General features: G+C 46.7%; 3 protein-coding genes across 7 annotated transcripts in view; 1 reads left to right on the top strand and 2 right to left on the bottom strand.

Annotated features, from left to right (window-relative positions):
* LOC126518992 (putative nuclease HARBI1) overlaps window positions 1-893 on the bottom strand; it is a 4,099-nt gene extending 3,206 nt beyond the window's left edge. Inside the window, exon 1 of the mRNA XM_050168609.3 lies at window positions 283-893. Coding sequence (XP_050024566.2) covers window positions 283-849 — 567 coding nt within the window. The 5' untranslated portion in view covers window positions 850-893. The remainder of the gene's footprint in view (window positions 1-282) is intronic.
* A 57,248-nt stretch (window positions 894-58,141) lies between these two features.
* Window positions 58,142-91,476, top strand: LOC126518982 (E3 SUMO-protein ligase ZBED1-like). Its single transcript, XM_072284642.1, has 4 exons — window positions 58,142-58,435; window positions 71,892-71,980; window positions 90,230-90,408; window positions 90,715-91,476. Exons 1-4 carry the CDS (start codon window positions 58,142-58,144, stop codon window positions 91,464-91,466), a joined length of 1,314 nt encoding a protein of 437 aa, XP_072140743.1. The 3' UTR covers window positions 91,467-91,476.
* Window positions 83,642-143,409, bottom strand: LOC129380054 (uncharacterized). 5 transcript variants are annotated; one of them, XM_072285111.1, is made up of 4 exons: window positions 142,749-143,338; window positions 105,101-105,277; window positions 100,840-100,957; window positions 83,642-83,791 (listed from the first exon to the last, which is right to left on the bottom strand). In XM_072285111.1, the coding sequence occupies exons 1-2, from the start codon at window positions 143,031-143,033 to the stop codon at window positions 105,119-105,121; spliced, it is 444 nt and encodes a 147-aa protein (XP_072141212.1). In that variant the 5' UTR covers window positions 143,034-143,338; the 3' UTR covers window positions 83,642-83,791; window positions 100,840-100,957; window positions 105,101-105,118. The 5 variants fall into 5 exon arrangements, 2 of the variants coding, with proteins under 2 accessions (XP_072141212.1, XP_054921256.1); XM_055065281.2 differs by having other exon boundaries at window positions 105,163-105,277; window positions 142,749-143,333; XR_011890756.1 differs by lacking the exon at window positions 105,101-105,277 and having other exon boundaries at window positions 142,749-143,344.
* Between the last annotated feature and the right edge of the window lie 770 nt (window positions 143,410-144,179).

Below are 144,179 nucleotides of genomic sequence, written 5' to 3'. Positions count from 1 at the left end.
CTGGAACGGCCACTCGATGTACGGCGTCCGAGTATAGGGCCGGAGGAAACGAGGAAACGCTGACGGATTGTATCGCGGAAAAAAATCTTACATAACGCCGGTTACTGTACTTTTTCCTCCACATTTATATTTCTGCGCAGTGCACATTCATCCTACTCGCGAAACTTCGATACTACAATCGTTGTTGTGAAGCACATGTTTAGTTGACTCAAAACTATTATATTCTCACAATGAATCGCTTGCAATTCTTACAATGCATCGGCCAAAAAGCAGTGCACTTACCTGAACATTCACAGAAAACACACCCTTGCGGTTGCGGTACACTTCAGCATCGTCACCACCGGGGCTTTTGATTCTCACATGTGTGCAATCAATACACCCGGTCACTCCGGGGAAGTGAGCAATCTCGTAAAAGTCCCGCATCACGCTGGACATTTGGGAGGCTCCTGGGAAACGAACAACCGCTCTGAACAGATGTCTGGCGATAAGCCGGGTCACTTTTTTCACGATGCGACAAACTGTAGGTTGCGACACGTTTACCAAGTCTCCAGCGACAATTTGGAAAGTACCAGCACCGTAAAACCGCAAGGTGACCAACAATTGCAGCATTGGTGGCAGCGGTAGTCCCCTATAGTCGTCGTTCGCTTCAATCGGCAGAAACGCCAGTAGTTCTCGGACTGTTCCCTTCGTGAAACGATATCGTGCGAAAAACATGTCGTCTTCATAGAATTCCATTGGGTTTCCTCTGTCGCACAACGATGGCCTTGGTACACACGGAAAAACATACGCAGCCCCGAATACAGCATCACAAGCTCTGCACGCAAACTGAAAGGCCGACAGTCTCTCCATAAGGCCGCGTCTCCTGAAGTACGCTGCGTCTCTGGGGAACGCTGCCATGCTTACGCCTTCGAAGACCGATTCAAGACTGCTTTCGACCAGACTTGATATTTTCGTCGACTTGACCGAGTCAAGCTCGCCGCAAGGGCGCGTCTCTAGTTAAGGAGGATCTCTGAAACGCGTTTGCGCTGTCTTGAGTCAATCGCAAGTCAAGTTCAAGTTAAGGCGCGTTTATGAATACGGGGGTTTTCTAAGGCTCAGGCGTGCGTCGCTTGCTCAGGCGCACATTTCGTTGTCGCGCCGAACGCTGCGTTGCTCGACGCTCACCGCTGCGCCGTAGCGCGTCTTACACCCCTTGGCGGGTCGACGGGAACGCTGTCGCGTTCCACTCTTGAAGGCGAAGCTTAAGTGTCCTCCAATTTTTCTTATGGCACCGTGAACTTTTGTTGTCTCTGATCGGTATCTGAAAAGATGCCACACCGAAGCACCGTTCCAGTTCTCCTTTCAGAGCAACGCTTCATCATTTCTCAAGAACTACGAGTCCACAGCAAAAACATACCAGTAAAGAAAGCTCTCTCCGTTGCAAGTGGCCAAGTGCTTCAAAGGCAAAATTATACCGCCATACAAAGCCTCGAATACAAATACGTCCAGCGGGGACTTCCTCTTAGACGAAATGACAAAAACCGAGCGCGATAGCTCTCGGAACTTACCATTATTGGCGACGCGACAATTTCAGTCCACCGAACACTAAATACAAACAGGGGCGTGATACCTGAGGACTTTCTCGGCTTGAGCGATGAACTGCTGGAGGGTTTCCAGGACAAAACGTGATTAAAGTACAAACAATCATCCGCAAAAATGAACAAATAGGCCCCACAGAACATGTTATGCTCACTTTGTGAACAAGCGTAGTGACTACCTCACTGGATGCAGAGTATAGGAGGTATGCACTGAGCTCGATCCGCGAGGCGGCGACAGTGTCGCTGGGGCAGCCGCGCCATGTTGACGGTCGGGGAGCATCGAAAAAAAATGGCAGCGGTCTTACTCGCGCGAACATCTGATCCCTATCTTTTGGCCCGCCGTTCGCTTTTTCTTATCCAGTAGCTGATATATAAGCAGGACGTTTCAGTGCCTCGTGCGCAGTGCTGTTCTACGTCTGCGTACAATGTTTACGTATCCGGACAGACCACGCTCCGGCGTGACCGTGCGTCAACTGAGCTTCGATGTCGCGGTGAACTGTGCTATGTTCGGATGCAGCAGTCACACAAGAAAGGAACTCGGTGATAGGAATATATTCAGATTGGGTTCCTCTCGACACGTGGTTATTTCTCTTCTTAACTGCAACTTTAATGTAAAAGAGCACAGCAGCTATGTGCTAGCATGCCTCTGCCAGGCCTGCCTTGCAGGCGCAGTGTGCCGCCAGCACCTCGTCGTTTTATTTTGCGAGAAGCCATAGTGCGAGTGGCTTTTCATCGAATGACTGTGATTGACAAACCTGGGAGGGCAAAAAAAAAAAAAAGACTGTTTTGGCAAGACCAGAATAATTGACGTAACATAAAAATTACGAAGGCTGTGTAAAATCAGTGTTTGGTTCTCAGGGGGGCGGGGTCTTTTTTTTTTTCATTGAAGCAAATTTAACGCTATCCTTTGACGACGGAAGTGGACAACGCGGAGTAAATTCCGTAATGAAGGCGACCATGTTACGCGAGCACTTTGACGCGCGGCTGCTGCACCCAGCCGCTCGCCAGATCATTGTGGCCTTATCGACTTGTAGGCTTTCGATTGCTTGCGGGTCGCGGAGCTCGTTGCATACGCAGTGTAATCCTTGATGTCTGCGACGTCCACGCGAGGCAGTAGTCCGACATCGCGCCGAAGCTGATGATATTTGAGTTCGAGCTGGTCGACACAGTCGCACGAGCGCACTTCGTTTTCATAACGCGATTTTTCTGGTTCACTCAACCCACGCACGTACGTGCTTAGGCCCATCGTTGACCTAAGACGTACTACTCGACAGCCAAGTCATAAAGGCACATTGAAAAGGTCGTTTGACGGTTCGTGCGTATCGGTGGGCCACTTGGCGACGCAGGCCTGCTCGCGCAGGCAGCGCGAACTTGCGACCGCAGTTATGGCAGCCTCCGCGGATGCCGCTAGCGCTCCTAGCGGATGACGTCATGTGCATACCTCCTATATAAATGTCAGATCATATATGCCGTACCCCAGACGATGTTTCAAATGTCAAAGGTTTGGACATGCTTGACATGCGTGCCGAGGACAATGGACTAAATACAGCTCCTATGATCACCAATCTGACAATTGCACTTCTTCCACACATTGCAATAACAGCAAAGGAGACCATCCAGCTTACTCGCGGTTTTGCCCTTGCTGGTAAAGAAAACGACGAAATTGCACTAACTCTTCAAGAAAAAATCTCGTTCTTAGAAGCAAGAGAGCGACTGTCATACCTTTCGCGCAGTTATGCCGATCTGACGCACGTGCGGGCAGTGTCACAGAGGCCTGAGGAATCCTCGGAGCCCACGCATAGTGGTCCCGCAGTGACCCCTCCCGCCCCGTGGTTGAAGCAGCCAGTGCTGCGCCATCCTCTTGAAAGCCCTTGCAGACACAAATCCCCCAGGGCCATGAAATCAACATTATCCAAAGGCCCAAGACACGTGTCGCGGCGCCCAACTCTTGGTCCTCCAGCGCCTCAGAGAGAGCGATGGTGGTCGATGCAAAAACCCCGGGGTCGTCGACGCCGAAGGACAAGCACTCGCTTTAGCGCGGTAAGGACAAGTCCCAATAACCATGTAAGTAAGAAAGCAATAACCAAAATGTTATCACTATTTTGTATTAGCCTTCTTTAGATCTATGTCAGCTAACATCTTTCTTATCTCTTATTCACTTGTAATGCCGTTTTCTACCTTTCCGTTTCAACATGGCTTTTATTATCCGTAGGACTTTCAGAGAACTCTAATGCAATTTACGTGACATCAAAGGCATGTTAAGCAACTTCTATTATGTGGCATTGTGCTTACGGGAAAGAACCCTAGGCGAAAAAAGACTTTTTTAAGGTTTAACTGTCGCCCAGCGCAACCATACTCAGGAAAACTCGCTTGCGGGTGGTATAGCCATTGCTGTCACTACAAAACCATCACCATTTAACCAATATACATTTCACCGCAGTCGCATTTTACTGTAAGAAATCTGGGGCCGTGTTCTGAAACGTTCGCCTTCCGCGAGACTATCCCCTTGGCCACACCACCTCGAATGGGGCGCGCTTATTGGCTGTTTTGGCAAAACGGAAAATGAACTAGGGCCATCTATTAGTTCCTGTCTACCTCATTTTAACGTCACGGATTTGTTGGGTGCTCCGGACATATATTAAATAAACGAAGACGTCTTTTGACGCTCGGCTGCTGGAGGGGTCTTGTAGAGGCTAGAGAGGTGGTAGTTTACAGAAGCCTTCTTGATTACGTGTTACAAGTCTTGTTTCCCAGCGATTATTTGTTGATTACTGGTGGTGTTCTGTATTGTGTTGCCTTGTCGAAGTGACAAGTGTCGGAAACAGTGTTTTGGAGCAGCTTACAGCAGCACCATGAACAACGCACTGTTCGCGCGGGTTCTCGCGCGACGGCGGGAACGACATACCCGCCCCAACCGTGCCGCGTTCGCCATGACGCCAGAAGCTTTTCGGCGGCACTGCGGAATGACGAAAAGTGCCGTCCGGCTGCGTAGCAGTGATCTCGCACACTGGCTGGAACCTCAGGTTCTTCGCAACAGGCAGCTTTCCAGTCGGCAGCGAGGCGACGATTGACCTGTCGCAGTCGTTTGTGAGCCGGTGCATCGCGAAAGTCGCGCGAGCCATTGTTGTCGTTGCGAAGGAGCGAGGATGGGTGGCCTTCCCACGCACCGCCAGAGGGCGAGCAGCAATCAAGCAAGGATTCTTGCAGCACGGCAGGCTCGGCGGCGTGATTAGGTGGGTGGGTGGCACATTCATCGCCATTGTCGCCCCGAAGCTCCCTCCTGCGCAGAAGGCAACGCACTGGTGCCGGAAGGGGTATTTCGCCCTCAATGCAATGGTGGAAATTTTAAAACGAAACTGCACCTATAATGGAGCAACAATTAATGGACATTCATTGGCATCACCGTCACACTATTGTCTGCAATGTGTTTCAGGTGTGTGACTCGGTCATGAAGGTACTGTACGTTGACCCGCGGTTCGCTGGCTCATAACCCGACGCGCACGTGTGGCGATACGCGTCGCCTCGCAGGCGCATCGTCAGCGGCCCCATTGCCGTCCAAGACAGAGAGTACCTGCTGGGTGAGTAGTAACAAAGTTGCTTTGAAAATAAAACAGTACGGGGTGCGTGTGTATGTTGTCCTATATTGTGCAAGACGTCAGAAATAGTATGAGTGCTATCTGTATTTGTGCAGGCGACAGTGCTTATCCCTTAGAGCCATGGCTCTTGGCGCCTTCGCCCGGCCACGCTGCCCTCCACACAGCGGAAGGACGTTACAACGCTGCCCAAGCTTCCACAAGGTCAGCGTTGGAGCACTGCATTGGCGTCATGAAGAGCCGCTTCTGATGCCTGCAGCGTCACCGCACCTTACATTACGGCCCCCAAAAAGGCAGCAACAATTGTGGCAGCGTGTGCGGCACTGCATAATCTGTGCATTGACGCAGATGTGCCGCATATGCGCCGCGTGTACCCTGAAGGCGACGACCACGACGGCGATCCTCCGCACGCCTCAGCACCTCGAGCCAGGCGGGCACTATATTTGCGCGGAAGGGCAGCACGTGCAAGGCAAATTGCAATACTCTTATTGCTCGTAACCAGCACTTACAGAGAGCAGTCTGTCATGCACGTCGCCTGCAAGGGTTGGCTGTCGCTGTTTTTTGAGCAACATGCAGGTATTCGCACTCTTAGCATGTTCTTCTGTAACGTATGCTGCCTAACCTTGCGGTTGCCATAAGCTATCACTTGTCCTTCTTCACTGAAGTGTCGGTGGTTTTGTGCTAGCAGGTCCCATGTGCTGACGTATGAAATTCTGCGCTAGAATTGCGCGTGCTTTTGTGCCAGACGTGGCCATGTGCTGACACTTGCTCTGCGCTAGAAGTGTGTGTCGTCTTGTGGCTGTTGCTGCCTCCCCTTGCTGCTACTATGTGCTGACACTTGTCCTGAATTAGAAGTGTGTGTGGCTTTGTGCCAGACGCTCCTAGGTGCTGAAACTTGTTCTGCGCTGGGAGTATTTGTGCTTTTGTTGCTGCCTCCCCTGACTGCTCCCACGTGCCGACACCTGCCGCCATCCCCTGCATTGGAAGTGTGCACGCCATTTTGGCAGTTGGTTCTTCCCCTTTGCTTACACGTGCTGCCTTCGTCTACTGCATTACAAGCGTGTGTGGTATTGCGGCAGTTGCTGCATCGCCTGACTTTCACGTGCCGACATGTCCTTCTTGTGATAGAGATGTCTCTTTGTGTTGATGTTTCTGGGTTTGCTTTAAAGGGTACCTTCTTGTGCACTTTCTAGGCATTGGCTTGTGCTGGTCAGCATTGCCTTGTGCTGGCTGCAGCCTTGTTCAACAGGCCTTGCGGAATGCAAGGGTCGAAGCTAAAATAATGTGTTCTGTCTGTCGTGCAACTGGCATCCTTGCTAGCTCTTGACTACATCCTAGCACCAGCGCCAGACGCAGCCCCAGCAAACGTTACATTCAGTGGGAGTAGGATCACATCAGTGAGACAGGTGATTTGAATGTGATTACACGTTATCTCGACAACCACATTCCATTGGCATCATGCAATGTCGCCATTCTCACAGCGTTTCAGCCATACTGTAATAGATGATGTGCCATCGCACCACTGACGTCATGCCGTTGCGTGCAGGATCATGGAAACAAAAGTGCACGATTGGTGTGCATCATATGTACTGTAAACACTGGACGTAGCGTGAAAGCTGGAAGTCCGCGATCACAGGTGGTGCAGCGAAACGTCCACTGCATATGCTCATTGATCCACCTTCGCAACACCACTATCATTCCCTTGTAGTAACATTGTAATAACTTCAGCATCACATTTTCGCTGTCATCATTTCTATTCTAACATTCTCTTGTTCGCACTCCCATTGTTATGGCACTTCCGTGTTACCATTGGTATAATTTCAATGCCAGCACCTCATTGTCGTCAGGTCTCTGCTTCCTCCCCGAAGTCAGAAGTGTACATTCAGCGTGCTATCACTTCCACGGTGCTTTATTGACATTGTGACTCCGTAGCAGTTATGCATTTCTTCGTTGTCATCACTGTATTGTAGCCAAGCAAGCGTGCTTGTTCCAATGATGCAGCTATGGTCAGGGTATTCTCGTTGCCGTAATGGCGCTGTCGTGCCAATACCCCTGTTAATGCAGCATCATTGTGCCTTTGACAAGTTTGCATCGTGGTCACTCACTTGTGGCATATGTGTTAATGCTGCTGTGCCTTGCTGATATTACGGCGCTCGCAGCGTTCCATCGTTAACGTTACGTTTGTGTCACGTTCACGGTGTTGCTGTCATTCTGTTGGTGTTTCGTGCTTATTTTCATGAGGGCGCGGCTGAACTGAACAACTTAACGGCGATGAAAGTGGATGCCAGAGAAAATTAGCCCAACTCGGACATGCATGTGCACTTGGCAATGCTGGATGGACAGCTGGGGTATTCCTCGTGAAATGAAGTTAAATATGTGATTACACATAGTTTTTAAAACACCTGAGCAGCACATATCTTTCACGGCACCCTACCTCGCCTGATGCTGCAATAAAATGACACCGGCTATCTCGTCCTTGTGCATTGCGAGTGCTGCTGTGGTCCTTGTTTCTTCATATCGCAATCTGTGTCATTGACCCATGTGATCTTGATGAAGCAACAACAGTTAAGCAGACCATAAGGGGAGAAGCGTTGCACTCCCACGCGAAGACAGGGCAACGTTAACATTGCTTTAGGTGTTTCGAATGTGCAACAAAGTTGAGGCTGCTCGCAACATCTGGACGGTCTGTGTGATCTCGTGCTGGGGAGTCGAGTTTGACATTAACGCAGCTGCGTATCTGTATGAGTAATCTGCGAATGAAGGAATGCAATGAAGCGAAATCGCATATCTCGCCAAGCATTCAACACATGCACTTTAAACGAGGCGCAGGCTCCGATTGCCGATGACTGCTGAGCCTTTCGTCGTCTGAAAGCGGTTTGTGACAGTGTGACTGGTCGTAAAGGCGAGTTTGCAAAAGTGAAAGTGCCTGCTTACTACCATGTTAGCGACAAAGATTTTGGAACCAAGCATATCATTAGTAGCTGAATCATTAATACCATCCAGCACCACCATACTGGTGAAGTGTGTTAGCCACAAAGACATAACTTCCGCGTGGTCTGCAGCGACGCCATGACATCGAATAATTGTTCCAAATGCAGAAGATTATACCTCCATTTTCTGTTTTCCTGAATGGATTCATATCTGTATTTTGCCCCCAGAACGGTGTCGATGCCATGGAGAAGTTGACTCATGTTCGCTTTTTCTCACAATATGATGTTGCAGCAGCTGCTGAGCATCTTTCGTGGCGCCACAGCTGATGCAAGGATGAAATCGGGTTCTACAGCTTTTGTGGTAGTACTCGAGCTCAACATTGCTCATTTCGCAAGTGACATTGCCTAATATTTGTTTTCATCATGGCAGCGTCATTGCCCCAGGGGCTATGCAGAGTGCATTTCCAGCAATCTCATCATATATGTTGCGTTACATTGCACTACAGTCGTTACCATGAGCTGGTAGCAGGGAAGGTGTGCCGGTCCGCACTGTAAGTTGCGTGTGGCGCAAGAGAACTTTGTTCCAGCAGCAATAATGGAGTTAGTACAATGTAGTCGTTTCATCTGTACAGTGAATAGTGACACGCAATATTCGTTTCTGTGGATGTCAAGGTTAAATTGCATTGTTTGCAAGCGAAGTTCACGAATCGCTGTCACAAGAGACCTGCTCCACGTGTGTTGCAGTGCCTTGGCACTTGACGAAACCATCGAAGTACGCCTTCCCTTCGTACAGTAAAAGCAGGACGGGAAATGCCCCCGAGACGGATAGGAATGCCACTTTGCAGCTATAGAAGCTGCTTTCATTACACAACCATACGCAAACGGGAGAGTGCAGTGGACTTGATGTTTCCCTTGACATGTTCGGAGTTATGTAGGAGTACATGCGACACAACGCGAGATGGAGAAGGACACGTAACTGAGCGTGCGTACGTTGCCTTTAAAGGTGTTGATATGGGACTGTATGAATATTTCTATTGTGGTTCTGCAGACGTTACTTGAACAAACGTGCCACTACACGATACTTGTCTGACAACATGAAAGCACAGCACATATGATACGTTTTGTCGTAGCCGAGAAAACAGAACTGCGGTAGGATCAACTGCAACAGCGCACTAAAGCTTTACAGGTATACTTTGCGAAGCACATAAACATTGCTCGCTTGCTCATATCCTATTCCATAAGTTTTGAAACACACTCTGCAAATGTGCATTGTAAATGCACGCGTTTCCAAGGATTGTTGTTCTCAACAGCTGTATATAACATGCGAGGCAGATATCCCCTGCCAAGAATGTCTGAACCTCTTCGTACGCTTGCTATTTGGGGGGGGCCTGGAAGCTCACTGAATGAACATTTCGGCGCACATATCGTAATTCATATTCTTGTACGAACTCCTATAGCACGCTATGCATTCGGAACCATGACTTGTGGAACGCCGCACAAGTGCCTGCGGCCCATTTAGGACATTATTAACGTGATGAGATGACTTGGCATTGGTGAACACATCATGCGAAGAGTAGTATGACACGCTCTAAGAGCAAGCACCATTGGTCGCTGAAGGGAGCGATACTTAGTGATGCTCCCTCAGAATGGTGCATTTCAGCTTTCTGAAAACAGACATGACCTCAGTGAGACACGCATTCTTGTCTGCAGCGTAGACGCAAGTGAACTGGGGGGCTATTCTGCAAGAGTCCACCTAGTGGACTGTCCACTTCGGCCTGACGTCACCAGATGCGCGTTCTGTTGTTCTGAACTTCGGGGAGTGCTGACGTCATCAGAAGGGAATCCGAACTTGCACTAAAATGAAGTGGAAGACCGCGTACCCGAAGAGCATAGTGCCTGGGGCGCCCTGGAACTCACCCGTGACAACGTAAATCGAATGAAATGCCGTTTAGCCGCTTGCTATTAGTTTCGGTTGTGGTTTGCCAAGCGAAGATATGAGACGAGCTTGGCCGCATGACTGGTAACAACATAATGTGTCCAAAAATTTTATTTTCATCATCTTTTTGTACGGTATAGCGGCGTTTCACTTTTTTCTGGCTTTGTAAACTGCAATTGCCAGTTTGCCACCAGAGGGCCACGTATCGAACCGAAACTTAAGATGGCAGCTGTTTGAAAGGAATGAAACAGCTGACCACAAACCGTCGCTTACCGAGCATCCCCGTAAACTGACGGCAGCACAGCGTGTCTTGTTGGTAGTTGCTGTCTTGGTGCATTCGCTGACACTAGTGTTGGAACTGAAGCGCAAAATGACAGCGTCTACGCTTGCAGTGAATAGTTGACGCACGATCGTCGGCCACTGAGCGTGGGTAATCCCTGTAAAGTAGCGGTGGCAGTATGTCGTGTTGATGGTTGCTGTCTCGGAGAGTTCTCCCATAGTACTGCTGAAATCGTTGTCAATGGACGCGCACCATACGATGTATGCCTGGTCGTCACGACTGCAATGCTTCGATAGAACTTGCAACTCGAATCGCATCTAGTACCACACCGACAACTGTATCGTCTGCTCCGTCGACGAAATATGACATTCAACGGCAGTGATGTTGACTGCGCATAATAATCTTTATGCAGGCCCACAAGTTCAAGAAGAGTGTACTGCAAAGCGTTTATTCATGATGCTGAATAAAAGACTCCAGTGGTGGTCTGTACGTTTTCCTGAATATTTTCTACCCCTCTGCAGTCAAGCTTCCAGACGACAGTGTTTGTCCATCACAGCGCCATGGCACCACGGGAAATTGGCCCTCACATAAGCCATCGGCAACGGGAAATTATAATCAACTTTATGGAACGAAATCCCCGCTTAGTTAAATCATCAGGAGATCTGGACCCAAAATTCCCCGCTCAAAGAAAAAAGGAAATGTGGGAGGAGCTCGCCAATTTGCTAAATGATGCCGGCCCTCCCACAAAGCCCGTGGTGCAGTGGCGTTGCTGGTGGAATAGATTTGTAAGTCGGGCCAGGGCGGACGCAGGCAACCTCTCAGCCGAGATGAAGTAAGTAAACCAGGCGTGCAATGCTTTACGGTAACGTCTGTTTCGAGTGTTTACGCAAACCACATTGCAGGTCTACCGGCGGTGGACTTCTTGGGGGCGCTAAGGGCCGAGTGCTCGCCCTACTCGGCCCTGCGAGCACTGTACCGGCGCGGCCTGCGCCCTTCGTGAGCAGCCACTGCGAAGTGAGAATCTCCCTTGTATATTTGTATTCCTTTAGAAAAGCCAGGATTGGCAGTTAGAAACCTTCACCTGTCCTGTTGCCTTGTTTAACTAAGCAGTAAGGAAGGGCATAATGAGATTTTGTAAATAAACCTAGTAGGCAATAAACAATGCTGGCAACAAGGCAAGCTGTGCCTAAATAGAGCAAAGCCTACTGCATTGCACAATATGCTTCACCTTTTGTAACTATTTTGACCAGTGTCCGCATCTCTTAAGCTTAACAATTTGTTTTTCTTAAATGCAGAGCGACTCCCAGCAACCACACACCTCAGCTGTGACTGAGGTGTCACAGCCAGGCGACACCTCAGTCTCTGCAGCCTCAGCACCTCAGCAGCAACCACCATCTGTGAGCACCGGCGTTACAGGAAGAAGGTGTACTGCCAGCCGTAAGTGTGTGGTGTATGAACGTGTATGAAAGCGTGTGGTGTATGAACGTAATTGCGACCTCACGCCAAAAATATGTGCATTGAATGTCAACATAGCTGTAATAGTGATATAGAAGTTCCTTGTACTGGTCACTACAGATGAAAGGCACCTTGCAGTACTTTATGCATGTGAGACACACATGTCAAGTGAAGAAAGGAAACCACACAGAGAAGGTATACGCAAGAGAGGTACTACAACCAACTGATTTTATTGCTGCTTGGTCAGTACCAGTGTACACACAGATGCACAGCAAGGCAAAAAAGAAAGTAAGCAAAAAAACCCTGAGCATGTGTTGGTGGGCTTGTTCGTTAAGCATGATTACAAAGACGGCGCCGAATAAAACAACACACGAAGAAGGGGAACGTGCTGTCTCGTGTCCCCCTTCATCGTGTGTTGTTTTATTCGGCGCCGTCATTGTAAACAAAAACCCTGTAGATCACCAAATAAGTTAACGTGGCATTTGCTTGTTGCGTGCACATGTTGACATTTATTTTTCTAGCTAGGAACCTATACCTCATGACACCATTAAATTACGCAAAGGTTCTATGTGTACTGTGTGTGCACAGTAAATGTGTACTGGTTAGTGGTATGTCAAAAAACTGCAGTAACCTTCATAGCGGCGTTGTGATGAAGAGACTACGCAAAACTTTTTTTTTAATTCGGGACACGATAAATTGATTGTAATGCCCTGAAATAAAAGATGCAATCGTTACAAAAATGAGAAAGGAAGACACACTTTTCACATATGTTTAATGTTGCTTGTCCCCGTCTCCCACGGTGTTATCATACATTACTTACCGATATGGCCAATTATACATGCTTCATAGCAAGTGTTTAAATGTGAAAGGCACGTAAAGTTTATTTGTCCACGTGGTGTATTGGTTAATAGGAAAACTGAAGGCATTCAAGGAGCACTTGTTCGGACAGCACTGTAACGTAGTGGAACTGCTCATGAACGCTATACACACAGACACCGAAACAGCACTGAGGAAAAGGTGTGTCAGCAAGGCATGCCATACATTTTCAGCACGTATATTTGCCATTGCTTTCCTGAAGCAGTAAGATGTGCACCTACTTGTAACAATGCATATGCGGTACGTCGTTATGCTGCATCATCATAATTTCGCACCATGGCAGTGATTTCATAACCCATTCTTTTGCCTTTTGGGGGATCAACTTTATGGAACAGGACATGGAATAACGCATCACTGTAAACTCGTTGATCACTAGACGCTTGCTAAAGGTCCAAGCATTCGCATTGACAAGGCAGTTATGTTTGGAAATTTCACCTGGAGCAACACATGCTTTTTTCATTTCATGTAATTTGCTTACAGGCCGCAGAGTAGGAATATTACATAAAGGGCAATAACGTTTGAAGAAATCAAGCCTGCTCATATATGAACATGCGGTGCGAGGAGCCCAAGTGGATGTAAAATGCACTTGGGTGAGGCGTCTGAGTAATGCATGTAAGAGTCTTGGTCATTAGTGGGTATGTTATATGCTATGCGTGTGCTTGAGGCAACTTCCTGTTTCACCTATTCTCAGCTGTGCAGCAGAACGTTTAGCTTTCAGTTTTAATTGGAGTGGTGAAGAGTCAAACAAACTGAATGCATACTTCATGGATACTCTGTTATTTAATGGTAACGCTACGTATGTTGTACATAATAACTGCAATTGGATGTTGTATGGTTCAGGTAGTTTGGATATTTAGTAATGAGGCAATACATGAATAAAGAATTTGTCCAGAAAGGTTTTTAACTGTGAGCAGAACAAAGGCCATTGTGAAACACCGCTTTGAATATATGTAGTATTATTGGTGGGTAGACAAACCTAACGCATGGGAGATGCCCACAAAAAGGTAACAAAAATTGAATGAAGGCAACAACTACAGCACAGTGTGAATGTACACTTGCATGCTATGTATTCGTTAAATGTTTGAAAAAATATTGCACACTTTCAGTCATGCATGTGCGATTACGTAGTGGCTTGCTTACAAAGCTCGCCTATGCATGAAGCTAGGAGTGTATTCTAGGGGGCCAATGTCACTTCTGTTAACTGGCAGAGCTTCATATGGAAAAGTAATTTTGGACAACTTGCACAAATCTGAAGTGAAATTGTCAAGACTGAAATGCAACAAATGTAATTATGCAAATGCCATGTCACACAACACATACATACAGCCCAGCCAAATGAATACTTGCATGACATCATGTAATGTGGTTGCTGGCTGAGCACTTGTGAAAGGCTGTTTCTACGACGGGTACGGAAAATAAAGATTAAAAAAGAACTAGAAACTTCCTATGTACCTGAACTGTGCATGCTATTATCGACTGTTGGGTAATAGGATTTTGTGGGAAGTCGATATAACACAAGAAAGGTTAAATGCACAATGCAAACACTGCACTCCACATAAAAGAAACGATGAGCTGCATTAGTAATGTGGCTGTAAAAGGAACTGTAATTTCCAATTTAACAGGCTTCTATAACGATTCCAAGGTTTATGCTCCTCATGTGAGACCATGAAGTATTCCTGTTTCAGGTATGAAATGTATGCACAGTCAAGTACAACATGAAACCTGGTGCAGATGAATACTTGTATTACCTTTTGCTAATGCTGCCATATTTGCACTGCTCTTCCTTAAACAGCATACTTACATTTTTTAGTTGCGCAGCTTAGAAGCTAGTGTGCTTCCGAAATTATGCAGGGCCTCCAAGAGCTACTTCAAGAGGCCGTCTGCTGCAGCAGGCTGTGGGGGACACAGCGAAAAGGGTCACGCTAGCAGCTGCGCGAAACGAGCTAGCCGAAAAATTATTGGAGGAGTCCCGCAAGGTGAGGTGGCAGTGCTGATAGAGTGTGTATGAGTAATTAAACCCGAGCGAATGAATTTTTGCCGCGGCCGAGTACAGATGTGTAGTTGGTGAATAGAAATGAAAACAGGGAAAAAGTTCCTACAATTTAGCATGTTAAACAAACTAGTAATTCTCACAATTCACACTAGTGCCTCAAATGCAGAGACACAAGGAATGTATGTTACGAATGTATGAATTTTCATTATGTACGTAACATTTCACATGAGAAGTATTGACCATTGTCTAGGGGATTCTGGAACGTGTTGCGCTTTTCTGGACGGTATGAACATAACTTAATGCGCAAAACAAAGTTGCGCATCACATGCAAGTTTATGCCCAAAAAAGTGGATTGAAGTCATGTAACAAGCAGCTTGTAGTGCTTAGGCAGCCGCAATACCTTTTGTCACATGTAGTGCTGTTCAATACATTGTTATTCATATACGCATGGCTAGCATAATATGTACTGATTTCTGCAATACAAAGTGATGAATCTTTTCATTGTTGTTTTCCTTTCGGGCATGAAACACCCCCAGCGGTTTTTCTTTCTCAGATATCGCAAACAAAATGCCAGTTTCTTTTTGTTTGTGCAGAAAGAAAAAAATATGATGCCACCTACAATGGCAAATGCTCCCTTTCTGTGGTCCTCAAATCACTGTCACACAAAAGCAATATGAAAGAAACGCAGAAACGCATCAGTATGTCGACGGCACTGAAAGGGTTCAGGTGATAGCTTATCAAGACCTCACGGCCTCCAGTACGAGTTTTTTACACACTTCTGTAATCAGTTCAAAAGCACTGTGATGCAGCTACATGACATTTTCCAGACATATGGATAAGTGTAGCGTATTGAAACAGGGGTATGTTTATGTGAATTTGAGACACCTCATAATTTTCACCAACTCCCCCCCCCCCCCCATGACCCCCTTTGGCATGGCTGAGAACCTTTCGTTATGAATAGCAATGTTGCACTTGCAACAGCCAAAATGCGAGATACTTTCTCCTGGTGTTAGGGGCCACATCACGCCTGTGACAACAGCAGTCTTTCTAGTGGTTGTGCTTCCAAACATTGAAGCGTTATTACTGGCACATTCATTTAGAAAACGTACATACATTTGACAGAAAATGCAAGATGTGCAAGTGGAACAATACAAAACTCTTTTAACTAGCTGTTAGTTGCATACCAATGTGTGCATAAGCAACCCTACATATCACAATGTTACTTAGAAATTGAGTGCATTCGTTGCTTACCTATCGTCACAAGATAGGCACAGTCTTAAGTGTGGTAACATTTCATTGTTTTACACTGCACATTTGTCATACTGTCGTGGTGACCTAACATGTATTGTACATGTGACATTGCATTGATGTTTGCCTGCTTGCAGCGTTTTCCTGGGTCTTGCACTCTGACCATGCAGTCCTGCTTGTATATGTACTCTGTGTACTTATTCCGGGTCAAGCATTCTGTTCTCAGTGGCCCCTGAGAAATGTACCAACGCAGTTATACTGTGTCTCGTTTCAAATGTTCTCAAAAAATTTTGCTCTGCTCGCAAATGCATCAAGATGCCATGCATATCGCTGAACATCTGTACCCAAGCATGCTTTTCATTCATCTATAACGGCCGCTATAGCTGTGCTGTAACCACACGTCTAGCAATATCTGAATCTCATGTGAGAGCCAATAAGGTCAAGCAGCCATTGTCGATTGCTTTGCAGCACTTCATCTTTTTATTATGTTATTTGTGACGGCACATGTGTCCGTAGCAGCACACAGCACATTTAAAAGATTTATGCCAATTATGATGACAGAAATCAGCATGGAGCGACATATGATTGCATCAGAAAGTTTTACAAACATGGCGTTGACAAGAACTGAAAAAAACCGGCAATGCTACATAACAAGAGAGACGGACGACCAACACATGAAAATGCGAGGTACAGCTGTAGTTTTTATGAAACGAGACACCCGAGCGCGTTGCTAGTAAGGCAAATGAATAGCACCAACAATATCAATACAAATAAACATGTCAGTTGCAAAGCAGTGACGGGGAAATTAGTAACATATGTGAATCATTGCAAACCGCACACTGTTAATGAATAAGTCCATTACAACGCATCACTGTTACCTGTAGAAATGGGAGGAAGTCACACGACATCTGATTATCAATGCAATACATGCTTGCAGGATTCGCAGAGAACTTGGCTAGCACAGGAACATGCATTCCATTTTAATTGTGGATCGAGAGCTATAGTGCAGTAGCAGAAATAGTTGCACCGATACCTACAGGCAAAAGGTGGATAGTACAGAGCAGCCAAACGAAGCTACGAAAGCTTTGTTTTGCAGAACAGGCTTGCATATGTCCTGCGTCGTGAGGTTGACATTACATAGAGTGCATTGTTCACTTGTCTATGTATCTAACAATCAGACATGTTGCAGTGCCTACCCAACATTTCCCCCTCAGAAAACAACACGTTGGTACGTCCTTGCAGTGATGCAAGCAGTATCGAGATTGAGAGTGCACACATGCAAGTAGGAGTCACATTAGGCAAGCACTAGCAAGTTGACGTGATGTGTACGAAAGAACCCAAGTTTGGATGAATGTGTCGGTGCTAGTGGCATTGCATGGCCATGTGTTTTGCCGTCGAAGACGACTGCATGTTCAGCAAAACTCTGCCTTTCACAGTAACATGTGTAGAAGCATTGCTGATGAAAGATTTTTATTGCAGTAAACTGCTGAGCTATAGGCGCTCAACGACTAGGTTAGCAGGCTGGCCGACGCAATGGAGCGGCAGGCAGACGCCCTGGAACGGCAACTGAGGCCAATTTCGGAGTTGGCCACAGTCATGGCCTCATTTATTACAAATTATACACCACAAGTTTAGTGTTGATTTCTAACTAATGTGTATGTATTAAAACTTCTTAAACATACCAGCATATGTTTCAAGGTTTACTAGTAATGTAGTGTGGCAATGTCACAGGTGAAACTGCCCCAAATTATTTTTCAGCAATTCTTGGAGCAAGTAACATTGCGTGTTAGAGCAGTCTGGAGCAGACAAAATTGTATTTTGGGTCAATTTGGGGCAGAAAATATTCATTTTGATGCAGTTTGGAGCAGGCCAATGTCAATTTTGGTGGAATAATGAAATTTACACGGCACTTCGAAACCACATAGGTATATTAAAGACCAACACGAAAACAACATTACAGTATGTAAAGAGGCAGCATTGTGCATGTTTTTCTGCATAAAGGCAATAGCATTGGTGGCACTATGATATAACTACACATTCCCGTGCCAAAGCTGATAACTGCAATGTTATTAAATCATGTGGCGCAATCAACGCGGTCACACAGCTTCTAGTTCACGATATGTCGCTGTAGACGCAGAGAGCCGCGACCAACTCCGGGCTGGTGAAACTTCTAGCTCTTCCAATCTGTTTTTACCGCAATAGCAAATATATGGACACTGTAGGCGCATTTCTGCCGTCGCTGTAGCCGTGATGTTCCAGATTAATTCCAGGGGCGATAACGACGTCGCCGTGTACTGTATGCTGTAAAGTATGTGCGAGTCAAAGCGTGTGAGGATGGGCCGACGATGCCATTTGACGAACTCAACATTTAACGAAGTACATTCTCATTACAATCTCCCAAGTGTCCGTGCATGCGCCGGCCACTTGCAGGAAGCGCTGAAAAGTCCGCTGTTGTGAGCGCAAAAATTCACGTGGGAGGCGCGTCGGCTAGGTGTGCACCATGTGAACAGCTGATTCCCCCCCCTTTTTTTCACATAGAATGCACTCACTGCCAACACAACATCACGTATACTTCGTGTAGATTACACAAATGCATGCCAAAGCTATAAATTACATGAATTAGTAGCTTACGTCCAAGCCGCTAACTGCTGTCACCATTTCTTCCTACGCTCATGCTGAAAGGAAATACTAATAAAGTGTTACGCACGCACACTTCTTTGCAGTACATACGAGCAAAACATGTCGAAAAAGTAAACCGCTCCTCGATGATGGGACACAAATGTGTGTCCGCCTCAGACAGGAAAAATCTCGTCATGTTAACGCCTTCCAGCATAAATGAATCTCGATGTGTGTCACAATGTAACACACGTAGGAAACACTATGGAAGTATTCAACAACAAACTAAAGGGAACATGACGAATATGGCCAATCATTCAAAGAGGACAAATTCTATTAAAAGAATTGTCGCAAGACACCATTTGAGCAAGCACAGTAACAGCACAGCCCACATAGCATGTCTTCCAGTGCATACAGAACAACAAACTGTTGCCACAAAAGTTTGAGTGCGTTCCTTTGCAGCTTATGCTATCGAGACTTAAACTGTATGTTAAATAATTCGCATGGACATAAAGGAGGTGGAAACTACGGCTTGGCATATGAACCGCATGCATTTTTGGTTTCGGTCATGAGTGAACATGACCTCGTAGGAGCACATGGAAATACACGGTAATAAGAAGCTTGTCTTTGTCAGCCATGCAACAAAAATCGGACTTTCTCAGTCACAGCAGTACAGGTGACACATTGAGATACACATGATAATGCGACATAGCTCGTAACATATCATTTCACCAAATGAGGTGACCAGCGAATTGTGAAACGCACCTAAAAACAAAAAACTTCGTATGATCAGCCCCACATTGCTTTTAACAGAATACTTAGTTTCCGTTGTAAATTTATGTTCAAGGTTGTGCAACGCAAAAGAAGGGAACGAAATTTAAATTTTGTCAGCCACTCAAACGAGGAACAATTGCGCAAGTTGCACTTTTTAACATGAACCGCATAGTTCGAGTTCGCAAAGGTGTTGCAAATATGCTGCCAATTTAATATTGTACATCATAAAGCGTACTGAATGTGCATCAATGCTACGTAAGCTGTACCACGTTTGAAGATCATTGTTGGGTGTCATTCAGATTCAGGTACATATAATCGTGTTATGTTACACGTTTCACGTCATGGCGATTTTCTTTCAGTGAAGCTTTCCGAAATTACCTGTTAGCGGATTTGCAGTAAAATTTGCCCCTATGTTACTCACAGGTGCCATTTTTCTTGTAATACTGCAATTTTTATTTCTCTTTAAGGTTCAACACATTTCAGTGCGATTGCTTTGACGGTGATGTCAGGCAAGCGACTTGTACGGTTCGGATACACTTTAAATGGAACCTCTGATGTTTAAGTAGATTAGGATGTTTTAATATCCAAATGCCGTTGACATTACTGTTACCAGTGGAATGGCATAATTGGCTTAGAAGCTCATCCCTAATTTTAAATTGCGAATAAACCTTCGATTGCTCAAACAGAGTCAGCACTGCAGGATAGATATTTTTTTTTGCCCACTGTGCAAGGCAGCTGACATGCCCAAACACAACACCGTGTGCTGCAGGTAGACGAAAAACATCGGTTGTGACGTATCTCAAAATGATGATTGCTGGCCATCGACTCGTGCGAAAGGGTCCTAGCTTCGTCGTTTGTGGTCTAAGTGGTCGTGTAGTGTACGACATCACAAACACGGGACGCCAAGTGCAGAGTTATACATCCGTGGGCATAGCCCGGGAGCATGCAACCAATATTTGAGGTTCGTGATAAGGAAAACTAATTCATGTTTAGTCACATCGTTTGGCATGAACACGTAGAGTACAAAAGGGAATGTATACTCAAAATTTCAATTTCAAGGTCAGTGGACATAGAAAAATTTCCCAAGTTGCCCTTTCAGCGGCCATTTTCACTTGGCCGTGAGGTGGAGCTTCCTATTAGATATATGGTGGAGGCTACAAAATGCTTCAACTATTTAAAGAAAAGGCAGTACGCAACACTTTCACATGTTTAGAAACTTCTGCAACATTGCAGGTTAGGAAAGTATTACACATTCAGCTCGAAGTGACGCTTTTGTGTTAGAAAGAAGCAATCACGTGAGATTACATCCATAAAAAATACTGCTCCTCCACATACGGTGAAGGTATGAGTCCCACTTTCATTGAGCAAAAATTGTTCTTGCAGTCTCCATGCATTACAATTGCTTCACGACAACCTTTCGTCTATGTTTTCGAAGAAAGCTGTTGCTCCTCGAAAATTAGCAACTGCACACTACATGGCTCATACGAACACTTGCAATAGACCTCCTTGCTCTACAGTGGTGCAACAGAGTTGATACCAAGTTGAGAAGATTCTGTCAAGGGAAATGCGAGACTGGACCCACTACCACGTCACTGCTATGATGCTAACGGAATTTCACAAGGCCGACAGTACAGCAACCATTGAACGACAGTTCTGGATGAAGCATTATTGACAACAAAGGAACCACATGATGCACACGATGGTGTGGTGATGACGGCATTACGACTACTGCACGTCAACCATGAAATGTTGAAGCTATGTAGGAAGTATGATGACAATGGCCTAACACACACAGCGAGATGATATGATGGAATTCATGAACCTGGTATGCTGACAAAAACAGGATGACAATGGTGTCATCATGAGATCAAAGCCAATGATGGAGATGGTATTGTGCAATTCTGACTCAGAGATGCGGGCACAATGAATGCAACGGCATGACTGATGTAGGGTAGCAAAGTGGACTCAGTCTGGGTAAATTCCCTGCCTTTCCTCTTTTCCTTTCTCTCTCTCTGTGTCATGAAATAATGACAGCTGATTTCACGGTACGACGACAATGGCATAGGCAGCAGCACGATATGCAATCGAAAGGCGGTGAGAGTAATACTGAAAATGACACAAATATGATGAAGTGACAAGAAAGAAATCTCAACAGCATTAGGCGGATGAGGTAATGGCAAGATCGCAACTGCATGCTATAATGCCATTACGCTATGATGCTGGAATGTTGTAAAGATGTGCAACCATTCTTACTGCTCTTCTTTTCTCACTGTTCATGCAAGAGGCACGGTGCATTACATTCATCTACTGCCAACAGAAAGCGAGAACACCACAGCTACACATACCCACACGGCACGACACACAGCCACAGAGGTGTTGCGTCTCAGAAGCAGTAAACTGCTAGCTTCAGCCCAAACACAGCACACAAGCAAAACTGCGAGTACGTGTACCCACACTGCACGACACACAGGTGTTGCGTCTCAGAGGCATTAAACTGCTAGCTTCAGCCAAAACACAGCACACAAGCAAAACTGCGAGTACCCACACTGCACGACACACAGGTGTTGCGTCTCAAAGGCAGTAAACTGCTAGCTTCAGCCCAAACACAGCACACAAGCAAAACTGCGAGTACGTGTACCCACACTGCACGACACACAGCCACACAGGTGTTTCGTCTCAGAGGCAGTAAACTGCTTGCTGCAGCCCAAACACAGTGAAGGAGAAAAATTGGGAGTAACTGTAGTCCCACCACACGGAGCACAGTGACGCCGTGCCGGAAGTAAGCTAATTGTGCGTAACTTTCTAGCTGTCCAGTGCGTGACGTTGCGCTCGACGGCGAGCTCGCTGAATGTGCAGCAAATGTGCATTGCGGCTGATGCTATACAGTGCTATTTGCCTGACCCGTGTGGCCTTGCCCCTTGCGTACAGCGTTCTGCCGCCACGGGTCGGACCGCCGTCATCCCTTGGCAAGACGTCTTCCTGGTCGTAGTCGTCACCCTCACCGGCAATGTTGCTGTCGTCGTCAAAAAACGGCTCGCTGGCGTCGAGACATAGGTTATGCAGCGCTGCACAAGCCGCGACAATCTTTTCCGCTACTGCGGGGCAGTACTGCAGCGCACGATAGCGCTGCAAGCAGCGGAATCGACTCTTCATAAGGCCGATGCAGCGCTCCACCACAGACCTGGTGAGCTTGATTAAAACGGCCCTCCGGAGACGATAGCGCGGGATGTCCCGGAACCAGCGTGATGAGCCACGGCTCCAGTGGGTATGCACTGTCGCCTGCAGAATAAATGTAGCGCAGGAATCGCACCGAATTCATTACAGACATTGGCTGTGGTTCACAACCGCGTTTATATGCATCTCTGTACTCACCAAGCAGAAACACTTTACTGAGGACGATTTGGGTGTCGGCACCGCAGGGCTGAACCACGCCATACGTATGCGTCGTGACACGAGCCCGCGAAGCGAGGGTCGATGGCCAGCACTCGCATGTTAGAGTCGCACACCTGTGAATTGTAGTATATCAGTAAATTAAGTCGCTGTCGCGCGTTGGGATTTGATATATATCATGAGTATATTAGGTAGAGCGTGCTTACCACCATGGTGTTCAGCGCGTAGTATCCCTTCCGACACCAGTAAGTCTGCTTCTCGGCTGGGGGCAGGTCCGGGCCGGCTATAGCGATGTAGGTGCCGTCCACGCATCCTACGACGTCAGAGATGTTGCCGCTCCGCAAGAAACCTTGTTTGACGAGAGCTATCTCCGATCTTGTACGCGGAAACGACACCCAGCGCTGTTCGGTGCCGACACGGACGATTGCTTCCGATACCGCGCGAACGCAGCGGCTGAGACAGCTGAGAAAGCGATACGGTGGCTTCGCTACCGACAGCCGTTTGGAAGCCACCGGTAGCATAAAACCGAAGGGCGCAAATCACCTGATCTTGAACGGTGAGCCCTTCTCTCTCGCGCGCCAGGTCGTCCGATAACTGCTCGCACAGCCACATCGCCGTCGTTTTGGAAAGGCGAAAGTGCCTCCGAAAAGACTCGTCGGACATGGCGAACGGGTCCCGTTGTTCTCGAAGTCGCCTCTCTCCTCCGTTATCAAAGAGCAAAAAAAGCAGCTCGCATACATCGTAGTGCTGCGGTGTACTCCAAACAAAGGAATCGCAGAAAGATCCGTTGATGCGCGGTGACTGTTTGAATCACGTGTACGCGCCGAAGCATGTTCAGTTATCACACAAAACGTGAAGAGTAAGTGAAACACCACTGACGTCAACCTGACGTTTCAGAAAGGAACCGGAAGCTAGGAGCGCCGGTCGTCATCGTCATTCGTAGGCCTACAGCCAATCAGCGGCGGCCGAAGTGGACAGTCCACTAGGTGGACTCTTGCAGAATAGCCCCCCTGTACTGCCGATTACGTGGCGTATGATGTGTCGCGTGGCGTGAAGCTGTACACTTTGAAATAATCGGGAGGTATGGACGTCAAGACAAACAAGCACGCATTGGTCACTCAAAGTACCTATGACCACCGTCGGAAAATTGTGTTCAGCAACAACAGGGGTCAAAGCAATTGCGCATGGCTTTGTTAGGGCAACACATATTCGTCATTACAAGCGGACCACAACATATGCTGCACAGTTCGCTACAGGTAACGTAACGTTCTCTTCTGAAATGATTCACCTGGGAAGATAAGAACAACCTGGCCAATTACCGACCGATTTCTCTTGTACCGCTGTTCTCTAAAGGTCCGAAGAAACTGCTACATTCTAGGATTTCTTCTTTCGTAGATAAATTCAATTTGATGTGTGAATGTCAGTTTGGTTTTCGCAAAAGTCGATCGACCGAGCATGCTCTGCTAACACAAAAAGAAATTATTCTAAAATCATTTGAGGAAAAACAGCTTGTTATTGGAATACGTGAAGATCTTTCAAAAGCATTCGACAGTTTGAACCATGACACATTATTAGCAAAACTTTAACATGGCGGAATAAGAGGAGTCCCTTTAAAACTTTCAAATACCGGAAACAGTGCGTTTCTATCAATGGCAGCCTGCCCCTCTGAAATCGATTAATGCTGGTGTTCCACAAGGAAGCAACCTTGGACCGCTCTTATTTAATTTATATGTTAATGATGTCACTAACATTAGCAAGACACCATCTTAAATAATGTACGTGGATGACATGACTTACTATTTCGCGGGTCCCCCCCCCCCAACATTAAAAAACTTCAGTTAACATCAATGATTTTCTCCAAGGCCTGCTAACATGGTGTAATATAAATTCATGAAAAATTCATACAAACAAAACTAAAGCAATCATTTTTACTCCTAAACAGTCGCCGGTAGTTCTCACAGAAAATCTTATGCTTGACAAAATGCCTTTAGAAGTTGTTGGCTCTTTAAAAACACTTTGTGTACACTTCCACAAGCATACGTCCTGGGACACGCATATTAAACACATTATTACCAAACTTTCGAGGACTGTGGGAATTTGGCTAGATTACGTTTTTTTCTACCACCCAATATTAAATTACTGATTTACAACGCGTTATTTTTGCCCAGCTTAAACTACTGCTTTCTTGTATGGGGCAAAACTACGTCATCAAATTTACAACAATTGTGTGTACTTCAGACAAAAGCCCTTAGACACATAGCTGGAGTGCCGTTCAATGCACATGTAGAACAGCTTTTCAACCGGTTTAATGTAGTACCTGTTCGTAATCTATATTCATATGATATGGCCATACGATGTAAACAGAGCATGAATACTAGGGAAGACATTATAACGTCGTTATCGACTAGGACTAGGAAACCTACATACAACGCGCGCACTAAAGAGTATTGGAAAGTCCCGTTTGGTAGAACTAAATATGGAGAACTAATGCTCCAATACAGCATACCTGTACTAAATTTTTTTCATGAACGAGAGATCGAAGTCACAACTGTTAGCAAAAACACACTGTGCTTCATGTTTATGACGCATTCATGATATCATCTGTTCTGCGTGGATGTTTGTCTGAAAACTAATATGCATTTCATTAAGGACATTTCATTTCATGCATACAACCCTGCAATTCTCGATATTTCTTCTTTTTTCCCACAGAGAATATGTGAAATAGTAGTTCGTGCCTGAAATTTTCATATTGAAATGTATGCTGTTTTGTTCTTAACGCTTCTTGTGCTCATATTATTTGTGAAATGTTAGTCACTGGTTTATCCTACTGTATGCCTTGTAAAGGGGGTCCGAACCTCTGTCAAGTGAATTCACTTTCACGTTTAATTCGGACTTTCCCCCATTCAATATGGAAATAAATTCCATTCAATTCAAAAAAGATTGTGCAATATAAAGCAAGGGTGCTGGAAAAGATATGTTTGGCTTTTGCTATGCAGCCTGGAAAAATCTCCCAAGAAGCACGATTGCAAGAGACAGAGATGAAGAGTATGAAGCGAAACAACAGCTGCAAATACGATCCCAGCAGGGAAATTACAAGCAGTGCATTCCATTGTACATTCCACGTCACCTGGAAGTAATCATTGCTGCAGTGACAGCATGTGCATGGTGAAACGATAGTTACACAAACTGCTAAACTTCCTATTTCACCTAACGATGATGCTACATGTATTCCAACATCGTGAGGGCCATTGCATTGTATATCTCCCCTGGCAGCAAAGGTAACGAGTTGCTAATGAAAATGGCGTAATGCATCCGCATATGACATGACATTATCCATTTATGTTTACTTTATGTACCAATTCGCTAATGAGTAAAGAAAAAAGGGCTGAGCGTAATGAAAATGACTTCATGCCATGTATAGCACATTCTGTACAAAAGACGTAGCACATACAGATCCCACTGTGTTCTTTTTTTTGCAACAAAATATCTTTAATAGCTTTCCCAACGCAGTGATTCCTTAGTTTGCTGGCGTTCCAGCACATGTCCTGGGTTGTGATAACTTTCCAATGGGCACTCAAAGTTTCAGAATAATGTGTCACGCGAACAGATGAACAATACTTTGCGTGCATGTTTGAAATTGAAGGAAGACCCTGTCGAGATGGGTGAATTTGCGCGTTGCAGCTGCACACAGTGGGCACCAAACCAATTTACACATTGCATACCTCATTGTATGTACAAGTCCAACACAACGTTGTGGTTGTGCACATATCACAGCTCATGATCACAGTTCATATCACATCTGACAAACCTCGCAATGCTCACTTGGCGAAAAACCAAATGTAGCGTGACGTGTTCGGGTCGTGTTAACTGCTATGTCACACGTGGTCGAGGTTGCTCCTTAGTTGCCCGACCTCTGCTCGCCCGCTGTAAACCCTGGAGCTTCGCTCAGATCGCTGGCCGCCAGCAAGCCGCAGGACGAGCCATCAGGCATATCCACATCTACAATATCGGCTACGCCTGCCGCATCCTCTCCTTTGATCGTCACCTGGCCCCAGCATGATCCCCATCTGCTCGCTGCCCTTCATAGCGAAGATGTGGAGGATTGTCTCGACAACTACGACCGTATAAGATCTGCCAACAGTTGGGACAAAGCGGTGAAGCTACGCCACGTATACTTTTAACTCAAGGGCGTAGCGAAGACATCTTTTTTTCAAACACGAGATCGATTCCACCGACCAGAGTGCTTTCAAACAACGGCTGCGAGAAGTTTTTCGTACTCCGCCGGTTCGTTGCGCCCTCTCGAAGACACTCGCAAGCAGCAACAGGGCAAGTCCTATACCTCGTATTTAGAGGATTTCCTCGCACTTTATCGACGTGTCAACGCTTCGATGACGTAATGAGACAGAATACGCCACGTACTCAAAGGCATCGGGACTGCAGCCTTCAATGTGTTGGCCACCAAGGTTCCGGCTTTCGTCGCTGATATTGCATGTACGTGCCAGCGCCTTGACGAGCACGAATTTCTCCGCGTGGCGCCGGATACCCCTGAAAGCAAACCCACAGCCGAATCCTCTTCACGTGCACTGGTGGGCATAATCGCACAAGAACAGCTGTAGTCTCTCGGCTTCTGGCAGGTTCCATCCCTACTCAGCATTTACACATGTGACGTAGTAGTTAACGCGACCTACAATGCACACCGAAGACGTGGCGGTCCGATCAGAATACAGGCACAAAGCAATCTCAAGCTGAGTCTCCACATGCGATGAAGCCGTAGAACCTGGTGTGACGATAATCATGTGTACACGATGAAGACGTGCATAAGAAATGCCCACAGCACTTTGTAATCCATTTTCGGTCTAGCAGGTCGGCAACACCAATTTCAAGCAATGTGAAAATACTCTGTTGTAGTGTTACACGCTTTACACATTCACATGTGCTGCACGCACGATGCGCAAAATTGCACTTATCACAATTCGCTAAATTTATAAGCAATACGTAACAACATTTGCGAATATTGCACTCTGAAAACCTTCATCTTTTTCCAATTGTCCCACCCTTATGCGCATGCGTGTCTTCAAGTATGCAACATTTACCACAGCCTGTATACGTACTGGGTCCGCGAGATATTGGAGAGCACAATCTTGCCTTCATGCAGAGAAGAGCATCTCAAGCAAAAATACACATATTGTAACGAAATTGTGGGAAATACTTCTCTTACGGTTTATTCCCACAATTACTCAATGAATCCGCCATTCTCAGCAACAACCAATTCGGCTTCGGAAAAGGCAGCATGCAGGGAAAAAGGGGTCCTTCCAGATGTTGCCCATTGAGTCAGCAATGGCGGTCTTCAGCGAGTGTTTCATATTATGTGGCTGTTTCTTGGTGTCTCCAAATGACGCCCCAGACGTACTAGTCGAGCAGATATAAATCTGGAGAAGCAGGAGGCCACAAGTTGGGAGTGATGGGGTCGTGGAAGGTGTCAACCAACCGCTCCTAGGTGACAGAGGCGGTGTGAGCGAGGCGAATGGTGCTGAAAGACAAGGTCTTCCTCTAGAAGCAGTCTCTATCCCGGGCATTACAACAGTAACAAACACCTTTGCGCACACGGGCGTTAACGCGGAGTCCTGTAAAAAAACGTGCCGGCATGACGTTAGCCTCGTTGCTGACGACGGCTAACATCTGTTAAGAACGGCCAGCTGCAGTGCAAAGTTTTGCCAACCCGTTGCGACTGTGGACGCAACATCCCGGGAGCATCGCCGCCAACCTCTAGCCACGGCGTGACTAAATCGACTTTGTGTCGTGGAACAATACGCGCATCCCCCACTCTCCGTCGCTTCAGCTAGGATGCGTTCGATGAAGCAGGCTTTGTGCTGAAACCGCCGCCAACCTCTAGCCTCATCGCCGTTGTGACGGAATGAGTTCGGCGGGCCAACTATTGTTACCAAACTCCCCAACGCGGACCTGATCTGCTACGGTTGCGCGAGTTGCCGCGGGAACGCCGTTTTGCACTCCTTCCCACGCACCAAGACGCAGGACAACGCGCTACCCGGAACGGCTCCCGAGTTCTACCAAGCCCCTCTGACGTCGGCTCCGGACCATCGTTCCTGTGTGTATGCGTGTAAACCGTGCCGCGGAGGCGGCTAGTTTGCGATGACTAAACGAACGTTCGCATCAACTTGTATAGGGAGAGGACCGAGTGTTTATAAACCGCTGTTGTGCGGCTGCTCAGGACACTCTCTTTCAAGCAGTCATGTTAGACTGATATAAACACTGTAAATAAACCCTTATTACTCGTTCTCGATGAGAAGCAGTCCTTCCCTGCATCAAAGTCCTCAGCGTGGATGAGTTGGACGACGGCATGGGCCAGCTACCTTCTAATTCATGCCCGACTCCAATCTTGACAACGGACCACGAGCGATGCGATTGAGCCCCCAATACTGACACATCACAGATGGAAATTTCCTATATCGCACTGTAGGTACCCCATAGGCGTTTGCGCAAGGCAGTCCGCCATTACGACAGAGAACTTTTCGGTCGCGGTCAAACTTTATTTCATCTGAAAAAACAAACAGCATTCCAGGCTCCTCAGGTCTCTCCAGCTTGGTCAGCAAATACTTGGACTGGAGCAGCGATTCCCCCGAGTCTTATCGGACGTGATTTGTCCCCTCCTCATCACATTGGAATGGTACTGCATGTCGTCGTGCACAGCAAGTCCGAAAGTGGACTACGACTTGGAGTTCCTTTGCGATGTCCTACATCAACTTCCCTGGGAGGTCACTCACGATGACTTGCAGCGGCCAGAAAAAATTAGGGCTTCTGGCGGCGTCTGACCGATGTTTTTCCTTTTCGCCACTTACGCCACGTCTCTGCAATGACACACAGTACTGTTAGCACCTTTGAAGCGAACGACTTCGCTACATTCAGAAAGGTTGCAATTTCCAAGTCGCTGTGATATGCGGCCAGGGCGCCGAAGACTGCATGGCGTTTCGTTTCCTGTGTCGAGCTGTGTACTGTCATTTCTCAACAATCTGAGCGGTATGAATGATAAGGGGTCAACCAACGAATAGCCGCATGCCTACATAGTTTTGGTGAACGTACAGGTGTCTTTTGCTATAAGTATGAGTGTTCTCAAGTAACTAGCGTACCCTGTACATGAAAAACCGAAACAAATTCCTTTGGTGACACAGCAGCACACCGCAGCTACAGCACAGCCTCTCAATGGTCACACATCATGCAGCACATTCCAGTGGTAATTGTACACAATGTTAAGCATTGACCCAGGTACATGCCATATTAAAAATTGACCCAGATACATGCCTACCATTTACAAGTGTTCAGCGGGAAAGTACATTTCACACTTTCGTCAACGTGCAAGATGACACTTCTCGAAACACATATGTCAACCGTGTGGTTGTTCAGTCCGCAAAGGCACATTGTATTGCGTACCGTCTGCAATGAATCTTTGCTCGCAGAATTTCACCTCCGCCTTGCTTCTATTCAATATTAAACATGTGGTGCCCCTCGGTGCTTACGTTCATTTTGCTTGGGACCGTGGCATTTCTGTTGATTCTATTTCTTTACCTACGCTTTGAACGGGGGCACACAAGCATTTCCATTGTGTGGCCAAGTTATGCAGGTGCTCCGATGACCTAGACATTACTCAGCAGTGTGAATTTCACGATACCATTCACGCTTTCATTACAATCCTCGAGCACTTGCCGAGACATTGCCCTTTTATCACTGTTCCACAAATTCCTTCACTCCACTCGAACACCCGCATGCTTGAAACGACCCTACTCCACGCCCCATAGGCTTCATAATCATTTCAGGTATACACGCCTTTACGGCTCTGCAAATGCATTCCATTACTCTGCTCTTCCTCTTGCTACCAGATTATGGAATTCGCTCCCGGACAGCATTGCAAGCCGGTCCAACTACGATTCATTCCGTGATGCCTTGACTGAATACATGACTGAAGAAATGTAAAATAATTTTTTCATCTCGGTTGCATTTCGGTTGTAGTTTGTAAACTGATGCAGTTTATAGATGCCATATATTCTATGCATTTTCTATATACTGCCCCATTGCTCAATGCCTCACTTTGAGGCCTGTAAGGTATTTTTAAATAATAAATAATGCTAACACGTTGCATTTCTTCTTTTGTGCTTTCAATGCTGTGTACTGGAGTGTCCTGTGAAATGTGTGCTACACGTACATGCATACATGTGGCAAGTGTTGTCAGTTTATGTGTTGCTTTTCTGTCATTGCTTCTTTAATACAGCCTGTGCACATACGCATATGTTGAACCATTATTCCTTTGGCAGGATCTAAAAGACCACAATAAATTAGCCTTGCTTCTCGCTGGTAATTATGTGCTCATGTGTTGAAATTATGCAAGGTGAGTTGCGCTTGCAGCACCTCCTTGAGGTACACGTTGGCTGGAGCACAAACAGTTAATGTATTCGAGTAGTGAGTTGTCGGTACTTACGTTGTCAGACAGTAAGCATGCCGCATCTATCTACACTACAAATGGTCGACGAGTAACATACTGCGGACGAAATGTATTCCACATCGATGTGTATGCACACTGCCACATAAGAAATGTGTTTGCAATGCCCCCACAATAATCTCGAAACACGCTTTACATTGTCTGCGTGATTACCAACTCATATTGGGAAAATGGCACAACACAACTTAGAGGCACTTGTTCATACACGGAGCATTGCAAACAACTGCAGCGCTACACACCTACGCGCAAAGTAGGCCCTGGAAGAAATGCATTAGAAACTTAAACGCAATTGCACAAATGCATTACACAAATAGCCACATGAGGCCTGCGTTGAAACAGTTGAGAGTAATGCACATGGTTAGCAACAGCAGCTCAGTCGAATGCAGTTAGCATTACACGTTAACGGAGACCAGCAAGAATACATAGGGAAAGACAGGGCATCAATGTGTACAGCTTACACAAGGTTAACGTTTTGCAATGTTATGTGCTATGCGTGCATGCAGGCTTGTGGCAGAACGAACTCAAAAGGGTCACACTAATGCTAAAACGCTTTTGATCTTTAAAGCAGTGTGACATTGGCAATGAGACCTCATTTGTCTATCATAATGGACTGCGATCGTGAACACATTAAGTGGTGCAGCTGCACGTCAACAAAGATGTAAATAGCACTGCCTGTATACGCACATGCAACAGGATACAGGAATTGAAGCAGGACACATGAGGAAATTTTGATGTTTGTAGGCCATTGAAAAACCAGAAGTAAACACCTGCTTACTGTGACCCGAAGCGACCTTCTGTAAAGCGGAACACACAAAGGAGATGTTAAGTGACTGATCTCACCTCCCCGTGTTATTCACAGGGAGGTGGGACCAGTGAAGCTGCCGTTATGCAGCTTTTATCCTGCCATCCCCATCGCTTGTATACATCTGTGTACTTATACGGTACACAAACTTCAAACTTTCAAATGCTGTCACACCTAACAAGCTAATGCGTGCAACATGTGAATATGTGTGTGTACATGTTCATTGCCGCACACCAAATATAGGCACCGTGGTTTGCATTGCTGCATAGCGGCAATAATAAATACATGGGTTAAAAACGGTATGTATAGTGTCCAACAGTGTGCGTCAATGGATGCAAATGTTACGCAATAATTACAAAACACAACGAAGTACTCCAAAGTGTCCCATGCAGATGTGCGTACACGCATATAGGACGAGGAACGATTCAATTCATAAAGAAATCATTGCTCTTCTGCAGCACGCTCTATGATAATGTCTATCAGCGATACGAACATTACACAGCCACACCGATGAAGGAGCAATAGCATGCTGTTGTGCAGTAATGCAATGTAATTGAGTAGCGTGTAATTGACAAAACATACAAGCTGTTACTCACGGTATGAAAGATATTGTCGTGCACCACGAAACTTTTGCACTGCTGTGCCTCCCTAAAAATGCACGAATGGAAGAAACTAAGCGTTACGTGACATGAAACGTCACACGCCCTCTTTGCTGCGAAAAGTCGTGTGTCCGTGCGTTTACAATTCATTATGAACCTGCACACTTAGACTGAAATCTTGTAATGATGTTACACTAATGCGGCGAAAAGAGGGGGAAAGCGGGACATGGAAATTGAAGTCAATGAGCAAAACGAGAACAAGGCGAGAGCGGGAGCCAAAGTTTCGACATGTGGATTTGTCTTTGGTCAAGGCGACATATGTTACATGTTACACTACTATGGACACATAACATAGTTGTGCAGCAAAAAGGCTTAACCGAGCGCTTTATAATTAAGAACCAACGTTAATGTGCGTTTCCAATTAAACAAATACTAACACAACACAAGCCTATTCAGTGCGATACATGAAAGAAAGAACATGAAAGTAACGAAACAGAAACATTGAATGCACAACAATACAAATTTCATGTAATAAGCTTGGTCGGTATAACGTAAAACTATTCCGTTCTGTTTTTATTCCAAAATGGCCGTCACCACTCGCTCATTGGTCGAAATTTTTGAGGCCGCGCCCATTTTGCCTGCCTGTCAAGCGACGTCAGGAATGCTCAAAAACCGACACGTCAAAGTGACGTTTACAGACTCATTATGCTTAATTATGCGAACAAATCCGCCAAAATTGTGCAATAACCGGCGAGTGCCCCGTTCCGTTTGGGATAGCAAATGACGGCCTTCCTAATTGCGTTGGCGGCAGCGGCGACTCGTCAGCCCAGGCGCGGGAAGAGGGAGCCCGGGGATGCGTTTGACATGCCAGACGATCTGTTTCGGCGGCACTTTCGCCAGAAGAAACTGTGCAGTGGCTGTGCGACGAAGTGGCGGAGGCATGAGAACAGCGCTGTCGGTGGAGCGACAAGTGTGCGCGTTGCGATTCGTCGCAACGGGCAGCTTCCAAGCCTCGGTAGGGTGCGACGAGACGATCGGCGTGACCCAGCCTGCGGTCAGCAAGTGTGTGCGACGCGTGGCGGAGGCAATCGTCCACGCCGGGGCCCGCAACAAGTGGGTCCATTTCCCGAGGACGTCGGAGAAGGCGGCCGTGAAGGAAGGGTTACTTCGACGCGGCTCCATTCCCGCCGTCATCGGATGCGTGGACGGCAGCCTTGTAGCCATCATCGCACCGAAAGGCGAGCAGAATGCGGCATTCATGTGCCGCAAAGGCTTGCGGCACATGAATGCCCTCAGCACAAGGTTCGTATCTCATTTTTGTCTAATTTGCCCGTCATAGCAACGCGTGGTTTATGCTGTGCGCGCCATCGTCAGATTTCCGACGCAGGCATCGCCGTCGACGCTCTGCGACCGGGGCGAGACCACGACGCCCACGTCTGGAGAACTACGTGGTCGCGACGTCGGTTCCAGGAGGCGCAATTTGCCAAGGCCGGCGAACACCTCCGCGGTGAGCAGCGGGAAAATTTTGAACAGTTGCAATTCTTGCAGCAAAGCGTGCTCGCGCCGTAAGAGAATATTGAAGCCCGAACCCCTTGTTATAGTAGGTTATTAAGTATAGGCGAGATGTAGAAATTTTTCAATGGCATCTGCACGAAACAAGTGACAACACACCTGCGCTGTACTTAAACTAATTTTTAATACGAGTGTATAGTCCACGTGTTGTCGCATTCTTTTTTACACTGATAGTTATTTATGAATGAAGACTACACAACTCGCACAAAGAGCTGCCTTGCTGCAAATAGGGATGCTACTATGTCCCAGGTATTATCTGTGATCACAGCTGTGTCAGGTGCTCAGCCTGTATCTTCCTTTATTGCAGCCTTTCTGTAGTAGGTACATTTCACATGACCCATGCTTCGCCTACTAAACTTTGTGTAATTTCATACCATTTTTATGATCCTGCAGGTGACAGCGGCTACCCCCAGGAGCCATGGCTCCGGACCCCAGTCACAGGTCACCCTCCCATGCGCACTGCAGGGTAGTACAACACTGCACATGCTGCCATGCGGTCCGTAGTGGAGCGGTGCATTGGGCTTCTGAAGAGCCGCTTCCGCTGCGTTCAGCGGTACCTAGGAACCAGACCGCGCTGCCAACATCGTTGCAGCATGTGCAGTGTTGCATAACTTGTGTCTTGGCGAAGGCGACGTGTTGGTTGATGTTAGTGATGACAGCAGCAGTGACGACGAATGGCAACCCCTCCGCACAGGGTTCTCCGAGTGAGGGCAGCACGCATGATGTACTTGAAAGGCTGTGCTGCCCGGGATGTTATTAGCTTCTTCGGCATGACACGGCAGCAGCACTACCTGAAAAGGGTGCGAAGGCGGCTGCGTCGACAGCAGCAATAAACACGTGCCTGACACTGCCGGCAGGTGTTTATTACTGCTGCCTACACACCTAATAGAGAGTAGGAACCAATGTGAAAAAATGTGTGCGATTAGTGGATAGCGTGCTGTTTTTTATCGAATCTGCTCAATCATAACCAGCGTTTTCACGTGTCCTCTGCCAGTGAGTTGTCACGACGGAGATGTTTGCACCATTCCACTGTGACACTACATGAGAGCCTTTCATTTAGTACCTGTGGATAGAACACTTTGTGTTCATCAGCAGAATGTTGTAGCAACTTCTCTGGGCAGCTGGGGTTTGCCAAATGATTTGCTGCTGCTGTTGCTTTTGCTATCACTGACACTGTCACCACCATCTCCACTGTGCATGGGAGGATATTGTTCTTCGTCTCCTCGCTTCCTATTTGGGCTGCTGCCAAGCCCACTTCTCGCTCCATGTGTACTGTTCTCACACCTTGTAGGCCCTGCGCTGTTTTGCCACACAGCCACCGCAGTTTCTTGACATAAGGCCAAGTTATGCCGAAAACGATCGCCTGGCATGTGAAGCGCGGTATTCTCCCTTGGGAGAGTGTACATATGTAAATAGTTCTGAAATTGAAGGAACACAAATTGTAAATATTCATTTCAAGTGCCACTTGCATTGTTTAAAATCGTTTATTTATATCTGCATTGTAAATAAAACCACGTGATCCAACTTCAATGCCACCTTTCACCAAAGCAAATGAGACAAGTATACAGAGCATGGCTTCATGGCGCTAAACTAGCCGTGCGATGTTCACTACATGGGACCCAGTACATTACCAAAGGGCCGTTGGCAGATGTTAAATTGCATAAATATGACACGAGCATAATGATGTTTTTTTTGAACTCGCGGACAACCATTTATCTTCATCCAGCAACTTAACAGCAAGAAAGATGTCTTGTCTATTATCGAGTTGGCATGTTTCTAGCACGAAATAGTTTCTTTTCAATGACTAGTGCCGTAATAAGATCACAATATAAAACAGCCATCACATACTTTTAAAGAACGACAAGTGAGAAAATGCTTGGCACTTCAACGGTATTTCAACGGCTGCAAGAGCAGCCTGGCAGCGAATGTCAAAATAGTGGCCACATCGATGGCTCCATTACATAGTCACAAACTGCTCAACTACAATGGGGACTAGATTGTATTCCTATCATAGATGAGGACACCTGAAACATCACAATAACTATCACAAGTAACAAGTGCTTAGTGTTAACAAAAATACCAATTCGGCCACTTTGCATAGGCACGAATGGTTTGACATTGCAAACACGACATACATATGGCATGAAAATTGATTTCCAGTTATCACAGCATTGTAGTTAAGTGCCCCTGTATGTGTGCGAGACAATGTCGTAGTTGCCGTAAAAGTGATTGCATAGTGTATCTTCCGTGGAAGAACGGTGCACATCGAAACATATCAGTAACAGCAAAACAAGAGTGAACAACACCTAACGAAAATATGGCAAAAATTGTACATATAAGTTTTATCGTCTCACTTGGTCAAATAAAAATACACACGAACAGAAATGAACTTGCGGAAAAAATATGGTTAGGAACAGAAATGCGAAAATATGGCAAAAATTCTACATATAAGTTATACCGTCTCAATTGGTCAAATAAAAATACACACGAAAAGAAATGAACTTGCGGAAAAAATACGGTTAGGCACAGAAATGCAAAAATTCTACATATAAGTTATATAATGCCTCACTTGGGCACACTTGCACTACAAATGAAAATACACATAAGAGAAATTACCTTGCAAAAAAAATATTAGGGACAGAAATGTACGAAAAACAGTCATATCATCCTTTAGTGCTACATACCCCCCCAAAAAAAACATGCATTCGTGTTTCAAGTGACATCACAGCACTATCAGTCTTCGTTGCCATGGTCACGCATGACCTGCACATCAGTTCACAAGACTGGCTAACTCGGCGGCACGACAGCTTGTGAGGACGTATGGGCACCACCACCAAATGCTGCAGCGGTGATTTCAACGGAAAGATAGGCAACACTTGTACCTACTAGCACTAAAGGATATGGGGAAAAAACAAAACTGTCCCTCATAGCTGTGACGGCTCGCGGAGTTGAGCCAGGGCAGCCAGGAGCGTGGTTGCGATAAGACTAGTGGCCTCTCGCGAACCACGCATCTCAGCTGCCAGCAGCATGCAGGGCCTGTCGGGTCGCTCTCTGCTCTTCCACCAGTTGCTGGTGATGCTGCGAAACAAATTCACTTAGTTAGCTACAGGTTATGCAATGTAAATGCTCGATTTGCACTGTTTGCAAGTGTTGCAGTTTCAGCAAGGTTACTCTGGAGGGTAGCGAGATCATTTACATATGACATGACAAATGGCCGTGCAAACGTATATGGTCTGTTATGTTAAAGACATGTGAAACGTAGCAAATCCTACCAAGCTGCCTCTGCCTGTCGGAAGACAGTATTGGTGACTAGTTGAATTGTTAAACAAAAGACGATCATGCTGCGGCGATACATGCAACCATGGAAATGTTTTGTAAGTTGCTATGTGTTAAAGAACACCTCAAAGGAGATGTATAAACGTGCATGAGCCAAATGACTACAGATGCCTCTCATGTGTAACATGGTTGTAATGTACATTACCATGTGCACTAATCACCTCTTCAAAAAATGACCCGGCCAAGTTGTACGCACCTGCCTATTTTGCTGCAGCAACAGTTGGTGGAAGTTGGCGGCCTCCGCATTTGCCGCCTCAGCTTGCTGCCCCTGCCGCAGATACTCGGCGGCTGCACTGCAGGCCGCGTCCTCCAGCAGCTGTTGGCGGGGTGGCCTGTGGGGCTGCTGCCGAACTGATGGTCCTTAAAAAGAAAATCAGTAAACAGGATAAAAAAAATTTCGCTCCGTCCTGCGTAGACATTTTACTGGTTCATTATCAGGTGGACGCCCAGAAAAATCATTCCAGCAACACACCGTTCACAAAATGAACAGTAAATTTGCATAAACAAAAAGGCACTGCACCATCATAAAATGCTACACTGATAGTACTTTCAGCTTGTACGCTGCACAAGCTGCATTACAAATGGTGTTAATAGTCAAACAGATTATTGCTCCATTTTGCAGCGACATTTAGGCAGCCTTTTTCTTTGCCATGTAAATAATATAAATACACAATTTCTGTTTGAAAGTTCTTAACAGCTACTGCTTTGTTGCTTTGAGTGATGTGTTCGTATTGCAATGGCTGCTGAAGTGCCTTACGTGCAGTGCCACTTGTCCCCGGCTCCGTCCCTACAGAAACGCGGGCAGCTGCTGGTGGGGCAGGGGGCCGAGGTGTAGGCTCCTCCTCACTGGAGGTGTCCTACTGGAACAATAAAGTACAGGACATAATGTGATTAAGTTCCATCAGCTGGTTGCAATGTCTATTTCACTTATAGCTTTTAAATCAGAAAATTCTTAATCCAGCATGCAACATACTAGTGACTTAGAGCTTTGACAACTCGTTGCTAATGCTTTACGGATTAACGAGCCATGAAATCCATCACAAGGTGTTTCTTAACAGCAGTGGGGCAGCATTTTCATTCTTGCAAAGTACGGATATCATGTGCTGGCATGTGTGTTGAAATGTAAGAAAACACACACAATCGCACAACGGCAAAATGTTCACCGCGGTGTAACTGCCCGACATCGGTACACATAGCAATGAACATTGCTACTCACCTCGGAGTCGTCGCTGAAAAACTCCCCAGGAGCGGAAGCTGGGCCGGTTCGGCCAAGCACGGCGAGCACGCGGCCCTTCAGGCCACCCAGCTTCCCGCCTCCCTGCAAATGCATGAACACCGTGAGTTTATACGTTCCGAAGACGTTGCTAGCCGCGGGCTCACCTCTTCTCGGCGCCCACCTGCGTCGCGATCTTCCGGCAGTCATAGCACAACCGGGCCCAATAGAGGCGCCAGCGCCGGGCTGCTTTGAATGCCGGACCGATCGCGTTCAGCACCGCGGCAATCTCCTCCCACAGGGATTTTTTTGTTTGTTTTAGCTGCACTCATACTTGGCGAGAGGCTTGTGGCGCCTCTCGCCACGTATGGATGCTGCTCGATGAATTCAACCAACCTAGTGGCCTGCGCGGCCGAAACTCGCACGCTTTTCGGTGGAGCCGCCATTTCTTCGCTCTCAATTTTCGCCGGACCGCTGCGAATACCAGCAAATCGTACCGTTTCAGATATCACTATGCCGTTAAAACATAACGGTTACATTCATTTAATGTGTTGTGATTTCATCACGCCAGAAGTGTTACGTTAAATTTAACACAAGTGAATAATAACAACAACAAAAAAAACCTTTTCTCGTGCAAGTTATATCCAGAAGTATCTGTACCGCCCGCACGGGGGAATGTATCATTGCGCAGCAGTGTGTGGCAGAGAAAAAAAAAATATGAGCCTCTTACAGACCACCTTCGATTTAAATCAGGACCTACATTCGGAGATAGTTGCGATCGTTTGTAGAAAACATTTACTTACCAGCTATCCGTTGAGATGCCTTCCAACCTTCATCGATCCTTCCGCATCCTATGCGAATAAATGCAAAAGTGAACACCATGCGATCACAGCAGATGTTAAGATGCTACTTACTGCTCAGTCATTAAGCACAAGAAAGAATGATGTGTTTACTCACCGAGCACTACGCTTTCAGTCATGATGTTCACAGCTTCCAGAATTCTTCACGGGCGAAAGTACCTCGTACGCTGAGATTCATCTAATCAGGCAGCGTTACGGGCAAAAATGCACCAAGTGCGGACCACAGAACCGATCAGCTGCTTTCACGTAGCCGCCATCTTACGTGTGCGTAGCGAAATGGATTGGATGCGGAATTGGCATATGTGTGGCTATGACTCAAAAAATAAATAAAAATATTTGTGTTTACTTTCAAGCGCGCTTCAACTTACCTTGCGTCAAAAGATTACGAAACAATTTTACTCTCAGCGACATACAATTGTTCTTTTATCAGACGTATATATCTAAATGTCAGTTGCTATACGGTCCCTTTGCAAACAAAAAAGCGAATTATGCTTCCGGCACCGATGGAGGCTGCTGCCGTACGCAGAAACAGTCGCGTCATTTTGACGTCCGAAGTTTGGAATACTTTTTGTTTGGAATAGTGTAACATTATCGCGCCCCTGTTTTTTAAACAAACGCTAAAGTAATAATTTTTGTTGTTGGAAGCACTTTCATGAAACCATACATTCTCATCTTTTGCGTAGCGCATCATAGCCGTAGTTGCTTCTGCGCCATAAAACCCTACGTACCTATACGCTAGCCGGTTCAACACCGCGTCTCAGTCCAAGCACCGTATTTCGCTGGTTGGTAATAATTCAGGGCATCGTTGTCAAACACCGCCGTCTGTCTGATTGCATGCATAGGTGACGCCCACTGCATCGGATTGTCGGGATCGGTTGCGTCTGCCGTGGGTTCGATTTCGTAGTCGTCAATGGGCTCGTCGTCGGGGATGGCGTTCGAGGTTGCGGAGTCTACAACGATGTTATGGTGACGATACAAATTCGCAGTTGCGAAGTATTCCAACCAGGACTTAATGCTGACTATAAGTTCGCGCTTGCACTGTACGTGGGCTTGGCGAGGAGGCAACGTTTAATGTGTGCTTCGATGGCGATTTGACCCGGCAGACACTGCACGCTCATGGGCACGTTTAGAAATTCTACCTTAATTCGCGGATGCACATGCTGGGAAGCCACAGGCTGTGCCACTAGTCTCTTCGACGACGTTGAGCGTGGACAAATGCGGAGGCAACGCTGGGTATACGTACCCGTTAACTGAACTCAAACTGCGCACATTTCCTTTGATTAAAACTTCTTTGCACGTACCAGAGACACGAAACTTACCGATGTCGGGAGACGATGCGAAACACCACTTCAGCACCTCCATCGCCTTGTGCAGCCGATCCTCAGAGCGGAATCCGTCGATGGTAGACAAGCTGTGGTCGAATCACAACCGTTCGCACATGCGACAACTGGATCTAGGGTCGCGTTTCAGGAGGTCGCGTCGAAAGCGGGCGTAGAGCGCGGCAAAGTTGGCCCCGCCGCTGCCACTTTCAGGTTGACGTGGTCGCTGCTCTGCCTCGCGGATCCTGCGCCCGACGTCGCCGCTGGCGATCTTGCTCGGCCGCGGCGTCGGCTGTTTAACGTTGCCGCTTTAGCTCCGCTTCGCCGACTAGCTCGGCCGCACAAGCCGTCGAATCGGGCGGACATTGCCGCTTGCGCTCCGCATCGCGAGCCCGGTCTTCTGCCGAGGCGTTGGCCAGACGCTGACGAGATCTCGCCCGCTCCCTCAGCACTGCTGCACGTAGGCGAGCTGCTCCTCGGCAGAGCAAACGTCGTGCGCCCGATCCAATGCGAAGTCGGAAAGAAACTGCCACGCACGCGCTCCGCAGCAAGAGAGAAACAACGTCACTATCGGCGTAGCCAATGGGGGGCCCCGCCTGTGCTGCGAGAAAGAAACGTGGGCACGATCGCGCCGCACCTTCCACCGGAGTGTTTCTGTGGTCGGACCTGTCGGGCCACGAGCGTTTCGCCTAGGCATATACAGTTTTTATGTAAATAATGGGGCAGCACATGGCAAAAAAGTCGGTAAAGCGTGCAGTGTGCGTGGGGGTACCTCAAGGTAGACGGGAGGAAGGAAGAGGATGGAGAGGAAATCGAGTCGATCGGCAGACCCTCTGATGTCGATGCTTGACTAAGGAAAATGAAGGATTGCCAGGATAAGCTTGTGAAACAGGTCAAAGCGCTCCAAAATCAGATAACTATGGAGCGTGATGCACAGACGGCGGTAGAAAGACTTCAACCAGCTGAAGGAAAGATGAACAGGGCCGCTATCATGAACGTGAATGGTCGTGACGGAGGAATGGCGTCTCCCGACTTGACAGGGCCGGGAGTAGCAACAAAGAGCGTGGAATGCGTGAAACGCGGGTTGGGGGTAGCTGGAAAAAGCTTCACTTGTTCTGAAGCGGCCACAAATCAAAAGCAGGAACGCAGGGGTCAATGCTTCTAGTCAAATCCGAATCACGTGGAGAAGGTTGCAAAGGGAATCCGGAAGATGCCTAGGCAGAATGCGACAGTGAACGAGCGATTATCGCCGACGAATCAAACCTGGCTAGGCGCTAAGAAGCAATTGTGGAGAGGGTGTAAGCTGACAAAAGAATGGTAGTAGGGAACGTTTCCATGCGGACATTGGGCGCTGTGATGGAGCGAGCAAAAAAAGAAAAAAGACTCGCGGAAAAAAGCGCGCGGGCGCAACCTTCTAGTAGCAGCAGGGGGGCTAAACGGTGGGCTAAACAAAAAAAGGGGCATGACAAGCAGAGCGCATGTCGAAAGGGGTAGGACAGTAACCCACAAAGCTGTTGCGGCAGCCAATGAGGCTATATAGAGATTTAGTCGTGAGAGGTTTCGGGCTCTAGAATTAAACGGGGTAGTGAGAAAGCATGGTGGCTTTTAAAGAGACAGGATCTACTTCAATCACAGTCTTGGACGAGAAGTTGGCTGGCTGCTTGCTGGTTGCGCAGTTGTTGTTTTCTTCTTGGTGGGGGGGGGGGGGGGGGGAAGGGAGGCTAGGTTTGGTAGTAGTGAAGGTCCCTAGAGGAACCTCACAAGAGCATAGACGTCAATAACAGAGAGAGGAGCAAAAGAACAGAGCTCGCCATGCAATAGGCTACATAAACATGCAGGGCGGCAGAAGAAAGGAAAAGTGGGTAGAGGTTGAATAGCAGCTAAATAGAGAACCAATAGATGGTGTATGCGAATACCGAAAGGCAACATGGAGAGTGGGAAGAGCCTCCAGTGATTGAGAGTTATGTTTGGGAAGTATGCAACAGAACTAAATCTACAAGAAATGGAAACGGAGTCTTATTGCTCGTGTGTCAGGGAGCCAAATGGGAAAGAGTAAATTCAAAATGTCAAGAATGTCTTTGGTTTCATGCCCAATGAGTCGAAATAAAACTACCCCCGCTCCATCGTGCTTCAGGAGCTTCATGACGCCCGAATTGCCGGACACCTTGGGTTTGCTCGCGCTTACGACCGTGTGCGCCGCCGCTTCTACTGGCCCGGCCTCGCTCGCTCCGTACGGCGCTATGTATCTGCTTGGAAACGCTGTCAACATCGCAAAAAGCCAACAACGCTTCCTGCCGGGTGCTTACAGCCGATCGGCATTCCTACCTGAGCCGTTCTTTCGCGTGGGTTTGGATCTCCTTGGCCATTTCCCCGAGTCCAGCTCCGGCAACAGGTGGATCGCTGTCGCTACTGATTACGCGACACGCTATGCCATCACTCGGGCACTTCCCACGAGCTGCGCAACCGACGTCGCAGATTTGCTACCCCGGGATATCATTTTTGTACATGGCGCCCCGCGACAGCTCCTAACTGACGGCGCCCGCACTTTCCCAAGTCATCGTCGATATCCTACGATCATGTTCTACCAAGCACAAACTGACCACTTCCTATCATCCCCAGACTAAAGGCCTTACTGAGCCACTTAATCGGACTATTACTGACATGTTATCCAAATACGTTTCACCCGACCACAAGGACTGGGATGTGGCGCTGCCCTACGTCACGTTTACCTATAATTCATCACTCCACGATACCGCTGGGTATTCCCCCTTTTACTTACTCTTCGGTCGTGACCCAGTACTACCATTGGACGCTTCCCGCCCCTTGATGCAGGATCCGAGGACTGAGTATGGCCGCGACGCCATCGCCCACGCTGACCATAAGCGCCAGCTTGCCCGTACTCGTCCGTTGGCATCGCAGGAATCTCAACGACACGCTTACAATCGCCGCCACGATGACACATATTTTTCACCAGGCTCTCTCGTGCTACTTTGGTCCCCTTGCCGCCGAGTGGGGCTCTCCGAGAAGCTCCTCCCGTGCTACAAAGGCCCTTACCGTGTTCTACGTCAAGTGACCAATGTCACTTACGAAATAATCCCCGAGACCTCCGTCATGCCACCCAGTTCTACATCACCTGACGTCGTACACGTCTCTAGGCTTAAGCCGTACTATGCCCTTACCGACGGCCCCGTCTGACACGCCGGGACGGTGCTTTTTCTGCCGGGGGTCGTGTAACGGTGGAAAAGAGGACAAGGTCGTCGATGGTGAAGACGACGAAGTGACAACAGCCTCTCGGGATTCTCGGCTTTTTATATATGCCTTGTAAATACATATTGTAAGTATTTTTATACCCGTGACAACATTATATATATATATATATTATGAATAGCTCATTTGAAAAGCTGTTCATGTGGTATATATCGCTGACGAACGAGAAGAAAGGGGTTAACCGAGGGGCCCGATTTTTATTATTCATATCCTAAGAAGCCAACAAACAAAGACACCAAGGAGAACACAAGGGACATTACTTATACTTACTTATTGAAAATAAAGAAATTATAAGTTATAAAAAGAGCATCGCACGCGTCATGCGAAGACGTGGGATTATTCCCCACCGGCGGCAAGTTGTTTTTTCCTCCCCTTTCAATTCCATTAATTTATAATTTCTGTGTTTTCAATATGTAAGTACAAGTAATTTGCCCTGTGTTGTCCTTGGTGTATCGCTAAGTACGGAGAGCTCGGCTAGTTGGTTGTGATCGGCGTTCGTGTTGTCCTTCTCGTCCGTGTTCAAGTGTGCGCTGGAACGATGTTTCATAATGTCCTTGGTGTCTGTTTGTTGGCTTCTTATGATTTATATCGCTGATCTCTTTGAATCTTATTTATCGCATCGAGCACAATATGTAGAGTTGGAAAGGTAAAAGTACAATCTTCGGGCTGTAAGAGTTGGAGTGCCGCAGGGAAGCATCCTTGGACCACTCCTGTTCATAATGTTTATAAACGATATGTCACAATGTTCAAAACGGGCAAAATTTGTTTCTTATGGTGACGATACAGCAATGTTTATCACTGCGAAGTCAGAAACTGAACTACAGCTTCAGGGGAACAGAGCGTTAAGAGAATTTAAAGATTTGACGGATGCAAACTGTTTGCGAATAAATGCCAGCAAGACAAATTTTGTTGTCTATATTCAAAGAGGCAAAAAGTTACGAAGTACAATAAACATGAAAATAGATACGGATCAATTAGATATTGTTAACACGGTCTCTGTCTTAGGCGTAACATTCGCTAAAGACCTAATTTGGAATGATCACGTGGAGCATGTAAATAAAAAGCTATCTTCTGTTGTAGGTATAATAGGTCGACTGAAATCCTTTCGTCCTGTTAAAATTACAATTTGACTTTATAATGCTTAAGTATTGTCAGTTCTGCAATACTGTAACCTCGTTTGGGGTACTACTAGCAAGGTAAACCTCACGAAATTGCATTCGCTCTAGAAAAGAGCAGTGCGATACATTGCCAATGTCCCTCGTTTATTTACTAGGACAAATCTGTTCTCAAAGTATGAAATCTTGCCTGTACTCTCTTTATACAACTATCGTTTAATTTGAGCTATAGGTCATACTTGAAGTCTAATAAATCTATCGTGTTTTCTCTGGCCGATTTAAAAGCTAACCGTACCATCCGTGATACTAGGCATAAAGAGGAATGGCACGTACGCCCACCTCGGACCAATTACGATAAACAATCATTACCACTTACAGTACCCATTCTACTTAATCGACTCGCACACGAAGACTTCGATCCTTTATGCAACTCCAATAATGAAATGAGACTATTTTGTCAGTTATGCCAAATAGACTAGAATCTCACAATATTTTTATTCACATATTATAGTCATGAGTGCATGTCAGCACTCCTGTCCATACATGTATGTAGATCTGTGGGCATTGCTTGTGCATATGCTATGTATCTGCATGTGTGTATATATGCATAAATGCGAAATTGTATGTGTATATAAGTATGTATGAATTTTGTGTCATTTTATACTAGATTTTCTTTTTGTTGAAAGTGCATTTGTTTCCCAGATTACTTTGTTGCAATGTTGCATTTTTCGTGATGTTTCTGCAGTGCTCTGCGGTCAAACGTAAAAGGGGAGGGGGGGGGGGAGAGCCTCGTCAAGCTGTACCCCAGCTTTTAGTCCTGTCTCCTCTTTTCAATGTGAAAAGAAATAAAACACCAATCATTTATTCACTCATACATGTGACTCTTCTGTTCCCAATTCTGTGTCACGTAATATGCAATCCATGTCACAGGCATATTATATATATATATATATATATATATATATATATATATATATATATATATATATATATATATATATGTGTGTGTGTGTGTGTGTGTGTGTGTGTGTGTGTGTGTGTGTGTGTGTCTCGGAGAAATTTCCTCGCGTTCCTTGCCGCAGCATTGATGGAGATTCCGGAGATATTATATGACGATAAACCAGCGACATGGATTACATATATCTCTGAATTCTCTATCAACGCTCCGGCAAGGATCGCGAGGAGATCTGTTGCAATGTTGCATTTTTCGTGATGTTTCTGCAGTGCTCTGCGGTCAAACGTAAAAGGGGAGGGGGGGGGGAGAGCCTCGTCAAGCTGTACCCCAGCTTTTAGTCCTGTCTCCTCTTTTCAATGTGAAAAGAAATAAAACACCAATCATTTATTCACTCATACATGTGACTCTTCTGTTCCCAATTCTGTGTCACGTAATATGCAATCCATGTCACAGGCATATTATATATATATATATATATATATATATATATATATATATATATATATATGTGTGTGTGTGTGTGTGTGTGTGTGTGTGTGTGTGTGTGTGTGTGTGTGTCTCGGAGAAATTTCCTCGCGTTCCTTGCCGCAGCATTGATGGAGATTCCGGAGATATTATATGACGATAAACCAGCGACATGGATTACATATATCTCTGAATTCTCTATCAACGCTCCGGCAAGGATCGCGAGGAGATCTTTACCGGGGTGCTGATGGAGCCACCATTTAAGCAAGCAGTAAGTAAATGGCGCCTTACAAGTCCTCATTTGTTTTCCCCGGTTAAAATAAAGAAGCTCCTGGCCCATATTGTCTAAGTTTTGCTCGAACAACGAATGCGCGACGTAAGTTTCGTCGGCCGAATAAACAGCAATAAACATTCGCCCACTATTTAAATTAGCAAGCGCGGGCTCACGGGCGCACAGGCAAGCTTGATCAGACCTCACTCGACGATCGCCGAACCTGAATGTCACAACGCTGGCGAGGTCAAGAGCGGCAGCAGCGACGAGTGGACGCTTTGGCAAGTCTCCAAAACTAGATCACGCAACCCCCAACATAAGGAGCGTGAAAACACAGTGCAGACGAATCCACCAGTCACGTCGGTTCGGCGCAGAAGCGGCCCATCGCGGCAGCTCACCGCAATACGAACACATCATAAATTGATTTCTCCGCTCTTTCTGCGCATGCGCGAGGAGCAATAGTTGCGAGAGAAAAACGTGAGGACTTTCGATCCTTCAGAGTTCTCTTCGCCTACGTACTACGGGGACGAAAGTTGTTAGCTCCGTTTGTCCCTATCGAGCTGGCAGACAGAATGCGTGGCCGGCGAGACGAAGAAGCCGCGTCCGAGGTGAGTTTGCTGCGACAGTAGCATATTAAATTTTTATAGTCGCAGGGGGATACGTTTAGAAGTAAGGTGTCTTCTTGGATGAATTTAGTGGCAAAGCATTACATCGTGCCGATGCATTGTTCATTATTATCACACTTCAGGATGAATGAATGAATGAACTTTATTTTGAGATTCGCGGGAACGGAAACCGTTTATGAATTCGAGTGCCGTGCCGATGCGAGATTGTTTTTTTTCTTTCTTTTTTTTTCGGTGGTAGCTTAAATTCTGATGGGCGCAGGGGGATACGTTTGGACGTGAGGCGTTTTCTCGGATGGCTTTAATGGCAAAGCATTACGTCGCCCCGATACATTGTTTATTAGAGTCGTTGAGCATACCACACGCTTCAGGGAAATCGCGGGAACGGGAACAGTTTACGAATTCAACTGCCGTGCCGATGCATTAGTTCATAATGTAACTGAGTATACAACACACTTACAGATTCGTGGCAATGGAACATTTCGTACTGTGTATGTTAAAGTACTAAAACTTCCGTCGCCATGCAATCTGAGCCGTGAATAGTTGTGAAAGCTGTACAGCCACACTGGCAAAACACTACGCCCTGCTGATGAATACGGCACAAATGTATGCTACAGAAAAATGGTCGTCATGCAATTTCGTAGCAGTAGACCCTTGAAAAGCCGTACAGTAACACTGATATTGCCTACGTGGTGCAGATTCGTAGCGATCCTGAGGTGCCTGTGCGCAAGAGTAATTAATGAAGGAGCGCGTATTACTAATCCCGGCTGTTACGATGTCTAGCTCATATACGGGGCGCTCTATGTGGGCGAAACAAGTGCTCAGATCGCTACAACCGCGTGCGAAATAGCTCTGAAGGCCTGCCAGTACCCAGGCGGCACGTCAGGTCGGGCCAACGTCGGAAACATATTGGCACTTCCTGGCCCAATGACGGCCCAAGATTAACAGCGTGGTTCCAACATTGGCAGTGCCATTCTGAATCCTGGCCCAATGATGGCCTAAGGTTAACAGCGTAGCGCGAATATTGGCTGTGCCATTCTGATAGAGATCCAACGCTGGCCCACAATACACAGTCAGTAAACATTATTGGCTGTGCCATTCTGATAGAGATCCAATGTTGGCCCACATTACACAGTCAGTAAACAATATTGGCACTGCCGTTCAACAAGGCGGGAAATATTGGACCGACTTTCGAACGGATTTGCCAATATGGGTTAATAGTTGGCTTTCTTTGGAGGACATTGGCCCGTAATAAGCCAATTTTCCCCTCGTCGGTTTTTAGTGCCCTACGACTTGCTGATATTGAACAACGTGTTTTGAAAACTAATGCGCTGATCACAGGCACACTGCGCAGGAACCAGAAATATGCTCTCCCGTGTCAACTCCATGCATGGTACACCGCCATTTTTGTACTTCGCGTTCAGCGAAATGCGCCCCCTAAAGAGAAAAGCCAGTGCACCACGTAGCAAACAGGGGAAGTCGCATAAAATTAGCCGCTGCTTTATTGATCGTGCATGGGAACATGAGCTTTCCATAAGAAGCAACGGTATTGCGAATTTGTCTGCGCATTGTATATTTTGCATGTACGCTCCGCGGCTTTGGATGATCAGGATTCCGAGGGGAATCGATAATTACAGTGCCACAGAGTTGATGGAACCGTCTTATACTGCATCGAGATGGAGCGCATATGTATTAGTGAAACTTTTGCTTGTTTGTTTAGCATGCATGGCATGTTGCGGTGACATAATCATCATGCTCCTATTCCAATATATTTGTTTTTTCGTGCATGTTTAGTACGCTCCTTGTATGAATGCCCCTGACAGAATAAAAAAATTTATTGCACGTTTTGGCTTTTCCTCTTGTCTTTGCCTGTAGTTGGCACGGCGCATTCCGGATTTTTTTTTTCCGCCTAACTTTTCGTCCTTCAGCCCCCACTCGCCTCTCCTCCACACACCCACGTGAGCCTGGTCAAAGCTATCAGCCAAGCACTCAGGCAGCTATAAGCTGCTGTGTCGAATTGGCTGCTCTCGGAATACGGGGAAAAGCAGTGGGGTCACTATTGTCCTCCTTGTCTCCCTCTGTCGCTGCCGCCGAAGGAACGCGGTCGGGCTAGGTCCAGCGGGGGAAAGTGGCGTTTACACCGTTTTCTTCATTCACCCTTTCCTTTCACTCTTTCCTTCTATGCATCGCTAGCACGCCGACTGGGTGCAACACCGCCTGAGTGCTTGCCGTCTTGTCCGTGTTTGTCAGCGCACTCCTATCGTGAAAAATGCTCGCTTGCGGTCGTCATTCCTACTGAGAAGCCTGCATCTTGAAATACACAGCAAAGTGGCCGCGAATTTTCGTGAGTGTTAGAATTAATATAGGCGAAACAACAACCAGAAAAAAAGTCGGCGCTCGTGGCCACCGTCTTCGATGTGGGATGAACTCGGATACACAGAAGCGTGGATCTTACAATGGTGAGTGCATTTGTTTTGCGCATGTATAAGTTTTATAGGGAGCAATATCACCCACTCAATATCAGGCGGTATATATATTACTGAAACAGCCCTGGCTAATGTAGAGTGCCTGTAATTACATAGCTCTTTTTTATTCGCAGCCTTTGAATAGTGCCCGGAGTATAACACGTGTAAATCTCTGTGAAGTGCACCCAAAACTCCAGGACTATGATTTTATCAAGCCACCCGCGCGGCCTGATCCTGCTAGTGATACCGAGGAACCACGCCTCTTCTCACTGTTATAGGTCAAGCATCATTTCCAGCCGGCACTATTTCTTTCTTTTCGTATAATAAATGCCTCTTTTGCTAGTGTTTCCTGAAGGAACTTCTCGGTTTCCACATAAAAAATTTCGCGCGAAGACCGCATTCTGCCTAGACAGTCTGAAACTAGGCTTTTTGTGCTGTAGCAGGTTTTGCTGCAATTCCTAATTATAAAGTGCTACGCTGACTAGGTGTGGGGTGTAAACAAGGCGGACGGATCCTGCGCATTTTATGTTTGTTCTAAATATTCTGTTACACCCACGAAATATGCCATATATGTCGATATATTAAAAAGTGTTACCTGACAAATCTTGCAAGAAAGTTTCTTGATTCACCCCTTCGACCTCTCTGCTCAGACTCATAATATTGTTGCGGTATGGCGATTTTTCAAATGAAAACACTGCCACATACATTTGTTATACCAACATCTCTGTTAATGTTTCTTTTTATTTTACAGTGCAAGCATCTCCAAGTAATGGTGAAGTGGCTATGGGAAATGGTAGCAGTTTCAACGAAACCACCGCGTTATCGTGGTCCTCGGGGGCTTGATCAGCCCGCCGTCATCCAAGCACTGACCAACCTGCCTACCGACGTCAGCTCCCTGCCCTGAAACCCCTGCCAGCCTACCGTCCTCGGCACCTTGCCCAATTCCTGTCCTGAGGGCAGTGCCTGTAAATAAACTATTTGAAGATAACCGAGCGTCACCCATCCAGGTCGACGGAAAATGCCTGTTTGTGAACATTTATTCGCAAATAAACTGTCATAAAAGTCAATTTCAGTATCCTTTCATTATTATTTGCAAATATAGATGACTTCTGCTTCTGGACATCTTTTTGTCGAGCTTTCCTAGCTACTATTGAGGAAGACGGAATGGGGACAATTGCTATAAAAAATGCCTCTAGCGAAAGGTTTGCGGTAAGAATGGCTGCGTGATCTAGAGCCAGCGTATCTAAAATATTCGTCATGCAAAGGGCATTGGCTCAAAGCTGGCATTAATAATGGCAACGATATGGCTCAACACTGGCCCTACGCTGGCAGCACAAGCGCTGCTGCATTGGCATAACATTGGTCCAATCTTGGCTTTAACGCTGGTCCTACGCTGGCATCACAATGGCTGCTGCATTGGCATAACATTGGTCCAATCTTGGCTTTAACGCTGGGCCAGCATTGGATTGGGTTGCACTTTGCCAATATGCCAACGTTGGTCCAATATTGGTACCAATTTCTGCCAGCATTGGGCCATGGTTGGACCATTGCTGGTGTGCTGCCTGGGTACACTTGTTCGGCGTCTCCGTGCTTGTACTGCGACAGGAGACGTGACGGCAGGTGCGCACGTATATCACACTATATCCTTTCACAGGGGCCGCTTTCCACTCTTGGTATACTTCGCCGCAATGCATCGCGCATGCTTGATTGCGCGACACGGGTGCCCTGCGAAGAAGTATACAAAGAGTGCAAAGTGTGATATACGTGCGCACCTGCCGTCACGTCTCCTGTCAAAGTACAAGCACGGAGACGCCGAACAAGTGTACTGGCAGGCCTTCCGAGCTATTTCGAACGTGGTTGTAGCGATCTGAGCCCTTGTTTCGCCCAAATAGAGCGCCCCGTATATGAGCTAGACATCGTAACAGCCGGGATTAGTAATACGCGCTCCTTCATTAATTACTCTTGCGCACAGGCACCTCAGGATCGCTACGAATCTGCACCACGTAGGCAATATCAGTGTTACTTTACAGCATTCACAACGGTCTACTGCTATGAAATTGCATGACGACCATTTTTCTTTAGCATACATTTGTTCCGTATTCACCAGCAGGGCGCAGTGTTTTGCGAGTGTGGCTGTACAGCTCTAGAAATCGATCTACGGCTCAGATTGCATGGCAAAGTTTTTGCACTTCCACATACAGAGTAAAAAATGTTCCATTCCCACGAATCTCCAAGTGTGTTGTATGCTCAGTTACATTAAGAACTAATGCATCGGCACGGCAGTTCAATTCATAAAATGTTTCCGTTCCCGCGATTCCCCTGAAGTGTGTGGTACGCTGCATCGGCACGACGTAATGCTTTTGCTATTAAAGTCATCCGAGAAAACGCCTCACGTCCAAACGTATCCCTCTGCGACTATCAAAATTTGATATGCTACCGCCGCAAAAAACAACACAAAAAAAAAACCAAGAAAGCAACAAGTTCGCATCGGCACCGGCAGTCGAATTCGTAAACTGTTTCCGTTCGCGCGAATCTCCTGAAGTGTACGGTATGCTGACCTTGCTCAACGACACTAATCAACAATGCATCGGCACGATGTAATGCTTTGCCCCTAAAGTCATCCGAGAAGACACCTCACTTCCTAACGTATCCCCCTGCGACTATAAAAAAATAATATGCTACCGTCGCAACAATATAGCAACTAACTCACCTCGGACAGAGGTTCTTCGTCTTGCCGGCCACGCATTCTGTCTGCCAGCTCGACAGGGACAAACGGAGCTAACAACTCTCTTCCCCGTAGTACCTAGGCGAGGAGAAATCTTAAGGACCGAAAGTCCTCACGTTTCTCTCTCGCAACCACTGCTCTTCGCGCATGAGCAGGAAGAGCGGAGAATTCCAATTATGATGTGCTCGTACTGCACACGCTCGACGCGGAGCTGGCCGCGCTGGAAACTCTCCCAATATTTCTGGTGGTGCGCTCCAGGTGGCGCCACACAACGGCACCCAATTGCGGACGTGTGCCGCAATCGGCGCCAGAGGGACGCATTGGGTGCAACATCAACGCTCCACTCGATCGGCTCTGCGGCGGCGCTAGAACCGCGTTCACCCTTTTGTGGCTGACACGAACATTTTCCCACGAACACTATACGTAAACATTATAAACGTTAAGAGGCAGGAAGAGAGCGGTGTGGATCGGAGAGCAAACGGGGATAGTCGGTATTCTAATTGGCATTAGAAGGAAAAAAAGAATGAAGCTGCGCAGGCCACGTGCTAAACTTGATCAACTTAACACAGATCCGAGTAGTCAGTATGTGAGAGCTGACTCTTGTTCATCTAATTCTGCCGTAAAATATGGTATTCCTCAAGCGTCCGTTTTTGGACCCTCTGCTTTCCCTCTTTTATAATAATGATCTTCCTTGTTGCCTTTCTTCCAGATGACTGTGTAGTTCACCAGGAAATTACTAACCGTGCCGATTATCTCAATCTAGATGGGGTACTTCAATGGTGCAGTAAATGGCTCATGACACTTAATACAACTAAATGTAAAACCATGTGAGTTTCTCGCCACACCAGTACTCCTTGTCCGCGTACTTACTCCCAAAATGATATTCCGTTACTATCTGTTCACACTTATAAATACCTTGCGTGTTCACATTTCTTCTAATCTTTCGTGGAATACGCATGTCGCAAATGAAACTAACAACGCGAATCGCATGCATCGTTTTCTGCGTAGAATTTTTTACGCCAATCGTCTCTGAAGTTAACACTTTACAAAACCGTGGTAAGCTCTGAATTAGAGTAGGCATGCGCCGCATGGTATCCTACACAGACCACCCTGATTCGAACTCTTCAAGCAATTCAGAATCGCGCAGCACGTTTGAACTTATCGAATTAGTCATTCCAGTGTCACGTTTATGAAGAAAACCCTAAACTTGCATGACCTTTCGTTGAGTCAAGAGTCATCTCGCCTTATTCGTTTTCACAAAATCTATTACTATACCAACGATTTGAAGGACGTCCTGCTTCATCCACCTCATTATATATATTCAAGGACCAATCATCGCTTCAAGGTGCGTCTACCGTCTTAAGACACAAAATTGCGGGATGAATCTATCATCCCTAGAACAAGCGTCACGTGGAACCACCTTCCCTCCACAATCGCAAGCAAAACTGGTGACCACAAGTTCAAGATAGCATTACAAAATGCCTTGTGATATTTTGCTATCTGCACGGCTTGCCACATTTGCCCACCTCCATTCTAGAGGGCCCTTGGGCACTGAAGATGTTTTAATAAATACATCAGTAAATAAAGAAGTACATACATAAATAAACATTAATAAATAAAAAATTGAGAAATAATGCGTAGGATACATAACCGGTGGACCACTAGAGCTACAGAATGGGTGCCGAGGAACCGCAGCCGAGCGCGGCAGAAAACTATGTGAGGTCATGAAATTGGGAAATTTGTAGGCGCAAGGTTGGAATCAGCTGGCGCTAGACAGGGGTAATTGGAGATTGCAGGGAGATGCGTTCATCCTGCATTGGACATCAAAAAACAAGATGATGATGGCGATTATGATTGTTATGAGCAAACTAAAATAGCTAGCTCTGGGAGCACTGGTCGGATCAGAACAGACTGTAGACGTCAAGTTAACGTTATCTAATATTTTACCGGGCACTGACTACAACCGAAGCTTTCCCGTCGTTACGTCTCGTGTCCTGCACCGCGGAGGTGCGACGCTAGCGACGCCAGCGGCGGCGCTCTTCGGCCCAGTGTTGTGAGACGCCTGCTAGATGCCAGGGCGCTGTCTCTATTTTGCCCAGCAGCAGTGTTGCCCAGCAACGGTGGAGGAATACCTGAGATTCATTGGGCTCGGGTGCTCTCCATATAAACGGGAGTTGCTACCTTATAGACGTGAAAAAGGGGGCAGGCCTAAGGGCTAGAAACCTCTATCGGAAAGCGATATACACCTACTTACGGAAAATGGGGTCAATATACCCAGAGTCAACGTGATCAGGGTACTAGGCTTTTTCACTGATGCAAACGGTGAAAACCATACGGAGCTCAAGAAAAGCATCTTTAAAACGGATAACGCTTACAGGATTATCAGGCGCCTGGCAGGAAGACACAAGGGGATGAAAAAGATAACCTCATTAGGCTAATCAACTCTTTCGGGCGCTGTCGTAATTTATACGCCGCTGCCATGTGCAACTGGATGCAGGTTCAACTCAAGATGCTTGAGGCGGCGATCAAGAAGGTTGTTAAAAGTGCATTTGGGCTCCCATTTCGAACCAGCACTGAAACATTGCTCAAGTTAGGAATACACAACGCGACCATGAAGATGGCGGAGGCTCAAGAAATATCACGAATAGCGAGACTATGTACAACCAGCACGGGAAGGTAAATCCTAGACAAGATTATGATCAACCCCATTACGGATCCAGAGGAGTACATTAAATTTTATGAAGAATTCGCAGACAATATAATTGTCGCATCGCTACCCAGGAATATGCACCCAATACATACCATCAACAGGAGTGTTGCACGAGCCAGAGCCTCAATCAAGAAAATGTATAAAGGGGTAAGAGGAGCCTGCTTTGTGGTTTCGGCTGCCTACAAGGATCGAACTAAGCTCACGGCGGCGATAGTGGATCTAGAGAGCAAATGCACCAACTGTGCCACGGTTTAAACTATCACACCTGAATAGACTGAACAAGTTGCTATTGCATTGACACTAATAGACGATAGATACACAGAAATATATAGTGACTCGAAAACGCCAATTGGGGCTTTAAAAAGGGGAAAGATTGCCCCACAGCCTGCGAAGGTAATTACCACAAGACAAACAAATGTTACACATTACATTTATTGATTCCCTGCGCACCTTGGTTGAGTTGATGACATTCTCGTCAATTTGAATTAATAGGCCAACAGCGTCGCCCCTCGAACTTAGCAGATCGGGCCGCTTTTACATATGGCTTTGATTCTGCTGGATTGGCGAACCTACAGAGAGATACGCTCATTACATACAATGAACTTACAAAACATTACTACATGGGAAGGAGGGACTTTGCAAACCCCTCACTATACATAAAGCAGAGTCCATGTAGTTACACTTAGGCCATTACAAACATAGTCTTACTATTCACCTGCACAAATGAAGGAATGGTATAACATTGCACACAAGAGTATTATATGCAAAGCATGCAAAAAGGTGATATGCCCACTTGAACATATGCTCTAGGAGTGTGGGTCACTCGGCCCTGGCATTTCCCGGAACCGCTTTTCAGGAATAATTAAATCCCACGATCATATCCCTCAAGTCCTGGCTGTCCAGTAGGGCCGTGATAGCGCTAGGAGGCTTGACTACCAACATGGCACTAGCCAGGCAGGTGGCAACACCTTGTACAGGACCTGAATAAAATTGTACCTCCTCCTTCCTCCTCCTCCTCCTCCTCCTTCACGCTGTATCAGTATGGGTTCCATATACTAACTGTCTCATTGCAATGCTCGAATCTGTTCAGAATCGCTCGGCTAGATATATAATGTCTAATTGCCCCGGCTACGTGCTAGTGTTTCAGGAATCAGAAGAACTCTTAATTTTCCAGATCTTTCCATACGACTTTGCATATCTCGCCTGTGCACCCCCCCACTTCAAAAAATAGCTTAGAATAACAATACCCCAAAGCAATCCCTGTTTAATCCTCCGGTGTAGTTCTGCTCTCGCAAAGATCATCAGCTAAAGGTACATATTCCACAGTGCCGGACATACCAGTACTTTAATTCCTCCGTCCCGAAAACTGCTTCGCACTCGAATCTCCTGCCCTCCTCTGTCGTCACCATCAACGACACTGCGGATTAAGAAATCTGTTCATAGTTATCTGCTGTAACATTTCCTGCTCTTTTTCGTCTTTATTGTATTTTCACCACTCCTCTTTGTAACGCCTGACCGGCTTTGAGAGTAACAAAATGAAAATAAAAAAATGAAAAGAAAAGACGCATGCGCCGAGCACCGAAGAAAAGAGAGCAGCATCGGGCCGTCGTGCCCGAGCTTATTCGAGTGCAAATCACGATGTCAGAGAGACGGGTGCTGACTACGTGGCCGACAATGAAAGTGCGTACTGTTATCCTGTATGAATAGGCGCCTGTTCCTTGCATTGAAAGCTGCACTCGCGAGACGTCACTTACAAAACAATGCTGAGGTGGAGCAGGCTGTGCGACCATTCCTTGCATCGCAGGGGGCAGCGAGTTTTATGAAAGTGGTTTCTTGAAAATGTTTGCCGCTACGACAAATATCTCAATATCGGTGGCGACTACGTGGAAAAATAGCTCAAGGTGTACAGTTCCTGATGCCATACTGTATATTTTTTTACAATAAAGTTTCCGTTTGAAAATACCATATACATGCCTGCCGAATGCAAGTGACTGGCGTCCACGCATACACGTTTTTCCACTTTGGCACTGGTAATGCTAAAGATAGTGTATGTGTGGGAAGCAAATCACTTGGTAGACGTGTGTGCATATATATATATATATATATATATATATATATATATACCGCCTTTTGTACACTTTTGGCACCCTTTGATATTCCTAACGCGTTAATGCGTTTCATGTATTAGGAAGCCGACACACGTGCCCGGTCTCACCTTCGCTACTGTTGTTGTATGCCTGTCGGCCTAAACGCAAGGATGAATGGAACGCCGCCAGCGCGAAGTTGGGAGGAGTTGGGTTGGCCATGCGCACCTTAAGGGTGACATCGGCTGGTCTTTCATCATGACGATCCCCCAGTGATACCAATTACATATTGCGTAAAGTACAATGAATGCCCACCGCCTCCTGCAGGTGGAAGAAGAAGAAGCTGAAGAAAGCGGACGTGCCCTGCATCGGCTCCGTCTTTTTGAATGATTCTGCAGGCACTTTGGCAGGACCACGCATTGAAGCTCATTATCGGATTCGTGAGGTTAACCCGAATCGGTGGATACCTTTGGACAAGGTGGGCCAGTTTTTTTGGACTTCTATAGCCTCTTTTCTGTGCATCGCAAGTGGGCGCCACGCTGGGCCTAACGCCACGTAGGTCTAGCGAGCCCGCCAAGCCGGCATGGCCGATACACGCATGGACGACGAACTCTCCTCGGAGACGGAAGACGGCGAGGAAAGAATGGGTTGGCAGGTGGTCACCAACCGAAGATCGCGATCTGCGAAAAAGTCCTGGGGAGCTGGTGGAGCCGCCAATTTGATCCGAGAATCACAAGGAAAGGAGATCGCCAACAAAGGTGCTGCCGGGGCGGACAAGCTCAAGCGCCGGATTGTGAAGGCGTCAAGAATGCCGCAACTGCCGGAGGAGCGCAGGAAAATCATCGTTAGGCCTCGGGGAGGCCTCAACCTGAACAAGGTCAGCACAGCTATTGGAGAAGCGATCGTCGAGGCAGCCGGACTTACAGCAGACCAAGCGAAGGAAGACATCGTCTGCCCCAACTTCACACAGAATATTGTGGTGGTTAGTACACCGGACTCCTCTCATGCTGAAAGGTATGTGAGAATCAAGTCCATTACGATCATGGAGGCAGAATATGAAGTGAGCGCTTATGAAACAGCCCCCCACTCTACGTGCAAGGGGGTTATTAGAAGAGTGAACCTCAATAACAGTCAGAGTGTGATCACGAAAAAGATTGTGCATGAATACAACCCAACGGCGTTGGCTGCACAACGTATCAAAGCTACGGGATCGGTTATTGTGCTTTTCGACGGATTCAGGGTGCCCAACTTCATCAAATATGGGTCAACCCTCGTGAGGTGCTATCTGTACAGGAAGCAATTTGACGTATGTTACGCATGTGGAAGAATCGGACACAGATCAGACGTTTGTCCAACACCTGATGTTGTGCAGTGCAGGGGATGTGGTATGCAAGACCCAGGGGAGGCTCATACCTGCTCTCCCAAATGCAAGTTCTGCGGTGAAGATCATCCCACAGGTGACAGGGCTTGCAAGCAGCGGTACCAAATACCATATGTAGTAAGAATAAGAAGAAGACAACGCTCCAAAGTGGAGACCGAGATGGAATCGGCCCAACCGACAAAGGAAACCCCTCCAGGCGCCGGAAGGCGCTCACGCTCGAGAAGCACATCAAGATCAAGACAGCGCTCAACATCGAGGGGAAGAAACCGTTCCAGGTCTCGGGAGGCGCAGGTGCGCTTCGAGGAGCAGGAGCTGAAGACAAACAAGAAAAAGGAGCCAGGAGCGACCTGGGCCGAGAAAGTCAAAGGTACTGTGAAAGTCACAGGTGCGCTAGCCTCGCAGGAACAAAGCAATGATGCCAGAGTAGAACAGCTGATCAGAGAGGTTATATCCCTAAAGAAAGCAAATTAACTTAAGCAGCAGATTCAGGAAATGAAAAAAGGGTTGAGGACAGAAAGCGGCAGTGTGGCAATAGCTAAGCCGGTGTGTAGAAGTAACAGCCAGGAAGAAGACACACCGGCGCCCAAAAAGAGAGCTGTAGTTCCGGAGGCAGAATCGATGTGCTCGGTTCTGGAAGAGATTAGGAATGCGATTAGGGACCTAAAGGACACAGTAGACAGCGTTAACCTTAAGGTGGATAAAACATGGAAGTGGAAGCTAATAGCCGAGAAAAGGTTGAAAAAGCTAGAGGCCCAAGGAGAGGATGAAGAATATATGCCCTTGGAAGCAGAAAGCGCTAGAATACCCCCAGGAGCGGTAGGTGGTACAGTCAAGCGAACAGTGACAGGGGGTAGCAAGTCAGGGGGCTGTGACAATAATAATGGATAACAGAAGTAGGCTTAGTGTGTGGCAGTGGAACCGCAGAGGATTTCAGCAAAAAAGAGCGTCACTAGCACAGCTAATGAAAACGGTTGAAAATAGGCCGAAATTAATAATGTTGCCGGAAACTCTAGCGGAGGAGATCGGGCTGTCCGGCTTCAACTCGGTCTGCAAAGGCAAAGAACCAGGCAGAGGAATTGCCACCATAATTGACAAGAAAATTCCCTACATAGAGCACGATCTAAAATTAGGGGCGAGTAAAATTGAATACATATTTATAGAAATGGTCCTAAAAAGGCACAGAGGTAAAGCGCAAAGCTTGTTCTGCCTCAACATATATAGCAGTCCCAGAGAGATGAGACAGAGTTTCAGAGCAATTTTTAATAAGGCCATGAGGGTAGCCAAAACTGCGCCACTCATAATAGGAGGGGACTTCAACGCCCCACACCAATCTTGGGGTTACCGCTGGAGTAGTAAAAAAGGGGAAGGAATCTGGCATCTCGCCACGGATTTAGGCCTTTCTCTTATCACGGACCCAGCCTTTCCTACCAGGTGTGGCAGTTCCACGTGTAGGGACACTACCCCGGACTTATCCTTCACTTATAACTTACCCAGGGCAGACTGGATCAACTCTGGTACGGACCTAGGAAGCGACCATTATATACTACACATAATCGTGGAAACGACAGGGGGGGAGGTAAAGCATTTCACTTACATAGACTGGGATCACTTTAGAAAAATCAGAAAAGACAGAGCAGACACAGATAGAAATAGGCGCATCACACTACAAGAGTGGGTGGCTCAGCTTAGGGACGACTTGAATGCAGCAACTAAGGCTATAGAGACAGAGGAAGAGGTCGAACAAATTGATAGTAGATTGGCGCATTTGATCGAAGCCAAGCAATCGATTTTACAAAGATGGAAATCACAACGCCTAAACAGGAGACTTAGAAAACGAATTGCTCAGCTCAATAAGAATATAGAGGAACACGCACGATATTTGCAGAAACAAAAATGGGATGAGGTGTGTAAATGTGTAGACGGAAGGATAAGACGTGGAGGCAATTGGAGTCTGCTCAGGCATCTGCTCAACGAAAAAGGCACTAAATCGAATAGACGTACGGCAGTGGCGAAACTGGTACACCAGGAAAGTCAGACTGCAAGCGCAGAGAGCATAATGGAGCGATTGGCTACTAAATACTTGCCTCTCAGGAAAGAAGATCAGGATGTGAGTTATCCCGATTACTTAGGGGTAGAATGCAAATATATGGATCAGGAATTCACCGAAAGTGAGGTACGCACGGCACTGTACGATCTGAATAGTAGGTCAGCAGCTGGCCCGGACGGCATCTCTAACAGATTGCTTAAGAATTTGGACGACAATTCAATAAAATATCTGACCACATTCATTAATGACCTATGGAAAGATGGGGTATATCCAGAAGAATGGAGGACGGCCACTACTATCTTAATACCAAAGCCGGGCAAGCCACTCAACTTGGATAATCTGAGGCCAATTTCGTTAACATCATGTCTAGGGAAGACAATGGAACATGTCATATTGAACAGGTTAACGAAATATGTGGAGGACAATGACATCCTACCGTACAATCTGATTGGTTTCAGATCAGGCTTGTCCACACAAGATGCTATGTTGTTAATCAAACATCAACTGCTATTAGCTAAACCAAAAAACACTCGAGCTCTCTTGGGGTTGGATGTCGAAAAAGCTTTTGACAGAATTAAGCATAGAGCAATACTTGAAGTGATTTCCGAACTGGGACTGGGGAGAAAACTCTATGAAGTGGTCAAAACCTTTCTTGGCAATCGTTCAGCTCACCTTAGATTCGGGGATATTAAATCAAAGAAGATGGATCTCGGTGACAGAGGGACGCCACAAGGGTCGGTCTTGTCACCTATGCTTTTCAACCTGGCCATGTCAAAAGTGGCAAAGGGACTAAAAGGAATAGAGGGCATTCACTTTACCATTTATGCAGACGATGTGACTATATGGACCGCTGAAGGAAGTATGGGACATACGGAAAGCAGACTTCAGAAGAGCATTTATGAGGTAGAGTCGATTTTAGAAGGCATGGGACTCAAATGCTCTGCTAATAAGTCTGAACTCCTTGTACTCAAGAACAGAAGAAGGGGCAGAAAACCGAGGGGATACGTTCCCGAGGAAGAACCCAGGTTAGTACTAACCACGAAGGCAGGCGAATCTATTAAGCAAGTAGAATCCATTAGAGTCTTAGGGTTATTCCTGGAGGCAAACGGGGCAAATGGAATAACAATACGACACATCACAAGCAAGACTGTGGAGGTAATAAGACTGCTAAGGAGAATCACTAACAGACACAGAGGGCTGGGAGAGGAGAGCGCCATGAGACTGGTCCACGCTTTCGCCTTGTGTCACTTCTCATATGTAGCTGGGATGCTCACTTGGACACAGACAGAGATAAACAAGTTGAACAGATTAATTAAAAGGCTAGTCAAAACAACAGTGGGGTTACCGATTAACACTCCGGATGACAAATTAATGAAACTGGGGCTCCACAACACAATAGCCGATATAATTCATCATCATCATCATCATCATCAGCCTGATTACGCCCACTGCAGGGCAAAGGCCTCTCCCATACTTCTCCAACTACCCCGGTCATGTACTAATTGTGGCCATGTTGACCCTCCAAACTTCCTAATCTCATCTGCCCACCTAATTTTCTGTCGCCCCCTGCTACGCTTCCCTTCCCTCGGAATCCAGTCCGTAACCCTTAATGACCATCGGTTATCTTCCCTCCTCATTACATGTCCTGCCCATGCCCATTTCTTTTTCTTGATTTCAACTAAGATGTCATTAACGCGCGTTTGTTTCCTCACCCAATCTGCTCTTTTCTTATCCCTTAACGTTACACCTATCATTCTTCTTTCCATAGCTCGTTGCGTCGTCCTCAATTTAAGTAGAACCCTTTTCGTAAGCCTCCAGGTTTCTGCCCCGTACGTGAGTACTGGTAAGACACAGCTGTTATACACTTTTCTCTTGAGGGATAATGGCAACCTGCTGTTCATGATCTGCGAATGCCTGCCAAACGCACCCCAGCCCATTCTTATTCTTCTGATTATTTCACTCTCATGATCTGGATCAGCAGTCACTACCTGTCCTAAGTAGATGTATTCTCTTACCACTTCCAGTGCCTCGCTACCTATCGTAAACTGCTGTTCCCTTCCGAGACTGTTAAACATTACTTTAGTTTTCTGCAGATTCATTTTTAGTCCCACCCTTCTGCTCTGCCTCTCCAGATCAGTGAGCATGCATTGCAGTTGGTCCCCTGAGTTACTAAGCAAGGCAATATCATCCGATATAATTGAAGCTCAGCAAATTGCCCACAGAGAGAGGCTCTCTGGAACAAGGCCAGGTAGAGCAATACTAGAAGAGGTAGGATGGTGCCCAACCGAATCCGAAATTTCAGGTGAGGGCAAAATAGAACTAAAAGATAGCATAAGAGAGGTAATCAAGACGACTCCTTTCCCCAGAAATATGCACCCGGTGCACAACCTGGAAAGACGAAAGGCAAGGGCCAAAGCTCTCCAGCAAGATATAGAACACGACAGAGAACATGCGGCATTTGTAGATGCTGCGTGGGTCAGAGGAAAGAAAGCCTTTACGGCAGTAGTAGTAGATGCAGATGGTCTCACTCGGGACGCTATTACAATCATGACTAAAGACACGACAGTCGCGGAACAAGTAGCGATAGCATTGGCTTTAAGGAATAATAAGTGGACGAAGATTAACAGTGACTCTAAGATGGCTATCAGACACTTTACCAATGGCTTTGTAACCAAAAGGGCTGCCCAGCTGATCGGTGAGTTGGACAGCCAAGAGATCGAAATCCGCTGGTTTCCTGCGCACATGGGGTCTGTCGATCCTTCTCGGAAGAATTTAAACGAGATGGCTAACGCAGCTGCACGAGGACTTACTATCCGTGCACTACGCGACCAGGACCTTAATAATATACAGGAAGAGAACAGGGACCAATTACTAACATATAATGAAATCACGAGGCATTATTACATGAACAGAAGGGAATTCCCAGTGCCACACACTAAGCTCAATAGAGCTCAAGCGGTGACTCTGAGATTGTTGCAAACAAGAACTTATCCAAGTCCAAACTTTATTAACAAGATATATCCTGAAAGAGAGATACCAATCAATTGCGAGAAGTGTAATGGCATCATTACTCTGGATCACATGCTTTGGCAGTGTCCTGTGACTTTCACAGACTGTGACAAGGAGAGAGATTGGTGGCAGCGAGTCCTACACAGTGGAGGTCTTTTCGATCAAGTACAGACCGTCCAGAAGGCCCACGATACGGCGGTAAGGTTAAACCTTACTGTCCCGACGTCTTTTCGATCAAGTACAGGCCGTCCAGAAGGCCCACGATACGGCGGTAAGGTTAAACCTTACTGTCCCGACGTGGGAGCCGCCTGCGTCAACCTAAGGGTTGATCTTCAGGACATTAAAGTTCATCATACCATACCATACCGCCTCCTGCACGCTGATGGAGCCAGCGCCCGAGGCAGCGGTACATACTTGCCCCCTTAGAACTCCTTATTAGTTTTCCCGGATATTACGAAAACGCTTTTTGCCCAATATTGTCAGCCTATTGCGAAATATGAACACGCAGGAAACATCTGTGAGCAGCTTTGTCTGAAGTACGTGGCTTTTATTTCGTTGTTTTGAACAAAAGCACGAAAAAGTCATGGTCGTGCCCGAATGACTAAGCATTGATAGCGATATTAATGCATCAGGCAACTACTCGAAGTAAGCTTTGTCGGCCGAATAAACTGCAGCAAACATTCGCTTAATAATTTAACTAGCAAGCAAGGGTTCGTGGTTGCGCAGACAAACTTTATCCGAATCTCTCTCGATATTCGCGGAAACTCCATGTCACAACGCTGGTGAGATGAAAAGCGGCGAGCGCGCCCCTCAGCGTGTCTCTCAAACTTGATTACGCAACCCCCAACATAAGGCGTGCGCGCGCGAATCGACCAGTAATATCGGTACGCCTCGCATTTGCACCCAATGCAGTTTATAGGCAACAGGTTTGAAGAATATGAGAGGCGTACGACAGGCCTCCAAGCAGGAGAGAGCGCTGGCTAACGTTGCGCGCTTTCTGCGACCGTTGGCACGGGAGAGGGTGCGCCATGACATGTGTGTGTCGGGAATAGGGGACAGGCAGCTCCAGAGTGGCGTTGGCTTCAGATTTCAGTACATGGTGGACGGTGTCCCGAGTTCTGCCGGGCCTGCTCTTGGAGGATGTCGTCGTGCTGTTCGCCTAGGGTGTAAAGGACGTACGTCGATTGATCAAGGAGTTCCGTGCCGAGAATTCTGCGGTGCTACCGTTATCCGGCTCTCAAGGTGACACACCTCGTGGTTCTTCCCAACGGTGCCACTCTACCATGGTCAACGGAATACCATTACCTTGGTGTAACGCTTAGTGCGTCAGAAAGTGTTGTGGAGGTACGCGAGGACGACCTCAAACGGGCTGCTTAGAGAACACGCAATTTTCTTCGCCGACGATGAATGTAGGGTTGCAGCCGTCCACTGATGGTGCGAGAACGCTGCACGTGGAACGGCACACGTGGCCGGTCTCTCCGATGCTAACGCTGTTGTTTGCCGGTCGGCCTAAACGCGAGGATGAATGGAACGCAGTCAGCGCCAAGTTGGGAAGAGGGCTACAGGTTCGCCATGCGCGCGTCGTTGTCGAAGTGATTTACGGCGACATCGGCTGGTCTTCTTTCGAATATATAGAGACGCAGCCACTAATATTTTATTTCACGGTCCTCTAGGCTGAACGACGAGAGGCTGGGCCCATCGGTGTTCAGATACCTACATTTCAAGGATTTACAAACGTAGTGGTGTATAGAGGCCTCTATACTCTTGAGCGAAAGTTTGGATTCGTCAGTCATCCCGTGCAGGAAGACAGCGAACGCAAGTGGGCGAAGGCAGCGAGGGCTCGGGTTATGGAAGAGAATACAGCGCCATGGCAGTTCGCGATGCTCTTTAAACGAACGCCGAAATTATATAGGACGCAGGAAACAACCATTGCAGCAGAAAACTTGTACGTCGCTCCCGTTTGTGAGAAAAGCAAATGCTTGTGAGAAAACCGATGCTACGCCGGACGCGCCTGCAATAGCAGAGTCCACCACGAAGAAAAGGCTGCGTCAGTCGTGGAGGGTAGCGAGCGGGCGTCCATGAACTGAAGTTGAAACGAGCACTCAGTTGTGCTCCTTAAAATGTTGCAGAACATAGCGACTCTTCCTCTCCCCAATCACTATCTCTCTTTCTCTCTCATTCTCGATATTGACAATTAGGTCGTTTTATGTTTTCTTCCTGTTTTGTTTGCTTTTTATTCTTTGGTGACACTGTTATTTTATTCTTTTAATTTTTGTTGTCACGGCTACGGCGCCACACTATAGTGCCCGACCGTTGTAAAGAGTGAAGCCACATCAACGTCAGCCAACATCCGTAGGGTTTCCACCGGCTTCGTTACATATCCTTACGAGAAAACGCGCACTAAAAATAACTTTTAAAACGTGTTACACACCTTATTTTCACACCTATTGATTTTCAAAAGCCGATTGTCGACTGTTTGTGCTGACTAGGACGATTAAAAAATTCTCGCAGAAGCTCCTCCAGGGGTTGTCTGAGTGCGCGTAACTTTTATGCGAGTTGCTCATCTCCGCGAAGCGCGGTATCATTTTTAATGTTATTAAACTTGATCAGATCAGTAGGTACGACAGCGCTGCGGCACCACGAACTGCTTCGGACGTTGGCCTCGCGGGCCGTATCTTGAAAGCGATCTGCGATGGGGACAAAGTGCGCCGAGTACTGATAGCTTCGTGTTTGCTGTACTCTCGCCGCTTAGTTCGCGTTGAAGCGATACGCAGCATCAAGGTCAATTCGCTCGCTGCCGCTGCAGCGATTTTTGTCTTACGTCACAGACGGACGCACTCGTTTCTCTTCGCTGGGTAGGCATCGAAATGAGCACGCGTTTAAAACTTTCTACGTAGCCAAGCGGCAGCTGTATTCGGCAATTGCACGTTATATTGGCCCCTAACAATTAGGAGCGCGAAATAAAGCTAAGAACATTGGTTCAAAGTAGTCTCTATGTAATAGGTCGCACACGTTCTTACACATATCGGTGTAGCACGCAGGTGGGGTCAACGTCCTTCGTTTGAAAGCGTGATGCTACAGGACTATAAGCATAAAACAGTCAATGAAATTGTTTCTATCGCGGGCGTTTATTTGCAAGGACTGTAGCAGGAAAGTCAACCTCTAATAGCCATTCAGCCCCTGAGGTCAATGAAATAATATCTTACCGAGTTAGCTGGTAGTAATATTTGGGCGCATGGCACTGCGCACGGCACTCTCTCGCGTCACCCCTCGCATGAGGGAAGTAGGAGGAGCGTTGAATTGTTTAGATTTTTCGCCGCGCAACATTGTGGACCGGCCCACATTCTTATACCTCATTATCGTTTTAATCTAGCCATGAAATAGGCTGGAAGCACAAATACCCGATACAGGAAAAGCCAGAGTAACTAAGTGTACGCAACATGGCGTGGGTGGCTACGTCTGAGGGCCTTGCGTTTCAATGATACTGATTTATTGCTTCGAAAGACGTGTCACTGTCGAAGAGGCGTATGCCTTTTGCCCCATGTAACTTGAGCCAAACTTTAGAATTACACAAACCGGCCGTGGTGGCCTACCGGCTACGCATTGTGCTGCTAAGCACGAGGTCGCGGAATCGAATCCCGGTCGCGGCGGCCGCACTTCGATGGAGAGCGAAATTCAAAAACGGCCGTGTACCATGATGCATTGGGCTCACGTTAAAGAACCCCAGGTGGTCAAAATTAACCAGGGGTACCACACTACGGCCTGCCTCATAATCAGGTCGGGGCTCTCGCACGCGAAACCTCAGAATTTAATTTTCTTTCTACTTTATTAAAAATTATTCGAATGCCACGTAGCTGGACAAAATCAAGATAACGTTTGCTGTCACTCGGAGAGATTGCGTTCCGCCAAATTAGATAATTAGTCCTAATTATTCAATAACCTTCTCAAATATTATCATTAGATGAAATTGTAGACCAAACAAAAATTGTAGACCAACACGAAAAACTTCCGATCAAGCTTTTATTGCTCCAAACGTGGTGCGAAAAATTTATTTTCTAAGCATGAGGAAAGCCCGCGAATAAATGGGAAGCGCCGCGAGCTGCAAGGCGTGCAGCAAATGAAAGCCCCTGAGCGGCCCATCTAGTTATGAACTCGCGGGCAAGCGAGCGCGTTGAGAAGCTTAGCCAACGCGTCATAGATAGTAGGATGCCATTGCACTTCGATTCGTGATGTCATGCTACCTTGCCCGACTGCCATAGAATCAAATGGGGACCCTCCAGAGTAAACCCGGCGATCCTGACGTCACCGCTTTCGTCACGCCGGGCTTGGCAGTGGAAATTTCGGTCGAAGCAGCATGATACCGTAAAGCAGAGTACACCAGCCTGCTATCTCGGAGGTGCTGGATTAGCCCAGTGGGTTCCCGCTCGGCTTCTTAGCGTTGGGTCATACGTTTGAAACTCGTTACCGCAAACATTTTAAAGCGAAGCTTTCTTTGCCTCTTCCTTCGACTTTCCCACTGCTGCTGCTGCTGCAGCTGTGAGCTGCTGCTGTCGCGCACACCGCGTCGCGGGGTGGTTCAGAGCGTGTGCATAGACGACAGCACGAGTAAGAGAGAAAAGGCGACGGGAGAAACTCGTTTTCACCTCACCACGTCGAATGTGCACGATGCTCCCTGCAGCTCCCTGACCGTCGTCACATTACTCGCTTGACAGCTGTAATTATCCGTGCCTCCCCTCAGAAGCTTTGCAGAAACTGCAGCGCTTCCCTTTCTACTAACGTGCGAGGCCAGAGGGGACGCAGATTCAACTTCAGAGAGGAGAAGGAGAGGGAGAAGAGCCAGTTCCAATGTAAGAGAGGGGAGGTGACGTGAGAAGGCTATACTATACGACAGCGGTTGCGGGCAAACAGGATCAGCTTAAGTTCAAGATACGGTACAGTACGTTGCTGCTATTTCTGAAAAATAAACGCCATGATGATATGCCAAGCGGGCAACTTATGCAGGGCGTGCAGAAGCAGAGCGCAATAATTAAAGCGCACCGCAGGGTCCAGGAGACTCTACGAAAGCGGTCGACCGTCAAGTCAACACTTTCGTGGCCGCCACGTTAGCCCTGCGGCTATGGCGTTGCTAGAGGTCGTGGATTTGATCCCAATCACGGCAGCCGCATTTCGACAGAGGCGAAATGGAAAACGCACGTGCAAATAGATTTTGGGGCACGTTAAAGAACATCACGGTGTCAAAATTAATCCGGAGTCCACTTCTACAACTTGCCTCATAATCTGAGTGTGCTTTTGGAACGCACAGCCCCATAATCCAATTCAAGTTTAATGCTTCTGCCACAATGCCATGTGCGGAAATGACCACGCTCAACCCTCTCGGAAGTTATAAAATATGGCGCACAACACCTCAAGCAAACACCTCTCCCGGTGTGTTCTGTGACTACGCAGACAAAGAGCAGTGGTGCACGCAAGGTAACGTTTAACATGACCTCTCTACTCTCGTGTTAGCCTAAACGTTGAAAAAAATTAAGCTTTAGCCATCAACATCACCGCTAATTATTGTCAATCAAAGCATCCAGCACGGAAAGCTTCGCTTACACCGATTCCCACAGTGCGTGGGATCTGCATAATGTCTTTTCTTTCAATTGATTCTGTTTTATGTATTGAAATTTAGATTAATTTCTTTATAGCGATTACCGAGGCTAAGTTAGAACGCAGGCGAGAGCTTGCGCGGACAAGCAAGCAACGCGCGGATAACGCAGGCTTCCGGGATCGAGGGTCACGTGGAGTCGCGGCGAGGCCTCTCCCCTCACGCAACACCTTCGCGCCATCGCAGTAGCAAGCGTTCCCTTTCGCCCGCTCTGCTGCGTCGAGGCGCACACGTGACTTGGCGTCGTATCCAATGGGAATTTAGGTGCTGTTTCATTGCTACAGACGCCGGCTCTTCCGCTAAATGAACCGTTTGACGCTTTAGCATCGAAAATTTTGAGGTTAGATATAGATGTGTTATGAGCAGCCGCGAGTAAGAGTGAGTTTGGATTTACTAGGTTTCCTTCCGTGTCCTCTGAATGTGGCCATGCTGCAGTGTCTAATGAATAATTTCACCTCTGATGATACATATTTTGTCAAAAGAAGGAGATGGCTATAGTCCAGTCGGGTACGTATATGTGTGTGCGCAGTTTATGCAGGCATGTAGTGACCGCATTAGACGCAGAGACATTGCTTGACTGTGTTATGATATATTTTCCCTGGTATACATTGCGAGAACTACGGGCACTGTTTTAGTGTTTCCCAGCTATTCAAGAAAGGTGGGAAAACGCATACATCTGCATTAATTTCACACCCACTGGCAACAAGGTATACGCGCTAAATAAAGCGTCGGCTAGATACTTAGAATGATGAACCACTGCTCTTTCATCAATGAAACTTCGACTACACTCAGAGCTGCATGCGTTTACGATTTCCCGTAGTTTTATTAAGTGAATACAGTTTTGAGCTTTGACTTGTACAGAAGGAAAGGAAATAGTTTTTTTCTTGTAAGAGTGATGTCGGCGAAAGACTGTCGTGCCGCTTGCCTTCCGCTTGTCACGTGTCCTAAGCGTTTTCGCCGATCGTTAGCACTTGCGACAAGTTTAGCTTAGCCCTTCGCCTTATTTGACACACTATCTCTCTATTTTGTCGATTGGTTTGTTTGCCTGCTGGCTTCGCTCTTCTTTTGCGGCTAGGAAGAAGTCGCATTGCGTTACGGGCCTCATATGTCCTCGCCCATTCGCTTTAACTTGTGCTGCGCGTTTTGCCATTCTGTTCTCGCTTCAGGCTTCGAGTTTGTGCAAAGCCCCTGAAGCACTGTTAGAGTTTTTCTCTCGGTAAGGCTCCTTACTTTAAGGTTTAAGGTGTAAGGGTCCCCACTTGTGTCGTGGTGCTTTCTTCCTCCCTTTTCCTTTTCCTTCTCCCCTTACACTTCTTTTCTACTCTCCACGTGATTTGTAGTGGTGTTCCTTTAAAGTAACTATTGCTAGGCTGTTCCTCTTTGATGCGGTCTTTATATGTTTCGATAATAATAATAATAATAATAATAATAATAATAATAATATCGATTATTAGAATTAAGAAGAATAAGAAGAAGGATTGTATTTATGATTTTGATGATGATGATCGGAAAACTAAAAAGTGTTGCACACGAAGTGCATATTTTCCTGTCATGCGCGCTTATTTTAATCATTACAGAGATAATTTAATACGTATTCTGGGCTCATTCCACCGGGGACACTTTTTCCTGGAAAACTAGAGGTTTCAGCTTCTACCCGACTACGACCACCGCCACCAATCAATCCCTTTCAAAAGAGCCAAGGATGGCGGTATATTCCTATCCGTAACACTCTGGACAAAGAGTATTTCTGGAACAATTGTTGCCGGTTATGAACGGGTTATGAACTATAAAGTGTAACGAGGTTCGAGTTCTAACTTCAATTTTAAATCGCGCCATAATTAATAGCACGGCTTTCCTGTTCGTCCAAAGAAGTTGTTCCTGAAGGGGAACCGTAATGAGCTGGCTTTCAACAGGAGCGGTATTGTTTGAGCTGCTGGTGTTGTTGAAAACTGGTGCCAACGTCAGAATTTGTTTTTAGTGATTGTGCGTGCGCATAGCAAACTCGCCGGCTACAATTTCGAAAGCGGTATTACGTGCCGTAAGGTGATTGGCGAGGAACTAGTCAAAATCAATCAATTATGCATTTCGATTTATCGTGCAAGGGATGTTAGCCTCTTCCAGAAATCCAGCTGAAAGACTATGATTGCTTTATCTGTCCCACGTTATAACCTGTCTCTGAAGTTCAAATTTTAGGTGAAGAAACTAGCAGTGCTCTTCAAAACCAAACGCGACTTTTTCTTGGCCGCCAGTTGTGCAACACGTCAAACCTAGAGGTCACACGTCAGTACGTCATATTCGGCAAGGACAGCGATGACGACATCACGGATGGAGGTTTAAGGTAGGCGTACTGCGCCCCTACAGTGCGTTTCTTGTCACCCGAGAAAATGGGGCCTTCTGTCTATAAACTCGATGCCGTCTAGCCTGCTGTCTAGATTTGGCGACGTACCGAATCTGAGCTTTCGTGTTTGAACGCTAGGCTTAGGCGAGAGAAAGCGTGATTGTGACGTCATGTGTAGTCACCTTAAAAAAAGCTGACTCTAAGAACAATGCTCTGCGTGTGAAATTTCAAGCGAGGGTCAGTGTTCTAAGAAGCTCCATTCATTGAGATGCAAAAGTTTCAATTATCATACATGAGTATTTTAAAAGATGCCATGAGATGAGAGCAGGTAAACCTGTCAATCCAAAGTTCATACAAAGAGAAAGTAGGCAGATTGAAATTCATTCTTCTGTACCAGGAAGCGCCTGAATTTTTTCGTGACGAACACAAATATAACATTACTTATTAATGCAATGCAAATATTCTTATTTGGACAAAATACGTTTATCACACGCTAAACGCAAGTATGCAACCTATATAGACACATAGTCTTTCAGCGTTTTTCATGGTCCAGTATTAATAATTTCTCGTGTGCGTCACAGATGATGTAACTAGAGGACACGGAGTCCATATGTAATTACATATGGACTCCTTGTCCTCCGCATGGAATGAAAGGATTCCACAGAAAAGTACGAAGTTGTCTTTTGTTGGCGCGGCTGCACCATCATGCATAGCGGGCCATTGATATTTCATTTGTACACTTGCCTAACGCACTGTGATGTAAGGAAACCGGTGCCCTGCTCTTGTATTACCTTCATCCACGCCCCTTACAGACCCTTTTTTATCACCGCTTATACAACTGTATTATCAAGTGCCTCGTTTACTGTCGACCTACTCCATGCAATTCTGAAATATGTAACTTCCCATTTTAGCACGTGACTGAATTTCTGGTACTTAACCTGAACTTCGAACTCGTGATTTAGAAGCACACTCCCATCGGCTACAAATGAACGTGGCGTGCCCAGCGGGCCAGGTCTTCTCTACCGCCTTGGCCAAACTGCAAGCCCCGGTTTGTGACAACTGTGGCTCTGTTGAACGAGCGCATAATTCTAAACTGCAGAGCGTACAGTGGTGGAATGGCCATACAGGAGACAATTAAATATGGAAACAATCTCTCAGGACCCTCAGATATTGACACTCCCTATCAGCGCAACGTGAAGCGCTCGATTTGTTTTATTTTGTTTGACTGCCGTGAATCGCAAGCCTGTGAGTGAGTGAGTGAGTGAGTGAGTGAGTGAGTGAGTGAGTGAGGAAACTTTATTGCAGGTCCGGCGAGGACGCGAACTCGTCGCGCACCCGGCTAGTCCCACGTCGGGACCGGCAGGTCTAGCCCACCCGCCCGGTCGCGGGCACGCCGGACGGCAAGCCTGTCTCTAGAAAATCTAGCCTTCGTTCGGGCACTAATGCACATCAAAATTTCGGCAGACACACTTAAGACTGCTTACGTGTGCAATTGCGAAAGCTTTATAGTCGCTCTAGCATTATCTATGATCAGAGTTTGCTGATTATAGCAAACTCTGACCGACGATATCTGAAGAGCAAGTGACGGGCGGGAGGAAGCGCGCGCATATTATTGGATTGGATTGGATTGGATTGGATTTAGTGGCCTCGCCCTTTGTAACGGGTGGGCATCGCCTTGAAAAAGTACTGATGCCCTGGCCTTGGTAGGTAGCGATGAGGTACGTGCACACATACACTCGTAACGGGGCGCCATCTCCTGCTCATTGGCTGCGCCATCACGTGTCCAATGACGTACGCGCCAGGCACACCGGGTATCAGAACCACAGAACCCTGGCGTCTGGGAAGGGGGCTTGTCTCGCACACCAGTGGCGCGGGTTTGATTCCCGCACAAACCAAAATCTACCGCATGTTCTTTTCAAAGCCACTGATTTAGGTTGTTTTCAGGTACCTTTAGGAGAACTTCGACGTCACTCCGAGTTTCTTTTTTTTTTTTTTTTGACGTGTTTTTTTCTCTGCACCCTCTGAGATTTTTGGAACCATAGCTCGGTCACTGCGACGCAGGATTTTCGCGCAGTGGGGCATCTAATGCACTTGCACTATAAAAATTAAAAGTGAAATCAAGACCCATACGTTCGCACAAGGCGTACTCCAACGTGAAATCAAGATATCATGTAACGTGGTGGTTTTTTTTTCGTTTTTTTTCTGCCATCATTTATCTGTCGATTTCCTCTCCCCTCTCCTCCACAATGGCAGACAAGATTGTATAATCAAATATGTCTACACCGGCAAACCACCCTGCTTTTACATAAAGAGCTGTCTTCCTCTCCCTATTTTGTTGAAATTTCTCGCACCCGAATGACCCATGTAAAATTTATATATTTTCACTCCAACCTTACTTTTTGCATTTGCACGGCGGGAACCAAGTGAATTTTTAAGTCCTACCAAACAGTGTCTCCAAAACGTGATGCTGCTATTTTTGTTTTCGTTCTTGCTTTTCAGCGTCAGGTATCCGCTGAATCACAGAGTTCGGATCTACCATACTTCAAGTGGTTCCAAACTGCCAAAGAAAGAAAAAAGTGTGCAAGAAAGCATACAGTGGCTCTCGGACGGGTTTGCCAGCGACGGTGGCTGTAATGAATAAATGTTTCAGAACAGCCACTTGTTCTTGGTGTTCAAAGTTGTCGTTACGAGCGGGTGAACGAACGCCGTTTTATGTCTATAGACCCATGATTACTTTCATTTCCTTACAGTAGTGTTACATATTCGCCCGCTATGGTCAATAATGTATTGGTGTGATGAAGTCAAGGTAAGCGTTGCCTAAAATGAAAAATAAATATTGATGAAGAATTGTTCGAAATTGCAAACAACACAATTGAGAATTAAGCGAAGGAACCGCTTCTACAAACTTTTGAGCCGCATAGGACACAATGCTATGCCAGTGTCCATAAAAGGATGATGCCTGGAGAAAAAGACGAACTTAGAAAAAACTTGACGAACTGGTGAAAACGGTGCTTTTAGGGTATATTTTGTCTTTCGGTCGCAGGGCAAGGAATTATCTATGGTTGCAGCAGCTAGAATAAAATGGCACAGCTACGGTAAGGGTGTTATAGCCGAGCCCTGTATGAAGAAAATATAAAAGTTCAAAGTATGCATACTAGCCTTTTGGCGTTGAAAGCTACAGTCATGTACATCTCAGCTTTCAGGCATTTGATTGGTTGCGATCCCAATCGGAACACAATGTAAAGACCTTGTACCACTGTAACTTATTGTATAAAAACCTTATACCACCCAAATTTATTTACGTTGTGGCTCCCAAGCGTAAGCCCTGCTCACATGAAAACGCTGAACAAAAGCCTCGTTGGTAACCATTATGTGCAGTGTCCCTCACCGAGAAAACCTAGGAGCTGCAGATGGAAGGCGCACGAATCCTACTGGACATGGGGCTTTGAGAAGCAAGCTTCAAGCTCATGCGTTAAAAGTGTACATTATGCCACAAATTACTTCAGTGTAAAATGTTCTTTAGTGCCACGATTACAGAAAACAATTTCTTAGCAGAGAAACAGACGTAAATTGTGGGTAAGATTGTTACAGCCACTACAACTATACGCCTCCACCGCTCATTACCTGCAGAAAAAAAATGTTCTTTCCTTTTTTAGGTGTTCGTGAAGTGTCTTTCAATCTGTGAAGTTTCGGAAAAGCGTCTAGGGACAGTGGGAGACGTTTTGGTACTCTTCACACGTAAGACTGTGCGAAGTTGATAAGCATTATCTATTCACCATTTATTTTATTCAATCATTTTTATTGAGTTAGAGCTCCCCAAGTTCCTGTTTGGTTGCTAACTGTTATTAACCAAAATGTTTCACTTCACTAATTATTATGTACCCTTCATTCGTTCAACAATTTTTAGTTGTTGATATGTGGGCGAGATATTGTGCTCCGATCTGTAAGCGCGACTGACGAGGGCGTAGAAAGAAACAGATACGAAGAGACACAGAGTCGCTGTTTCTGTGTATCTGTTTCTACGTCATCGTCGTCAGTCGTTTTCAAGGCCGATTCCTTTTCAAGGCCGATTCGTCGCCTTTTCAAGGGGGGTTCTTGTGCACTTTCCAACATTCTGCTCCAAGCTTAAATTTATTCTATAACATATTTAATAGCTCGAGCCGCTTCTCGATGCCTTTTTCATTAGAGTAGCGAGCCATCCGGTTGACCAGCCGTGATTGCCGTCGAATTATAATATAATGTAGTAGAAGTGCGATTCTCTGTCCTGTTTGCGCAGGAACCCACCTAGCACAATCATTCGATCATGGGAGGGTATTAGTGTATATTAAACAGCTGAGTGCGTATTCTAAGCGCTGTAATCATAAGGTAGTGTGGAGCATTGCGGAATTCGGTTACACAAGATATTTGTCCATATAAATCCGCCGTATCTTTGTAAGAGTACAGATTGGATTGTTGCCGCATACGTCCGACGTGGTTCGAGTGCATTAATTAGCGCCACATGTCGTGAGTTAGACCATCGATCGTGGTCCCCCCAAAGGTTGTGGGTTCGACTCCCACCATTGGTCGTTCGTGCGATTCCCTATGAATTTTGGTGCCGTAGCACCGGACATCGGATTTTTTCGTCCCAGGAGCCGTCTAAGGATTCCGTCCTAATAAATATACAAATGCAGCTCTAAGCTAAGCAACAACCACCAGAAGCCATGTTCAAGATAGTAAAACGCTCGGCTTGCTTGTGGGAGACATCAACTTCGAAGGTAGATGTTGCCGAGATTGGTGGCCCGGGTTGATGGACATCATATGGCACAAGCAATCGTCGGTAAGCCTGCGTATACCCTGCGCGATTGTCCCTGATCTCGGTGGGGATGGCCGTTAAATTAACGTGGGCGCCTTATGAGTTCCCATTTTGCGAACATATGTCGTCGGACGGTGGGGTTGGTGTGACCGACATCTGCGACTCGAGTGGGTATGTAGTCAAGTAACCAGGAAAATCCGTTCTGGAGCCCTATGACTGTCGAAAGGGAACAATATCGCCATCCTACTTCGAAAACAACCTAAGCAGTTATTAATATCCATGTGAAGGTTACCGCTACCTTGGCGTTATCATCGCTAACAAACTAAATTGGTCGAACCACGTTCTACAAATAACAGCCTGAAGACTAAATATAATGCCTGAAGATTAATTATAAAAAAAGATCCCTATCCTTGTCTCCTCCATCGATTCGTAAACTAGCATATGAAATTTTCATCCGTAACAAATTAGAATATGCGTCTGCATACTTGATTGACACTGAAAATCGTGCCTCCCGTTTTATCTTATCGAAATAGGACAACACTATCAGCGTTACTAACTTAGTTATCTTATTGGTCTATCCCTTTTAGCATCAAGACGTATAATTTCGCAACTCTGCATATTCCATAAATTGTACTATAGCTTTCCTGACCTTCGTTCCTCGCTTTTATTTCCACCCGTGCGCTCATCACATCGTCTATTCAATTCTTTATGTATCCGACACCATCATGGTTCTACAAACGCTTTCAACAAATCCTTCCTTCCCGTTGCAATAGAACTTGCTTGAACTCGCTCCCGGAATCCGTTGTTGTAGAGCGAAACCGTTGGAAATTTCGGGTTACTAACCACCCATATTCGCCACTAATTATGCAAAAACCTTTTCTTTTTAGTGTCTTTTCAGTTGTTGCTTTTTTTGCTTGGTACATGACCATTCCTTCGATGTGTGTATTATTGTTTTGCCCCCCCCTTCCTTATGTAATACCCTACATGGGGCCCTTAAGGGAATAATAAGTGATGATGATGATGATGATGAAGGTTATTTACTTGCGCTCTTATAATCTTGTCATATGAACTTGTTACCCAGTTAACATCTTAAGCACCGAAAAAGGTGGGATGTATCGGCGACGCAGACGCAAGTGAACCTTTTTTGTGTACTCTGTTCGGATGTTTGACTTTCTCGCGACTTTTACATTCGTTTTCCGCGCATGACTCTCGCGACTCCCGCATCTGGCAGTATTTGTGAGTAGAGGATGGCAGTTTCTATGGAGACGGCGAGTTTTATTTATTTATTTATTTATTGAGCGTACCCCCAGGGACATTGCGGAAATAAAGAGGGAAGTGGTTACAAGCCAAACGGAAAATTCAACAAAACAAGACAATATATATACAAAAGAAAATAACGAATGGCACCTAGATATACAAAGTTGGCCTGCATTCGTGATTACAGGTTGAACAATGTGAAGAAAAAGGTTCTTAGTTACACACTGTTAGCTATGACGTTCTTGAATAAGTGGGATTTTCCGATGGTGGCCGCTAGAACATGACTGCAAGAAAGCGTTCGATCTGGATGATGGAATGCCGACCTTATGAACATGATCTAGTCTGGGCGATACATACGGAGGCGGGGAAATAAGTTTGTTGCGTAACAGCGGGTGATTAAATAACTTATAAAGAAGATACAGACGGAACACTTTGCGCTCTTCGCAAAATCAGACTCGCGGTTCTCGTTATAGTTCAAAACAATGAAACCACTAGAGTTAATTTGAAACATTTCCTGTGAGTTACTTTCTTGATCGTTTCTTTCGCTGCATTAGAAATATCCTATGCCACAAACGAGCCTGGCTCCATGTGTTCCCTGCCCTTTCTCGACAATACTTGAGAGCCTCTCTGGCTTAACTCGAATGCTGTTGTGCAGTACAATTAGCTTTGAGTGTTATCGCTTTTGGAAGCATTGGCTTGGTGAATATCTTGGAATTATTCCCAGTGGTCTCCCGATTTTCACTACAGCCAATGCATCCCTCATTTGGTTGTTCATACTTTGATCCTGCTTGTTCTTGTCCTCAGGCAGCAAGCTCGAGCCTGGAAGAGCAAAGCACTGTCCTTTGTGTTATCGAACAAATTATCTTAGTAAACTCCATAAACTTTTGCTGAGAAATGAGAAATAATGAAGAAACAATTTACCGCTGCTCAATTGCTTTTTTATTTATATAAGCATACAACAATGCCCTGTGGAAGTATATATGCGGCAACAAAATTCCAAGGTTAGAGATTTGAGAGAGAATTGTAGGTCTTAAATGTTTACAAAATTCTTTTTGAAATATTTTTTGGATGTCGCTAAATATTAATTTCGACACACCTTTTACTCTGTTTGGCAAGTCTATTTGAGCCGTCCATTTGCTTTTTACACGACGTTTTTGATCGACATGTCGCGATTATAGCGAACTAGTTCACTATTCTCGTCAAACAAGTGCGGCATCAAACAAGTGCGGTCACCGAAGATAACGCCCGCCTGCAGCTAAGGTCTCTTTTGTACAGTGATCACAGTAAATTGCAGAAGACTAGGATGCTCTTTCAAGGGCAGCCACAACGGTGCAAAACAAAATCATCAACGGCTAACAAGCAGACATATGTAACATTTCATTAAAACTGAACTTTTAAAGTGCTGAAAAAATCTGAAAGGCACTGCATGCTGTTTTGAGTGCAAAAGATATCACCTATGCACATTAGCTAAATGAAACTAGCAATTTCAAGGTTACGAAATTTATTACTGCGTGACTCGTTTCAATGTTCCTGTGTGAAATTACAAAGTTTGTCCGAAGATCATCGTGAACTTTACTTTTGCGTGTGTTGTTTTGGTTGAATGCGTATAACTTATTTAAAAAAGTCCTTAGCTAAGATACCTTGACCGTCAGTTGGCCTTTGTTCTGTGCTTACAGAATAGTTTCTGCGTTGCGCTATCCCATGTGACTCTCAAGACAGCTGTGTCACTTGCAGCGTTGTCACAGAGTAGTGCGTAATTATTATATTCTGCATCTTTTCAATGTTTGTTGTTCTGAGAATACGAATCTTGCTTTTTTTTTTCTCAGAGCACTTGCCTTCACTAGGAGGTCGCATTTTAAATTATGGTTGGCTGCCACTGTTCACATGACATTCTGCCATTCTCACTGCTAAAGCAAAACGTTGGATGAAGCGATTCATAGCCGTCATGGAATATGAGCTTACAGTAATCTACGGTTAATTTGGCTGCAGAGACAAAGCGATGACGTTAAACTTGAGGCAAGAAACAACGCTAAAACAAGTTCCATTTTGTTCGTTGAATAGTGAGGTATCACATTTAAACTGTACATACGCCAGTACAGCTTAAGGCTGTTAATAACCAACGTGCTGTTATATCGATATTCTAATTTATGTAGTCGTTTGTGCTACCTACATCAGGTGATCAATGTTCTCTTAAATTGAGAGGCGGCTAGGAGCAACGCAACGTGTGCTAACATGGTTCCACACTCTATCAAAACAATGACAGACAGGTTGACAAAGCTGCTGCTTGAGCGCGATCTGCGCCTAAAAGGTAAATGCGATGCATCTTATAACCTTAATTACGTAAAATTCTTAATGTGTATTTTTGGCATGTATGAAAGTGAGCTAGGCTTACATTTATTGGTGGGGAATTTCCGGCTTTTGAAATTTGTTATAAGTATGAACTTTAGCTTGCGAAATTGCAGTGTTTGAATGCTGTCAGCGTCAGGAAAGAAAGTGTTAGGTTGCGCTATTTGTAAGTAAGGTAAATGCATTTTCCTTATGAAATTTGCTATATGTAATGTGAATTTGACATTAAAAGAATGGTCATAAGGTTGTTTGTCACTGTTTGTGCTGTCCACAGAGTACTTAGGTTTTTTTAGGATTATACCAGCAAAAAAATTATCTCGTTTTTGTACCAAGAAGTGATAGCTTTTCACTCGGTAATTAATTATACTATGGAGCCTCAATTACTCCATTAATTATGCAGAAATAATTTTAATCATTATATTAGCTTTTAGTATGACAGCTGCAAATATACAAAACGTGTAGAGTGCTTGTGGACGTGAAACAGAAGTCTATTCATGTAACTAATACACGATGCGGTGGTCTCATGGTGACACAATTGAGCGAGAGAGAGAGAAACTAAGAGGCAAAGGTAGGAAGTTAACCAAGAACGTGCCCGGTTGGCTACCCTAGACATGGGGAGGGGGAAAAAGAAACAGGTGACGTATACACACTCACTATGGTCATGCTACGAAAACAAAAATCATTTAACACTCGATAGCCTAACAGGAGAGAGAGTGCTGCTGCAATTGAGAAGGAATCGCTCTATTGGAAGAGTCAATTTGATGGCTTTTATTGACAAGGTCGTTACATCAGTCAACTACTGCGTAGAGCCAACTGTCTCGTTCTTGAGTTGTTCGGGACACCGCATGAATTCCAACGATGGTTTCTTCGATATGAATAGTCTCCGACTTCACGTACAATATTGTTACACTTGGAGCACATTTGAAACTAGCTGCATAAAATGTTCAGTAATTATTTGTGCTGGTCAAGGAATGGAGGCTCCAAAACCTAACTTTGAGGTTGCCAACCTAAAAAAGCACAAAAGTGGGGCACTCATTTTTTTTGTGTCGGTACTCCCTCAATGAATTTCTCCTAGGTGCATGGACTGATATTAAAAGAGAGTAATAATTTTGACGGAAAATTTGTTTTACACTGTTGATGTGTTATTTTAAGTCGTGCGGAACAACACTAGGAATCATTGAGTCCGCCAATCCCTGTGTAAGCAGCTGTATCTTTCGCTGAGGTGGCACGAAGAAGGAAGTTCCGTAGCTGTAGTCTGATCGACCAACTTTCTGCATGGGAGTCCCAGTTGTACATATAAGGTTGCGACAAAATATTTCAGGGTGAAAACCAAGCCTATGCGGTTAGCAGAAACGTTGGGACTCCCAATAAAAACTGGGCTCTAGGGCCCACAACGAGCTCTTTGTGCTAGGGAAGCCACAGTTATGTTGTAATTCTAATTGGTAACTTTTGACAACACCACAAACCAGTTTTGTGTCAGTTTGGTATCTATTTTATACAGAATACATTGTTTATCTGGCATTATCCTAATTTAAATAGTACATTAAGTAACTCCCTGCTTTATTGCTCACAGCGTCATAATTAGAGTGCGCTTGTCACTGAGGCCACTACACAAGCGGCTCTTAAGATTTGCATACCTTGCGATTATACGGTGCCCTTTTTCAGGTGTATGCATTGTAATGCAGTGTTAAATGGCATACAGGGAGTGTTTATGCAAATATCGATGTCTTTTCAGCAAAACACTCATTTTTTATGAAACTGGGTTAGGGTTGGAGGAAACTGCAGAATGTTAGGTTCTGTCACGAGCACAATAATACCGTGCAAATGGATTAAACTGTTAGTCTAGAGAAGGCTGCAGGCAAATTATTACGAGGTGCTGGGGCTCGTAATGAGCCAAGAATTCACAAATTCAGTAAATTGTGAATGCAGATTGGCGAGACTGTGAAATTCATTGCACATTTATTGATCATTGATACGGAAACTGAGAAGAATATTACCCGAAGACTTTGGTATACAGAAGCTATCTCAATGTGGGTAAACGCTTTAGAAGGATCCACTTATACACGTGACGTTTTTTGTACAGATGATTTTGACCGTGAAAGCATGTCTGATCAACAAATGTTCTCTCTAGACTGTAACGCGAACGACATACCTTCACCTGAAGACCAAAGAAGTATTAAAAGGAAGTTCATGACATTCAGTAGATCTATAAAATGTCACGCAGGGATGCTCTGAAGGGTGAATTGGGTGCGGAAATAGAGTACCTTGATGTTGACCATTGTGGTATTGAGCTGTGAGGTATGTGGCATATATTGATCTATACGTGAGTTGGTCGATTTGTGCACTGGACTACGTATGCGGGTGTAACCTAAAGTACCAGCACATTGAGTTACATTTTCTTTGGAGACAAAGCTAAACAAAAGCTGAAGAATACAAATCCATAGAAAAAAATACACTTCACTACTAAGCTTTTCACGCTTAGTTATTAGTGGGGTTAATGTTGGTAGCTAGTGTGTTTCCTTGAGATAACCATGACTCTGAATGTTTTCGAGGTGAAATTAAAGTAAAACCACGATCTGATTATGAGGCACGCCGTAGTGGGGGAATCCGGAAATTTGGACCATCTGGGGTTCTTTAAGGTGCACCTGAATCTATGCACAGGATTGTTTTCGGATTTTGCACCCATCGAAATGGCGCCACCATGGACGGGATTCAATAAGGCGACCTCGTGCTTAACAGCCCAATATCATAGTCGCTAAGCAACCCCGGCGGGCATGATATCGAAGTACGAGTGTTATTACAGATATTTTCAAGGCAGGGCGTTGAGGGAAAATTACTGTGCATTCACTGGAATTTGCACTCCCGTTTGCTTACGATTCTGAGGGTTCGATCATGAAACCACGTGTGTACGTTGACGATCTTCTCCGGCATATATTTTGCAGAGACCATGTCACTGCAAGTGCAATTTCTCATAAATTCAATGTCCTAGTTCTTACAATGAGCCACATTACATATTAAATTCCTTCTCTTTCAGAGAATTTAACAGAGAAGCATACTATTTCACATTGAATTCCAGTGACTACAATGCTGTATCTCATTATTTAGCTGAATCTGTGGCAAGCAGCGTACATAACAAGTTCCAGGAACGGATGCGATACACCTACGTAGAGTGTTGCACAGACGTAGTATAAGAATACCCTTCTAGTAGTTGGAGTGCACATTTAGCAAAGAAGTCAGTGACGCTCTTGCGCGTGAGACACTTGAAGTGTATTTTCAAAGAGAAAGAAGCTTTATTAATAATAACAAAAAGAAATAAAGAAAGAAAGCGAGCAGAATATCAGATTCATCAATAAAAAACGCGGCTAGTCATCGCCGTGTCCCTGAGTAGTTGCGTCTTCCGAGCGGCAACATCAGGTCTGCAAAAAAAAAAAAAAAAAAAAAAACGCACTTACACCGTTGCATATATAAGGTTTGGTTGAACTTCCTAAATGTGTAAACAAATTTTGTAACATATAATATACTCTCCCTCCACTTTGACAGAGAAAGGTGAACAGATAGCTTAAGAGCCTGACGGGTTTTGGAATCAGCTTACCCAAGTTGGTACTAGTGCAGCAACGTCAAACCGGTTTTGCGGAAAAACCGGTTATGCGGTTATTCGATTCGCCGGTTATTCGAATTTGAAAACCGGATAACCGGAGTGACCGGTTATTCGGTTGGTTATCCGGTTATTAGTAACCGGATATCCGGATAGCCGGATATTCGAATACCCTGGTATTTGTGCATCTGTACGTCTGCACAAATTACCTTTTCCTCTCTTCTGTTAGTCTCTTGCGGTTATTTTTGCAGCCGCTCGCGCGAGCCCGATTTCCTGTCTCGTTCCTTACCTTTCGTTCTTTAATTTTATCTTTCCGAATTGGCTGTTCTCTCTAAAATAGTACCACAGGTTGTCCTCCTGAACTTATTCCAAGCACCAGCTATATTATTCTAGGCGTAAGTCAATTTAATCACAGCGCCATATAATATATTCTACGCGCCATGTATTTTAATCCTAACGCCAGTGAATTAATTCAAAGATGCTTTTGCGGAAGTGTTATATCAGTTCAAAATAATAGCGAAATATCGTAATTTTCCGCCGACCAAGCAAAACTGAAGGGCTTTCTTGTAGAGCATTCTCGTCGAACTAATGAAATGCCTTTCCCGCGCGATATATCATGGCAATGTCGCAGTGATATGAACATTAAATTACTGCCGTCAACAGGCTCATGCAAAACGTAGCTTTTTGATGGCTTTGCTGACTTGCATTGAAACAAAGGGGAATCCAGTAACAAACTGGTGATTCCCAAGTTGATAAAAACAGCTGAAAAGAGCGTCACGTGAGCTCTCATCATTTTGCTTTGTTTTTTACAAGGCCCGTTGTTTGGGCCTTGTTTGGGTATCACCGGTGTATCACGCCGTGTTTGGGTATCAAATTGAACGAGCTTGTACAAAGTTTGCGATTATAACCAAGTAACGCATCTGAGATGACATGGAAGAGGGTGTTATAGGATCTCACGTAATATTGGCCGGCATATTCCTGATTGTCATCCATATTGACATAGATATCAAACGATAGGGCTTCGAAGCAGCTCTGTAATAGTATCCAGAAGAGGGTTATAGCGGCGAAAAAACACAACACACAGCAAGCGAGACGGGACAGGCGCATCCCGTCTCGCTTGCTGTGTGTTGTGTTTTTTCGGCGCTATAACCCTCTTCTGGAAACATGCACCAACTAGCCCCCCAACAAGTATTACTCTGTAATAGTACCCGCGAAGGGTACGCTAGACCACGTGGTGAAGGATGTCACGTGACCTTGCGTAAGTTTGGGATGCCCACATGCTATTCACAAACACAGTGAGATGAGTGTCAAATGAACGGGAACCGCGAATACTATGCGATGCTACGCACGTAGCGAACGTCAAATCACGTGATAGACGCTGTCCTGTGACCTCACGTATATTCGCTGGCCCTTGCGTGATTCCGAATCACACTGATGTGGATATAAAACGATCAGTCTTCGAACAAGGTTAGCGATGGCACGCTCCTCGCGTACGTAATACTTTGTGAAAAATAGTCACGTGACATCACGTGACTTTAGCTAGACTATGGGCAATTACCAACCACGCCGACATGGATATCAAATGAATGGGAATCGCGAAAGCTATGCGGGGATACCCACGTAGCGAAATTCAAATCACGTGGTAAAGGGTCTCACGTGATCTCACATACCTTTCGCAAGCCCGTGCATGGTCCCAAACCATACTGACATGGATATTAAACGATCGGTCTTTGAACAAGGTCTGCGATGGTATGTATTTCGCACACTTCAGACCACGTGGACGAGAGTCACGTGACATCATGTAAGTTTAGCCAGAACATGGGTAATTACAAACCATGCCGACATGGATATCGAACGAACGGGGAAATCAAAAGCTATGCGCTGGTGTACACGTAGCTAACGTCAAATCACGTGGTAAAGGGTGTCACGTGACCTCACCTATCTTTCGCCGGACAATGCGTGATTCCCAGCCATACTGACATGGATGTCAAACCATCGGGCTTTGAACAAGGTCTGCGATGGTACGCACTTCGCGTACTTCAGACCACGTGGAAAGGAGTCACGTGACATCACGTAACTTTAGCCAGACCAGGAGTAATTGCCATCCATGCCGACATGGATATCGAACGAACGGGGAAATCAAAAGCTGTGCGATGGTGTACACGTAGCTAACGTCAAATCACGTGGTAAAGGGTGTCACGTGACCTCACCTACCTTTTGCTAGTCCATGCGTGATTCCCAACCATACTGAGATGGATATCAAACGATCGGTCTTTGAACAAGGTCTGCGATGGTATGTATTTCGCAAACTTCAGACCACGTGGACAAGAGTCACGTGACATCATGTAAGTTTAGCCAGAACATGGGTAATTACCAACCATGCCGACATGGATATCAAACGAGCGGGATTCGCAAAAACTATGCGATGGTACTCAAGAGCCGAGCGTCAAATCACGTGGGAAAGGGCGTCACGTGACCTCACGTATCCTTCGCCAGCCCATGCGCGCTTCCGAACAATACTGACATGGATATCAAACGATCGGCTTCGAACAAGGTGTGCGACTGTGGGCATTTCGCGCACTGCAGACCACGTGGAGGAGAGTTACCGGACATCACGTAACCTTACCGAGACCATGAGTAATTGCCAACCATGCCGACATGGATTTCGAACGAACGGGAATCACAAAAGCTATGGGGTGGTACCTAATTGCTTGCAAATACCGGTTAAACCAGCTATCCGGTTTGACGGATATCGGGAAGCGAATCCGGTGTCGAAAACCGGTTATACGGTTATGCGGATTTCAAGACACCGATAATCAGGACAACGGGTTTCAGACGGAAGCAATTAATTTAAGTTGCAACTCTTTTCAAACAACAAAAGAACGAAAAAGATTGCTTTTGGAACTCGAGAATGGCGCGAAGCTGCTTTATTTTCTTGTCTGTCCGTCGTCTGCTCCCATCGGACGTAAAAGAGAGGCTTCTCAATCTGGCTTCTTGTTAACGAATCTCTTTAGCAAGTGGTGCACTAAATTCGGTTGAACCATGTATAACAGCTTGGAGAAAAGGAGGAAGAGCGCTGGAGAAATAGCACTGCGTCTTTATGGTGGCAAAGGAGTAAATGCGCCGACCGAGCGTAATGCACAGCTTCTCCGCATCATGACGAAAAAAATGGCGCTGCAGTCAGTGGAATGGCTCTCCTGCACGCGTCGTCGTCCGTACGTAGGGAAGAGTGTCTGTACGCAGGAAATTCAAATGCCTGTTTGAGGATATCGCTGATATGCTTAAAATACCATTATGTCAAGCTCAAGCAAAGCTTTATGGGTACTTGTGATATTTTCAGAAAACACGACGTGCTGAAACATTTTTTTCAGCTTCTATGCAAAAACCTGACAGCTTTAGAAGCTTTGAACGAGTGCGGAGTTATTTTTGAGTTTTAGACTGTGAACTACTGAGATGTTTTTAATAGATTTCCTGCAGCCAATTTTCGTTATATCAAATAAATAAAGTTCAACGTCCAGAATCACATGAGATAGCTATGAGAGACACCATCGCGGGGCATTGCGGAGTACCCTGATTGTCGTTAGCATCGGCGTCAACCTAAGTACACGAGCGTTTTGTATTCCGACCCGTTCAAGACGCGACCGCTTTGGCAAATAAATGAATCCACGACCTCATCACCAGCAACACAGCCCTAACCACTCAACCATCACGGCGGGTAAGAATTCCGGTTGGAGCAAGGATATGCCACTTGGTGCTGAATTTACAACTCCCGTTGTTATTAAGCCTTGCTGTCGTCCCCTTTTTTTAAGAGTAGTAATGTATCCTTATATTTGTTTACGTTGTAGCTCGCAATATTTCAGGAACAAGCGAACTTACCTTTCCTCCGAGTTATGGGGTGCAGCCGTCAGTTCCTTGCACAGAAATTCGCACGCTTCCAATCGAGCTATAATTATTGAGCGTGATGTAAAGCAACCATTTCGTTAAAATAGAATATGCAGCAGCCGTGGAACCTTCCACTTCCAGATCTAGTGGCCAAGCATGATTCAATATGTACGCGACGAGTAGCCCCGCAAGCGCCGACACAGAAATATTGACGTCGCAATCTGCAAAGGGTTCATTCGCAGCTTGGTGCTCTGATCTCTCCGACGGTTTGTGATCATAATGATGTGACGTAATCTCAGTCCCAAATGATGTTCGCCCTTAAATACTAGGGCATCATATTATAGATAGGTAGCGGAAGCATCATATTATTGCATCTTTGAGAAACTTATCGTAGTCGACAACATGGGTAAAATAGCGCTTGAAGAACTGTTCCTAAAAGTGTCCTTCACCCACAAGCAGTGTCCACTGCTGCGTTAGGCCCCCATGATTTATAGTTCAGAGCGAAGAAATAAATTTGTATGTTGATCTTTTCTGAAGCAGAAATGCCGCCACTCTTTGGTGCGGGCTCCGCTTATTCGCCATCGGATATGAGCTTCCGCTAGCAATGCCGCTCGCCTATTGGTCGTAGAAGCTTCAACATATCTTAGCAACTTGCAAACACGCAATAACAGAGACCCGTATCTCCTCATTGAACAAACTGAAGGCTACAGATGAGTTTTTCACTCTGCGTGCTTCATTTATTGCACGCCGTCTGCCAGAAGTACCAGACGACATGCGCCACTGAGAACCATTGCACTGAGCGAAGCGCCACTTTTGCTTCATGGTGCGGAGAAGTGGCGAACTATGCTCCAGACGGACCGGTCCGGACACCCACACCTACTCTTCTAGCCACCATAGTGGTGTGCTGGATCACTTCATCACTAGTGATGGGCAGGTTGCGGAGTTGGGTATGGCAACATGCCGAAAGATCTTCGGACGGCACCACGGCACAGTGTGGCGTTTGTAATGAGCAGTTTCGCGTTAATATGTCAACCTCATCTCTCGCTATGCACCTTCGAAATGAACATGGACTTCTAAAGAAGCCAGCAAACCGTAACACGTAAGTAGAACGTTCTATTCGAATACCTGTTGAAATGGGTCATTTCGATGGATTACTTGCTTTTCGCAGCAGGCCTTGGGGAGATATAAATGTTCCCTTACGCATTCACGTAATTTAATCCATGGTCATTAAAATTATTATTAAAGAAGTTTGTCGTACTTGCGAAGACTGAGTCTACCCAGCTCATCAGATATACCAGAAATTATGTTTTGCGCGCCTGACTCTCTTGAACATATCATGGCCATTACTCGACACGAACGTCACCATTACCCCTTCATAGAATGCAAAGTTTAGGTACTCGAGTTTTTGTACCAAACGTGATCTCTGTGCCTTTTTTTATCTAAAGCATTCGTCACTCTCAAACAAATTAATAGCAAGAAAACATTTCGAAACGACGTTGTTCTCTGGATGATATATCTTTAGGAGGACGTACTTCAGAGCAGTTTTCTTGCCATGAATTTGTTTCTGAATGAGGAATGCTTCAGATACCTGCCCTAACTGATAGCTTTGTTGGCGAAATAGATTCTATAACTTCCATGAGAAACATATTTTTTCGCGCTTGCTATTAGGCTCAGGACGCACAGTTAAACTATAAAAATTAAATTTCGCCTCAAGTATTCCCCCAAATGCCCCCAAATTGCCTCCTTTTGATGGTCGCCTTAGAAACTCAGTTTGTTGATGATACTTACACATGATTACCAAACTTTAATTTGAGTTAGACTTAGTAGACCTGTTATTTAGTTAAAAATTACTCAATAAAATTCTTTGGACTCTTTCAATTATATAACTGTCCTAATCAGTGGCGTAGAGAGGATTTCACCGATTTATATTTACTTTTTTCAGGCTGCCACCAACTTCGGGTGTCAGCGATATTGATGAAGTTTCTGGTGATGATCCGGCTGATGGTAATGAAACTATCAGTTCTGCTACTGATCCTGGGCCGTCTGCGGCGCCTAAGCCTCGAAAACGACGGAAGATGTGCACTGAAAGACAGGAGGAGATTGACCAGGCGCTAGCAAAAATGGTCGCTGTTAACCAGTTGCCTTTGGCATTCACAGCCAGTGCCGGATTTAGGCATTTTATGGGAGTAGTGGAGCGAAGTTATAGGCCACCTTCAGTTGCTAAGCTGAAAAATCGAATAAAACTTCTGCATAATCAGTTGAGAGACAAGATAATGTCTCAGATCGACGCAGCCACAACTGTTGCCCTCACCACAGACAGTTGGACGTCGAGGGCGCAGGATTCATATATTACAGTGACTGCGCACACTCTGAACAGCGAGTGGAAGTCGCAAGCATTCACTTTAGCAACGGAGGAGATGCAAGAACGCCACACAGGAGAAAACATCATGCAGCGAATGCAAGAAGTAATTTCGGCATGGAAGTTGGACGGCAAGGTAACGGCTGTTGTCACTGATAATGCATCTAATGGCATTAATGCTGTGAATGCGCTGCAAGGTATATTAGAGCCAAATGACGTTACCTGTTCAGCGCACAGTCTCCACCTGAGTATCAAAAAAGCTCTGTCTAACACGGAGATCGATGGCCTCTGCCAGAAGAGCGGAAGATTGGTTGCTCACTTTAGGCATTCGACCGTCGCCAGCGATGAGTTGAGTAGGCGGCAGGAGCTACTCGGCTTACCCACAGAGCGCCTCATGCAAAGCTGTCCGACAAGATGGAGCTCGACTTACCAGATGCTTACAAAGCTTATCAAGCATCGGTCTGCTATACAAAGTGTTCTTGCTGACCGAACAATTGTCACAGCAAAAAAAGCGCAGAACCTAGAGATCAGTCAGCAAGAATGGAATGTAATCAGTGAACTTTGTGAGGTCCTTGAGCCTCTTCAACTTGCAACCACCATTCTCTGCAGCGACACGGTGTCCCCTGTCTCCACGGTTCGGCCAGTGGCGAAAGCAGTAGTGAAGAAACTAGAGCTTCAGAGCACGGGTGACTTGCAAGTCGAGAATTTCAAAGAAGTAGTTCGGATGGAGATATCTAGGCGATTTTCCTTGGACTGGGACGCCCAGCAGAGGTCGGTGTCTGCACGCCAGAGAGCTTCTTTTCTCGATCCAAGGTACAAATGCCTCCAGTATGAGGAGCCAGATGCCAGAGAGGCAATTCGTAGCAATGTTAGAGAAATGTTAAATCTCTTGTCGCCTTCGGCTGATGAAAGCGGGATGGGTACTACCCAGACCGAAGCAACTGCACTCGACATACTGTTTAATGAACAGCCGCGCGTCAGTGACCCGTCCGCTCAATTTGACGCATACCTCTCCGAGCCCCAGCTGGGGCACAACATGGACGCACTTAAATGGTGGAAGGACAATGAACCCAAATTTCCCCTAGTGGCGGAACTTGCCAAAAAATATATGTGCATCCCAGCCTCATCTGCAAGTTCAGAGCGCGTATTTTCAACTGCTGGAAATATAATCACTGCCAAAAGAAGCTGCCTTTTACCGGAAAATGTGAGCTCCCTTGTGTTCTTGTACCAAAATAGGGCGTACATGGATATCTAAAAACGACAGAAGTCGAATAAATAAATCTTCTATATTACCCACGATGTTTCCCATACATTTCACCCTTTAAGTATTCGTCTGTGGAAAGAAAGAAGTCATATAACCGAACCAGGCGCCTTGCATCTTCCTTCTAGCTAAGTTTTCTGTGCACTCCACGATCTTTTCGAGTGAACGTAACATCCATGCTTCACATCATTCTTGAAGGAGGTATTCAAATGCACATCTTATATTTCTTTGATGCTCCAAAGAGAATTTTCTACACCTTAAGCGATTTTGTTCACAACCAAATTTTTTGAAGAAAGAGAAGCAGTCATCATTCCTTCCTGATGTCTGACGTTGTAATTTGTTAGGTCAATTTCGGGAACAAAATATCCGCTTATATAGCAAGGTAAAAACAGTACTGAGTAGGCATATCCTTCAGAAAGTAGGCACAGTTAAATGCAAATTTTCTTTACGTAATAAGCGCACTCCCAAGTCATTCTGTGTGTGAGGGTCCGTTTCCCAAATTTACATATATCCTCTTTGTTTATTTTGACATTCCGAGGCCGTATTCCTTACCGGTTCGCTTTGGAACGGCTTCGCTGTGGCTGTTACGTGTGGGCTACGCCTCATGTAGGAAGAGTGCAGCGTCGTAGGGAGACCAATGAACTAGGGGCCTTTCGCGACAAGGTCGCGTCATCATTTTTGTTTGTACTTTGGGGAAGATAACGCAATCTTATAGAAGCTGAAAGAATCAGCTGTGCATGTGGCACGAGGATACATGCAGTAGAACTGAGAATTTGAATGAAAACCTATTAGCGACTCCAAATATTCATGTCCAAATATTATAATATCCGGCTAGTCAATTAATCAAACCAGTTGTCCTGATTATTTGTGTCTTGAAATCCGGATAACCGGATAACCGGTTTTCGAGACCGGATTCACTTTCCGATATCCGTCAAACTGGATAGCCGGTTTAACGGATATTTGCAAGCAATTAGGTACCGTCGCATAACGTTTGCGAATCCCGCTCGTTTGATATCCATGTCGGCATGATCGGCAATTACCGATATTCTGGCTAAACTTACATGACGTCACGTGACTCTCCTCCACGTGGTCTAAAGTGCGCGAAATACGTACCATCGCAGACCTTGTTCAAAGACCGATCGTTTGATATCCATGTCAGTATGGTTGGGAATCATGTATGGGCTAGCGAAAGATACGTGATGTCACGTGATTTGACGTTAGCTATGTGTACACCATCGCATAGCTTTTGATTTCCCCGTTCGTTCGATATCCATGTCGGCATGGTTGACAATTACCCATGGTCTGGCTAAAGTTACGTGATGTCACGTGACTCTCTTCCACGTGGTCTGACGTGCCCGAAATACGTACCATCGCAGAACTTGTTCAAAGACCGCTCGTTTGATATCCATGTCAGTTTGGTTGGGAACCATGCACGGGCTTGCGAAAGGTACGTGAGGTCACGTGACACCCTTTAACACGTGATTTGAATTTCGCTACGTGGGTACCACCGCATAGCTTTCGCGATTCCCATTTATTTGATATCCATGTCGGCGTGGTTGGTAATTGCCCATAGTCTGGCTAAAGTCACGTGATGTCAGGTGACTCTTTTTCACGTGGTATTGCGTACGCGAAGTGCGTGCCATCGCAGACCTTTTTCGAAGCCCGATCGTTTTATATGTATGTCAATGTGATTGAGAATCACGCAAGGGCCAGCGAATATACGTGAGGTCACGGGACAGCGTCTCCCACCTGATTTGACGTTGGCTGCATACCGACCATCGCATAACTATTGCGGTTCCCGTTCGTTTGACACTCATCTCACTCTGTTTGTAAATCACATCTGGGCTTGCGAAGGGTATGCAAGGCCACGTGACATCCTTCGCCACGTGGTGTAGCGTACCCTTCGCGGATACTATCACAGAGATCCTTCGAAGCCCGATCGTTTGATATCCATTTCAATATAGTTGAGAATCAGCAATATGCTGGCGAACGTTACGTGAGATCCCGTAACACCCTCTTCCACGTAATGTCAGATGCGTTACGTGGCTATAATCGCAGAGCTTGTTCGAAGCTCGTTCACTTTGATATCCATGCTAACGGGCCTTGTAAAAAACAAAACAAAATGATGAGAGGTAGCGTGACGCTCTTTTCAGCCTGTTTTTATCAGCTTACGAATCACCAGTTTGTTGCTAGATGCCCCTTTGTTTCAATGCATGTCAGCAAATCCATCAAATAGCTACGTTCTGCATGACCCTGTCAACAGAAGCAATGTCCATATCAGTGCAATATTTAGATGATATTTCACGCGGGAAAGGCATTTCTGCAGTCCCATGAAAATGCTCCGCAAGAAAGCTCTTCAGCTATGTTTGGTCAGCGCATTATAATTATAATTCTAACATTATAACATTAACATTATAACATTATAAACTTATAATTATAACATTTCGTCATTATTTTGAACATCCTAGAACACCACCGCAAATGCATCTCCGGATTAAATTATTGGGCTCTGAGTTTAAATGTATGGCAGCTGAATTAAATTCACTGGCGCTTGGACGAGAATAGTTGACGCTTGGATTAATTTGAGCGGGAAAATCTAGTAGATTCGAATATCCGAATATCCGGCTAACCGGTTATCTAAACCGGATATTTTGAATATCCGTTTCTTAAAATCCGGATAACCGGTTTTCGAGACCGGATTCATTTGCCTCCGGTTAAACCGGATATCCGGTTTGACGCATATTTGCAAGCACTAGTTGGTACCAAAGATGTTCAGTAGGGAAGTGCACATTTCCAGTAGGACGTACCTAATGACACATTTCACCCTGCAACTTCCGATTGCCACAATGACTGCCCTACCTTCTATCTCTAGGATCGGCTAAGAAAAACAGCCAGGTTAGTCTTCAGGTTGTCATTACTGAAAATTGCGTTGAACTTGCCAGCATTGCTATAATTGATGATGATGTATGGGGTTTTATGGCGCAAGGGCCAGGAATGGCCAAAGAGCGCCATGTCTGTGGTAGTGGGTGTGCAGTGTAACTATGATTACTATGAAATTGGTGTGACGTGGCTGTAAAGGGGCCTTAAAATATACGCTCTACATTGCGTAAAATCTGTGTAATAAAATTATGGCGATGACATATGACCTGTACTATGAGCATTTCGATGCATTTAAAAAGAATTATACAATAGGTAAAATATATCATATTATAATAAATGCTAGAGCACTACTGCCTCCAGAGCCCTTGAAACACAAGGGTCTGGAGGCATGTGCTATACCGTACAACTATCCCAGCGGCATCCTCTAAAGAGAGGAAGCGCTAGGAATGCATGGGGCTAATAACATGTAGGACCACATCTCTCAGAAAACCTAGGACTGTGTCTGTGTTAAAAAGCGGTTCTGGGCCGAGGAACATTACTGGATGGAGAGGGATGTGCTGTCTGTAAGCTAAGGAAAAATGTTTCGTTCTTTCAAATTCGGCTTCGCGACACTCCAGAAGGACGTGGAGCACGGTCAGCCTCTCCCCGCATCTACCACAGGTTGGAGGCTCACTTCCGGTTAGTAGAAAATTATGGGTGCCAAACGTGTGTTCTATTCTGAGCCGACAGAATAGGACATCTGTTCGGCGCGATTTTGTAGTAGAGGGCCAGAATCCTAACTGTGGTTTTATCAGGTGGAGCTTATTATTCGTTTCCGCGTCCCACATGCGTTGCCAGTGGTCCCGCAATCTCCTTCGCAAGAAAGGCCTCAGATCTGTGACAGGCACCGCAGCGGTAGGGTCGACAGTTTGCGATGCGATTGACGTGGCCATCTCGTCCGCCAGAACATTACCCTCAATACTCCTGTGGCCAGGCACCCAGCATATAATGATACGCTGGTTAGATATGTACGCTTTACACAAGACGGTGTAGAGTTCACTAAGTACAGGATTTTTGTGTGTATAGACTGACATCAAGGCCTTCACGACGCTTAGGGAGTCTGTATAGATCGCTGCTTTTGAAAGTTTTGATCTTCTTATATGTTTCACGGCAGAGAGTAATGCGCAGGCCTCGGCCGTAAAGATGCTTGTTTCGGGATGCAGTACGTCGGATTGCGAGAAGGATGGGCCGACTGCTGCATAGGATACCCCGGCATTTGACTTCGAAGCGTCTGTGTAGAAATCTGCACAGGAGTGCTTGTGCTGTAGTTCTAGGAAATGCATTCTGATTTCAGCCTCAGGAGCGTGCTTTGTGACTTTTATAAAGGATATGTCACATTGTATCACCTGCCACTCCCAGGGAGGTAAGAGCTTGATTGTGTGCATTAGGCGATGCTCGAGGAGTGGGACATGCATTTCATTGCTAAGCTCCTTCACACGCAGCGAAAAAGGCTGTCTTATGGAGGGACGGTTGCTGAAAAGTGTAGCGCACGTCATATCGGTAACGGTATCAAAACATGGATGTTCAGGATTAGAGCGTACTTTAAGGAAATATGTAAAGCTGTTGTATGATCTCTGTAGGTGGAGAGACCATTCATTCGATTCGGCATATAAGCTTTCAATTGGGCTTGTTTTGAAAGCGCCCGTGGCTAAACGGATGCCTAGATGGTAAACCGGGTCTAGCATCTTTAGCGCGCTTGGGGCGGCAGAGTTATATACCACGGCACCATAATCTAATCGTGACCGGATGAGGCTCTTATACAGATTCATTAGGCACTTCCTGTCACTACCCCACGTAGTCTGGGATAGAAGTTTCATTAGGTTCATTGTTTTCAGACACTTTTCTTTGAGTTGTTTAATGTGTTGGACGAAAGTGAGTCTATTGTCGAGTATAATACCTAGAAATTTGTGCTCTTTGTTTACAGGAATCAGTTGTCCACAAATTTGTAAGCAAGGATCCGGAACTAGGCCTCTCTTCCTTGTAAACAGCACACAAGAACTTTTTTGAGGATAGATTTTAAAACCATTTTTCTCTGCCCACCCTGACACCTTGTTCAAGCCATGCTGTACCTGTCTCTCGCATACTGCGAGGTTACAGGATTTGAAGCCTATTTGAATGTCGTCCACATAGACGGAATACAAGATGGCTGGTGGTAAGGACGCACGAAGCGTTGTCATTTTAACAATAAAAAGTGTGCAACTGAGCACGCCTCCCTGGGGTAAACCAGTTTCTTATGTAAGAGGACGTGACAGTACATTGCCGACTTTCACCCGGAAGGTACGACTGGACAAGTAGCTTTTTATTACGTTTAGCATATTACCATGAATGCCCATTTCTGACAAATCTCTCAAGATTCCGTAGCGCCAGGTCGTATCGTACGCCTTCTCCATATCGAGGAATATCGATACGAAGAACTGTTTGTGTACAAGCGCGTCACGAATATGTCCTTCAATACGTACAAGATGGTCGGTTGTGCAGCGCCCTTCTCGGAAGCCACACTGAAAGGGATCAAGCATTTTGTTTTGTTCAAGAAAATGGATGAGTCGCCGATTTATCATTTTTTCAAATACCTTACACATGCAGCTTGTGAGGGCTATCGGGCGGTAACTTGCCACTGAAGAAGGGTCTTTCCCTTCTTTCAAAATAGGGACCACAATGGCTTCTTTCCATGCCGCTGGAAGGTACCCTGCGTCCCAGATAGTGTTGAAAAGTGTAAGTAGTGTTTCTTGCGTGTCATTGTGTAAGTTTTTGAGCATTTCATACATGATTCTATCGGATCCCGGTGCAGAGCTCTTGCATGCGCTCAAGGCAGCTTTCAACTCAGCAGCACTAAAAGGGCAATTGTACGGTTCATTCTGTCGGCATTTATTGACGAGTGGCTTGCATTCTTCTATTTGTTTATATTTTAGGAAGGATTGCGAATAATGTTTTGAGCTTGATACACTCTCAAAGTGCTCCCCAAGTGAGTCGGCCTGATGTTTCAGTGTACCGCCCTGTGTATTTACTAGAGGGAGTGAATAAGTTTGTCGTCCTTTTATCCTGTTCACCCTGTTCCAGACTTTCCCCTCCTCAGTATAAGAGTTGATACCCGATAAAAACTTCTGCCAGCTCTCTCTTCTGGCCTGTCGGCGTGTTCTCCTTCCTTCAGATTTTGCTTCAGATTCTCCGCAGTGGGAGAGGTTCGTAGCAACCCCCACGCTTTGTTTTGTTTCTTACGGGCGGTCCTACACTCGTCGTTCCACCACGGGACGCGCCGTTTGCATGCGAAACCACTTACTTCAGATATGCATTTAGACGCGGCATCTATAATGAAGGCTGTAAAATACTGAACGGCAGCATCAATTTCTAAAGAGGACATGTCATCCCAAGAGATCCTGGTGAGAGTTCGGAATTTCTCCCAGTCGGCTGTATCGATTTTCCACCTGGGAGCCTGTGGTAGACATTGGTGTTCTTTATATGTTCTTAGTAGTATAGGGAAGTGGTCGCTTCCGTAAGGATTGTCGTTAACTTCCCATTCAAGTTCAGACAGTAGTGACGGGGAGACTAGGCTCAAATCTATTGAAGAAAATGTTCTGTTTGCAAGAGAATAGTACGTCGCTTCCTTCTTATTCAGAAGACAAGCACCAGAAGAGAAAAGAAACTGTTCAATAAGACGACCTCGCGCATCTATACGAGGGTCGCCCCACAGGTGGTTGTGTGCATTGAAGTCGCCAAGAACAACATAGGGTTCTGGAAATTCATCTATAAAGGACTGAAATTCATGTTTAGTTAATTTGTAATGTGGGGGTATATAAAGCGAGCAAATAGTGATCAGTTTGTTTAAAAGAACAACTCGCACCGCCACTGCTTCAAGGGGCGTTGGAAGCTGCAAAGGTTGACATGCTATACTTTTATGTGTGAGAATCGCAACACCACCCGATGATGCGACGGCATCATTGCGGTCTTTACGAAACGTAACATAAGTACGGAGAAAGTTTGTGTGTTTGTATTTTAAATGTGTTTCCTGTAAACACAGCACTTTTGGATTGTGTTGGTGGATGATTTCCTGCACATCATCAAGGTTTCTAAGGAGACCTCTGACGTTCCATTGTATGATTTGTGTATCCATATTTAATGTAAATTGGTGCTGTGTATACGGAAACAGAAATGTTGAATTAGATTACAGAGCTCTTGCGAGGCCCTGTAACCGGGGTTTTGCCTTTTTTGGAGCGCTCGAGGGAGCCTCGCCGCTCCTTAGGCGCTTGGTGCGCCGTGGGGATAGGTGTTGTGTCCATTGCCTCTTGTGAGGCGCCGGACACGTGCTCTTGCGAGCGGGAAATTACTAGCGAGGGTCCCGTCTTGGAGGGCAAGACCCCTGCGCCCACCAGCCCGGAGGTCGATGGGGCTCCCTGGGGGATTTGGCTGCGCCGGCTGTTGCCAGCGCTGGGAGGGGCCGGGGAGGTCGAGGCAGCCTCGGCTGCGCCTACCTTCGTGGCCTCTATCGGCCCTGCGGGGTCGCTGCGCGTAGCGCAGGTTGCCGCAGATGACTCTTGTGGGGCCGGCAACCCAAGGGTAGCCTGGCCTGGTTGCTGGTTGGATGGAGTAGGCTTACCTACTTCCACCCTGGGGGCAGGAGCCAAAGGTACCTGCTCGCTGCACGCGGGCTGGGTACTTGGCATTGGCCACTGCGACGCTGCCCCCCGACGCGCCGCATCAGCATAGGGTGTGCTGTGAAAAGGTGAGCACCGTTTACGAGCTTCCTTAAACGAAATGTTTTCCTTGACTTTAAGGGTGATTATATCTTTTTCTTTCTTCCAGTTCGGACAGGAGCGTGAGTAAGCAGCATGGTCACCACTGCAGTTCACCCAGTGAGGTGTGCCACTGCAGTTGTGGGAAGGGTGGCCCTGGACTCCACACTTTGCACAAGTTATTTGACCACGACAGCTCTGCGAGCCATGGCCGAACCTCTGACATTTAAAACACCGTCTAGGGTTGGGGATATATGGTCGCACAGTTAACCTGATGTATCCTGTTTCGATTGTTTCGAGTACGCTGGATGCAAATGTTAAGATAAGATGCTTGGTTGGAATTTCCTTATTGTCCCGTCTAATGATAATACGCTTTACATCGGTCACATTTTGATGTTTCCACCCTTCCAAGAGTTCAGCTTCTGTCAAATCCTGAAGGTCTGCCTCTGAGACGACTCCGCGTGAGCTGTTCATTGATCGGTGTGGTGTAACAGAAACTGGTATGTCACCAAAGGTTACCAGACTGCCTAGCTTTTCATATTGATTTTTCTGGGGGATGTCAAGAAGAAGATCTCCGCTTGCCATTTTCGTCACCTTATAACCTGACCCTAAGGCTTCGGTCAAGGATCTTGAAACTATGAATGGTGAAATGAGTCTCGCCTGTTTTGCAGCGTTCTCACTATGTACAACATGGTATTTCGGGTAATTCTCTTTTGTGCGGGTCAAATATGTAGTTAAGTCATCGGGGCGTCCCCTCTTCTGAGGGTGACGATCAAGTAGACGGGGAAATGCGGGTGTTCCCATAGTATTTCAGTTTCTTTTCGGCGGCAATGGCGGCCACCCACCACGGAGCCCAACATGGGGACGCTGCAGAACTTAACGCGTAAGGCTGCAGGCGCCAACCGTGCATTGCCACTATAACCCAATATATTATACCCAAGGGAGGGCACATACACAAGGTTAACCCTTGCCGCCGTGGAAAAAGGAAGTAATAAGAAGTGAAGAGAAGACAGGAAAGATGTAAAAGTGGGAGAGAAAGACGAAGATTGGAGAGGAGGACAGGAAAAGGCGACTGCCGATTTCCCCCAGGTGGGTCAGCCCGGAGGTGCCGTCTACGTGAAGCAGAGGCCAAAAAGGCGTGTTGCCTCCGCCAGGGGGCCTTAAAGGTCCGAACACCCGGCTTCGGCTCAACCTCCAGGATCCCCCTTTCCCCGGACACGACTAAGCCGCGCACGGCTACACGCGGGAGGGTCCAACCCTCGAGTGCTCGGGTACGTGGTGTCGCAACACACCAAACGCCTGCTTACGCAGACGCCCCTGCGGGGATTGCTATAATTAATATTACAAGGGGCTTTTAACTGCGAGTTGCAAGACAAGTTTACCTTTAGTTGAACCGCATTAATGGTTATTTAAACGGAAACAAAAGTGGACGAAAAAAACATTAGGGCCGCCGCCTGCGGATGAAGATCGATTCACCATCGTACGCTTCACTCAGTCCTAATGATACAGTCTGTTGAGCGGTAGATCAACAAATATGACTTCAACGTGAACATGACAGACGCTTACAGACATTGAATGATGTAATTTATCGATGTGTACTGATGTTATATTTGCGCTTGTGGTGTATGTTGGGATACAGGTACTCCACTTCCTGTTCCGTTAAGCACAAACTTTCACAGTGGACAGGAGCCCAACATTAGGTTGTATCAAGACAAACTCACGATAGCGCATTTTCTTCCTTGCAGGTGCCCGAGTGGCTTGTGGGGAGGGTGGAGGTGCTTGAACATTCACCCGCCTCTGCCTTTGTCTTCTCTCTCCGCTGTTCCGTCTTCTAGGGTGCTGCGATTCGAAAGTAAAAAACGCGTAATTTTAGTGCAGGAGCGCTTCATCACACTGTACGAACGCTTGGCATTCTCGCGCCCCTCTACATTCTCTATCATCGCATGACACTCACGACTCCTGACACGCACAAGAAATGGATGACATGGCAAACGCCGACAATCCACAAGGGCCTTTCAAATATCTACCGACATTTGCCTTCCGTGCACGAATTCCAATGTGCGTGAGTAGGGGTTTTGGCAGTTTTCAAGGAGATGGCGAGTTGATGAATCCTAGTGGCTCTCTTTTTGAAACTGGACGGCCAGTAATAGCCAGTTAGGCAGTTTAGCCAGTTAGCTATGCAGGGAATAAACCTGGCTTCATGTATTATTCTCTTTTTTCCCGCCATATACTTAAGCCACACTTAACAAAGTGAAGGAGTGCAACTACCTTGGCTTAATATTAGCACACGATTTCAGATGGGAGCGCCATGTTAACAACGTTAACTCGAACGCACAAAAAAGGTTTTTCCTAAACAGGCGTCTTAGGCTAGCACCCCCAAACGCAAAACTACTAGCATATAACACATTTGTTAGATCTGTATTAGACTATGCTAACGTTGTTTGGTTTCCTTTCGCCAAAGAACTCGTTAATAAACTAGAAGCAATTCAAAGGAAGGCACTAAGATATATTTACAACAAACATAGGTTAACGGACTCACCCACAGAATTGCTAAAACAGGCCGGCATACTGACCTTACGAAATCGAGCCAATCTTGCGCGATTCAAAATTATGTATCAACTTATTCATAATGAATAGAAAATAGACAGTTCCACATACTTATCTATAGCACAAAGACGACTCACCCGACATAAACATTAACTGTCATTAAACGAACACTGATTTCATACGGAAAGCCATAGTCATTCATTTTTCCCTTTGATGACACGTTAATGGAATAAGCTGGACCCTAGTATTAAAAACAGTTCAACCTTAACTACTTTTTTAGCATTAGCCGAAAATGAACTGCGTGCTTCACAATTATGACGTACCTGTGTCACCATTTATTTCTGTGCCATTTTATTTTATTTCATTCTATTGTGTACATAATCAATTTCTTTAACTACACCTTAAACGTATCTTATGGATTACTGCCTCTTGTGTATACCGCAGTTTTGTAACTTGTATTACTTGCCATTACTGAGTACTATTGTTTATTTTATGCAAATTGTTTACTTCTTTTCCTGCTGTAATTATTGCCTACTACCATTGGTATTTGACAGACTATCTCATTACCCCTCGTTATTCTTAAATTTGCTGCTATGTGTTATTGTGTACCATTTTGTTCACATTTGTAAATTTTCTTCCTTTTTGATTACCTCGTAACATTATTACAATGTCTAACGTTAATTTTCTGCCTACTATATTGTTTGCCTTTGCTAATTGCATGTCTATTATGTGTAATCTTAATACTGCGCCAATTATTATTGTTACATTGTAAGATAACTATGCAGGCCCTTCCTGTTTTGATGCCTGTTAGGATCGACAGGATGAATAAAGAAATAATAAATAAATAAATACTACAAGCCTCTCTGGCTTATCTCTACTGCCGATGCGTTAACAGTAGCACTAAACATTTAGTCCCATCGCTTGTGGAAGGTGGGCTTCCGGTAAGGACATGAAGGGGTGATTATCTTTGCGTTATAGAAATTCGCAGTTCCACCCGAAAGGCGAAGCGTCGATTGCGATAGCAAATTACTATATAGCAGTACGAAGTATGAATAGTAGTTTTATAGCCCGTATAATACTGTAAACATTCGCTTACTAACTTAATTAACAATGATAGAATGTGTAAGCGTGACTAAACGAGGACGTAGAAAGAAACAGACATAAAGAGACAGCGCTGTCATTGCGTGTCTGCTTCTTTCGACGACCTTGTTCGGTCGCGCTTACACATTCTATCATGGATTCAAACCAACTAGCCAGTCAACGTGTTTTAACTAAATTAACCAGCACGATGTCACACAGGTACAGGTAAACATGTGAACATCTCACTCGATGAGCGCGGAAGCTCGTTGTGAAAATTTCGGAGAGGAATCGCGGCAGCTGCAAGCGAATTGACCTTCATGAATGTATCCGTTGTCTGCCTTCAGCACGAACAAAATGTCGAAAGCACAGCGCATACGAAGCAACCAGCGCTACGCGCACTCACCAACATCGCAGATCGCTTTGAAGATGAGGTCCGCGCAGGTGCGCACTTTAGCTACGTGGCAAATGGCTTTCAAGACACGAGCGCCTGCAACGCATCCCTACACAGCGCCCGCCAAAGGAACTAATATGTTGAAAAAAAGACCGAGGTGATCGCTTAAGCCCGGTAAGCATGAAACATGGGTAACTATGTCAGCATGAGAGCATAAGACTAAGTCAAGGAGGTTCGCAGCGCTTTCCCAGATCCTAGTTGGTTCTAATGCTAATCGTGTTAGGGAAAACAAAGCTCAGAGATCAAGAAAGTCGTTACTTTGTGAAGAAAATGGATAACATTGAGGAGGTTCAGCAGTCCAGCATATGTTGGGGAAGTTCAAATCCCCCCAAAATATAATGGGGTTCGAAGGATACCGCAAAGTAAGGGTGTTAAGCACATCGTGAAGCGCAGCGGTGAAAGTAGATGAGTAGGATGGAGCGCGGTAGCAAACAGCAATCGTAATGTTACGGTAACGGATGTCAACGCATGCGCACACAACTTCCAGGTTACAGTGAACGTGGACTTGATGACATTGCAGGGATTTCGAAATAGCGAGTAGTACGCCTCCGCCTTTGCGATCAGTGGGATCGCAAAGGAAGATACGAAATCTAGACAAGTCAAAGATTTCACAATCTTGCACATGGAACTGTAGCCACGTTTCCGTTAATGCAATAATACCAGCATTACAGCTATCGATGAGTGATTAAAGTTCCTCGCGTTCGCGAAACACACTTCTAGCGTTTGCAACAAGCACGGAGGCTTCTGGTATTAAAGATACGCCATTGCCCTTTGCGCATTGCTATGTAGCAGGATGATGACGCAGATTGTCAGGTGCGCTTGCGTGATCTGGAACACTACTTTTAACTCGCTTAACGCTGTCACTTGTTGGGTCATACATGAAACGTTGTTTTCAATCAAAAGCTTGTTAAAACGTAGTTTAAATGAGGGGAAATTAGGCTGGTTTTTACCAAATTCGAGAAGCTTTTTTTGAGCGAGCCTTGTCGCAGGCGAGAAGTCCTCAGATACTGAAATGTTACTACCTTCAAGCTGGCTGCGCGACGAAAGTATGCTGTCCTTAATTTTGAAGTTTGATATTTTCATCATAACCGGGCGACACTTCGTATTTGAAAAAGTCCCGATTCGACGCGCCCGTTTACCTGAGTTTGGTGGTAAGGCATTTCCCATCACTGACCAAAGAGCATCCAGAGTTTTCCGTTCAGTTTGCAGCCATGACTCATGGCAATCGGGCATGCCGTAAAAAACCAAGTTATTGCGCCTTGATCTATCTTCCAAGTCGCCTAACCGCGAGGCTATGGTGCCCTGCTACTTTTTCAAACGCTCAGCGCTTTCTTGAAGTATGGTGCAATCATTGCAAAATATGTCTAGTGCTTCAGATTTATTTTAAGTGATTCAAGACGGCGGAAAATACCGGTGAGCTTGCCTTCAATTGCGTTTTGGCTAGCTTTCACATCCTTCATAGATGATTTCAGCTTGGACTGGCCTTTAGTAAGCTCGGCTGTCGACTTCTTTATGTCTTTTAGCATTAATAAGACGGTACTCATCTGATCAGACTGGAATTCGGGAAGACTTCTCGAGGCAGAGTCATCTTGAGCCGACTTCTGCACCCTTGGACGCACCTGGTTTTCCTCGACGTCACCGCATTGCAGCAACAACAGTGCCACATCGAGACAATCACACATAGTAGCATATAAGACAAGTGGGCATGGGAGCAGCAATAGTCAGCGATTATCACTCCGTTTAGCATACAGGGTCAAATTGTTACGCACCTGTGGAGGGAAGAAAAGTTGCGCATGAGGCACAATGCAACGAATGCTGCTCTCATGCCCACTGAAGGAGTAGTTCATCAGCAAGCTGCTTTTGAAGGGGCTGGGAAAGGGCGGTAAATCAGCCGGTGACGTCACCCCGGAAGCGATGTGGTGTCAGTCTAGCGGTGCATCCATGAAGGATGAAAGATAATGCAGACCACACGTGCGGGTGACGGGCTCTTGACGGTCTTGGACAGCGTCGACGAACACGCCCACGGCAGGGCAGATGTGGATGGGCGCAAAAGGTGAAGCAAGGGCCAGCATCAGGAAAATCTGTGGAGCGAAGAAAAGTTGCGCATGAGGCTTAGTGCAACGAATGCTGCTCTCGTGCTCTCAGATTAAGCAGCGATCGTCGGTTACCCTTGCGCGCCGTCGCGAAATACGAAGATGCTGGCAGAGAGCAACGCGGCCCCCCTCCCTCCCATCACCCCGCGGCCTTTCGCGCGACAGGGGTGCGATTTTGTAGAAATGACTTTTTTTCATGCCAATGCCTTGTCGCGTGACGTCACCGATTTTGGAAATTGTGTATACGTAGGCACGACGTTTTCTTGGATCGTCCAATCAGAAGCTCCCTTCATTGGCCGGATGTTTCTTTCGTATTCTCTTCTCTTTTTCCGGGACTGTATAGCAAATTTGTTTTGTAAAATGGCACTTAATAAAAGCGGACTTCCATGCTGCGTAAAGCAAATTCATTTTGTTACATTACAACGCAAAAGCTGTCGCAGTCCAAAGAAATGCAAACGCAAGTGCTCTATTTTTGAAGTCGTAGCCAAATAGTAGTCGGATGTGCATCCAATCCATGCCGTTGAGCGCTCGCAAAATGGCAGCCTTTGTTTACCTGTGAACAGCTGACAGCCCCTAGCGTGTCTGTCTGAACAGCTGACAGCCCCTTTCGTGCCCGTAATTGCGGCCACGCCCCCGTCAGATACTGATTGAGGTGAGTAACTATTGCTCGTGTAGTGCTTGCATTGTCGTGTGGTTTTCGCTGCATGTCTGACGTGTGATAATTTCTTCTTTAGGAAGGGCCAAGAAGAATTATCCGTAGCCCCCGAGGTGAAACTTTCCAACATAGTGGATCGAGAACTGTCAAGGCATTTTCCATAGGGCACCGCCATGACATAACGATAGCTTCGTCAAAGTTATCGCTGCATCGGTAATACTTCCTGCACTGATACGCTCCGAGAAAGAAGCTGCTACAACATTAAATGTGAGTAGTGACTTCACCTTTTTTTTACATTAGTGGTATAAAAAGGCAGAAATAAGTCGTAGTGAGCACTTTATGCAGGCGCTTAGCATGGACAGAATGTTTGCCTCTAAATTTCTTACTGTGCTGCGGGCCGGCTGAAATTCCCAAGTTGACAAAGAGAAAATGGCAGCAAAAGGGCCGCGGGTGTCGAAAGAGCAGGCGGCTATTCTCGTGCAGTTCATCGAGCAGCACCCATACCTGGCGAGAGCTTCTACAGAGTTCTCGCCACGTATGACTGCTGCTCGAAAAAACGAACTGTGGGAGGAGGTGGCGGCGGAGCTTAACGCACAGGGGCCAGCCGTAAAGGCCACCAGCCCTTGGCGCAACCATTGGGCCAAGATGGCCCATAAAGCGAAAAAAGAAGCGGCCAGGGCCGCGAGCGAGAAGAGGTGAGCTTCTAATGATGCTGACAGTAACGTAGTTTCACGTTGTCGTTGTTGCCGTGTTTGCAGGGCTACTGGAGGTGGCAAAGTGGGTGGCGTGGACGGCCGCGTCCTCGACGTCCTTATGAGGACAGGAGGGGTCCTTGTTTCCCCCCCTGAGTACTTCCCCGATAGCGAGGTGCGTACATTGGATTTAAAAAAGTGTTGTTTGTGTGACCTGCTGTGACCTCACAAATTTTCAGCATTACATTGTAACACAATATTGCAAAATTTTTAAGCCCTTTTTTTTGTGCAAGTGACAATATAGGTTATGTACTCTGAGCAGCAACTTGTGTACATGATGCGCATTGCACACACTGCTCGCAATGTCTGAACACTACTCTGATTGCAGGACGAGGCAAGTTCAGAGGAAGCTGCAGGGCCCAGCGGTTCCCGCAGACATCCACCAGCGACAACTGCTTTCTTGGTGTCGGGCTCTGCAGCTGTTGCTGGGCGAAGTGGCCTTACACGTAAGGCAGTGACCTAGCTTTTGTAGTAGCATTGTTGTTTGCAGTTGCTGTATGATCTTGCGATGAAGTAAAGTACGTCACTGTGCTGTTATTACCTTTGTGTCCAACATCCAGCTCTTATTCATGCAGGAGAAATGCAAGACTACAAATGACATGATGTTGTAATAGAGATTCCTTGTGCTTCTTAAGGGTTACTGCTACCAGCAACTTTCTGTGGCATCTTTTGCTCTAACTACCTGTTTTGTGTATCATTATTGTAGCTATGCAGCTATAATGACATTTCAAAGTGACTGGTTAGGACAATCAATCTGTGTAGGTCGGATAACAGTGAATGAGCAGTCTTTGCTTTTGCCTTGCATGAAGAGCCACCGGCTACGCCCCAGGTGCTGCGGCCTACCACCCAGGTGCCGCGGCCTACCACCCAGGTGCCGCAGCCAACCCCGCAGGTGCCGCAGCCAACCCCGCAGGTGCCGCAGCCAACCCCGCAGGTGCCGCAGCCTACCCCGCAGGTGGCGCAGCCTACCCCCCAGGTGCCGCAGCCTACCCCTCGAGAGCCACGGGCACCCCGTAGACAGCCCAGGCAGCAGGAACTTGATGGTGCTGTGATGACGGCTACTGCCGCATACGTTCGCCAGAGCCAGTTGGAGGAAGCCAGAGCTCAAGAGGACAACCGCTTCCGCCAACAACTGCTGGAGCTAAACCGGCAGGTATGTGTAAGGCCACAGATGTATATTTTTCTGCGTATGAAATTGATGAGCATATGGCCTCTCTAAAAATTATATTAATCAGTGAACAAGCATAACGTATACGTGTAGTCCTGTGGTGATATCTTGTACACATTCGCGTGATATAACGTGTAAATATCTACGCAATTATGTGGCAAAAAGAAAAAAAGTGGCGTTGAATTCAAGGAAGCAGGTATAGCAATGTAACACATCTTAATGGAATGCGACGGCACAAGTTTGATGGGCCAGAAAGATATTTCCAGTGTTTGAATATACAATGACAAGACAACAGCCTGCAAATGGGGATGAATGCAACACACGGCCTTGTTACTGAGCTTCTGTAATTAACCTAATTACACATCTTTGCTAACAGCACCATGAGGCCCACCTGCAGAGCCTGCGGCAGCACCACGAGGCCCACATGGAGAGCCTGCGGCACCTCGGTGAGGAGGTGGCGGGAATGCGGGAAGTTAAGTCGCAGCGCATCGAAGTGCAGCGGCAACGCCTCGAAGTGGCGCGTCGGTCGCACGAGACCAACGAGCGCCTGCTTCAGCTGCTGCTGGCTGCTCTGGCACATGGTGGTGGCCAAGCCCCTCCCCCCTCTCAGGCCCCACATAATTAAAGGATGCAAAGGTAGCATAGGCAAGGAATTTGTAACTTATCCTAAAATTTGCTGATGTATTAATGATATGAAGGGCAAATATTGCTAGGTTGCAAATAAATAATTGCTGAAGTCACCCTTTAATGCAACCATAAGTAGCATAGCCCTCGCAGCATGGATTTTTTCTTCAAGGTTTACTTCAGCCATAAGAGCGTGCACACCATCAGTCTCACCTGCAAAAGTGCCTGTAGGCCTGGTGTGTGCGGGCATTCCGACTGTGGCGCTGCAATTTTGAGGTGCCTAGTTATTGTCATGTCAATTTAAGCACGACGCCACACTGCAAGTGTTCTACAATTTAATCCTTGTCATCGAATGGTGAAATTTTCAGGCCTTACTATAATGTCGAAAGCAACCTGTACAAAGCAAAAAAGAAACAAGTTATGAAAATTCCTTGCCTATGCTCCTTTTCATTTGTAATGTTTATTTTTGTTTGTTGCATATTTGTTTGTGTCACTACCTACTGAGCTGGAATGTCTCTTTTCTTGCACATCTGTCTCATTATCAAACATTTTGTTGTCATTCAGTTATCTTTCAGGTTGTGATACATTGTATTTTAGCCCTTGTGGTGTAATTTGTGTGTAATATTTATGCAGTTTGTCTTACTGAATATCATAATGTGGCGCTATGGCTCTTTCAGTTTCAGAGCGCCACAACAGCATGTTCCTTTCACATGTAGTGATGTACCTATACATTTCGCTGTGATAAATATTCGGTTGGCGTGTGATTTAAGCACCTGCTCATTTCTGTTTCTGGTGCAGTTTAAGCCAGTTGTTATTACTGTGTACTTCTGCAGTGTACAACAGTTTTCTTAAACGATGCATGCCGTTACGTGTGATATATTATGATGCAAGAACAATGTGATCCAATATTTATCCCAACGTGTCTGTGATATGTTGCATAATGTCTCTACTACTGAGTACTCATGATTCTCACACTTCTTCAATGTATAGACTGTCGCATGTGATGTGTGCATAAACAAGTGTATGTTGAAGGCTGAAATACAGAAAGGTGCAGTTTTCCACTAGTGCTTTTATTTACACATCGCAACCACATTTCTAGTGCTAGCTTGCACTGTACAAATATTACTGTTTAACATTGCCGAGTTCTGCTATATACAAGTGAGGTCACTTTGTTGAAATCTATCAACTGCTCGTGCGTGCACACACTTCGCGGGAGCCACAGCGTTTGACATGTCGGATGACCAGTTGGACGGCATTTTCGTCACTCGAAAGGAACTTTGCCGTTGCTGCGAGACAAAATGGTGGAGGACCTAGAAGCTGCGCGTGCAACAGCACGTTCCATGGAGCGGAAGGTGTGACGTGCACTGTACATCTTGGCTTCTGTGAGCTTCTCTGTGCTAGTAGAAAGTGAGGAGACAGGCGCTTATGTCCATCAATGCGTAAGGGGATACGAGTAAGAATCAGGCTACATGCATCTAGATGACGACAGCAGCAACAAGCAAATTGTGGCAGAGACTTTGAACATGCACTTATTTTTAGCTTGCTTTCAGTCTCATATGTCACCTCTAACGATACTGTTTTACTTACTATAAGTGCAGGCTTTACATAACCCTTCACTACACAACTTTTATGTACCCACCGTGGTTGCTCAGTGGCTATGGTGTTAGGCTGCTGAGCACGAGGGATCGAATCCCGGCCACGGCGGCCGCATTTCGATGGGGGCGAAATGCGAAAACACCCGTGTACTTAGATTTAGGTGCACGTCAAAGAACCCTAGGTGGTCGAAATTTCCGGAGCCCTCCACTACGGCGTGCCTCATAATCGGAAAGTGATTTTGGCACGTAAAACCCCATAATTTAATTTTTTATCAACTTTTACATTTCTCAACAAATCATGAATGCTTTGCATTACGCAGACATCAACTGCAATTTCACAGCATGAAATGCACAATGCAATTACCTAAAACTGTGTGCATGCACCCAGCGATGCTGACGCTGCTGTTGACGTCGCAGCTGCCGCCGCACGCTCCTCAAATAACGCATGTGCTGCGCACGGGTTGCGCCAAACATGCCAATGACATTGTCGCGAACAGCCCGCCCTCTCAAGTAGTGCATTCTAGAGCCCGTGTTACGGGGCAGACTGTGTGGCATGGGGTCGCCGTTATTGTCAAGCTCACTACTACTACTGCCGCTGCTGCTGTCGTCATCACTGTCATCGCCTGACTCGTCGCCTTCAGAAAGGCGAAGGTTGTGTAACACAGCACATGCCGCGACAATGTTGGCTGCACGTTCCGGCTCGTAGAGGAGGGTGCGATATCGCTGAAGACAGCGGAAACGGCTCTTTAAGAGCCCAATGCACCTCTCCACTACGGAACGCATGGCGGCATGTGCTGTGTTGTACTGCCCCTCGGCTGTGTGCACTGCAGGATGGCCAGGAACCGGGGTCAGGAGCCACGGCTCCAAGGGGTAGCCACTGTCACCTGCACAAAGATGGAAATAGTACATTGAGTACTCCGCTGACGAGAGGCAAGTTGTCAACTGAGGAAAGCTACAGCATCATTCAACAAAGGTAGACTTCAGGGTTGCAAGTCCCAAGTAAAAGCATGAGTTGAGCACGTCCATACCCGACACAAACTCTTAACCAATTTACAAGTGCACTACTCGGTGCCTGCCACAAACAAGAAATCAACACTTGTTGGTGCTATCAATGACAGTAGTAGCAGTAATGTGTGTTCATTCTGCTTCTGGCAGTCACTGGGTGCAGAAAGCACTAATACGTGTTGCTTTCGTCAGCTCCTCGCAGACACATAATGTGCTTGTAACTTAACACTTCGAACATTGCCAATGGTGGCAGTCAATGTCTTAATTTTCTTTTTTTACTCCGGAATTACTCATGTTCTTGTGGTTTGGTGAAAAGTTTGGGTTGGAGCGGACACGGCGTTCTGCGCCGCTGAAGCGTGACTGCGCCAAAAAAAATGTTTTTTTCTCACCGAGGAGGTATTCCCCGGCATTCACGATGCGCCCCGCTTGGAACCGCCGGCGCAACCATGTCGTCCGCCAGACAAAAGCGTCGTGGTCCGACCCCGGTCGCATAGGGTCCAAGGCCAAGATTTTCATGTCCGCGTCGCAGATCTGAGGTAAAACGTAAACCAGAAAAAGTGCCCGTTGGCAAGAGCAACGTAACTTTCAAAAAGGATCGCACAAAACGTGAGTTTTACTTACGAACATGCAGTTGAGGGCGTAGTATCCCTTGCGGCACATGAACACAGCCTTGCGCTCACCCTTGGGTGCGATAATGGCTATGAGGCTGCCGTCTACGCATCCGATGACGCCGGGGATAACGCCGCGCCGAAGGAAACCCTCCTTCACGGCTGCCTTTTCCTCGGCTGTCTTTGGAAAATGGACCCACTTGTTGCGGGACCCTGCGTTCACGACAGCCTCTGCCACACGTCGCACGCACTCGCTCACCGTCGACTGCGACACACGGATCGTCTCCTCGCTCCCAACGGACGCTTGGAAGCTCCCGGTAGCAAAGAAGCGCAGCGCACACAACACTTTCCGCTCCACCGACAGTCCCGTCGCTCGCTCAGCTTCTAGTTCCCCCGCCAGTTCCTCGCACAACAACCGCACCGTTCCCTTCGAGAGGCGAAAACGCCGTCGAAAATGGTCATCCGGCATGTCAAACGCGTCGTCTGGCTCTCGCTGTTCACGTCGGCGACGGCGAAGAGCCACGGCCATAGCGATCAGAGGGGCGGCCATTTTTTTTATGCCTTCGGAAACGACCCTGCCTCTGGCCGTGCCGAAAATCCGTGCCTTTTGCTCCGCATAATGAGTGCGTCAACGTCACGATGACGATTACAGTTTTGCGGGTTCCTGACGTCGCGTGATTGACAGACAAAATGGGCGCGGCCCGGTCATTTTCGACCAATGGCTGCTCAGTGATGGCGGCAAAAGGCATGGAAAAAGTAATAGAATTCCTGCAAAATCGCACCCCAGAAGACTGCGCGTTTCCCCTTAGCTTTCTGACCTTGAGCGCGCCAGATTGAGCCGCGATCGTCGCCTCCCCTCGCGTGCTTTTACTCGCACATACAGCATACAGTGCGCGGCGATGGTGTTATTGCCCACGGACTTTGCACAGAACATCTAGGCAACGCCGATAGCGAAAATGCGCCTGGAGTGTCCATATATTTGCTATCCAATAAAAAAATTCCTTCACTCTCGCGCATTTCTCTCGCTTGCTCCCCCTCTTTCCGGCTCTCCTTAACACCACTATTAGATTTGGAGCGGTCATACTTGAAGGGAGGACCTTGACGGAGAACTAGGCGAGCAGGATTTAATTGCAGGATTTACATTTAAAGCATGACATACATTGGCAGCCTAGCGCGACTCCCATATGGAGCCCGCAAGACTAACATACAGCAAACAACTTACGAGCACACAGCTCACTAGTGCATTTCTAGCCTGACAAAGAGCACTCAGCTCCCGACAACGAGCACGACACGAGCACGCTCTAGCAGCCGGCAAACGCTGCTTATAAGCTCTCCGCTTGACGTCATAGTTCGACGTCATCGTTCGGCGTGGACGGAGCACGAATGGTCGGGAATGTTCGTCCAATCATTGTAAACTTGCCGCCGCCCCGCAGTATGGCTCACACACACAAAGGCACACACGCTCGAGCCTACACACACAAAGGCTGACACGTTCGAGGGCCCCGTGGACGGAAATGTTCGTGTTGCACTCACAGACAGATGAAAAGGCCGGATAGTTCTCGGTACCGCCCAGCTTTCAGTGCCGAAGTCAGAGGGCTTCGTAGAACTCTGCTTTGTCCCGGATGGCTCGGCCAAGTACCAATTTCCTGAGTTGATCGCGCGCCACGTGGCTGCCGGCCCTTCGCAGTTCTCCGAAGGGCGCCCCGTCTGGTGGGCTTGGAACACGTGCAGCGGGCTGAAAGCTGGCACGTTGCCACACCGTACGGCCATTCTTAACAGCTCCTCCATGGCCCGGAAAATCTCGCCTGGCCAGTGCTGGCAACCGCTGGGCAGGAAGAGAATGGCTGGCGAGCAAGACGATGGCTTTGCTCTCTGCAACCCCTGCGTACTTGGAATGCCTTCAACCATCTTACAACAACTGGCACAGAAGAGCCGACCCGGCAACACAATACCGCTCAGCGTTCAAATGCCCGGAATCAGCTGCTAACCCACCAGGCCTCCTATCACAATTCCGATGCAAGTCACTCAACTGGGAATCCCAAATTTTGCCCTAAAATTTCGTGCCGCCAAAGCGAGCGTTCACGTTCCCCTTTCAGTTCGACCAAACCTGACTGTCGTGCTGCACAAGAGTAAAGGTTTACGCAGAATTAAACCCAAGGCTCTCAAACACCAATACCCAAACATAACATAAGCAGCCTAACTTCACGAACAGCCTGTTCTTACCCTATCGCAGTGGCGTACTTATCTCACGTACTGTTGCCACTGAACAGTCTGGCCAACTCCACAGGTACGCAATCACAATCGCGCTAGCTTTGTGGTCCCTATTCCGAACACGTGCTTGCATCCTACAAAGTTTTCATCACGCTGACTCACATTTGTTCCTTTAGTCCACACAGGACACGTTCCTTAAACAAACAACCACACTTGCGTAACTTACGCAACACAGAGGAACCTTTGAACAAATGTGTATTTTACTAACTAGCTCTTCGCACGCGCACCAGAGAAGTCAGAATACGGCTGCCCTCGACACACACGAGCAACCCAGTCATCAACGTTCTGCTTCCTTCCGTTCACACAGGACACGTGCTAATAGACTTAAAAGCTCTTCTCAGTGCAAATCGTGCACTTACTGAAAATCTACGCGCTTAACCTTAGAAAATTCAAACACTTAAAAAAAAGAAGGTAAACAACACACACGCGCGTTACGATAGGCCTCTCAGCGATAACCTTGACCTTCAGGTTACTCACACACACAAAAAAGCAAGCCTATATACTTATTAATGAACACCTCGCGAAACTACATGTTTACTTAAAACGCGTCTTAAAAATCTCGAGCTTCTGAAACAAAACATAAACAGAGCTCATGCCTTACATATTGAAAGAAACGTAAATCGCGAAAATTATCCGAGTGCTCAAAAATAAAACAAAACAACATGCTTTACTTCCACGGAAGCTCCCTTGGCCTCCCGTTCCAAGCATTTACAACTGACTCATACTTTTGAGCCGTACTCGAGGTGGTCGCGGTCCGAAAGCTACTCTGGCTACGGGGGAACAACAAAAGGGCTGACTCACTATCAGCTCCCCCAAGACGTTACGGTCTGCTGGCAATTTGCGTCCTGGCGCCCCGCTTTCCTCACAAACTCGATTGACCGCGTCGCTACTCTCCACCTGATCTCGTCCTGCCACCTTGCGCTTCTTTGTACTGAACGCTGAGCTTCGAAGAGAACGACGGAAGGACGAGGAATTTAACTGCCCCGTGCCCTTTGTCCGCGTCCGTGCAGAACATGCTTCTCGGTCTCCTTTTGACCGGTGGCTCGAACGTGTTGGGTGCGTCAACATCGTCAGTGACGACCGCACCTTTTCCCTCGCGCCCTGCCCTTTTGGGTCTCTCGCCGTCTTTGGCGGCGCTACATTAGTCACCGTCTTTCGGTCTCTACCGCGCTTCTTTTTACGGCGCTTTCTCTTTGCACTCGTTTTCATGTCGTCATCTCGTGCCTCGTGCTGGCCGTTACACATCTCGTCGGCCCGCATCGGTCTCTTACCCGCACAGTCTGAGTGATTTACATTTAAATCTACTCTCACTTTGCCTCGACTGGCGGACAGCTCAACCGACTCTGGCACAATGCAGCAGGCTTTACTCGAGTTATGCAACTCGCACTCTTGCGAACTGCCCTCTACTGCATTGCCCAGCTCACGCTGTGCATCGACACACAGCCCGTCGGTCTCGAGCGCTGTCTCACGCGCACAGTCCGAATGATTCCTAATGAAATCATCCATTTCTAGGCTATCTAGACTGGCGGAGAGCCGCACCGATCCCTGAACAATGCAGCTGTTCTCTCGTGAGCTACGGAGCTCGCCACCCCGAGAACTATTCTCAACTGCATCGTCCAGCTCGCACTTCACTTCTGCACGCAGATCTGACCTGACATGGGTGCTCGCGTCTGTCAAATCCTTAGTATTCTGTACCTCGCTACCATGAGATGCGACGCACACGCGCGGTAACTGTGCCAATTTCTTCGCAGCTGGCCTAGCTGTGTCTACAGTCCTCTGTTGGCACAGCACCTCGTCGCTCTCACTCTGGCCTTTAACGGCCTCTGTTGCCACTAAGGCTTCGTTAGCTGCTAGCACTTCGAGTTCACCTATGAACGTGCTGCTACTCTCACAGGTACTACTACTTTTCTCGGCTTTCGACGAAAATCTGCAATCTACTTCCTCACACTTTTGCTGCGTCCAGCCTACAGATTTCTCAAGCCGCTGTTGACTTCCTGCGTTTAGCTGCTGCAAATCCTGTATCTGTTTCTTTACTGCTGCAATTTCTTTTTCAACCTCCTGCCATTTTTGCTCACGCTCTTGGCGTTTTCGCTCGCGCTCTTGGCATTCTTGCTTAATTGATTCCTGTTCCTGCCTTTTTCTTAGAATTCGTTTACCCATTTGTTCTATGAATTTCGAATCATTGTTACTTTCTAGAATTGTCTTACGAATTTCTGATTCCGTCAAGTCCTCCTCTACGTTTACCTCTATCTCCTCACACAACCACAACAGGTCAGCCCTCGCCAAACACATTAGGACCATGGTCGCTACTTTAAGCTTTGGCTCTGCTGTCACACAATACTTGCTGCGATACCCACGCAAATCAAAATACAAGTAAAAGATCCCCAGCGAATCAAATCAAAAACAGAGAAATTGAAGCCTGGTAAATCTTACTGCCAAAACCAAACGCTTACCCACTGCAGCAGCACCATATCACCAGTCCTTCCCCGCCGTATCCAGTCAGTTGCAAGAGGTGGTCAATCTCAAGTCGCCTCCAACTTGATCAGGATGCCGGTCGGTCACCATGTGCCAACGTCCGTCAGCTGCCGTTGCTGTCTCCGAATCGAAAGGCCGATCTAGAAGCCGTAGGCTGGTCTAGGAGCCGTAGGCTGATCTCACCGCTGCCATTCAGTTATTAGACTTGTCGGACGATCCTACCGTTGTCAACCAGATGTAGGAGTCGTCGGACTATCTCGCCGCCGCCACCATTTGAAGGAGATGAAGGTCGTAGACAGGAACTCGGTGAACAGGATTTATTTACATATTAACAGTTTAAGCCGGATACATTGGCAGTCTAGCGCGACTCCCATATGGAGCCCGCAAGACTAACATACAGCAAACAACTTACGAGCACACAGCTCACTAGTGCATTTCTAGCCTGACAAAGAGCACTCAGCTCCCGACAACGAGCACGACACGACCACGCTCTAGCAGCCGGCAAACGCTGCTTATAAGCTCTCCGCTTGACGTCATAGTTCGACGTCATCGTTCGGCGTGGACGGAGCACGAATGGTCGGGAATGTTCGTCCAATCATTGTAAACTTTCCGCCGCCCCGCAGTATGGCTCACACACACAAAGGCACACACGTTCGAGCCTACACACACAAAGGCTGACACGTTCGAGGGCCCCGTGGACGGAAATGTTCGTGTTGCACTCACACACAGGTGAAAAGGCCGGACAGTTCTCGGTACCGCCCACCTTTCAGTGCCGCCGTCAGAGGGCTTCGTAGAACTCTGCTTTGTCCCGGATGGCTCGGCCAAGTACCAATTTCCTGAGTTGATCGCGCACCACGTGTCTGCCGGCCCTTCGCAGTTCTCCGAAGGGCGCCCCGTCTGGTGGGCTTGGAACACGTGCAGCGGGCTGAAAGCTGGCACGTTGCCACACCATATGGCCATTCTTAACACCACGTATACTCGATCGAGGCCGGGGGACTCGCACCGTAATACAGCAAGAACGGGGCGGCCTGCAGCCGCTGCATGGCATGCAACTGTGCCTTCCTAATTGGTGGACGTGTGACATTTCCCTCACGGGGGTGGGGGGGGGGGGCTGCAGCTATGTTTCTTGTTACAAGAATAAGGCAGAAAAAACAATGTTTCTGCTAAGCACGAGGTCGCGGGATCGAATTCCGGTCGCGCCGGCCACATATCGATGGGCGCGAAATACGAAAACTCCCGTGTCCCATGTTATGGGAGTGTCGGGACCTAACAAAGAAGTCTGGCAGCGCCAACCCCTCCGTCTCTTCCACCGCCAGCCTCCGCTCGCGCCGCAAGACCGCACTGCTCAGTTCGAACCTGACAGCACAGCTCGGCCGTCCAGCGAGCCGAGGAAGCCGCTTCGAGACAAGGTCTCGGAACCGCGCCCGCGGCAGGTGCGGAGACCCACTAAAACGACGCCGGACTCAAATCTCATTGATTAGAAAATAAAGTTTACGTTCTTCTTCTTCTTCAATGCATTGGGTACACGTTAAAGATGCCGTGGTGGTTAAAATGAATAGGCAATGCCCCACTACAGCGCACCTCATAATCAAATCGCGGTTCTGGCGCGTAAAACCGCAGAAATCATTCATTCATTCATTCATTCATTCAAAAAGAACGTTTAAGATCTTTGGAGTGCGGCCACGCTCAGCTCATATATTGATCGTACATTTCAGCTTTTTTTCATGTTTTGAAGTCTGGGTCTGGTACTTCACTTTGTTTCTGAGTAGCCGGCAAAACTGAACTTTAGTGTTTTTGCAACAGCACAACGTATATTTCAGCACACCGCATTTTGTATGCTTTGCTTTCTTGATCTTGAAATTAAATTCAATTATGGGGTTTACCGTGCCAAAACCACTTTCCGATTATGAGGCACGCCGTAGTCGAGGACTCCGCAAATTTCGACCACTTGGGGTTCTTTAACGCGCACCTAAATTTAAGTACACGGGTCTTCTCGCATTTCGCCTCCATGCTTGACCTTGAAACCTGAAAGGACCTCGTTGGTGAGCACATGGACTGGGACTTCTGCAGCGAGCTGGTCTTAAACTGAGCCGCTTTGACAGTTATTTGTAGACAAGGTAGTTATGTGTGTGATGGTAACAACTCACAAAGCAGTATACAGCAGTCTCCTTCTGTCAAGGTGTTTTGCAAGCTGTGAAAACGATATTCAGTTCTAACTGAGAAAGTAGCCTTCGGGCGAAACTTCTTTATATTTCCCACATTCTGGCTTCCATTAAGTGACACGCACCGAGTACTGTGCTGTATTAGCTGAATTATCGAGATTGTGTCATTCAGGATTAAACGGCTCTGTTTATTCATAAGAATCTTTCACATTGTGCAGTACTCCTGTGCTTGCGTTGCGGCGTTTTTCAATTCTTATTTAATAGATCTTCTTCGGCGGATGGATGGATGGATGAAAAACTTTATTAGTGTCCTTTAGGGCGCGCACTAGCGCGCAGCGGGCCACTCCCACGTCGGGACAGAGAGGCCGAGTCTCTCCGCCGCGTCGCGGGCCCGTTGGACAGCCCATAACTGTTCTTCGAGGTTGGGGCTGTGTAGGACCGCATCCCAACGTGAAGAAGTGTTGTTTTTATCGCTGTGTAACGCGGGACATCGCCAGAGCATGTGAGGTAAATTCGCTAAATCATTGCATAGTGCGCATGCATTTGTTGTCTGAATTTCGGGGTACACCTGGTGAAGAAGTAGGGGGTTTGGGTAAGCCCCCGTCTGTAGAAGCCTTAGTGTCATAGCCTGAGGTCTATTGAGTTTGCAATGTGGGAGGGGGTAGATCCTCCGAGCCAAGTAAAAGTGCTTAGTAATTTCGGTGTACGTGGAAGGAGAGTCCCGATTGTCAGTACCCCCAGCGTCACGCTACCCGGTAGCTACGCGGTTGATGATCCCTCGCGCAGCTCCGTGTGCCGACTCGTTGAGGTTGGGCGGGGCACCCTCGATCTGTCCCATGTGGGCTGGAAACCAGATCAATGTGTGTGGCTTGATCTCCTTGCTTCCTAGTATCCTTAGGGCCAGCTCGGATATGGTTCCTTTGGCAAATGCCCTAACAGCTGATATGGAGTCACTGTAGATTGATGTCCTCTTGTTGTCCAATGGCGGACGCTGCACATATATTTTGCGAGTGTGTTATAAATCGGCAACTTTTTCACACCTTTAGAATGTATGAATGAATGAATCTATGGTGTTTCTTGGCGCAAGGGCGAGGTATCGCCAAAGAGCGCCAGGTCTGTGGTGATGAGTTCGCAATGTTTTACGAGTTCTGTGAAGTTGATGTCACATGGCTGTAAAGGGGCCTTAAAAATAGTCGATCTAGAGTGCGTAAAATCTATCTGTAAGATTATGTCGATGACAAATGACACGTTCTATAAGCATTAAAAGCCATCGTGAAAGAATGATGCAATATAGAAAGTATGTGAGATGAAAAAAATTACCTGGATCACTACTGCCTCGCCAGAGCCCTTAAAACACAAAGGTCTAGAGGCATGTGCTATATGAAACAGCTATCACAGCGCCATCCTCTGAAGAGAGGAGACACTACGAATGTGTGGGGCTAATAACATGTAACACAACATCCTTCAGGAAACCTAGGACTGCATTAGTGTCAGAGAGTGGTTCTGGGCCGAGTAACATTGCAGGATGAAGGTGGATGTGTTGCCGGTATGCTAAGGGAAAATGTTTCTCTCTGATTCGGCTTCCCGAGACTCCAGGAGGACGTGGAGGACGGTCAGCCTCTGCCCGCATCTACCACAGGTTGGAGGTTCATTTCCAGTAAGTAGAAAATGATGGGTCCCAATTGTGTGTCCTATTCTGAGACGATAAAATAGGACATCTGTTCGCCGTGATTTTTTTTGCAAAGGGCCAATAACATAACTGTGGCTTTATCACATGCAGTTTATTTCTGCGTCCCACATGCCTTGCCAGTGGTTTCGTAGTTTCCTTCGTAAGGCGGGCTGGAGGTCTGTGACAGGGACTGCAGCGGTAGGATTAACAGCACGCGATGAAATTGACAGCATGCGATGAAGATGTGGCCATCTAGTCCGCTAGAACTTTACCCTCGATGCCCCTATGGCCAGGCACCCAGCATATAATCACATGCTGGTTAGATATATATGCTTTACACAGGACAGAATAGAGTCCATTAATTACTGTTTTTTTGTGCTTACAGAATGACATGAAGGCCTTCACAACACTTAGGGAGTCCGTATGTATAACTGATTTTTGGAGTTTTGATTTGCTTATAGGCTTCACTGCCGACAATAGTGCTGAGGCTTCAGCCGTAAAGGTACTTGTTCCTGGATGTAGTAGATCGGATTCCGAGAAGGATGGACCAACGACCGCGTAGGACACTCCGGCATGTGACTTGGAAGCGTCTGTGTAGAACTCTGTGCACGAGTGCTTGTACTGAAGTTCTAGGACATGCATTCGGCTTTCGACCTCTGTAGCGTGATTTCTACCTTTTAGAAAGGATACGTCACATTCTATCACCTGCCACTCCCAAGGAGGTAAGAGCTTGGTTAGGTGCATTAAGCCATGCTCGAGGAGTGGGACATGCATTGCATCGCTGAGCTCCTTTACACGCAGCGAGAAAGGCTGTCTTATAGAGGAACGATTGCGGAAAAGTGTAGCACACGACATATCGGTAACGTTATTAAAACATGTATGTTCAAGATTACAGTGTACTTAAAGGAAATATGTAAAGCTGATCCATGATCTCTGCTGGTGGAGTGACCACTCATTCGATTCGGCATATAAGCTTTCAATCGGGCTTGTTCTGAAAGTGCCAGTGGCTAAGCAGATACCTAGATGGTGAACAGGATCTAGCATCTCTAGCGCTCTCGGGGCGGCAGAGTTATACACTACAGCACCATAATTCAATCGAGACAGAATTAGGCTCTTGTAGATAGTCATTAAACATTTCATGTCACTACCCCATGTAGTCTGGGATAGAAGTTTCATTAAGTTAATTGTTTTTAGACATTTTTCTTTAAGATATTTTATGTGGGGAATGAAAGTGAGTCTATAGTCAAGTATAATACCTAGAACAATGTGCCCTTTGTTGACAGGTATTTGTTCACACAGTTCTAAGGAAGGATCCCGGACCAGGCCTCTCTTTATTGTAAAAGAACACAAGAACTTTTGTGAAGGTTCATTTAAAATCCATTTTTCTCTGGCCACTTTGACACGTTGTTCAAGCCATGCTGTACCTGTGTCTCGCACACTGCGAGGTTACAGGATTTGAAACCTATTTGAATGTCCTCCACGTAGACTGAATAAAAAATGGTAGGTGGTAATGAAGAACGAGGCGTGTTCATCTTCACGATAAAGACCGTGCAACTGAGCACGCCTCCCTGGGGTACACCAGTTTCTTGTGTAAGAGGACGTGACAGTACCTTGCAGACTTTTACCCGGAAGGTACGATTGGACAATTACCTTTCTATTAGGTTTAGCATATTACCATGAATGCCCATTACTGACAAGTCCCTCAAGATTCCGTAGCGCCACGTTGTGTCGTACGCCTTCTCCATATCGAGGAATATGGATAAGAAAAACTGTTTGTCTACAAATGCGTCACGGATATTTCTTTCAATGCGTACAAGATGGTCGGTTGTGGAGCGCCCTTCTCGGAAGCCACACTGATAGGGTTCAAGCATTTTGTTCTGTTCAAGGAAATGGATGAGTCGCCGATTTATCGTTTTTTCAAATACCTTGCAAATGCAACTTGTGAGGGCTATCGGGCGGTAACTTGCCACTGAGGAAAGGTCTTTCCCTTGTTTTAAAACAGGGACCACAATGGCTTCTTTCCATGCGGTCGGAAGGTACGCTGCGTCCCAGATAGTGTTGAAAAGTGCGAGTAATGTAACTGGCCTGTCATTGTGTAGGTTTTTTAATCATCTCATACATGATTCTGTCAGACGCCGGTGCAGAGCTCTTGCATGCGCTCAAGGCAGTTCTCAACTCAGCAATACTAAAAAGACGGCTGTACAGTTCATTCTGTCGACATTTTCTTATGAATGGCTCAAGTTATTCTATTTGTTCGTATTTCAGAAAGGATTCGGAATAATTTGTTGAACTTGACACGCTCTCAAAATGCTCCCCAAGTGAGTCTGCCTGGTCCTGCAAGGTATCGCCTTTTGTGGTTACCAAAAGGAAGTGAATATGTTTGCCGCCCTCTTATCCTATTAACCCTGTTCCAGACATTGGCCTCATCTGTATACGAGTTCGTACCCGATAAAAACTTCAACTCTCTCTTCTAGCCTGTCGGCGCGTTCTCCTGCCTTGGCATTTTACTTCCTTAACGTTAATAAGATTCTCCGTAGTGGGTTAGGCACGTAGCAACTCCCACGCTTTTTTCTGTTTCTTAGGAGCGATCTTACATTCGTCGTTCCACCACGGGACACGCCGTGTGTATGCCAAGCCACTTACTTCAGATATGCATTTAGATGCGGCGTATATAACGGAGGCTGTAAAATACTGCAGAACAGCATCAATTCCTAAAGAAGACAGATAATAGTGAGACATTGGAATTTATCCCATTCGGCTGTATCAACCTTCCACCTAGGAGCCTGTGGTGGATATTCGTTGTCTTTGGACATTCTTAGCAGTATGGGAAAGTGGTCGCTCCCTTAAGGATCGTTGGTAACTTCCCATTCAAGTTCAGGCTGTATAGACGGGAAAACTATGCTAAGATCAATTGAAGAAAAGGTTCTGGTTGCAAGACAGTAATATGTGGGTTGCTTCTTATTCAGCAGGCACGCCAAAGAAGAAAAAAGGAACTGTTCAACAAGACGACCTCGCACATCTGTACGAGAGTCTCCCCACAGGCAGCTGTGCGCATTAAAATTGCCAAGAACAACAAAATTCTGGCAATTCATCTATAAAGGAATGAAATTCATGTTTGTTTAATTTGTAATGCGGGGGTATGTAAAGCGAGCAAATGTTGATGTGTTGTTTAGGAGGACAACTCGAACCGCCACTGCTTCGTAGCTGTAAATGTTGACACGCTATGCTTTTATGAATGACAATAGCAACACCGCCCGATGATGCGACAGCATCATCGCGATCTTTGCGAAACGTAACATACTGTCGGAGAAAGTTGGTGCGTTTTGATTTCAGGTGTGCTTCCTATAAACACCGCACTTTTGTATTGTGTTCGTGGATAAGTTCTTGCACATCATCAAGGCTTCTATTAAGAAGACCTCTGACGTTCAATTGAATAATTTGTGTATCCTTATCGGAAGTAAATTGGTGCTGTCTGTACAGAAACAGAAGTAGTGATTACAGAGATTAAATTCAGAGCTCTTTCGAGACCCTGTAACGCGGCTTTTGTCCTTTCGGGAGCGTTGGAGGGTGCCTCGCCGCTCCTCAGGCACTTGGTGCGCCGTGACGATAGGTGTAGTGTCCATTGCCTCTTGTGAGGCCGCGGACACGCGCTCTTGCGAGCGGGGAATTTTTACGGATAAGTCCCGCCTCGGAAGGCAAGACCGGTGCGCCCACCAGCCCAGAGGTCGATGGGGCTCCCCTGTGGGATTGAGCTGCGCCGGCTGTTGCTAGTGCTGGAAGGGGCCGGGAAGGTTGAGGTAGCCTTGGCTGCGCCTACCTTCGGGGCCACTATCAGTCCTGCGGGATCGCTGTGTATAGCCCAGGCTGCCGCAGATAACTTTTGTGGGGCCGGCAACCCAAGGATAGCCGGGCCTGTTTGCTGGTTTGGTGGAGTAGGCTTACCACTTCCACCCTGGGGGCGGCAGCCAAAGTTACCAGCTCGCTGCGCGCGGGCTGGGCACTTGGCAATGGCCGGTGTGCTGTGGAAAGGTGAACACCTCTTACAGCCTTCCTTAAACGAAATATGTCCCTTGACTTTGACGGTGATTATGTCTTTGTCTTTCTTCCAGTTCGGACAGGAGCGTTAGTAGGATGGTCACCACTGCAGTTCACACGCAGTGAGATGTGCCACTACAGTTGTCGGAGGGGGATGGCCCTGGACTCCACACTTTGCACAGGTTATTTGGCCACGGAAGCCCTGCGAGCCATGGTCAAACCTTTGGCATTGGAAACACCGTCTAGGTTTTGGAATATATGGTCGGACAGTTAGCCTAATGCATCCCGTTTCAATGGTTTGCGGCAGAACGCTAGATGCAAATGTTAAGACAAGGTGTTTGGTTAGAATTTCTTTGTTGTCCCGGCTAAGGATAATACGCTTTACATCGGTCACATTATGATCTTTCCACCCTTCCAGGAGTTCAGCTTCTGTCAAATCCTGGAGGTCTGCCTCTGAGACGACTCCGCGTGACCTATTCATTGATCGGTGTGATTTAACAGAAACTGGTATGTTACCAGATGTCACCAGACTGCCTATGTTCTCGTACTGATTTTTCTGAGGGATCTCAAGAAGAAGGTCTCTGCTTGCCATTTTCGTCACTTTATAACCTGACCCTAAGCCTTCGGTCAAATATTTTGAAACTATGAATGGTGAAATGAGTCTCGCCTGTTTTTCAGAGTTTTCACTGTGTACAACATGGTATTTCAGGTAGGCCTCTTTTGCTCGGTTGAAGCATGTGCTTAGGTCATCGATGCGTCCCCTCTTCTGAGGGTGACGATCAAGTAGGCGGGGAAATGCGGGTGCTCCCATGGTAGTTCGGTTTCTTTTAGGCAGCAATGGTGGCCACACACCAAGGAGCCCAACTTGGGGACGCTGCAGCACTTGACGCGTAAGGCTGCAGACGCGAACCGTACATTGTCACTATAACCTAATATATTCTACCCAAGGGAGGGCACGTGCACAAGGTTAACCCAAGTCGCCTAAGAAAATTAGGAAGTGACGGAAGAAAAGAGATGATAGGACAGCAAAAGAGAGAAAATAGGAAAGAAAAAGGTTGAAGAGGGGGACAGGAAAAGGCGACTGCCGATTTCCCCCGGGTGGGTCAGTTCGGGGGTGCCGTCGACGTGAAGCAGAGGCCAGAGGTGTGCTGCCTCCGCCGGGGGGCCTTAACGGTCCGAACGCCCGGCATCGGCTGAACCCCCAGGGTCCCTCTTTCCACGGACACGGCTAAGACACGCATGGCTACACGCGGGAGGGTCCAACGCTCGTGTGCTCCGGTACGTGGTGTCGCAGCACAGGAAACGCCCGCTGACGCAGATGACCCTGCGGGGACCTTTAGAATGTAGTCTCTCGGATGTATAATTTAGAGGATGGCTTTAGACAGCTAGCCAGTTCTCTATAACGCCCACGTGAAGCTTGCCATGAATTGCAAAAGTTATGTAGCTCGTAGTAGTATCTAGCCACACCAGTGAGTGAATCACTTGCGGAAGGGCACTGGACATGTAATGAGTTGGCCTAATCAGCATACCTGGCTTGTGGAATGAACTAATATTTCAAGTGACCCTTGCAGACGTACGAAATGTGAGCAAAGCTCGCGCAAATACAATCCACCTATTATTATGCACTAAGCGCAACACCTGTAGCTTTTACTCACGATAGGAGAAACGTACAAAAGCCCTACCGAAGCATAGCAAAAACATCATACTTTGGCAATAAACAAAACACACATGAACTCTTGAGCCTGGAGGTTTTGGATGGAACCACACTTTCTTTTTTTCGAGGAGTAGCCCATTTACACTCATTTCTTTCCTTGCACTTCAGGAGAGAAAACACGTGGATGTTTTGCTCCTACTTAGCTGTTACAGCACGTTACACAAAATGTCGCCGGCAGTTTGCAGCTGGTTGCACATATGCACGAAGCTGCTCGGCACAGGGCACCCCCAACCTGTGTTAGTGAGAAGCTACGACAACCTTGATAAATCGGCTTGCCCACAGGAAAGAGCTGACAGTCTGACATCAGCCTAGCTACATCGCCCACAATACACACGGTGTTACAGGCACAGATGCGCAGTGGCGCCTGGTCAAGCTTCGCTACAGCCAAAGATTTCCGCTTGCATTTGTCGCACGACGTTTTGCAGAGCTGACACACTACAGGGGCGCTCCATAGAAACTTGCTGCGGTATAGCGTCTCATAAAACGTACTGCTCGTTTCAAAGCATCCTTCAGCAGCTACTCTGCAGGCCTGTTTTCATGGAGGCCCCGTAAGCGTTACGTTTGCTGACTTAACCGCGCTGGTACCCTGGCCAGCTGGAGAAATATTCTGTAGGTAACACCGCTCGCTCTCTTTCGCCCTCTCGCCTTCTCCTTTGGGCTATTCGCTAAAATTTATGATTATCGCCGATGTTTCCAGCATAGCTTCTAATCAGTTTTATTGCGAAACATTCTTTGGCTCCTTCATGGCACTTTGAGAAAGGCATGCTCCTGTCTCGCCTCGTATTCATAAAAATGAAATAATGTGTGAATCGAACGTCTGCCATCGAGCACAGCAGCCGAGTGCTCTAACAATGGGATGCATTTTCGGGTGACCGCTATGAGCGATCTGGCTCTCAGTGTGCACTCAATGGCGGGTTGAGCAAAATCGGAAAATTTCATTGTGTAGTCGAGCAATACGTCATATGAATGCGATGGTATCGTCAAAAGTGATCTTCCGATGCCCGAGAAGACGTCCCCATTAGACCACGATCTTTTTTTTTGTTCTGAGGCGACAGTCGCACGCATCTTTATCGCGTCCAAAGCCAGACAGCACTTTGAAACACTCGCCACGTGTACCCAATGCCACTTTGTTGGCTTCATTCCTTGCGAAAGAAGCCTGCACTTTGAGGCACCGTGTCAGACTGCACGATCGGCGGGTCTGGTCCAATTTGCCCGGTAATTTCGTCGCGGCAGCTTAGAGTACGAAGAAACTGAACAATTTTTCACGGACTTCCTGACCGCGGCCAAGTTAATCAAGCCGTAATATTTCTTAGCCGAAGGTCGAATGCCATCGCCGCTCCGACATGCACTACAAGAAACCACCATATTCAGCCACGATTGCAACACGTAGTCGCTAATGACGTAACAATCCGTACTCACGTTCATCCACTGCATTTGCTGGATAGCCACGTGCCTGCAAAATGCTTCGCAGAACAAATTTCCAGAGTGGGTTCCACCTCAACAATTTCTTTTCACCGATCATGCCCACTTATTCTCTCATCTCGTGTATCGTTTCCGTCGTTTGCTTTATTACATTCTCCTTTGGTTTGTTGTACTTTGAACACTCTAGACAGAAGGCTGCCGTCTGCCGAAACTCAGAGCCGCGATTTTTAGCTCGCCTGCGCACTTGCCAGCGACAAGTTAATGGTACATGCGCAGGCGATCACTACGTGGGCAAGCATTGCGGAGGAAGCTAAACTTGAACGATAGTGAGTTACGATTGTGAGATTGCGCTAACGAATCCTCCATTAAGAGCGCCTCATTAAAAAAGATTTAAGGGTTGGTGCCTATAGGTTCGCCTGAAGGTAGCAACATGCCTGCTTATCCTCGTTCACAGAAAACTGGCAGATTTCCAGATCCATTTGTCCTTACGTATTAGTTCGAAGTTCTTTACATTCGGCATTTTTCAGCTGCACCAAATTTTAAAAATTGCCTGTCGAAGATAGTGCGATTCCAATCCTTGAACTAACTTACTGGACGAGGCGTGCATTACTTATACGAGAAATCAGTTCACAATAGGGCAATTAACAGAATTCACTGCTTAATTTCACGAATTAATTCTTCATATCACGTATTCCAATTTACAAATTGTAGCCGGTGAGTTCGCAAGGCGAGAGGTGATAGCCAGATATGCATGTCTTTTCACTCGAGTAAGAATGGAAGCCTTCTGAATAGGCGCTGTCTTTCACTTGTTTGAATTTATTAGCAACGAGCTCAACTTCGAAACAGTTGTCAGGGTGATTCCAGTTTCAAGATATTGATCTCCAATATGCGCGACGAAATAAATTGGCGGTCCAGTTACTTTTGTGCTTCAATGCATAAAACAGCGTTTTCCTAATAAAGTAGTTAGGACAGTGCCACGACTTAAAAGCGAAAAAAAAAGAAGAGACGCAACATGAAAGAAAGCGTTGACACGGCACAATCAGCTTCAATATAACAACGAACTTAGGCCTTTGGCGGAGCACGTGACTTCTGGTTCTGACGCATTGTTTTTAGATGCAGATAGTCTCGAGAAAAGCTGCAGAGCGCGGGCCTGCTTGTTAGTGGAAGCATGTCACATGAAGGGGGGGGGGGAGGAGTGCGTTGTTAGCTTTCAGATTTCTTGTACGCGAAAGAAATCAGATGCCTCAACGCGCACAGGAATATCACATCCCTAAATTTTACCTTTTCTTGTTCCATTAACGCATCTGCGCGTTCGTGTATTGTATACATTTTATGATGACGTTGGCATATAAAAACTGGACAGTAGCCCATCTCCTTTGTTTACCCTTTCGTTCGTGCAGTTTTTTTTTTTTTTTTTGGTGGGATGGTGCATCCTTAGTCATGTCGTAAATGCACTATGCCCTCTAAAAATCCGTTTACCAACTGCGAATTTTTATCGCAAGTTCGGTGCGCATATCTCAAAACCGGTGCCATCCGCATATGCCTCGAAAGTTCATACGATTCGGAAAGTGTAATATGTGCCGCTAATGAACTAGTAGGAAACTCAATTAGGAAAATTTTGTTACTCAAACACAGATCTGATTACCCTTCGACGCAATGTCCACCTCATGGAGCAACTTGTTTCGAAAGTTATTTTTAGGTATGTGTCACATGCGATATTTCCAAATTTATTACAGCTAAAAAATATTTTCATGGTGGTTATGCTTTGTGTGCACCATAAATTAAACGAGGAACACAAAACAGCGTAAACTTAAGGAAAGCAAGTCTCTGTGGCACAAATTGCAATAAAGTTGACGGAGGGGTTCTTCAGGTTTGCAAGCTTTCTTTTTGAGCAATGAAGGCACCCACCCTCTTTAACGTTTTTTTGCGTTCTTGGTAATGTACAAAGACATAATGAACAACTACGATGCAATGTTTTAGAATTCCTTCCAATTGCGGGTTACCTTCACCGGAACTGTTCCGAGATGAACTTCAGGAGACTCCGAGGCTCTGTTATAAACACACACTAAAGTAACGTCATGTAGATAAGTACATGTCGAAATATTATTGTACGAAGTTCAGCAAGAAGCTTTATTTCGCTTTCAACAAAGGTATCTGGGAGATCGACGTTTGTTCCCGAAAAGTATAACGGCATACGTGTTTAATAGAATACATAAAATTCTCGGCTCATTTACTTTGCGACGTCATTCGAAACAAGCTCCCACCCTATATGAAGTTCGTCGTTCGTGACGTACCCGTGATGTTCCAGATAATCTGAGGGAAAAAAACAGAGTGCGGAATAACACTCTTTGTTACATGATTCTTCCGGTCTTCCAACGTGCATAAGATTATCGGAAGCATTAGCCACCTTCTGGCACGGGTTGTTTCCCAATGGATGTTTGATGGTCAGCTGAATGCTCTGATTGAAAGGCCATTGAAGAAATTCGTCGACGACACCCTTGTGCACCTGAAAAGCAGCATGCACTAACACTTGACCTCCGTCTTTTCTAAAGCACACTCCTGGCGACAGGTGATAGCCAGAGATGTACATCTTTTCACTCCAGTAAGAATGAATGCCTTCTAAATAGGCGCTTTCTTTCATTTCTTTGAATTTCCTAGCAATAAACTCATATCGCCTAATGTTGATCGTGTTGAAGGCCATTTCTCTTTTTTTATTCAATGCGCTCGGCCCTACTTCCGTCTCAGTGTCCTTCACTTCACCAATGCCAGCAACCCTTCTTGCGCACTTTCTGCAGATTGTACTTGCTGCATCGTCCAACACTTGCCCAAAGGTTTCCTTCAGCACATGAACACTTTCACAAGTTCTCTTGATTAAAACGCTATTCCCAGTCAACCATGTTATCAAGTCATCCGCTTGAGACCTGCTTTCCGTATTGCTTTCGTCCAGGTGGTTGACAGTTCGCCACGTGTGTTCTGAACAATCATGCAGCTCTTTTATTGAATCAGTTATGGTTCCTGTAAGAAAACGCGTCTCTTCGCTGTGGTCCAACAGTGTTTCCTCGACTTCTCTGACTGACGTTATAGTGACTGTAGATTGTATGGCAATGCGATCCAGTGTACTACTTTCGCTTGACCTTTGTAGCAGTGCTTCTTTGACCGTGTTCATGCAACGGGAAATCTCATTTAGGCGATCACATTGAGCAGTATGATCACTAATAAGTGCGTCTAGCCTGTCTCTCATTTCAACTACTCGCATGTTTAAGCTTGTATTGAGAGCCGCCATCATTGCTTTTTGGTCATTGTCTGACTTCTCTAGAGCCCGGGACGTCTGAGGCATTGCATAGTCTTCGCATTTGCTCTGTAAATGCCCGGCCACATTACTACGGAGCACGACCTTTGAACATTTAGGGCACAACATAGAGTGGTGGTCACAGTCATTGCAAAAATGTTTGGTAAGCTCTGACGCCGCTAAAAGGATGTCGCAGCCACGTTCTTCATTCCAGCATTTTACCTGAAAAGAAAAAAATAAAGCCCTTGTGCAATTTTCCGTGTTGGCATCTTCGTAATATTTTACATATGAACATCTTCCACGTTACCTTGTGCATTCGAACTTCGAATGCTTCAAGGTAAAGATAAGGTGCCGCAGCTTGATGGGACGTCAAGATCAGCCTTAACGTAGTGCTGCTATGAAGGCAAGAGAATGAACTTGTTCGTGAGGCGAAGTTGTTACAGGGGCGTGGAATAATGCTCTTTTAAGATATTCACGCTTCTACAAACAACTTGTTAGGGACAAAGAAGGTATAAATCGGGCATCCACAACCACAGTCGAGCACAACATTACGCGAAGCATTGCTGTTTGGCTTGAAGGGTTCTAATGAACCTTTTCAATTTGCTGGAGTGAAACGGCGACATCACTTGTAGCGTAGGGGCGAAGTGGTGGCATGTGCATTAGGAATGAGTGTGATAGCTCAAGGAGAAATCTCTTAATAAGTTGTTGTAACTTCGTTTGCGCTGTTTGAGTGGCATTACGTTAACTTTCGGCGATCTCTTTTCGTTCCGATGGGGCAGCGCGGTCTTCGGGCGCCTGCGCCACATAACGACGACGAGTGGCTCGGTGGGTTTAGGTATGAGTTCCTCGAACTCGGCTAGGGCGAGAAGCTTCTTGAGGCGAGGCATCCTTGAGGAAAATGTTCCTCTAGAGCGATATCGAGACTACTAGGCTCCCTGGGCACACATAATAAATAATTCATTTCGGGGAAATACCCTTATATTGTGGGACTGATACGAGGGCACACATATGCACTAGCACCACAGCAAAAGCAACTGCCAGGCGAACATTCATTTGAAGAAGGCCAGCCTTTATATATGCATCCCAGAATAGGCATGAGCACACAGACATCTACATGACACAATCACTGTCCGTCATGCCAAAAGGCAATTTCGTGTTCTGATAACGCAAGAAGCGGAACGCTATACAGCTATATCCATTCCTAATAAAAAAATGCCTGTATTATTTCTCTCCTTGCTAGTTTCTTTCTTTGCCTAGAAACTTTGTCGTCTAAAATACGGGTTTGCGTGTGCACTCATTGCGATGGCTTGCCAAATGTAAACAATACCCATACTTCACGTTATTGCAGTACTGACTTGCTCGATTGTTAATTCATAGTCCCGTTTGTCCTAAATGTACCTTATCACAGCTTGTGCAAAACGGGAACAAGGTAAAATCTGGAGCGAACGTTCCGACAAGTGCACTTGTCATTTTCAAGGGGACACATGGTCCCTGTGTGTTCTCTGGGTTACCACCGCTTAGATGTGTCTTAAAAACTTAGCAGCACGTGCAGTCTGTAAACCAAGTTTTACGATTGGTGGTGCACTGGGGTCTATTACGCTCTTTGATTCGAGTGGGCACAGTACATAGCTTGCAAGAGGTACTGCAATGTAAACTCACATTATGTCACATTTCATATTGGCCCATAATAAAGACGAGGACAGGGGAAAGGAACACAAAACAACGCTAAGGGCGGTAACTTTAATCTGATTCATTCACGGCAACACGTGGCAATCTATAGAAAAATATAACACGCGCAGAACGCAGCAACAAGACCACTCATCAGCCTAGCGAGGCCACAACTTACCAGAAAAAATCGATCGCCTATTGAAACAGTCTAGTGGAAGTATCACTAAAACAGTCTTGGTCTTTCATATATGGTATGCCTCCATGATATCGCGTATAGTGTGGTCCTGGCTTTTTCCCAGGACACTTATCTCCTTGAAACGTGGTTTACAAGGGCAGGCATTGCAGTGCGCAAGCAAGTGCGCCAATTCGTCTTTAGTTAACTTTTGTTCATGTTTCCTGGCTCGATTATTCAGGCATTATGAAACATCGTTCCAGTGCACAATTGAACACGGAGGAGAAGAGTGTTGAGAAGTGTTCAATTGTGCGCTAGAAAGATGTTTCATAATGCCAATCACAACCAACGAACCCAGCTGTCCATACTTATCGATCATTGAGTCTGCCCTATGTAAGGTTTTCCACAAGAGAGAGAGACAAAAGGGAAGGAAAGACAGGGAGGTTAGCCAGTGTAAATACCGGCTGGCTACCCTGTGCTGGGGAAAGGGGTAAAGGGAATAAAAGGAGAAGGAAGAGAAAAAAAAACAAGAAAAATGCACACAGTAACGCGATATTACGCGCAACAACAGTCAAAGGCGTTCGCACAATTCACATGTCCTTAAGAACTTGAGCAAAGCCCTTAAGGCCTTGAGTGCCGAAACCCGTCTGCACCAGTGTCCTAGAACTTTCTCTTCTGTGAAGGGGCGATTGTCCAGTTTTTCGAGCACGGTCACGAATATTTTCCACAAGCCAGGAGGGTATTATAAACAACTCCTTCATTGCACATTATGTCGGTTGGCTACTTTCAAGTTGTGCGATAATTTGCGCACAAACGGCACCACGTGCGCCCCCCCCCCCCTTTTTTTTGCGTGCTGGTTCCACAGGAGGAGGAGGAGGACAAACATTTATTTAAAAAAATGAAAGGACAAGCAGGTGTCTTTCTGCTTGTGTGGGAGGCGCCCTTAGTCCAGTGCTCCTGCGGCTCTTGCTGGCTCCCGGGCCCACCGCACCAGTTGCTGCTGGTTACGGGGGTCGGAACTAGTCAGCACGGCCTCCCACTGCTCGGGTGTGGGGTTGGGTATTTGCGGGGCCACCTTCACGTTGGGGCACGCCCATGTGGTGTGATATAGGGAAGCGTAGTCGTTACAAAGGGGACATTTGTATGAGTATAGTGTAGGGTGTATTGCGTATAGTCTGCTTACATGGGGGTATGTATTGGTTTGTAGTTGTCGCCATGTTACGGCGTCTTCACGTGAGAAGGTCTTGTGTGGAGGTGGGTATTGTCATCTGTTCAATCTGTGGTGTTGTAGTATGGCGTTGTATTGTAAAGGTACGGGCTCCATGGATGCGGCCGTATCCGTCTCTTGTGGCCCCCGGGAGGCATGAGCTCGGGCTACAGCGTGCGCACGCTGATTTCCACGGAGGTACTCCTGTCCTGGGGTCCACACTATTTCAACGTCCGGGATTTGTGAGGCTTGTTTGAGGAGTCGGTGGGCGATTGAAGCTATTCTGCCTCTCGCGTAGCTACGGTAAGCTGCCTGGGAGTCAGTAATAATTGTGACGTACTCGTTGGTCAGGCTGGAGATGATGGCCAAGGCGATGGCTGTCTCCTCCGCTACTAGGGCGCTGGCAGTGCGGATCGTCATCGAGACCACCTCTTGTAAGTTATAGTCGACAACGCTGGCCGTCATGGCTGCTTTTTGGGGGTGCTGCGCGGCATCTGTGTATAGTGTGGTGGGGAGACTGCCATATTTTGTCTGTAGAGGTTTTCCGCGAGCTTGGCGACGATCGGCACGATGTTCCAGGTGCATGCTTCTGCGGATAGGGGCTACCTTGATGTGCTCCCGGAAGTTCGGGGCCAGATGGATTGCTTGTTCGTGGCCTTTGCCGTGTGTGGGGTAGCGTAGGCACGCTAGGACTGTTCTTCCTGTTGGTGTGAGGGCTAGTCGTTCTCGCTGGCTTGTGAGGTGGACGTCTATAATTTCTCTTCTAGTATTATGGAGTCCTAGGGCTTCAAGCTTGAGTGTCGCTCTTCGCGGTGGTAGGCGAAGCGCTTGATTGTAGGCTTTCCGAAGAAGTACGTCTAATTGATCTATCTCCTTGGGTGTGAGGGGCATGTACGGGGCAGCGTAGGCAATACGGCTGTTTATCAGGGCCTGGATGAGCTGTAGTATGTCGTCTTCTTTCAGTCCGTATTGTTTGGTGGTGATACGGGTGACCATTCGCATGATTTGGAAGGTGGTCTGCTTGAGACGTTGGATGGTGTATGCGCCTCCGCCATCCTGTTGTATGCGGAGTCCGAGAATGCGGACGCGGTTTACTGTGGGTATTTCTTTGTTGTCGAGGGTGAGTGTGATGTGGGGTAGTTCATTGAGTTTTCTTCGTGATTTCTGTTCAACGACTAATAGTTCTGACTTCTCGAGGGAGCACCGGAGACCACTTGTTTTTGCATATTGCTGGACGACGTCGGTCGCTTGTTGAAGGGAGTCTTGTTTCTCTCCTTCGGAACCAGTGGTTGTCCATATAGTGATGTCATCGGCGTACATTGCATGTCTGATTCCTGGTATTGCGTTGAGTTTGTCAGATAATTTCATCATAGCAATATTGAAAAGGGTGGGTGATAGAAGAGCACCTTGTGGGGTTGCTTTGTTGCGGGTAGGTAACGTCGGGGTTCTGAGTGAGCCAATGCCAATTGTGGCCGTGCGGTTGCTTAGAAAGGCGCGCATATAATTGTAAGTATTACTACCACAGTTCGTGAGGCTTAGGTTTGTAAGGATGGTATGGTGAGCCACGTTGTCGAAAGTGCCTTTGAGATCGAGTGCTAAAATCGCTCCGGTGTTGTGCGGTGAGATGTGTTCAAGGACTTATGCCTTCAGCTGAAGAAGTATGTCGTGGGTACAAAGGTGGGGCTGGAGTCCGAACGTTGTTTCAGGAAAGAGGTCACTGGATTATATGTAAGGTTGAACCGATTCAGAATGACATGTTCCAGAAGCTTGCCTAGGCATGAAGTCAGCGATATTGGTCTCATATTTTGTAAGCTGGAGAGTTTGCCTGGCTTCGGAATGAGTATGATGTCGACGTGCTTCCAGTCTGCTGGTAGCGTACCAGCTTCCCAGTGATGATTAAAAAGGTAAGTAAGAGATTGAATGGCGCCATCATCCAGATTGCGCAGGAGCTTGTTATTTATTTTGTCCTTGCCTGGGGTGGTGTTTCGTGTGAGTGCAAGGAGTGCTTGTTGCACCTCAGTGACGGTGATCGGTTTGTCGAGGTCGTAATTGTCGCTCCTGCTATAGGTTGGAGGTTGTCCTTGTGCGGGTTCGAAATCGCTTACGTACCGCGCCCGCAACTCCTCCAGGATTTCGTCATCAGAACCCGGATGGTTGTGGAGGATACGTTGGATTGTTTGCTGGCTAATTTACTTGCTTTGTGTGGGGTCAAGAAGATGGCGTAGCAGCGACCATGTTTTGGCCGTGCTAAGATTACCCTGCAACTTGTTGCATAGTTGTCGCCAGTTGTGACGGGTGAGCTCCCCAGCATAAAATTCTGCGGTTGCCGTGAGTTTCGCTATACCTAGTTTTAATTTACGATTATGTTTTTGGCGCTTCCATCTCCTAACAAGGCCTCGACGTGCTTCCCAGAGGTGAAGAAGGCGCGGGTCTACGGCCGGTATGTTAGTGGTGAGTGTGATCTGTTTTGAATGTCTGGCTACGTCTTCTTGGAGCTCTCGTACCCACTGCTCGAGATCAGTAATAGCCGTTGAAGAGTCATCCGCTCGCTCTTTGCGAAAAGCTGTCCAATCAGTGAGTTGTCTTTTTTATCGGGTGGCGTGCATGCGTAATGTTCAATGTGTTGGCAAGTATGCAGTGGTCACTGCCCAGAGTTTCCTCCGTGTTGAGCCAGGCAGCTTGTTGTATCCCTTTAGTGAGAGTGAGGTCAGGGCATGTATCGCGGGAGATGCTGTTTCCTAGACGTGTGGGGTATGCGGGGTCTGTGAGGATGGTGAGACGGTGCTGCTGTATCGTGTACTGGAGTGCAGTGCCTTTTGATGTGGCTGACCTGTAGCCCCATGCCTGGTGAGCCGCGTTGAAGTCACCTACAATCAGCTGACTATTATTTTAGGCGATGCCAATCGCTTTAGTGATCAAGTAGTCGAACTTGGCCTGCTTTTGCTTGGGTGGGCTGTATTTATTCAGTATGAAAAGGCTCTTTCGGCCTCGTTGGAGCGGCAGGATCTCAATTTAGTTATGATCGACGTCACTGCCGTCTATTTTGTGTTGTGTGGTTGTGAACGTTTTAACTGTACGTGTGGCCACGCGGCTTTCAGGCATGGTGGTATGTGTGTTGTAGCCAGCTTTAGTTGGGTGTGTGCCTGTTTCCTGTAGTGCGATTACGCTTGGTGTCGTTTTGGCGTTACTTATATACTGTCTCAGTGATCCTTGCTTGCGTTTGAAGCTGCGGCAATTTCATTGCCAGATTACGAGTGGGTTTTCGTTCCTGTGGTTGGTTTTGCTATTCGTCTTGGCTGACGGGTGGATCGGCACGGTGTCCTTGCTCTGCTTCCTGATGTACTAGTGTTCTGTTTCTTGCGTCGCTGATCTTTTGCGAGCCGTGTTTTTTCAATAACACTTTTGTTCTGTTGCCTGTGTTGCCTTTATGTGTTTTCCTTTTGCGAGTGTTCAGTTGCGGCAAAAGACATGTCTTTTAACACTTGCCAGTTTCTGCATGCTTTGTTGCATTGCTAGAAGCTGCCGTTGCAGTACATCAACTTTCGCCTCGACTTGTGCGATTTCTGTCGGTTTTGATGATTGCGCGAGAATCATGGGTTCATAATGTTCGGAAGATAATGGCATTGAGGGTGCGGTTATTGATGTGGAATGCCGAGTGGTAGTACGAGTGGCGTATAGTTCTGCAATCTGCGTGCGAAGTTTGTTGTTTTCTTCATGAAGGAGTTTGTTTTCTTCTCTGATGGCCTTCAGTTAAAGGGAAGCTGAAAGGTTTTCCAGAAAAAATGAGTGAACATCTGTACATAATGGTTTTCAACCCTCCGAATTCGAATATCGTATCGAAATTGAGCGAAAGAGAGCGCAAATATATTTTATTTCGACGAGAAGTGCAGCAGCGGACACGCCCAGCTCGCGCGTCTCGTTTCCGCCTGTGATTGGTCGGGCGCCTCGTGACGTCAACACTAATAACCGACCGCTGCCGCTACACATGAAGCACGGTGCCAGGTAGTTTGGTGCTGTTTTTCTGAGACGGTAATGGAAAATTTAGAGAGACTGCGTTTTTCTGAGGAGTTCGGCGTTACTCCCTATATGTACGAGCCGATTGCAAAGAGCCGGCCTCTCGAAGAAGCAAACGATGCTGGCGCCAGCAGTGCTTTCGACGCGAACGAAAGCGTAGTCTTGGGTTCTCCTCGTGTTGGAAATGCTCTTTGGTGAGTATGATTTTTGCAAAGCGATCTAGTGATCTCGCCGATGTTTCGCCAATCTAGTGAGCTCGTTTCCGGTCAAACAACTGTAGTGTTGTGTTCCTGCATGCCTCCTCGTGGAACGTAAGCGGGGATGCGATCGTCGGCATTTGTGCGCTGTCCAAAGCTGTCGGCAATCTACAAAGACGGTTTAAACGCGTGAAAAGCTTCCCGGTTCATGCAGTACGTGTAGTGACCATCTGTGCGCTATCCGCACACTACGCGTAACCGAAGTCGTAAAGGCGGCGAATTCCGTCGGCTACGTGAGACGGTCGGTTTCTGAGCTTTCTGAGTAGAATTACGCGCGGCGCGCAGTCTCCGGTTGCGAATTTCGGATAGCGTAGCCGCAGTCTTGATATGTGATATGACGGGAGAGCTGACGGCACTGCGCCGGGCCTTAGACGAGAGGACTTGACTGGCAAACCCAACGCACGCATTAGTGATAAATTCTGGTGATAATCGTCGTCACGGAAGTGGTTGGAGCACAGCACTGTTGTTCTTGAGGGCTTGAAATTCTTTCGCTTCAAAGCAGCCTCCCACTTCGTTAAAATATTCTTGTCTTGTGGAAAGTAATGGAAGACAACATCGTCGCGGCCGCTGGTGTTCGTGCAACCGTAGGCTGCCCAGAAAGCCGGCATGATCGGCCCACCACTTCAGTTGATGCTGCGCACGTTGACTACCACTCTACATACACGCAGACGCACCAACAAAGGAATGCAGGGTCGATCGAAGCAGATTACGATGGCACGCACGCAGAAACAAGCACGGTCAGGCACGGTCGCGGAGGCTGCGAAGCAACGAAACACTAGTGTTGACGTCACAACACCGCGGTTTCCGGTCTCCGCTCGCATGGTCAGCGTCAGCAGCAGCGCGCGGCATTCGGCGGGGGGCGGAGCTACAGCGCAATTTTAACCGACGATTACGTCGCTCCTAATTGAAAAAAAAAAAAAAACCCACAATTTTACCTACATAGTTTATAAGGTTCCCGCATCCGTATATGAGCGTCTTATTGAATTCGACAGACTCTTGAGCTTCCCTTTAAGCTAGAATTTGCAGTTGAACATCAGTATTGTGTATGGGTGAAGAATTGTGTGGGGTGGGTGCTGTGCGTAGATGTGATGAGAGGGTGTTGTCTTGGCGGACTGTGTGAGAGGAAAAGCCGTGCTGGCCAGCTCACCGCTTGAGATCTCGGTACAGCAGGTCCGCTGAGGTTCCGGGTCGCTCCCTCCTTGTTGGTTCAGCGAGCAGGAGCGAGACCTGGAGCGGGAACGCTTCCGTTGCTGCTCTGTACTTGACCGAGACTTCGACCGTGAGTAGTCCCGGCGGCTGGTCCTTTGAGATGCTGAGGATGCCTTCTTCAGTCGATCAGGGCATTCCTTGGAAGCGGTAGGATGAGGCCCCTGGCATAAGGCTCACTGGGGGTGACAGGGGTGGTCCTGAGTGGGGTTCCGTGTACCACACTGGGGGCATACGTTTGCTTCTGGAGTTAAGCATACATCGCTCCGGTGGCAGACTTGGTGGCAGATGCGGCAGAAATGTGTGGTTGGTCGGTATGGTTTGCATCGTACTTCACCACTGTAGTATCACACGTAGAAGGGTACAGCCTTGCCAGTGAATGCGATTACTGCCGCAGCGGTTTGTCGGAGCATACGGGGATGTAAGATTTCTCGGCCAGGTGCATAGAGCCCGTTAAGGAGGACTTCTGTGGGAGTTCCTGCGGGAATGCCGTGAATGACCCCTTCGACGCAGCTGTCGGGTGCCGCCACGTATGCCGTGACTGCAAAATCTCGACCGCCAAGGTGAATTGTAGTTATGTGACGGATGCTCATAGCTTGCTCTTCGTTTGGTGTGCTAGCAATAGCCATGTTTCGTACTGGGTCATTTCTTACAGTAAGGGTCCGTACGTGCTCAGTAGTGAGGTGCTGACATGGCAGCTTGATGCCTTCAGCAACCTGTGGTGTGGTCCAGGTGGCAAGGTTGAGTCCTTCTCGGGGACGGATCATTACCTTGAGGTCATTTCGGGGCAGTGGTGGGAGTCGGGGTTGTCGGGGAAACGATGGGTGTCAGGATTGGAGGGGGGGATGGGTGGGAGTCGATGTTTTCTTCCGACCGTACTTAACAGTGAGCCAGTCTCCGCCGGCAGGTTCAACAGGAAGTGGGATTTGTGCGTGCTCGAGATTCATCTCGGTGGCATCACTGGTGGCCATTGGTGAGTGGAACAAGCGACTTCGTGGAGCAAGCGACTCACAGTAATGCTTTGGGTGTCCACGTGTTCTGTTCGACGTAAGGAGTCGATTGAGGCTCGTTGCGGCGGCGCTGACGTCAATTATCCAGGGTTTACCAATGTAAAGGCGGAACACGTCTGCTCTCTTTTTATAAAATTGTTTCAGATACCGATGTGATAAGGTAACGGGGCGAACCTGCTTCCGGTAACTGTACTGATTTGTAAAACGCTGCTCGATCTCATGCTCGCATGGGCGCTTCAGTGCTGCCTTAATACTGAGACTTGATAATGACAGACTTAGAGAACAACAACAATGTCAAAAATTCACGTGATCGGCGGCTCGCCATTCGTTGTAAACCCTGACGGTGTGAGCCACTGTTAAGCGCATGCACCGTTGTACGTTTCATTCACGACAATCTCCCAATATAAATCATTGAAGGTGAAAATATTTTGAGGTCCTCAGTGGGCAAGCACTTTTCCGATGAGGACCTTGTTTTTCTAAAAACATAATTATATGCACTTTCGTGGTGGTTTTGAACGAGTTTATACAAGCGTAGTGACGAAAAATAAACCTTTGTTGGCATATGCCCTGCGTCGCAATGTCTTCATTTTTTGCGGGCGTTCAGTGTGCGCTACACAATCCCAAGATCATGAACCAACAAGTCCAAATTTCCACTAACGCAATACACATCGCCGTAATCACCCTCTTAGACCGTTAAGAGTGTGCGCTGTTAAACAAATACCGACCACGACAGGCCATCAGAGCAGACAAACGCAAAAGTTCAATTGAACTAATGCGGTCGCAGGCGTAAATATCACGTGCTTACAACACACTGGCAATGAAGCAACCAACAATATATGCGTTCACGTGGTCTCGATCGGTTTCTTTCGCTAGCGGCTTCATTGAATATGTGTGGTGAACTGCTTGTACTTACGCCTGTGGCTGAAATGAAATTTAGTTAAAGTCCGCGCCTGTCCGCGTAAATACCCTCTAGTCCTTGACTTTCTTTATCGTGGCATATTTAGAATAGTTGGGGTTGTGACAAGCACCCAATGCGTGGTACACGAGAATTTTTACAGTTCACCGACACTGAAACGAAGCCGCCACTGCCGTGATTGGACCCCGCCACTTCGTGTTTAGTAGCGCTATGCCTAAGTGACTGAGCAAGCACGACGGGTGATGAACTCCAATGTGCGGCACAGAGAATTTCTCGTTCGCGAGCGAGGCCGGCCGGTGGCCCGCAGACAGAGCGCCCCGAGTTGCCATGCCAGTGACGCGGACGTGCTTTAAAAAAATACGCTCTCTGCGGGAAATTTGTAAATGTACAGGCATGTCGTTGCTCGCGGCGTGATCAATGCCCGTGCTGTCGATGAAATAAAGGATGGACGAGGTATTCCACGTGATGCTGATTTGCAAAGTGTTGCGAGTCGAGCGCAAATCCTGGTCCGCCGGTAGCCACGCGGTCCGAGTATAGCACTTGAATCTCTCAACAATCTACTCGTATTTGGTTAATCAGAGAATATCAGTAAATATAATGGTGTAATTTAGCACATCAGTATGTCTTTTGATGATTAACGCAGGCAACATAGCGTCCCATGCCACGAAACACCAGTCGCAGAAAAAAGGCCGGAGAACACGACAGTCGAAAAAAAGAAAAGAATGCGCCACGCCTGCGTTAAAATCCACTAACAAACAAAAAGAGCACAGTATGCCTCAATAACGGGTCTGAGCAAGCCTATCCAAATAGAAAGGTAAATAATAAATCAATTGCGCTGCAGAATACTAGCTGCTTGCTACTCTAAACATATCTCATTGTGCACGAGTACCCGCAGCTTTCAGTGAGCGGAACGTAGAATTAGGTCGAGTTCAAAGTAATATCAGGTACACACAGAATATAGCGTCGAACTAGACGCTTCTCTTCACAGTTTCACTTCGAAATATCTTACTTCTATGAAAGGAAAATACGGGGAAGGCGGGGAATAGAAAATCAAGACGATTAGAAAGAAATTTTTCAAGGCCTTGCTTTGAAGGTTACTTTTGTGCTCAAATGCATAAAACAGCGTTTTCCTAATTTACAAATTTACAAATTACAACTACAGCGCGATGATTTAGGAGCGCAAGGAATCGAAAAAATACAGGCATGAGAGACGCGGTAGATACTAGAGCCGCGGTAAATACGACAGACGCGGTAGACACGAGACAAGCGCCTTGCCGTGCGTGTCTTATTAAAGTCGTTGTCTTGAAGAAGACAAATACACTTGTGGAAAGGTTGGCTCCCGCTTTTACCTTGTTCTCGTTTTGTTCATTGTCCGTCACTTCTATTTAATATTTTCATGGGTTTAATCTGGCTTACACGTGATTCCCCCGCTCAGACAGGAAAATACACCTACTTCTAGCAAGGCGTGCGCATTTTGGTTTCTGAGTATATTCAATGAACTTTGCGAAATTGATCTCGATAGCATTTGCACACGCATTCTTTTCCTCGCGCATTGTTCTTCTTACCTTCCGCCTGAGCAGGTTCTCCATAGGAAAGTCTCTCCACTCTGCCTCTTCTGGAAGAAACTGGTCACCGTCCAGTGGACAGGCGTATCCATCGTCGACTTGGCACTGCTCGTAGCAGCTTCTGCACAGCACGTCTCGACAGGGCAGAAAAACGGTCTCTCTGGGCAGCACACCACATGCGCTACATATTCTGTGCGCAGGAATACGCTCGGCGAAATGCAAAGGTCTCCAGTCCAGTTCCATGGTAAAACCGCACAGTGTGTATCGCTGGTCTTGAGAAGCCATGGCGAACAGCGCATACGTCGACCGGCAAACGTTGTGCCGACGGTTCTACGGAAACTTCCAAACGTTGCCAGCACCCTGTCCTCTCAACTCTTGCAAATGCTACTATCACGCTGATAATGCCACGCCCAGTTCACGATTGCTCGCGGCGCCGCTCGGGAATCGCATGGGACAGTTTCAAAATTATCTACTTGCTTTGGCGCGTCAGTGTTGTTACCGACAATTTTATCGACTTTTTACGGCGAAGTTGTTTATGCGCACCCTGTGCCGTTGTTGTCGGACTTCGCTAAAGAGGGGCCACGTGACCTAGGGGGAGAGTAAAAGAAGAGGAAAAAAAGAAAGGGGTAGGAGTGAACCCGGTCCTCTTGTGAGAATGCTATTTTATACGCGAGCTTTATACCGTTGTCACACGGTGCATTTTCGGGATCGAGTCAGATGGGCATCGAATTTATCGACGATCGATTCCACCATGCCGCGAAAGCAACGAATGTTATGCTGGTGCTTTGCGGCCAACGAATAGTGCCAGAGATTGAAACGCGATACTAGGAGCGCGCAACTGCTAGCACTTCGGGCGCCTGCAATAAGTGCCGGCAGCTACGTCAGTATTCGAGCCAGTCCAACCAATCGTCAAAACGATTGGAGCGCCCGCATCTCCAGTGGTGGGCCTTGTGCGCAATACACGGAGCTTTGGATTAGTGGTTTCACACATTCCATACCAGCTACAGTTATGGGAAGACCAAGAAGCTGCCTACCGCGAGCGTCAGCGAGAGTTGGTGCGTGAACGGGCTCGTCGTCGTAGGGCAGATCTCGAGCTTCGCTCCAGAGATGCCGAGTTTATACGGCAGCGCTCCTAGAGCATGCTCACCACGCGAAGCACGTAAAAGCGAAAATGAGGCGAAAGAATGGTGAAACAACAGAGTTACAATACCGACTACTTGTGAAGCTTGACTTGCATAGTGTAGCACTCGGTGTAACCAGGACAGCTTCACTGTTGGACCATCTTGACGGCCTGGAAGGGTCGGTGATTTTTTTCGGTTGGCCGATTTGTGAATGTCGCGAACATTGCAACTAGAGTTCTAGCTCAGCGGGCGTACGGGCCAGCGGCCCCAGCGGGCGAACGGAGATGGCAGCGGAGCACCGCACGAATGG

This window comes from Dermacentor andersoni, chromosome 10, assembly GCF_023375885.2.
Source record: "Dermacentor andersoni chromosome 10, qqDerAnde1_hic_scaffold, whole genome shotgun sequence".
NCBI classification, from domain to species: Eukaryota; Metazoa; Arthropoda; class Arachnida; order Ixodida; family Ixodidae; genus Dermacentor; species Dermacentor andersoni.
This window is presented reverse-complemented; position numbering and strand designations above follow the sequence as displayed.

Excerpts from the sequence above, each read along its gene's own strand:
- LOC126518982 (XM_072284642.1), top strand. The coding sequence starts at position 58,142 with ATGGCCGATACACGCATGGACGACGAACTCTCCTCGGAGACGGAAGAC. Across the intron at positions 58,436-71,891 it reads GAGGCCTCAACCTGAACAAG|TTGTGCAACACGTCAAACCT; the intron begins GTCAGCACAGCT and ends CTTGGCCGCCAG. Across the intron at positions 71,981-90,229 it reads ATCACGGATGGAGGTTTAAG|CGAGTGGAAGTCGCAAGCAT; the intron begins GTAGGCGTACTG and ends CACTCTGAACAG.
- LOC129380054 (XM_072285111.1), bottom strand. The coding sequence starts at position 143,033 with ATGGCTTCTCAAGACCAGCGATACACACTGTGCGGTTTTACCATGGAA. Across the intron at positions 105,278-142,748 it reads AGAACCTGCTCAGGCGGAAG|ATTTTCCTGATGCTGGCCCT; the intron begins GTAAGAAGAACA and ends TTCGCTCCACAG.